The following is a 124,438-nucleotide window of genomic DNA, read 5'->3' as shown; positions in this document are numbered from 1 at the left end:
TTTTTTTTACCGTGTTAGGAAGCGAAAAAGTGTCGTGCGCGAATTACAGTCGCGTGAGCCACGGCGATTGTCCAACGCAGAAAAATTACAGCGACACGCGACGAAATAAATGAACTTACCGAGAAATCCGGTTGAGGCTTCGACTCTGTCAACCGACGGAGCAAGGTGGTTGCGTTAGTTTTTCTTTCGCAAATGGACAGAGTGGTCCGCGCACGGGGACAGATAAAAAGTAAGAGAAGCACGCCGTAGAAAATCGTTGGCTAATCAATCGATCCTACGACGAAACTTGACGCGAACAAATGAATCCGAACTCGATTTTGTTTGTACGGACAATGTTTATTCATGCATGCTTGCGTTACAAAAAAAAAAAAAAAAAATGCGAGTCCTTTAATTCGTTTTGTTCTTATTATCGTTGGTATGTAGTCGATTAACATCTTCGGTGGAAGCACTGCTTGATCAGATAGGCGTGGTTGGATATAAACTACAGACCGTTGCTCGTCGAAGCTGGGTACCTATGAACCCTAACCCGAAACGGATAATTCATAGATATTAATAAATTTCTGCAATTAGTTCCCGACACGGTGTAATCGATCCCTTGCGTTCAGAGATAAATCATTGGCCTGCCTCGCTACCTTTTATCCTGAATCGTTGAACGTTTTAATAATCGTTACCAATCGATATCTTCGAAACGTTCCTCCGATGCTGTTGGTGAATCGTTCACGATCTCACGCGTGACTAACAAGTAAGTCGAGAGTTCTTGTAAGATAGTAACTAACTGTAAGAGAGAGTTCACGTCTCGCTCAAAGTTCAACTCGTCTACGTTCCACGCTATTTCAGTACGACAAATTAAGAAATCTCGCACCCTACCGAGCGACGCTAATAGATCCTCGTCAACAACTCTCCCAATAACGGACGTTGAAACGCACGAGGACGAGGAATTCGCTCGTGCTCATTGACCTAATCAAGACCACGTAATCCAAGCCAGTTGGCGTCAATTTCCTGAAAATTCGACCGCGCGCAACGCAGTTATCCTCAAACTTAATATAACCACGGCGATACACTTTAGCCAGCTGCTCTCTGTACGAGAATCGGGGCGGTTTAAATCGCGGGACAGCTTCTCGCGTGTCGGTCCCCACCGGCTTTAATCCCCTAGCTGCTGCAGAACCGGGAAGGGGGATGATACCCGAATATACGGAAGGTCCGAGGGTTTCTCTCGCCCCTATCTCCGGAAATCTGCGCAGTTCGCGCGTGAGATAAGCGCGTAAAGGGACGAATCCAAGAGAGGGTAGGTGTCGCGGCCGTCCGTTAAACGAACAGCCACGAGCGTGCCACGGCTAACCAAATAATATCGCTCACAGCCGGTGAGCGTGTTTAGCATAATTCGATGATCCTCCAGTACCGTCCCCGGCTTATACAATTTATCGCCGGGACCGTTTTCACCTTTGAAACGATCCACCGTGTCGGCCAAATACACCAACTTTCAGGACATTAGGCGCTTTATTACGCGATAGAACCAGCCACCAAAAGCGGCATAGATAATATATCGTCGCTCGCGGGGATCGAGGCCCCCTTGATGCAAGATGCCGGGGATAATGTATGCCAAATGCTGCCTCCGCGCGAGGGGCGGGGAGTCGCGCGGGTTATTTATTGATTTATGCGAATAATCACGTTCGAAACCGCCTTGTTGAGCGTTAAGGAATTCTTTCTTTCCTTTTCTTTTCGTCGGCCAAGTACGTTCCTCTTTCGCTGTCCCGGTATTGTCCTCCTTGTCCAGCCTCGTCGGTTCTCTTTCAGGTAAACGCAAATAAATTACGGTTTACTGCCTGGTTCGCGGCGTGTGAGGCCTGCTCGCGAGGCGAGCAAGTAAAAGAAGCAAAGCAAACAGGGCAAAGGGAGAGGAAGGAGCTGAATGGCGAGAGGCAAATTGAAGAGAGTCGCGCGTTTCGACTTCTCGTTTTGGAATTATTAACGCTTGTCGCCTTGTATCGGCTACGTCGTTTCCTGGTCGCGTGTGTACATTATCGTTCCTTTGTCACATCCTCTGCCTTTCCTTCTATCGCACGAATATTCGCAAATTTGTCGAACGACATTTTCATGGATCTTTTGACACTTAGTTTCGTTTTCTCGTATATCTACAAGTCTGAAGAATTTCTTCGTTATTATTTCGCGTAATAACCAAATTTGACGAGTGTGGTATTCAGACGAGAAATTTAATAATCGCTTTTGTGGAACATCATTTTCATTTCGCTCAGGTAAACTCTGACGAAATTAGCCACTGTGCGCCATTCCTTCGCATTTTGCTGCGTTTCTTACGTTTCCCCTTTGTTCGACCGCGTTCCACGCGCGTACGAATTACGCTCGGTGGTTTGCTTCGCTCCACGACGCCCCGAAACGAGGAAGCGGCCTCGAAACGACTCGAAAATAATCGTTTGCCCCACGGCGGAAGCGTCTATGGCGCGAGGAATTCGACGAGGGAGGGGCTGGATCGCGTCGTTCACGGACGCATTGAGCGCGATATCACGTCGTGAGCTTTCTTTCCAGCGTTCAGATACACCGACGAAGGAAACATCCGGCGAGTGTCACGTCTCTCGCGTGACGTGGCGTTCGTCGAGAGCCGCTGTAATCAGCACGTTGTCCGAGTTGACACCTCTAATGAGCCTTTTACATCTCGGACTCGCGCGCGCCACGAATTTAATAATATATTCGAACACGTCTCGAACACTCGTTTACGTACGTACAAAAAGAAGAAGAAGAAAAAAAAAAGAGTGAAAGTCGTCGGCGGTATGCGCGATACAGCGGGCCGCCATTATACCGGTGTGTGTAAATGTCAATCGTTAGCGAACAAGATAGGCGAGAGTAGCGTTACGTACAGACGAAAAAGAACAATCTTTCTGTCTGTTCCTCTCCTTGATTGAAACGTCCTATCGTTAAGTTAACTTGGAGCCTCGATATATTCCAATAGCCAAACACCCAAGTCTTCTTCAAATCTACGTGCAGGAAATATAACATTCTTCGTTTAAACCCTGCCCACGTTGTTCTAATAAATTTTCCAATTACAGATAATCATCGGTGTTCCGGTATCCTGGACTATCGTCGCTCGAGCGAACGGCAAACGGTAGCAAACGGTCCTCTGTCGCCCGGTTAATCCTCCGGGGTTGGAAGGAAACGGGGCACGGCGATACGTCTCACAGCGATAACGAGGGTCAAGGAGCGGCATGAAAAACAGACCGATGGTGTACGGAGGGTTGTCACAGACAGGTAACGCTATTACGCGTATCTGCTTTACGCGCGTGTCCGATCCCCCGTGTTGGCCTGGCCTGGGGTGGCGTTCCTGCGAGTTCTGTTCGTCGCAGCCCCCGTGCGGACGGCGCTCCACGGACGTTGTCGTTGGTGAAACCCACGTAGAACCGCGTGGAAAAAGTATCGCGCGGATAGGCACGGTAGCGGGGTATAACCGAAGGGTACGAGTCGGCGTTGCGAGTAAGTATCGGTTGCACGTTAGGTACGGAGGGGCTTCCCTCTGGCTGGGTTCGACTCGGCTCACTCGGCTGTTCTAGACTTTCTCTCTCGACCACCCTTGCTTTCGTGCCTTGTGCCTTTTTACGTGTCTTATGCCATGGCTCATGCCTTGCGCGCCTACCGCGCGGGAAATGTGCTTCCCTTTTTGCGGCAAATGACCGTCCGCCAAAAGGATTTTTCTCGAGTTTTTCGCGATAAAGTAGTTTTCTTTTCTTCCCCCTTCATCGCTTCATCCGTAAGAAACGCGATCTAGTTGCCGATGCGTGTTCGAAGTCCATCGATTCGATAGGGGAAATTACTGGAGACTTTCTGTACGTACGAGTAATGCCCTTTCGTGGCTCGATGTCGAGGATTCGCGCGATTATTCAGGTGATTGTTTTACAAGGAAATTAGTAGCTGGATTTAGCTCGTAGTTGAAACCGGGCCCGGTTTTTGTTGGGTGGAAACGACGTTGCTGAAGACTCTTTGCGCGCGGAACGCTCGTTTTCTTGCCGCTGCTGTTATTCTGTAATGCTGTGTAGTTTGCGGACTTGTTTCTTCTTTTTCTCTTTTCTTCTCTTCTTTCCATTTGGTCAATGGAAATTTGATGCAAAGTATCTGGTATTAATATCTTGAAAATCGCGAGCAACTTTCCTGGTTTGTTTATCAGTCCAGGATGCAGCTAATTATCTTCTCTGGAGTTTACTCAATCTCGTTCGCGAATGAAATTGTAGGACAGGGAGTTAAAATTTCATTAACGAACAGTGCAACCATAAACGTGAGACGATCAACTTTTTGTTTAATTAATTTCACTGCGCGTACGCGGTGAATGTCTAATTTTCGTAAAGTCGTGAGGCTCGATTCATCGCGAGACGATAGAAGTTTCGCGTAATTTTCTGCAGGTACTTTTCAACGAGCGCTTCCGAACGATTCGCGCGATGGTATGTTTCTCTTCGAAAAATAGAAATAATCTGTTTCGTATGGAACATTGACGGACGCAAACATACGACACCTAATTTGAAAGAACAATGCAACGAGACGTAAAAGACCAACGACCGGTTCGCAATACGTCGCAAAAAGGAGCGGAGAAAGAGAGAAAGCGGCCAAGGAATCACCGGGCAATCATAAGCTTATTAGAAGCGAAGTTAGTTACACGCCGGCCATAAATCAATCAGCGTTGACACGCTGAAGGGGAACGTGGCGTGTCGCGCGAGACGTTTTCGAAGGAATTCGCGGCCGGAGTCTGGCTCGTAGCGCTAATCCGGCCAGACGAGAAAAACAATTTATCGTGCGTAGACGGAGGGGCCGGTCTCTCCGTGGTAATTCCGCGGCGCGTCGTCAAGGCAAAATCGACGACATCGCTGACGCGCAAAGAGAATCGGGCAGCGAGGTGAAGTTAATGAAATGCAAACGAGCGCCGGAAGCGGCCGGTTATGCGGCGGGGAGGTTTGCGTAAAGCGGCGCCACGCCGGTAACAAGCGCAAAATAAACGCGCGGACAAATACGCGGCCTACCGCGAATAAAATAGTTCTGCTGGCCCGGTTGACGCGTTACCAAGAGTCGAGTCCACTGTGGGTGGAGAGGCGGAGGTGGGGCAGCGGTGACGGAGAAACGGAAGCCGGAGAATCGCGGGAGAAAATTAATAGGTGGATATTTATTAAATCGGACGGTGGACCGTGGTTTCCCTGCGAAACCGGTGAAATCGGTATTTGTCCATTGTCTGGCCGATTTAATTGCAAACATCAATATGTTTTATTTGTCGTCTAACCCTCTTTCCCGTGCTCCCTTCTGCCTCTTTCCTCCTCGTCGTTCGCGTTCGATCAGCGATCGGTTCTCTGTTACTCCGTCGGCGTTCGAGCCGGACTACGTACGCGGCCTCCTCGGTGATTTTTCTTTTTTCTTCTTTTTTTTTTCTCTTTTTTCTTTTTCCTTCTTTTTTCGACCAGCCTCCTGCCAACCGTTACCCCTCCCCTGTAAATGTACCACTCTTTTTCGACCGGGTATAACCGGTCGTTCGAAAATTTAGCGCGGCTGTTTGGCCCGGTCAAACATTTGTCCACGCGTTTGGTCGTCGTATTCTCTCGGCCAAGAGAGCGAATACGGGTTTTCGGTTCGCCGCTGGTTAAACTAATAAATCCGCATTGCCGCCGTTATTATTTCCCCGATTTGCTTTATTTCCTCGCTCGTTGCAGTTCTTTTTGCCGTGGCTTCGCTTTGCGCGTGTTTCCGCCCCGCAATTTCCCCTCTCTCTTCGTTCTTATTGTTCCTCCCCTCGTATTTGCGCGAAATATTGGACGAGAATCGCGCGATTTTTCTTGCCGACGTTGACTCGTTCGAATTTGCTGTTTCCGCGTGAAACGTATCTCGATTGCGATAAATGGCGTTTGAAATAAAGTATCTCGCGAGTTGCATCGCGAGAGCCGTGTTTATTTATCGTTTCAGCGACGCCGACGATTTCCATCGGTTAATACCGCTATTTTGTAGTTTAATTAAATTTTCAACCAACCTCTCTCTCTTTCTCTCTTCTCGTCCTACTTTTCGCTCGCCTCGTTGTAAAGATTCCCTTGTTACCGAGCAGCTCTTCTCAGCTGCTGCGAAATACCTACCCTAGTCACGAAGACGATCTTTTGTAGCTTTCTATCCTTCATAATTAATTATTCAATTTACTTTGCCCAATGGATGTTTGCACGCTTATTTGTAACTCCGGCGAGTTTGTCCCGACTTTCGTGTATTGCGAATATTTTCGTCGGAACTTGGTTTGCTTGCCAAGAAATCCAGCGAAAGTAGAATGAATGCCAAGGAAACCGCCGAGACCAAACATGTTCATCAGCGAACTCTTCGTTTCATGAAAATAAAGAAAAGAAAAACCGGATAAAGAGAAACTACAATTTAATTAGTTGTTTACAAAAATCACTCTGCCGTCCGTCGTTCAGTTTAAAGGGCAATAAAAATGTATGAAAAGAAATGCACGATAAAATCGACGATAAAAACCTGCCTAACAACGTACGTACGCACACTGTCGGGGGAAAATTTCTCCTTCTCGATATATATATATATGTTACGAAATACATATTTCTCCGAGTAATAAGCGCCGTAGACGTCGATCCAAACGAATTTACGATTGTATTCGAAGCGATCGGAACTCGCAGCACGCGTAACGAGCATGGTTTTAACTTTTCGTTCGGTTTTCCTTTCGATCGCGAAACCGGAGGTGCAGTATCGCGGTCGCTATACCACAAGCGTCGCTATCGATTTTATAACGCAGCTTTCCCTCCGGTTGATTTCGGTCGATGTACCCCGGTGAAAAAAAAAAAAAAAAAATCGCAGAAACAACAGAATCCGAACGCGACGCGTACTCTACTTCGCGCACTGCACGCTTTTCACTCTTCGAGGCTAATTACACTTGCTACACGCCCGACGAGATTGTTTCGCGGCCGTGAATAATGCACAAGGGGAGGGCCTGCCGCGTAAATTGGGGGACACGCCGGATTAGGTATTAACGAGGGAATTTAAAAAGAGACTGGCAGATTTAAACGCACTCCGCCGCCATGCAATTCTAATGGGCAGGCGTAATTGGCGAAATAGTAATTAACTCTTTGATCGTGGAACTCATTTTTTTTTTTCTGCCACGTCAAAGCGCGACGCGTACAGCTCGGCTCGCGAAAGTATTTCCCATGCGGTCGTTATTTTCTAGATTGGTTTCGAACGTCACCAGTGTGATCGCGTCTCGTTGTACAATTGGCACGATTATAATGATAGTACCTTTTTTTTGATCGAACGGTCATCGAGCTGCAATACTAGGTGTAAAAATGAGAAGAAGGAAAATACCGAAAGAACATTGGAGAAGAATTAATCAGTTTAGTAATTTTGGCATGTTTAAAACGTTTCAAAGAACGCGCACATTTCTCTTCTATCTGACTATTGTACGAACTTTTTTTCACGTGATTAATCGTCCCTCGGAGGTCTACGTACCTTGTGTCATAACGGAATTCTAGTACGACTAGAGTAGTCCGCTCTAGAAAAAGAACTAAATGGAACGTCTCGAACGACGTTGTTGTGACGTAAGGAAAGAGCGTATCACGTCGGCACGTTTAATGTCATCGATTGGCCATAAAAGTCACGAACCACTAGTGCCAATAACAGCAGGTTACAGCGCCACGACTCGAAAGTATGGAACGACGCATTCCGGTTTTAAGACGCTTGGAAACTCGCAGCTGACGCGCGCTTCGGTGCTGCACGCGTGCATTTTTCCACGTCGAACGATACTCGATTACGCGAGAAAACTCCGGTGTAGGGACGTCGGAGGGACAGTGACAGGTGGTTCGTCGGCTGATCTATCAGATTTTCTTGCACGACCGACGTGTAATTTTCACGGTAATTTCCTACGATTACACCTACCGATACCTTTCACTCCTACACGAGAGAGTTGCTCATACACCCTCGCCGATACACCATCGCGCCGTGATCCGCCACGAAGGCTGTAAAATCATGCGATTGATCGTGTCCCCGGATCGATCGGCGATCGACTCGTCCGACTCGTTCGAGCCGCGTCGATTTTAAAACAGCCGTGAATCTTTAACGATCTTTCGAACACCCGAGCCGGATTAGAATAGAAAGGGTTGTTAATGGGTATTGGAAAGCGGGTACGCTGTACGGTAGGATTCATCTCTGTCACGTTCGACGGGGCAATTGGATGGCTGTTAACGATCGGCAAAAAACGAGAGTGCAGGATTTGTCACGCCCCAGTCGCGTCGTTTCCGCTTACGATTTTTTTAAGTATTCGCATCGATGGCCATGGTAACTGTACAGCCTCGCGAACCGTGTCGCCCCTCGTACGCTGCGCGATGAAATATTCGGACTTGGTCGAATTTACCGTCGTCACGATCTTACGTTCGCGGCCGCGTCTTTAAATTGAATCATCGCTTCGAATCAATGCGCTTCTTCCGCTAGATTCTTCGGGATTTACACTTTTCATTTCTGCGCGTCGTATCAACGATCTTCGCTCTACTTTTCACGTTTCGTTTATTTCTGCACGCGATGCGAAGAAGTGCTTCGAGAATGCTTGGATTGGGAAACGCGTTGCAAGATTGAGGAACGCGTGAAAGTAAAAGAAGAAGGAAGCAAGCGAGCAAGCGATTCGCAACGAGGATATACATATATATGCAGGTTGTTCGGCAGTCGACAACGTCACGGAATAATACCCGTGGATTGCATATTTCACGTTTAACCAAACGGGAAGCCGAACGTTGCTGCAGCGAAAAAGCAACAGGATATCCGAACGCATCCGGCGTTCTGGCTGCTAAAGCATAACATACGGCCCACTAACTCTTTAGCTTTCGCTTCGGAACAAATCCCACGGGCATAAACATCGAATTCCAGCGGCCACGAATCGGCCGATGCTGGCGCGAGGCTGCACTTTGTATCGCACTTTATTTCAGGATTCGCGGATCCGCGAAACGTAGGTGCTAAGCGCGCCCTTCTTATCCTTCGTGAATGAGGCGGGAGGAGGGGGAGGGGAGAGACGGTTCGATTTACAAATCCGGCAGGATGGAAGACCGGTAGCCGGCGAGATCGGCAAGAGCGTAAGAACAGAAGCGAGAGGATAGAACGGGCAGAGAACGGAATAAGAAATTTCGGTTAGCGAGAGAGCAGCGATAGCAACGCGGCGGCTCCTACTTCACGTCATTTTCATAAATTAAGCCTCGTATCAGGGGGCCCAGACGCGAGACGGCACGGCCGTAACTTGGGGCATTACAATAATAAAGAGTCGGGTTAGGCCCTGTCCGCCCGAACGCCGCCGAGAGCCGGAAAGGTGGCGAAGTTAAGGGGAGAACGGCTACTTTGGCCATTTCCATAATCCGACCGCGCAGTCCTACCCCACCTTTCCAGCCAATGAAAACCTTCGTTTTACGCGACCAACGTCCAGAGTACCACGTGCTTACGTTACCTTACGTGCCGCGGTTCTTACTCGTTCGTTCGGTTATTGCGGTTTAACGACTCTTGAACGGATACGTGGAGCTCTCTTGGTTCCCTGTGATTGAACGTCGCTGCTTCGAGATTTTTGTGGATTTTGTGGGAAATTGGAAGGAGTAATTAGCTTTGGCATAACTATATCGATGATAATTGTTAGGCCATAGGTTTTTGTATTTTTATAGAAAATTTGTAGGAAACTAAATTTGTAGAAAACTTCACAACTGGTAGCTTAATAGATAAAACGGTAGGTACATTCTGTTAATTCTAAATCTGCATGGGTATCTAAAGTCTCAGGTACTTTGCATTGATAGAGCTCGGCTACAGGAATACGTACAAGTAAATTGAATGAAGTAATTTCCTTCGAAAGCTTGGACAAATCTTTAAATTCCTTTTCGCTTGCAAATCGTAATCTTGAGTTACAGTTTACGCTCGTGGCGCGGATTTTAATTCAACGAGGACGGCTCATATTCTGAACGTAGCGTCGGTCGATCTCCAGTTTCGATTTTACTTTATCGATTTGTAATTCAACGCGGCGCAACAGCGAATATCCAACGCCCACTCGGAACTTTATTCTGAAGTGTGAATGCTGGAATTCGCAGTTGCTACGTCGACGTTTTGCAAAGTATCCTTCTTGCAAAGGAATTCACACTAATCTAAAAAAAGAAAAGAAATGCCGCGAGACACGCGGCTAAATGAAATTCCAAGCTCGCCGTTCTTCGACGTTCTATCACATCCTCCTCCCGCGGTGGGAACGTTCCCTCGAATTTTCGATACGCCTCCGTATCACGAGACGATCGTTCACAATCAGTCGCCGGCCTAATCTCGGTATTTACGAGAGAGAAACGCTACGAAGCAATATCGTGGAAGGGGGGACGCGTTACTTTCTACCCGAGGGGACATTCTCCACTGTCGAAACCACGAATTCATGGAGGTATGGTTCGAGTCGTCGTCCTTGTCGTGGAATTCGTGGTTCCAGCACAGTGCCGCTTCCCCCTTCGATTATTTAGTTTTTAACGGAACCGTCGAGCCACACGGACGCTTCGGACACGCTTAATCCGCCTCTTTACGCGCGATACATTATCGAGGCAGCACGCCCACGGAATTTTTCACTCGATGAACCCTGGGCGCGCGCGAGCCAGCGAGCGAGCGTTTCGGAGCGAAGAGAAGAGATCCCTCGAAGAACGGACGGCCTGTGCGACTGCTCCGGGCGTTCGATTCTGTAATCCCTCCATTAAGGGAAACTTATCACCAGTTTCTCGTACAATCACACTACACCATGATAATTAAGTCTGTTATATATATTGTAGTTGAACGTGCGCGCCGGTTGCGCAGACTGTTTACAACGCTGAAATATGCTCGGCTTTTACGCGCTTGTAATATTAATAGTTACCGTTTTCGTTAAGTTGTCGTTGATGAAGCACAGATGTTTCTTGCCCTGTTGATGTTGACTAATAAACGGCTGTTTATTAACCCTAACGGCGTTGCCGACACCGGGTCACCTTTGACCCAGAACTTGAGCGTAGCGAAGAAGCAGAATATTTCAAAGACAGATTATATTTCTGGAAATTTTGGCTGAAGCATTACATAAAAATAATATAAAGTTAAAATAATAAATTATTAGGTAACATCTTGTACCAAAAAGTTAGGTGCAAAGCAAGTATAGCAAAAATTCAGCTGTGGGTCAAAAGTGTCGGCTCGCCGCGTCGCTTATTTAAGTCGGCTATCCTGACCTAAACCTAATCTAAACCAAGCCAACTCATGGACTGTCGGAATTTCACGCGTAAACTCTTAAACGTCCGCGTGGGATTCGGTGTTCCTTCTTCGATGGATCGCGATTCGTTCGAAACGCTCGCGTAATTGCAAAACGTTTCGGAACTGCGTTGCATAGTTCGTCCGGATGAATTTAACTTCTCCCGTTAATTTGCTAGCTAATTTCGATGGCCTCGTTTCCCACCGCACTTAATTAAAACAGGAAGGGGGTTTGAAGGACTGGAGATATTGAATTGTACGGAAAAAGAGCATACGGTAATAATGATTTTACCTCGCCAGATGTTCTCCTTTCCATTTGAAGTCCTGAAATATTAATAGAAACACAGATAGGAGTTGCAGTTTAAAATAGGAGCATCAAAGATTCAGCCACTAATTTCGGCGGTCGTAAGATGGCTATTAAATAAATCGCAGTTTGAGAGATTAATAGCTCAATTAAGCGTATAAATATTCTAGGACGAACTAATTCACGAGTGATCCCCATTTGCAATACTTGGCTACCTACAGTTCCTATTTTCCACCTAATTTCCTTCCCCGCCACATTTTATTCTCATTGTCAGGTAATCGATATTCGCTGTACGAGGAAAATGCAACAACTGAGAAATGCAACTATTGGTCATGTTTCTGATTTCTTGACTGCGATGTAAAAAGATCTGAAAATGATAATAGTCACGCCCACTTAAAAAATAAACGTCTAATACTGAAACTTAGAGTACGAAATTTGAATTTAAATTTCGCAATATTTCCAGTAAAAGTCTGCAAAAAATTCCCCAACGTACATTACCACACTGTCTCGAAATTTTTGCCTGCGAAATATCGATAATCCGGAAAATAAATTTTCCATCCTACAGCTATCTCTCTGGCAGAGAGATCGAAAATTGGCATGAAACGTTTCCTCTCGACAAATCCATCGAGTGATACATCGCCAGATAAGAACGCTTCTCTTCTCTTGCTGTGGATTTTAAAATTTTCGAATCCTTGGTTGCCAGTTTCGCATCGAGTCGCAAATCTTGTTTCTGGACAAACTACGTTGGCGGGGACTGTGAACGATCGGCGGAAATGTCTGGCTGTAACCACTGGTATTATTAGCCGACACACAGGCGAATTCAGCCGCGTGTCGCTGCTTGTGTACACGGCATTATGCGCCCCGCGATTGACGTGGAACCGCCGCGGCATCCGAGAAAACGAGCGAAGGCAAATGAGGCTGCCGGTCTCTACGTGACGGCATCTAACTCGGCATTCGGTACACGGGGTTTAGAGGCTTCTCTTGTTCCCGGCTATATATGTACCGGCTGCCGAGGATTTTGTGTAAGCGTTTCTCAAGTGACTTACGCCGCCCCGACTTGGCAATGCGGCCGATCGCGACCGATCGATGATGCGCCGCGCTGTTGGCCCGAGAGCGTGCCTTTCACGCGCCGCGAGTTTCACGTGCCCCGAGATTTAACGAGCCGAACGAATCTCCTCAAACTTTGCTTCCATTAATCGAGAAATCTAGAAAGGTCAGCCTGTCCTCCCTATGATCTATGAAGATCAAGTTGAAGCCGATTTCTTGTTCGTAGTCGCACAGATGATAATTGATAATAATTGGACTGTAAATAATTTTTATGCAAGCATTTCATTCTCGTTTTTAGTCGTAGAAACTTGCAGCTTTTGAAATTTTCGTCAAACTAATCAACCGATTTCTATCATGATCGATATTATGATTTTTTTCCCCCAAGGAACAACGAGTCACCTCGATAACAATGCGAAAGACAAATCAAAATATTGAATATAGATTACGAACAATACAACGTGGACAATTCTTTCCGAGATGGAACATTGAAATCAACCGCAATCTGTATCAACATCCTTCTTCGATCCTTTCAATGATCCATCCACTGACAGCTGAACAATATTCATCAGTTGGCCTGTGAATCTGCGTGACACGCGTGTGTTATGATTTGTCAGTCACGGGACGACGCTGAACAGCGACGTTCTATACACAGTCGATCCACGACGACGTTTCATTGACACGATTCCAGAGGACACGCTGGATCGAAACTTATCAGATGTTCTTGAGTAGTGGACGCCGCGTGACATGCTGGGACGATGGCACGCCGGCTGAGATGAAAGGGGAACCGGAAGGGGACGGATTCGATCGTGCACGTTCTGACGTTCTGGAGTCGACGCACGTCCCGCGATCGATCGATCGATCGATCGATCCTGCTTTCACTTTTGTCCATCGTCCTGATGTCGTCGACTTCGGCCTCGCCGTCAGCCACGTAGAAACCGGCCGCCGCCGCCGCCAGGATCTAGCTTCTTATTTTTATTCAGGGAAAAAGCCCTTTGTTAACCACACACCGGAACCACGATCACGTTCCTCGGATTGCTTCGTTCCGTTCGCCTTTTTGCCATCTTCCCGATGAAAAGGAGCACTGTAACCGGTTAAATCGAACGATATTCTCTGCAACGACGGTGGTGCAGGTGGTTCTCACATTCGTGGGAAGAGCTCGATAGCAAATACAGTGTCGGAAAGTTGTTAACCCTGGAGTGGCAGCGTTCAACTCTGAGACGTTTCTTGCGTCGGTTCGATATTTTTAAGAGCGTCTTGAAGCGCAAAGGGAAGAATAAAGATACGATTTCGCGTTGAATTGATAGCAACGACAACCATCAGCAGCTCTGGTACAAACTTGTGTCTTTACTGTCAAATGTACACTGCATGTATATATACTGCAAGTGTAATGTTATAATGCAAAATATAGTATAACTGATATCTTTTTGTAAAATATTAAAAAAGCTCTTTTGTTACGAAATCATTCGTTTATTCAAACAAAATTAGGTAACTGACGAGTTCATCAACAGACCTCTCTCATTTTTCTCGTCGCACAAAGCTTGTAACCAGGTTGAGCGACATTAGGCGTTACGATATTTAATGCAAAAAAATATTCATTGTTCCGTGGTCCTATACAGAACGGTATTACGAAACGTTCTGCAAGCTTAACTCGTTTGAAATTCTTCTCATTGTCAGTCTGGTAAACCAGACATAGAATTTTCAATAATAATTCCGTGGTCTTCAAACAGAGGAATTAATCGTTTTCACGTTTTCGTTCCATTCTCCGCGCACCGTTTCTGCTAAAGACGTACGGTTGACGTGCGACGAACAAAAGCGGGCATTGTGACGCGAGAACGCGAGCCCGGCGAGCGAGAAAAGTGCCATCGACGTCCACGCAACTGGCGCAACCAGGCGCCGACGGTCCCGTTTAGTCACCACTGTGACTTTCTTCATTTCCACGAGGATCGAGTGCCTCTTTGTCTCGCCCCGTGCCTCGTTCTTCGTCCCATTTAACGCGATTCGTTCTTCCTTTCGGGATCTCTTTCCGATTTCACGGGAACGCGAAAGCTGCCTGAACGGAACGAGCTAATTGTAGCTTGGCTCGTTCGTTCCGTGACGTCTGGGAACAAGAGGTTACGCGCCGAGATACGGCGAAACACGCGCGCACACAACACACACCATCGTACCGCGCCATGGCGAATCGTTCGTGAGTAAATCACGATTAATTCCTTCGTTAGGAATGATCGTGATCAAAGGGCATCGTAGCCGACCGCGGTTGTCGCGGAAGCGAAGCTCCGCGAATCCATTCGCGTTAAAATGTTATAATTATTACCGAGGCCACGGGAACAATACCGGCGTTATTAAGCTTCGACGGTATCCATAACGCGGTACCACGATCAACGTCGGGGTTTCATCTCATACCGTACGAGTGGAACGTCGTTTCAGGTTCCCGGTAATATTCTCTTTGGATTTGCTCGCTCGAGACAATAGGAATCATTTCCATAGCTTCGAGAGGTGAAATATTTGTATCCTTCGTCACACGAACGTTTGCGCGCATTACGTTTGACAGAGACGTGTAAAGTTGTTTGTTTTATTTTGATTGGAAAAATATTTCAGAATTTTCCGGAATTTCCAAACTTGATCCAGGCCCGAAACAACAATTGTCGGGAACGTACTTTGATACTAATTTTCGATGACTCGACACACAGTGAAGTGTGTTGAGAAGTTGAGAAGTCTCAAGATTTAAGCATCTTAACCCGTTGCGTTGGCAACTGGTTCGCGGACCATAACGAGTGACCGAACCGTATACATAATAATTTGTCGCTTTCTTTTCCTTTTAAACTCGTCGATATGACATCATTGAATAGAAATTGTTGAGAAGTAACAAATTCATCACTTGTTTTGCCTGGGTTACATTTTCAATATACTTGAAACTGAGAAACTGTCGCAATTTCGGATAAAAACCGTCTCAAAATCTTAAAGTCTTGATTGGAAAATTACTTTGGAAATTCCAATCGATCAGCGACATCCCGCCATACGGAGAGTGCCATATCTCAATTTCCAAATCTCTGAAACTCCCGTCCCAGTCCGAAAACATGTCGCGCGAGATAATTGCCAGGCGTCCGGGTGATTTGAGGCCGAAAGCCGGGGAAAAGAGGCCGTGAATGATCCGGACGTGCCTTCTCGGTATGAATCAGGATTAGCCTCTCGGTCAGACAGGACGATGATTTAAGGATGCTCCCGCTAACTGGCAACCGGACGAGAATAACGCGCCCCGTGCGTACAGGCGGCGCACGTACACGGATTTTCGTGAGCCTCCGGATTCCGCTGGGCGAAATAAAAGCAACGAGGCGAGGAGGAAATCGTAATGGCCGAAACGGTCCAAGCGAGGGCGACGCCTTCTTATCAAAACACGGGCCGCGTTTAACGTTTATTTATTGGTTATTAAGTTGATCGCTACGCTCCTACGGATCTTACCCGCACGGCGCTCGTTATTTCGTTACGTCGCCTTTTGTCGCGCATGATCTACGATATTGCGCGAGCACCGCGCTAAGGTTCCTAGACGATAGAGCGGTGATTAACGCGAGGATTAACGGAATCGAATTCTAAGCGGAGAATCTAATCGAGGCTCTCTCGTAAAATTCAAACCGGTAACGAATCGCTCGGTTCAGCGTGCGGATTATGGAAATGTTGAATATTTTCGTGTTTCTTCTTACTCGACGTCTGGGACAACTGTCGGAATTGATCAGAGTTTAGCGCTGGGACTCTGCTGATTCTTGTTTGTGCGTGGTATTCCTGTTCTGTTCCTTCTTCGAGGATCGCGAGTAATGTTGAGACGCGTCACGGTGAAAAGAAAACAACAAAAAGAAAAAAAGAGGAAGGAAACGAACGCACGAACGGCGGCAAGCAGCCGGGGACAGACAAGTGGTCTGGAAATTATTAATAAAGCAGGCCGGGGTTACTGAATGGACGTTACGGATTTACCGGTTACGTCGAACTAACGCCGACAATCTGAATAATTTGTTCGTTAATTAAAAAAGTTTATCGTGGCCCGAACAACACCTCCTTGCCTGGTCGCTGGTCCAAAAGCTTCGCGGTATTTAGCCGCGCAAACGAACGGGCCGTGGAGGGGAGATACGCTACGTGTATTCCTGGGGCTTAATTGAACCAGCCCAGAGGGTTAGTTTGTACTCTCGAGTCCTCTCTCTTCCCTGATTTCCCCCCTTCCCCCCTCCTCCCCCTGTCTCTTTCACTCTCCAAGCTCCCTTCTCTTTCATTTCTTTCTTTCTTTCGTTCTCTCTCTTTTTTTTCGCGGGAGAATCGTTAAAAGTTAAGCGTTCTCAGGGGCTACTACCCTTATCGACGTCGTCGTCGTCGGCTCTCGTCGACGTCGGGTGATATTCGTCGTTTGATCCCACGAGCGGTTCCTACCCGCGTAAATCGCGCTTCAAGTTCATTAATTTCACCAGACGTTCGACCGTTTCGGGGCGAGATCGTCTCGACGACAACGACGACGACGACGGCGAAAGGATTAAAATTACCGGTCGGGGGATATCCTCGATGCCCGCCGAGCTAAACGTCAAATTACAATTAACGATGAAGTGGCCCCGGCCGTCTCGTTCCTTATCACGCGCCCTCTTTCTCCCGCGCAATCAACTTAAGCACCGTAGCGTGCCGCGATGTTGTTCCCTGGCTGTTGCTCGCCCTTCGTCGCGTTCTCCTCGCGATGTTTCCAACCACGAGAGATGGGAGATTCGCCGCGGACGCGGAATCCGTCGCGAAGAAAGCCGAGCGGAGTGGAAGACGCCGCGGCGGAGGTAGCACGAGATCACGGGCATGAGGCTCTTGCCCTCTTAATTAACCACCCCGACCTATTCTTGCGATTTCAATGGGACCGGCCGATTCAGGATAACGCAGCAAGACGTTATTGAAGCCGTTTCCAGCCATTGTTTCGCCGGAATGAATTTATTGAAATTACATTACTCAGCCTCTTTTTTCTTTTTTCCTTTTTCTTTTGCCTCTTCGCGGCCTATTCATCCCGATGCTCGCCCCATGGACGGTCGTACGAATTCATTTCGCTGCCACTTCTTTCATTCGGTGGCTTCGGGAAATTGAGAATTCGCGGACAATACGGGCGGAGCAGTTTAAAGAGCAATCGTCGCGCGCGCTTCACACTTGCAGGTAACCGGTAACGGTACGAAACGCGAATAATTGTTCCTTAACCATAATGTGTCGCTTATTGAAATTCGAGCGAATACGTGCCACGTCTTCTGAATTGGAACTGTTAACTGTTATTCGTTATTGAAACTGGCTGTATTTTGCTAACTGATTCGCGAGACAATTCGAAGGAGTTGCGTTGTCGCGGACATTGAAATTACTCGCGATTATCTTCGACGATACAATCAAAATTTCTCCTAATGATATTCCACATCGAACGTTCCCCATTGAAAATAAACGCGGTGTCGGAAAAATCGTCGTTCGAACAATTATCCGAGGTGATGCTAGAAAACTAGTTTGTTTCGATCTTGGTCTGCACCGAATTTATCATACTTGAAATAGTCATCGTCAGCGTGTGCGTTACTTCAAAAAATTTTCACCCGTCTATAAATAATGGTTCATTTGAATTTTGTTCTCTTCGTGAATTTTCCACATCGATAATCCCCGATCCGTTTTTCCCGAGTTTCGCAAGAAATTTCGCGTTTCAATAAATTGCCAGACATTTTATCCGTTGTCCAACGACGAACGGCAATGCGTATGCGATAAAAGTGTCAGCACGTATAAACAATTTGTCACGTAGCTTTGAAATTTGAGTTTAAAAAAAAAAAAAAAAACAGGAAAAACTAAACGCAGATAAAACTAACAAGTGAACATCAATTTCGACCGAATTACGGTTATGACATAATACGTCGCAGTTGCTGAAATATACTGCGAAGGAAAAAAGGAAAAAAGGAGAAGAGAAAAGAAAGAAGGGAAAGAAAATGCGGAACACTGACGCTAGATCAGAAAGCAAAAGTTTGAGGGATCCGCCTGTCTCGGAGATTCAGAGTCTTCTTCTTTCTGTCGAGTCTCCGACGTCTTTCTGTCGTTAATTCGCTTCCGTCCCGTTCAAAACTTCTCGCGAAAGGAGGCATTGTGCCGGGGACACGGAATTCGTCTTTGCGCACTTGGCCCGCTTCCGTTCGAGTTTCTCTGCGCGAGCCTCGAAAGCGCGCTCCGCGGAACCGCTTTCGAGACTCGGAGACTCCTTTTTACCGCGGAACACCGGCGACCAGGATTTCCTCGCGCTGCACCCCCTGCGCGATCTCGAAACTTTTGCCCGGCATTACATTTCGTGTAATTGCAAGAAACAGGGAGGGGGAGGGGCGGGGGAGGGATAAGGAAGCTTCGGCGAAACTTCTCGAAAAAGGAAACAACGAAGCGGACACTTTGCGCGCGCTTCTTCGCTGAAACTTGCAATTTTCTTCCGAGACGGGCAGGCGAATTTTATATCGGGTTAACGTCGGGTGGTCGTCCCTCTGGCGATCGTGCTCGCGTTTCTTTATTGATATAAAACTGCGTAACTTTTAATGCCCCGTGGAAGTTGAAACTGGGTTGTTAAATGATTTAACAACTCGGATTTCGAGCTTACGAACGATTCAATTTGTTATGCGTATGCACGAAAGCAAATATGTATATCAGCAACAGCAGCAATGATAATATCGAAAGATACATAAACAACAAGATGAATATTCTCCGGTGTAATTTGTCGGTGCTCTGTTAACGAACGCTTTTGTCTATGGATATAGCGCATTTCGTTAGTTAACTCGTACAATTCTGAATAAGCTCTGCAAACGATCTTCGAGACAGTCTTGAAACTTTAAGTGAAATGGCATTTAATAACGTCAACTTGATGAACCGCAAGTGTCTGTCAAATAATCTTCGAAAGGTAGAAATACATCTATGAAATGGCACTGCTTATCGATTTTTTTTTAACTTTCTCGATTTTCTGACGTCTCTCTTTGATTTTTAAACAGCACCGATCAAGATCGGCGGTGCAAGAACTGTGTCCTCTAACGTTTTTAAAATAGAAGAAAAAGCACGACCTCGGTCTCGAGATATCGAGATGCTAGTTTTCTAATTTCCAGCATGGGAACAAAATTTCCATCGGTGGAATTACGTCTATCTAGAGAGTAGAATGTAAATGCAATAAAACCGCGGATGCGCGCGGTTCTTACAACTTTTAATAAGAATCGGCTGTTCCGACGTGCACCGTTGCCGTGTACGGTCGAGTTATGATTATTCCCCAAGTCGTTCCCGAAGTCTCATGAATATGGAAAGTCTCTCGATGTGAAAGTTGTCGCGGTAAGCAGGGAACTTTTACGCGAGAGAGCGCGACAGAATGAAAAACAGCAAACAGGAATATCGAGCGAAACAGCCAACTTCGAAACATCCTCGCCCATCTCGATTCCTCACGTTGAAATTCATTCGGTAAAATCGCACGCGATGCTTGTTTCTGCAAAGAAGATTGGACTTCACGAGCAACTGGCAACTGCAACTGAATTCGGAAAGAGCAAATCCAATTGCTTCTAACATCCTAGGCGAATTAACACTGTGGCCACGTGGGTCTACGTTGGTAACCAATGACGTTGCCGCAGCGTCAGGTTGTTGACCGTCGAAAGAGTTTGTTGAAAATGCGCGAGAAGCTAATTGAAACTCTCGTGCGTATAAAAAAGAAATGTTCTAATTAGAAAATACGCAGTTGATTAACGTTAACATTATCGGGACCGATAACGTTTGCGGATTATCGCGGACAAAACTGGCCGACCTCTGGTAAAAATTCCTATCGAAAGTAGTCGCTCGTTACAGCATAAATGCCCAATTACGCGAGAGAACCGCTCCGAATTATCTTAATCAACCTCGGCATCATAACCGCCGTGGAGTTAGAACGACATCGTAACTGTAACTCCGTAAATACGTTGAAATTAACAAGCTTGCTGCGCAACGAGACACGCGCACACATATACGCCATCCAAGAGAACGGTAGCTCGAGGCGCGTCAAGAGTCAGCGCGTTCAAGGAAGTCGCCAGGGTACAGGAAGCAGAAAATGGAGTCGGTCGGTGGAGCAGCAGCTGCGCGAGGGAAGCGAAAGGGAAGATCTGTGGAGGAGGTAAGAGATGAGAGGAAGAATCGTGAGAGGAGCGTAGCGACGTAGCGACCACGAAGTGCGAGAAAGAAAGAAAGAAAGAAAGAAAGGAGGAGGAAAGAGAGAAGAGGAGCTATGGCCGGCTAAGGAACGAGGCCAAGAAGCGGACGAAAGAGAGTTTTAAGAGACTGCGAACACGGGGATCCCGCTGCGAACGCGAGCTACCCGCGCTTGGGTGGCGCGTATGCAGCATAGGCGTAATAGGGCAACTTGTCAGCTACCGCGGCTCGTCCGTCAACGGACGGAAAGGTACACCGTGCACGCTGCTACACGCTGGCATAGAGCAAAGAGGAAAGAGACAGAGAGAGAGAGAGAGAGAGAGAGAGAGAGAAAGAGAGCGACCACGCGCGCTTCGCCCATTTTCCTAGGCGTCGTCGTCGCTCGTGTGCACCGTGTGCCCTCGCTGCCTCGCTCTTCCCAGTCCACCCAGACCGCGCCGCGAGTTTGTATTCACGCGAAGATATAGGAGTCGGTACGAGGAATCGGCGCTTGATATCCCGGACACGTAGCGCGACTCGCGACTCGCCGAAGGAAGCAGCGACCAGATGAGCACACGGCCAGAAGAAACGGTGAGCTGAAACGAGGGAGAGAGCGGACCGAGGGGAAAGCGATCCGGGACGGTTGGTATCCGAGAGGGCCGACACGCTCGTCCCATCATGGATTACGTTTCGCTCCCCATAAGCGCGAGCTCACGCATAAACAACCCACTACCGGTCTTAAACATGTCCCCGGACCGCGTCGCGAGCAACCGCCGCGCGTGCACTTACTGTGTTCACCGTCACGGCCAGTCTTAACGAGCCGATTGAACCCTCCTGCGCCTTCGTTTCGATTCGTTCGGCTCGCGGGATTTGCTTTGTTGGACCGCGTGCGCAGGTCGCCCTCGGTTCGATGATGTACTCCGATCGCGGCCAACGCTGATTTCAGCCTCAGCGCGAGCCTCACCGAGCTTCTCCTTGCGATGCGACGTCTTACTTAGCACGTCGTTCGTTGATTTCGGTGCACAGAAAGCAAAGTTACGAAGTCCAAGCTCGATCGTTGGGCTGTCGATACTTGGTAGTGGCAAGCGTGTCTGACTAGAGTGGGCAGAATCTACTGTGGCGATGCAATTTCATCGCACGAAGAGATTCCAAGCTGATATATAGCATGACTATATGTATGGTATATCGGTGTACATTGTACATTTGATGTATAGAGTGTCCCGCTTATCTAGCAAAGTATCTTCAATTTGTTTATTTACATATATAAATATCAAAAATTTTCAAGTGCCAAACGAATGTCATCGATTGCCAAGATACATTGTCAAATGGAAATAATATTTTTCCTTTTAATTGATCAGCACACTCGCTCGCTCCATGTGGAAGTATCATAACGGGTAGCCATCGTAAATCTCGAAACCTTTCCGCGCTCCCGTTTCGAATACAACGGGTACTTTTTACAACTGCGGTTCTCCATAGGTCGTTCTATCGCGGAGAATCGCAGCGGCGATTAATCGACCGCGTTCACGCGCGCGTGGCTGTCGGACAATTCGGTGTAACTTTCGAAACACCGAACGACGTTATCGTCACATCGATTGAAACGTTAATTTATGCTTGCCGGGGAAACGCAAGAAAACGTAAAGCGCAACGTCACGTGTGTTACGCGCGAGTAATTGATCTCCCTCCCGATAGATCATAATCTTGTAAATCGTAATTGAATTGAAAACGGCCACCGAGAGACGACGATGTTTCCACGTGATTTATACACTTTGCGCACACGGTTCCGGTTGTTTAACGTTGAAATTATCGAGCACGTCGAGAGTGGCCGCTGTCGGCCACCAGGAAACGTTCCATTTCCACGTGTCGTCTCGCGTCTGCCTGATTCTCCCTCCGTTTTCATCCGTTGCTACGATCCCTTCCTCGATCGACAATTACCCGATTACGATCAGCACCGCGAGCCAATAACGCGCCCGCCCGTTTTCATTTCCATAATTCACCGGGAGGTTTCGCCCGTTTCAATACACACCACCTTCGCGTCGCGAAGGTTCTTTCTTAAACTCGCGGCACCAGACCGCAGCTGCAACCAGACCGCACCTGGAACTTATTCCACGGATTTACATAACTCGGGGAATAGCGCGAACCTGAACGCGATACCTCGTAACGCCTTTCAGCGAACGCTTCTCCCCGCCGCCCCTATCCCGGTGTTTTCAACCGCCTCGCTTTTACCGTTACCGCAGCCCCTCGTCGTTTATTTGTCAATTTTTAACCGGACGCGTTTGTCGTTTCGGCGATTACTCTCTCTCGTTTCTGCTTTCCAACTGGGACTTTCATTTTTTAATGCCTCGGAGTAGGTGCTCTGTCGACGATTTAACGGCGACTCTTCTTCCTTTTCTTTTTCTTTTTTTTTTTTTTTCTTTCCTCGCGTAAAAGCTCGCGTAATTTCGCTGGCGAAATAATGTATTTATCTTTTAACATCGCGGGTTTTAGTCGTGGATTCTTATTTATGAATTGTCGCATCTTCCACGTGTGGTGAAGATTTTTGTACAATTTTTAGCTTTGTTTATTTGTGCACGGAACAAAAAAAGTTACAGGAAACATGAGCCGAAAGGAAAGGAAATAAAAGCCAGCAGAATTAAATACGGGGAACGATAAATAAGAAATAAACGTCAAATTTGTACCTCAGTTGCAGCAAGTGGTAAAATTGGTTTACCCAGTTTAGTCCAACAAGCGTACTACTCTTGAAAAATTCAAGGGTTGATCGAATGAATTTACCGGTGTAAAAATTCTGGTAACTGGGTCGAGGAAATAGAATCTAGATAGGTACACGCGGTGACTGTCCAAACTGTCCAGAAGCTGGCTAGGATGACCGATAGAAATTCCGAAAGAAATTAATTACGACTCTTCTGAAGAATCTAATTCTGATACGAAATCTCACCTGTCGCGCGTAAGTGACCGGTCAAGAGGCGGCGCCGCGGACGTAATCGATAAAGACAAACACGGGAAACGGCGCTGGCCGAAATTTGATTCAACTTGGCACTTGGACGGCCGCGTTATCGGCGGTTTATGCAAAAATGCGCGACCATATCTCATTAAAAAGCGCGCCGAGGGCGTCCGATCGGCCAAGATAGGTACAGGCTTATTTACTTTTTCGCAACGAGCCCGCGATTATCAGGCTACAGCAGCTGCACGACTGCGCGACCGATTAATCCTTGATCGTCGTTGATTTCGTTCCTCCAACTTTCGTGTCATCTTTTTCTCACCGTTTTCTCTCATCGGCACGGGGAGACTTGGCAACTTGAGGCCCAGCCCGACGTTAATTGACGTATCGTGTCGTAATGCAGTTACGCTATTATCTCTGACCACCGTGGGCCTGATATTGCATTAGCGAGTTGATCTTTCATCGTCGACGAGTTTCCTGTAGCCTGCCTCGACCGTCGCCCCGGGGATATCGCTCGCCGAGATGAGAATGGATAAACCGGAACACAGCGGCCTTGGAAAGCGTGACTTCAACGTGGGCGATTAGACGTTTCACGTTCGTTTGCCCCTTTTTCTTTCGACTAACCCGAGACTCGAGACCCGAGGGCGAGTCGTTTCCATCGGATGCGAGATCGCGATCGATCTGAGATCGATCGTTCGTATCATGAGAGAAATCAACGTGTATCACATTCGAGATTCGAGTATATTAATCCTGGCGCGAAAGTCGTTTTATACAGATCCGAGAATTATTTTATTTTCGCGCGCGTAATGCAGTTGCACGGTAGGCTGATTTTCTAGCTTAATGGGTATCGCCGAAGGTGAGAATAAAAATCGGAAATTCTACCGCCAGCCAGAGGTTGAAAGTTAAATGAAAGGCAATTTGCGCCAGTTATATCGCAATGTAGATACGACGATGTAATTTACGAAATAAAAAAAAAAAAAAAGAAAAAGAAACGACCGAGGGATTTATCGGTAAAAGAATGCTTTCCTATCGAAGATACATGCGGGACTAGCTTCTCGTGTTGAAACTCTCGTGATAACCATCGGTTCTTTCGATGTACCTAGTCAAACTGGTATCGTTCGTCGATGTTTCGCACGTATTTTTACGATTTCTCTTTGGACAAACGTCGCGTCCGATTGGATTCCAGCTTACTTTTTTCACTTCGCGTCCGAACGCGTACGATTATCGGGAAATTGTTAGAGGTACGGACGAAACAGGATCGCCACAATGTAGTTTGTAATTACAGTTTGACGAAATCATTCCCGATGAACGTCGGTTTGAATTAGAATTAATTTCGCCATGCGAAATCTATCCACACAAAATTCTGTCCTCGAACGTGCGGCGTAAACACTGCGCCAAGGGCGGAAGATATACAAATCGAGTCGGCTTTTATTTCGAGTTAGGACGTGTCCCATTAGGCGAGCGTCCCTCGTGCCGAACGCATGCCGCGTCTCGGTCAACGTCGCGAGCGTAACAACGATAGATTAAGAGACTCCTCGCGACTTCTAAATATCTTATTAAACAGCGTCGCGACTGTCTATTAAACCGCGTATGTCTGTGTTCCCTCCATCTCTTCGTTTTTTGCTGCCAACCGCCGGACTCGATAAATAGCTGTTGTCTGAACGCACGCAGTGGCTCATGTGAGTATTTAAACGCATAGTATGTTATGTGCTTCGTGAAATTTCACTGTGAATATTTCTGTATTTTTGTACTTTTATGGACCGAAGTAGAGAAATTAAATGAATAATTATACCGTAATTTGGTACAATTTGTAATACTTTGAATCAATTTGAAAGTATTCCTACAGCACAATATACAGTGCAGGAGATGAAGCATAATTTTGCAAAGTGAAATTACATTTGAATATTAATAATATTAGTATGTGTCATATAGACAAATACCAATGTTAAACTTTCTTTTGTTCTCCACAGTATAAAGTATTATATAACCACAGTTCACGAATGCTTTTAATTATAGTAAAACCTCCATTATATGAACTAATTGAGAGACAAAAGTGTGCAGATAAGAGATATCTTTGTACATAGATAACACAAGCAAAAAGACAGTGTTCGCTCAAACTGTTTTTCGCCATTAAAGTCTTTCGACTTGTTGAAATCTGTTCGCAGTTGCTCTAAATAGTTTTCAATAGCACGTTTCCGATTTTTTTAAATATTTATGATTTTGCAATTGCACATTTTTGTATTAATTTGCTGCTAAGTACAAATAACTTTACCCCAGGTCAATTTCAACACGAAGCGTTACATTGGTTTTGTTCTACACAAAATATCTAAACACTTTTGTTACAATATACTCTAAGAAACGCGTGTATTCCAGAAAATACGCAGCAGAACGTAACATAGCGAAGGTTTGTTTTTGTATAACAAAAGTTCCACTGTACTGCAAAACATATTTCAAAACAAATTGTATCAGTTACACGTGTCCACGGACCACGCCCCTAATGAAAAATTCCTGAGCTTACAGCTACGTACACAACTTTCAACGTCTCAACCTCGATCCAAGGCTCGAGTTGAACGTAAATTACAAAAACTGAAGTACGCTCACGTACATGGGGTTACGACTTCGCGGCGATGACTTTTATTCGAACAACTTTAATTAAGTTGTTGCTCACAGAGCGGGCGCACGCTTCCCGTACTCGTTCGTTTGACGAAGTTGCGATGTGTACGCGCTTAGCCGCGTGATTCCCGCTTCCAGCGCAACATTCTTCTATTCTAATAAAATTGCTATTCACACTGTGAACCCACGGGGCGTTCGTAGTCGGTATCTCTCCGTCCGTTCCGCGAATCTTTCCCTTCCCACTTCCCTTTCGCGAATCCTGACAACCGAGTTGATTCCTATTTCCTCCGCGGCCGCGGCGAAACACGGAACTGTCAGCGTTGCGGATCCCTGCCACGGCGTCGTGAAAATAAGCGGTCACGCGAGATAGCCGAAGCAACGGGGCTGAGGATGAAGTTAAATGAAACCGCGATCATCGGCCTGCTCGAACTGCCGGATGCTTGTTACTTGCAACTTCTTTCGTAACTTTCGTCGGGGAACTTCTCTCGCGCTGGGAGAACGAAGTTCAGACGAGCCTTGCCTATTATTTATCCGTACCGCCTAGGTTGCAACTGCGTTTCCCTTTCTAAGGAAATGGATACACGTCACGTCCGCGGACGCGGCAGCTGCAGCCATGGAAATTACGATCGCGAAGTAAATTGAACGATGATTCAAAGCAACGCGAGGTTCTTAGATAGAAAATTCTTGGACGTTCAAGGTGAACTTCGTTCGAGACGAAGTACAGTTGCGATGGATAAAGAACGAATATTACTACCATTCAACTTCGGTCGAGACGAAAAGTGCTTATAAATACTGTCACCAAAAGTAATATACGAGGGATTATTAATATTTTGACGACCAGTAGCGTCGTATAGTTTATAGATCGCCGAAAACTCACACTCTTATCTTAATGCCTCTTGCCCGCGTTTTTAAGCCGTGTTACCGACAAAATCCTCGTTTCGTTAAAGTTTCGTTAACTCGAACACAAATTTTATGAAACCAAACGGAACCACTTGGCTCCCGTGCGCTCGACTGCCGCAATAAAAATGATCCGCGGCCATGAACGTATCGCCTCAAGTATAAAAAAATGTCCGTTCTCCGCTTCTCTGTTATCTTGTGTCGTTATCAACCGGGCGGAAAGGGCCGAAAAGAGGCGAGTCGGTCGTGCCATCAAGGCTTCACGGCCGCTAATACGTGGGTTCGTGTGCAGTCACGAAAGCACGAGCACGAGCGTGGCAAGAGGATACTCGTCATTAGCGCGGGCCAGCGTTTACGATGTGCGACTTTCATTTAGCAACGTTCGTCCGGCTGCTTAATTCTCAGCCCGTTGCCGAAAATTCAACGCAGAAGGCGACCTGGTCCCTTTGATTTTCAGCCCGGTATAAAACACGACTTTAAACTCGCATAAAAGCCAACGAACCGCGACCCGCCGCGTCAGTCCCCGCGAACATAACGAAGCGTCCGATGGAACGAGACGCTGCCGGAATTCGCTTAAGCGTAATTAGCGGGCAACGCGGCGCGGCGCGGCGCGGCGAGGCAGTATGAAAACGGCGAGAACCTCAATTAGCGCTTTCCTTCCCTTTTGGAATCGACCGCGAGCAATCGTGAATCATTCATGTAAAGTTCGTCCGCGGTGCTGTCTCGAAACTTCGCGGATGGACGAGCCGAGTCTGACAGCGCGATGCACCGCGTCGCGACGCTTCCCAGGCATCGTAAACATCAACCTCGAGACAAAGTAACGCGGACGTGTGCTCGTCTGAATCCACTGTTTGTTTCATACGGAGGTCGTGGGGTTGTATCTGAATCGTGAACGTCGACCTGCCTTTCGGAATTCAATTTTAACCTGAACCTGTCGTATTTGGACACTTCTATGAGAGAATCCTTTATGAATAATATGATAATAGTTGTCTGCCATTTTCTCATTTTGGATATGAAAAGAATTTTTTTTTTTTTTTTGTTGAATCTAAAATACACTCATTCTTTTGCTCGAAGATTAGTGGTGGTTTATAATATGATACAAGTTTGGTTATTTCGAGTATTGGAGTTTGAAGTTTAGATGATTCGATTCAAGTAATTCTATTTGACTATTTATATTACGTGATTTTTATCAACACGTGTTTGACAAAGTTTGAAGGAAATTGGAAAATGTGCACAGAAGATACAAGAATATTGAAATATGTAATAACAAATCTCTGTATTCGGTGAGATAGAATTTAACGCTCAATATACAATTATACTAATATATACGACTAATATTTTAATTTCAAATATTACCTACACAATCGTGACGGCCGCGTTTCATCGCAGTGATCGTGAATCGTGATATTTCGTACAACACGGGCTACGTTGTGGTATTTGTTTAACGAAGGAGACTAATTTCTGAGATGGATAATTGTGATTGTACGATTAAAGGGCAGTGGTATTTGAATTGTTTCCTGTGTCGGCAGAGTGCATTCGCGTGACGTATCTAAAGCGAATTGCTCTTCTGGTCTGAGTCTTACCGGCCTCGAGCGATTTAATTGAGGACAAAGGAGCTGCTCGATAGTCGTTCCGCTGCAATTACCTCTTAGTGATTGTTTCGAAGCAATTGCCAGTTATAAATGAATTTTTCCCCGTGCTATGACTAATTAAACTCTTGTATTTATACGTCGTTCCTTCGGTCAACTTTACGCTTCGGAACTGAAATATGACCGACGCTTGTAAAATGTAGGCATTTTTCATTAATAATTCGATCTACAGTCGAGAGGCGTGGATAGAAATTTAAATAAAACCAGAGATACGTCGATCAGGTCCCAATTAAAGCGTAAACACGATACTCCAGGAAATGGCCGGTGCCAATCAAGGCCTTTTTCATCAGTAATTTACATACCGTGTACTTATAATAATTTTATAACGTACAACATCAAATTTACAATGGAGCGGCGTAAACAGAAATTTGAATGAAAGGCAACAGAGATGCAGGTCCATTCAATTAGTCGAATTAAAATACGATCGCACGGTATCCCAGAAAATTTCACGTGTCGATCAACACTTTCTTTTCTCGTCAATAATTTCGTTATAACTTTGTAACATTTGTGACGGCAGATTCGACGAAAACTGAACGAAACATTCAGCAGAATAGAATATTGTCGACACGAATTCAAACATTCCATTTCGCGAGTCTTTCGTCGATAATTTTAAACTACCACAAAACTAGATATGGAATACAAAATTTACAACGATAGTATGAAATAGTCGAACAACGCTCAACGCCAAGTTTGCTACGAAAGAACTTGAGAGGACCATGGAAAAATAGAGGTAACTCTGTTAACTGCTAATTACGCGAGCAGGATCGAAAATTCCGCCGATGCAGGCTTCGCGAACAACGACGAAACAAAGTTGGACGATCGAAGGAAGCATCGTTGGAACGCGTGGAGAAAGTAGTATCAGGCGATCGATAGCTTCGTCGGGGAAATGGAAAAATTTTCCCGCTAGCAGCGGAACCGAGCCGAGGCGCGGCGAGGCGAGTTCGGTTGGCATCGCGAAATTCGATGCCGCCGCGAGAACTTTCGTTAAAAGGGAGGCGGGCCGCCCTGTTGTTCGTCGTCGTGTTATGTTATTAATTACGAGAGACGAAGCCGCGGGATGTTTTCCGTGCACGTTCGAGCCGCGCGGCCGAGCGTGGAAATTCCGATACACGCTCACCGAGACGTCTGGCGAGCCGTGCACCACGGCTCCCCGTATTGAATTTCAATTATTTATCGGGAACTCTCGCGCTAATTGCAGCCGCGCCGGCAGTTTCCGCAAGAAGCAGAACCAGCCGCCTCGTCTTTCAACCGGAGGGAGAACCCGGAGGAACGCCGTTGCACGCATCTTCGCATCGACGAGGCAAGAACTAACGCGTCACGACAGACGAGGGTCCTTGGAAGTCGACACCGGGCTACCTTGAGACGCGAAAACCAGCATCGTGCAGGAAGGGAGAGCGCTTCGTGAATATACTCACCGGCAGCCTTGCATACCGGGTGGATCTGGATGGATTGTTGATTGGCTAGAAGACGACGCGGTAAGTACATGATATTTAGAAGCAATCCTTCTCCTGTTCGATCCTGCTGTGATTAACACTGGAACTACCGACGACCAAAGTAGAATATTTGCAGCAAGAAAATTAAAGTACAAGGAAAAGATAATAACAAATAACGAAAAACACAAGCTTCTATTGATGTATTTTTATTCAAAATTACTCGAGCATCTAGAAATGTAAAATTTCTATAGAAAATTATAAATTGGTCGAGATTTTGACCACTTTGAGGTGATAGTTCTAGTGTTAGCATGTTCATCTAGAGTGGCTCATGAAAGTATTTGAACGTACGTTATAGAAAATTCCGAGTATAAAACATCGTGCAATTTTATTGAAACAGGTAGTGGAAAAGAATACAATTTCGAGATCAAACGATGAAAATTGGCGTTTATTGCAAACGTTCGTTTAATGAAAAATTAGTGTGCGATACGGACGATTGTTTTAAATACACATGTAATTAATAACAATTTGGTATAACGTTGATTAACGTTTTGATATAATAATGAAACGTTGAAATAATTTTGTATTTTCTCTGAAGTATATGTTTGTAATAAATGTAATGTAATTTGCGGTGTATCATACGAAATTGCAGATTAAATTTCCACAAGTGTTGAAATATTTTCGCGAGTCTGGTTACAATAAACGTTTGCACACCATTGTACTTATTACATTATTTACGTACGATTAATTACGTCCAAGTACAATAAATACTTTCGTTTAACCACAATTGACTGTATTTTGAGGTTGCAACTAAACATTTATATGGAACATGAAAACAAGTTTCTACCAACATTTTATTTTTTTAATCACGCGAATAGTTATATATTAATATTCGCAATTCGTTTACTTGGATTTACATGTAGAAATCATTGACGCCACAATTCAGTGTGAAACCACGAGTAATTATCAGGCGAGAGAACTACAAATTAGAACTAAGTACGTGATACGGGGAATGATTTGTGAGTTAAGATAATTATAGGAATTAGTTAAGTAACGAGGTGCTGCGAATTACACCTGCAAAGAAAGCCACAGGAAAGATTAAAATTCGATCGAGGTGATTATTCGTTAATAACGAGAGTCAGGCTCGGTTGCGAATGTTGCGTAACCGGAGTTTCTCCGTGAGATTGCAAACTTCACTCGACTCTACGAGTTATTTTTATACTCAAGCTTCTCGTACGTTCTCGTTACAATTTCTAATTAAATCATTCACACGGCTGATATGAAATTATCGTCGACGCTTGTCAATAATACGCGGTCGATCTTTATTGCGATTACTCCACATCCTCCATCCTAAGTTTCAACGATATCTACCCTACGCGGTATATTATTCATAATTAACTTCAATCCTCTATAAGCGGAAGGGATTTCATTTATTAGGGAGTTATTTAATGCAACTGGAAATCTGGGAATTAATAGTTGTTATAAGTGGACTGCGGATTTTTATGTAAATAAATATTTTTAAGAGTGTAATTTTAACACTTTCCCCCTGTTGCATGTATCACTTGTGCCATTTACTTTAACCATTAGGACTGTCATTACGGAGATTTTATAAATAGCAATACAATTTTGTTATTTTGACGCTATAACAATCGAAATGTGACATCAATCTGACGGATTTCAGACATTTGTTTTCTACAACTGCTTAAAAGAAGCGAGTATAAAATTAATATTAATTTCTGTTTGGACAGAGACAACTGTATAAATCTATTTATTTTAATAAATCGTTTAAATTATGATTGGTATGTAGAACATTCTGATACGGTTGTTCTAGTGTTAATAGATATTTCTATTTATTTATTTACATTAATATTTTTAGACAATCAAGGGCTAGTACGTACATGACAGCCATGTGGAAGTGTTAAAAGACGAAGTTGTGTAGAAAATTGTTTCACTTGCTAAGTGCTATAAAAGGCACTATATTGTGTGTATTTTATATATTTTTCTATACAACGTGCATTCTGTGTAATTCTGTTTTTGAAAATTTCCTGCAAGTGTATAAAACAAAAAAAAAAAGAAAAAACTTGCAGTCTACTTGTAACTAATTGTAAGTCCTTTAATATTTTTGTAACGGTGTACTGAAGAAGGTGCAATAATGAGCCAACGTATTAAGTATACGTAAAATACGGACATGTAAATATGTTACACGACGTTACGGTATATCAACTGCATCGGCTAGCAAAAGATTTCCAATCGTATCACCTTCCAACTGTTGATGCGCGTTTCGCGTCCGAGCGAACCGCAATTTCACCCGGTAGAAAAAAGCCGGCCAGCCATCGTCTTGAACGATACGGTTGCAGATAGTACCCGATCGGAATACTAATCGATCAATTTCAACCGATGGTGGGTATATTTTTAAACGCTGGCCGTAACGAGAGAGCGAGTTGAAAGCCGGATCTACCGAGTGGCGCTCGAGCTTTTTTCTTTTCGTGCGTGCCCGTACCGTACGAAATTATAATTCGAACAGATTATTCCCCACGAGCTGGAGTGCAGCTCGGTCGCGCGCGATATCCCAAATACGATATCCCCCTACGATATGTACACGGATAACAGATTGAAGATGCCTCGATAGGATTGGCGGATCACCAGGCACGTGGGAGGAAACGTCATCCTCGAGAAGCCGAAGGTATCGCCAATCTGCCAGGTACTTCAGAAGCGCCGTGAAAACCGGATTACTCATAACCAATCGGCCAATACGTCGAATGCGTTCGAACCGGCACCGGATTACACGCGTACGTTTCGCCTCGTATTTTTTATGCCCGCCGTAATCTAAATCGGCGTCCGTCGCGTACGAGTTTAATGCACTTGGTTCAGCGAATCGGCCGAACTCACCATCGCGGACGATCGTTCCCGTAGGGACTTTCGTCCAAGTTAATTAACCGCGGTGGAATACGTTGAACGTAGATTTTCCGTTCACGAGTTGTGATTGACAATTTTAAACGAACGATAATTTTTTACGAACTGTGATAAATAGAACTGCGACAGAGTCCTCAAAAGTTATTTTAATATCAATTGTAAATTTTTCGTATTTCGCATTGATTCGTAAAATCGACTGGAGGAATGAGATTGCAAGCTAAAGTTTGTTTCGATCATCGATTGAGTGCAAGGAGTTGCGCTCTACTTTCTGTGTTTTCAAATTTCCCATAAATCCACGAAAAAGTCGCGACATTCGTTTATGCGTTTAAGTTGCAAGCGTTGTCCCGCGACTTGAAGACGATAGTATATGTACATTGTAAGGGAAACGTTGCCGGTGAAATCTCGGCTCGATAGCAAGTAGAAGTGGCGGAAGCGTCGAGCGCGGTTAATTTTCAATACCATCGACGCGAAATCTGGCTTCGGAATCCGATCGCATCGGGCGACCCCCGGTTGCACCGGGTGCGATACGATCCTAACGGTAATAGAAGCAACAAAGCGCGAGTAAGCCCCTCGATCGCGGAGAATCGCCTGTCTCTTTCTCTATCGCGGCTACATCGGCAATAATAAAGTCGTCAGGATCGCGATAGAGGAAAGAGCAAGTTGAGGTGAAACGAGAGGAGACTGCCGCGGCGCGATTCATCGGGCACGAGCCGCGCAAGTCTATCCCATTCATCGGCGCTCTTCTCCGAAGAACGTTTCTCGGCTACGTGCACATGTGCGCATCAACCTGCAGCTCCTCGATCCCGCAATAATTGCGTCCGCGAAATGAGCCAAAGGCACGTGCTTCCTTCGAACCAGTTCCATCTACCGTTCACCGAACCGATTGCACCAGCGTCCGACTCTGGAGTCCCGATTGCAACGAAGCACTACAACTTTTACTCTGAAGAAAATCTGAAACTCTGCTTCGGCAGTTGAGACTTGAGTAAATACAATTAACAATACAGTTTTTTAAATTCAGAGAATTCTCGGCGATGATGTTTTTTACGTTTGAAAATCGCTTCTCCGTCGTCTGACGTTGGTAGGACGTTTCACGTTGAAAGTAAGAGAAGCTGAGTAAACCAGTCGCCTGGCGCAAACTGGAGCGAAACTTGGACACGAAGGACGATGCAACGCGTGGCACATTTACCTATAATCTATGAACGCGATGCCGTAATAATTGCGCTAGCCGTAGGAGGGGGGCAGCCAGTCGGTCGGAGGGAGGAAGTCTTTGTTGCGGCCTGGCGAGCGAGCCCAGCTCGCTATCTGCAGCCAAAGCCTGGTGGAAGCAAGGAACGAGGCAACGCGCGGCTGTGCACCGGTGAACGCGTTTGGCATTGTAGCAATGGCATGTTGCTACGGGGTTAATTGTATTGGTTCTCTCGGCCTCATTCTCATTCAATCGTGATCATTACCCGCCGAGAGAGCATCCTCCTACGTGTCACTCACACGTTCCATCGGCTCGGCGTAGGTATACGTACACGCCCGGCCGTGGAATCGTGTGGGAAGGTTTCCTTAGCCTGGGCACAAGCGTTGCCCGACCGGCAACGATACTTATACGCCTCGGGTATCGCGGTCACGCGTGAGCGCGTGGTGGTGCGCTCGTCTCTGTGCGCGCGTTACTCGCATAGACGAGCGACTCCACTTCCCTCGAGCTCGTTCTGCTCGCCACGTCGGATTAACTAACGAACGTACGAATGTGCATGCACGTTCCACCTCTCTCTGTCCCGCCTCTATCGATACAAATTAATAGCTGCTCCGAGGCTGGGGTCGAGGCTGGGATTGGTAGGCGACGCGTTTCACGGTAGACGGACGCCGAGTCACCGTTGGGAGGTTCCACTCGCTACTCCGAAGGAAACCAAGATACATAGAGCCGCGTCGATCGACTCTCGTGGGCGGACGGATGAAGTTATCCAGCGACGACCGACCTCAACGGTTCTCCTGGTGCTCGCAGCCTGCGGATGGGAAAAAGCTGCGAGTCACACGATCACGCAGATTAGCGAAGGTTTTCTCATGCGCGGGTGGAGGTCTCATGGTTGGATGAAATCGCGTAGCTGCAGCGCGGTCGTTTGGGGCGTGAACATAGAGACACGGAACAATGTAAACAGAGGTATTTCATCTACAAATACACTGTGCTTCCGGGGCAACTAGCGCAGCTAGAACCAGGTTGCCAGTGAATGGATCAGAAATCAATCGGCGTGTGTTACTTTTCAGTTATCGTGGAAATCGTTTGTTGACCGAATGGTTTAAACCGTTGTAATAAAATCATACGACGTAACTGGAACGTAACCATTCCGTTGACAAATGCTTAGCGAAGTTGTATTCATCGATCCGAGTTCTCTCTATATTCTGCTTTTTTCAAACTTATCGTTACTTCGTCCAAAAAAAAAAAAAAAAAAAACAAAAAAATTAAATGTAAATCCTCACCGTGGTCGCCCGGATCGAAGCTTCAGAATTTCAATTCGAGGACGAGGCAAGACGATTCCCGTGGTAGAATGTACGATTCACGCCGACGTGAGGGAAAGATCCTGTCCGAAAATCCGTACTTTATACCCAAGCGGGATTCGTGGCATCGGCTAAAGCGCATAAATAACCGCGCGTGCGAGAGCGACCGGGCGTTTTCGACGAGCCGAGTGTCGAACAAGCGTGGTTACCAAAGGATCCTGTCTACCGTCGTCTTCCCTTCCGACCATCGAGTTCTCGCCGTGGCGTGCTTGTCTCCGCGGGCATGAAAGATCGGCCTGAACACCGCGGGTAGCGAACGAGCCTTGATACGTGGCATTCATAAATCTGCACGTTTTTCAGCTTTTCCTGGACGGCGGCAACCTTGCACCCGCCGTTGCCGCTCCCACGTTCACAGGCGAGCGTACGCGCGCGAGCCAACGATCGTTTTATTCGTCGGCACGGCCAGTTACAGCCAGCTTTCGACCCCGCTAACGTCTCCGAAACCCGGAGAGGATCCGTGTGGTTCACCGAGAATCTCGATTTCCGTTTTATTTGGTCGCTGGCCGCGCTGACCAGAATTTATGGCCGTCGAGGCGGCCAGCAAGAGACGCTTATACGATGCCAAATTCTTCTTCGGCCATGGTCCGCGACGGTTCGTTAAGGTTATCGTGCGCGGTGGCCTCCAGACACGCGGAGAATTTTGTGGAGATTTTTCCCCCGTGTTGATGGGAAACTTTTTACGCGAACCAAGTTTCGTCGATTTTTCTTCCTTTTGATTTTCTTTTGGACGTCCGACCAAGGATGTCGCGGTGTTTGCCAGCAAATGTCTAGTGACTTTCGTAGGAACTTGTGTAAATTAGCAAGGTGAGGTCTGAAAATTCAATCTTAAACATTGATTAAACACGTTGCGCATTTAATGTTTAACAGCGAAAGAACGTAAAAATGTCGACGTTTTATAGTCCGAGCCACGAAACACGACGGTGATTACGATAATGAAATTATGGTAGATAATGATTCGAATAGCCGAACAGTAGGGTTGTTTGAGTCAGGAATAAATTTAGCACGCAAATGCGCATGATGGTTCATTATGTTTTTCTCATTGTTACCGTATTTCGTATAACGCGACATCCTTTAGGAACGTAACTATCACGTTACACAGGGTGTCTATTGATTTAAAAGTTGATGAAATTGGTTCTCTGAATTTTGCGAAATTTTCTCAGCACTCTACCAGAAAGAGAAGAGCCGAGACTCCGTTGGGACATTTGTCCGGAGAACCGTTTCCGATCGGTGATAATCATCTAAAATAAAATGCTGTCGGAGGTGGCCGCGAGCGTACAAAAATATTCGCCAGACCCGGAGGAAGGAATCTCGGGAGTTGATCTTCGTCGACCGAAGCGGGGGTCGAAGCGGAGGAAGTTTTCGATCGGTCGGAGTTAGCACGGACGAGCGACAATCGCGAACGAGATTCAAAGGGGCTAGACCGGGCTGGTTGCAGAGTCGAAGGGCTCGCTAATCAGAGATTTAATTGATACCGTGGCGGAGCACGACCGTCGCACACGAGCGTACTCGCACACAACGGTGACAGGGCGTACCGACACGCCAACACACAAACACACACACGCTGGCGAACCTTCTATCGTACCTCGGGCAAAAGGACGGGGCCGTAATACATATGTAACACGACAGAACGATGGGACACGGAACGAGAACGGGAGGTAGGGTAACGGGGCAACCCGTGGATAAAGCGGGTTACAGGCTACTTAATCCTGAGCTCTTCATTAGCGACGTTGGGCGAATCACTTCTGTTCCTCCTTCTCGTGTATGCACCGGCGGCTGTTTCGATTATTGCACGCTCGTACGATCTAAATTGTCATCGGTGACCGTTTCGCAATACGATGCACACATACTCTCTCTTTCCCTCTGTCTCTGGTCGATGTTTCGCAGAAGAATGCCTCGATCGTTTCGTCGTACCTACTCTCGATGTCGTGTAACAGCTTTCACCCGATTGGTTCAATCGTGGTCGTTGGCGTATCGATTTCGTGCGACGAAACCGAACCTGGACGATCCACGATCGACGTAAAGACAAATATCGGAGTTCTAATTGCCGGTTTGGACAGGAAGCGCATGACCGTACGCATGGCCGTACAGTTCCTGTACGAACGATTTAACTCGAACGCTGGCGATTCACTGGCGCAGGTACCGACGAAAAAGCAAACGAACTCGATTATCTTTAATTTTACGACGCGTACGTGAGGCCATGGCGCGACGGCCGCGCGAGTTAACCTCGATTATCGGCGTACGAGCCACGATCCCACGAAACTACCGCGAGGACCACGATCGAACCTTCATTTACGCCGAAACGACAGCACTCTTGTTGGATCCCAATGCGCTCGGGGCAACTTCAGTCGGCAGGCACTTACCTGAAAACAAAGGAAAAGGCGAGAATTACATTCGGTTTTGAGACACGGCTGCAAAAGTACGCTCGATACAGGGGTGAGACGGGAGAGAACACCGGAGGAGGATAATTAAATGTATGCTACGGAGCCCTCGTTTCCCATCTTTTGTCAGAGAACTTCGAACCCTCTCTGTTTTCGTTAATTCCCTCGTTCGCCGCATCTCATCCTTCTTCTATCGTTTCCCCACCGGGTCTCGGTCTCGCCCCTCTTTTTCAGGTAATCTCCGGCTTGTATTAATATTAATAACGAGGCAAATAGTCGTATATAGGCGGAGGAGTTTTTCGTGAATCAGTATGCGCGGCGAATTCACGCGAGTGCCGGTAAACAAAAGGCGCCGGCGCTCAAATCGAATCACCCGCCGGATACTAACGAGGAAACGTTCCTGATGGCGTGTTTGCTCCGTCTTCCTCTGCTTTTTTCATACCTCCCCTCTCCACCACGGATTCGTGACGCCAGATCTCTATTATACGCCCCGTCTTCGAGTTCGTTTTGTGTCTCTCGCGAGACAACGTTTTTCCACGACGTTTCTCTTTGTTCCCACTCCCCTTGGATCGTTGCAACTACTCTCGAAGGTTTTATCAATCCCAGTTCGCGATTTTTAATTTTCGAAAATCATCTGAAAATTCCTGAAATTGATAATACTTGATTATTTGGTGCAAACGATTTATTCGAACGAATAAAAAAAATTCAAAGTCACTGTGATTGAATTGCCATACGATTAATTGCCTTCAACACGTCGGAGTGTGATAAATTTCGAGCGCGAATTGAATCGAAGCCGTGAAACTCGGCAGCGCAAACAGAGAAACTTATGTCTTTCCACGTGTCTATGAAACCATAACGCGACCAGTACAAATAACCGTGCAAGCTGAATCAGCAGTCGCGTTTGGCACGGGGTGAAGCAATTTAACGCGAATGGGCGGATTGCAATCGTTTCTGTGCAAGAACGCGAGGCTATATCCGCACAATTCCACGATTACACACACAAACGGAGCGGAGGAGAAGGATTGCGCGGGCCCCGTGTTCACATTCGCGGCGGCATTTACGTATAACGACCAGGGCAACACGATTCTCTCAATCCGTTACCCTCCCGAGATCTCCGTGTATTCCTACGTCTTCTCTAAAGCGTCTTCTCTCACGCACTAATTTGTTTACGTAATCACTCGTTTCCACGTTTTGTATCTCGTCGCGCCTCGCTTCCCAGCAAATCCTTCCATCGAATCGAAATTCTGTTCAAATTTTCAGTACTTCAGGTTAGTGACTCTATTGTACTTGAGCTTTGTGACTCGATTTTTAGACAGCAATTGAAGATGATAATTTGGTTTGGTATGTCAAAGCAGAAACGAGTTTACGGGTAAAAGTACATTGTCATTTTGAACTTTTTTTCGTTAACGATACGCCTGAAAGAATTTCGATAATTCGAATTACCTGGTACTTCTAATCATTTATCTGTGACAATTAAATCATTAAATCATTCCTTTCCACGATATTTCTAAATTGAAACCCATATTTCTACTTGAAACTTTTATGAGAATTATTTGCAAGAGCTGAATCATTAATACGTCACATAATACTTAACAGTTAGATTTCACATGAGATTTGACAGTTCATTTATAACAGTTAAATGATTTATCTAATTCTTCAATATTTGTAAACGCCATTTAACGGTTTGGTTAATTAGTTTATAACAATTAGGTAATGAATTGGATTCTCGAATATGCTTGAACATTACTGATTAAATTTAGCAAATTCATACGTAATAATTGCAATGTGTAATAACATGGTCATAAGTTGAAAACTAGTACAACGTAATTATGCAATTATGACAAATAATGTGAGCTAATTGGCCGCAATCGCAATTTGTGAAATTAAAAGGTTTGCTAAACTGTTGGAGGAATCGTTATCCATATCCAAAATTGTGAATCTACATTCTTTCGCGATAGTAGTCTAAAGTTGCATGCAAAACAACGCAAAGCGAGAGAGAGAGAAACAGAGAATTTAAGCGAAAATTACGTATACAAACCATTCTAAGCAATCATAATTTCATATTAAGTACTGTCACGTTCATTCTCGGCGTCTTAAGGTGAACAACCGGCCAGATTTACTACTTCCTTCCCAACAACTCTTCCACTTCCCCTCGCCTTCCTTTATTCCTCCATAGATGGACAAGAATAACAATGCACTGCATTTCGAGTTTCGTTCGACAATTTCGAGAAAATACAGGGAGTATACGATACGTCACGCGAATTATCAAAGAGAAACGGATCGCGACTCGATTAGACCCGATACGCGGGGCAGGTGTTGAAGTAGACGGCAGATCGCGTGCGATTTAATCAATATTTATAAAATTTAATTAACACGTGCACGTTAACGGGTCCACATGTATGTGAGCATCGAATTTAATGAACAAAGTTCGTATAGTTTTGCCGTTCGGCGAGGAGGCAGAGGCGTTTGTACGGGCAAATACGCGCAGAATTCGCGCGATAAAACGAGCGACAAAGTAATGTGTTTCAGGTAAATTGAATTTCCCGGAGGGGGTAGGTGGGAGGGGGCCGAGTAAATTGTTGTTCTAACGATTCCCCATCAAAATCCGTGTTTTGAGTAAACCGATCGATCAAAATTGAATTTCATTTATTCAATCTCTCATTTCGTCCAGATTATTATCCCTGTTGGAGCTTGTTAATCAAAATTGTATTAACACGCTGTGTATGCGTGTGTACGGCGCGCGAGAACAGCGCGTTTCGCATTTTATAATAATTATGTGTACGAAAGATCGATAACAAGAACAAAATTCGGGGAGTGGGGGGGCACGGGCGCGAATATCAAACGAGGAATTGAAATATTTACAAATTAATTCGTGCAATATCAAATTTGCCTCGCGTTTCCTCGTCAATCGTTTCCTCGCCGAAACAACAATCGTGTCGCGTTGTTCTTTTATCAGTTCGCCGACCCGCCGAATAACTCGAAACGCACGAATAAAATTCAAATTGGCGGGAAGGCTGGGAAATACAAGGGGAATGCGTTTAACGACCTGAAACGTTTCACCCGCGAATCGTCGCGAACGGTCGTGGAGGAAGGAAGAATCGTGAAAGAAATGGAAGTTTCGCAGCTGTTAGCGAAGCAATAACGGTGTCCATCCTTTTTACGAGGCGAACACGGGGATGCACCGATATGCCGTAAAACTCGTAAAACGGCCAGAGCGCGACTCCAATATTACGATTACGGACAATCGTTCTCACCTTGCCTCGTCCAGATCCGAGAATCTCCGTGCGTAAGCAGAATTTATATATTAGCAATAAGTTGCGAAACGTTTTCATCTTGTGTATCTTGGTGTTATACAGCAAAGTATCGCGGGTTTTAATGGGATGATGGTTGGTCGTTGCAACACTGTAATACGAAGTTTTCCTGGAATAACTCTCCGATATCAAAAAATGTAGAGTCTCGACGATGAAAACAATTGTATTCTAAATTTTTAATTTATTCTTTGTTTTATTATACTGCCAAGGAGTTCGTTATTCATTAACATTATTTATTCGCTATCGTATTTTTATCAAAGTTGCTGTTCTTTTCTTTTTAACCCAGTTTCTAAAGGGCACTGCTAACCTTTGACCAGAACGATTGCCTCGCTAGGAATCGTCAACGACGCCGTTGAAGAAGCGGTAAAACACCTCTGTATTCAGATCGCTTCTGACCTCTGTATTCGAATCGCGACATCCTACCGGTTCATAAACGTCAACGTTTTTCAGTCATTTTGTCGCGAAATCGCACGATAATGGTGTAATAATAATCTCAAGGAGGTGAATCGGTTTATGTTGCGTCGGTTGGTCTCTGTAGCGCAATAAAATCTTCTTCTTTTTTTTTCCCCCTCCTCGTTGATCGTTACTGGCCGTTGTGGCCCGTGACAATGGAGAAACGACGGAGCACACGCGAAGGCGTTCTCGTTTATCACGCCGCACTCGTAAATCAGGGATGAGACGAGGGCCAGAGCAAACAAGGTGCGCAACGGGGCACTAAATAAAACGCGGGACCGCGCACCGTACGCGCTGCTTTTAAATTCTCGTAATGAAATCGTAAAGCGAGCAGACGGATTTCGCTTTATGGGTTTCATCGTGCCAGGCTTGGTTCTCTGTGAGCGACGCGACGCGACGCGACATCCGCCAGACTTGGATGCGCCAGCTTAATGGGGACGCGAGTGAAACTATTTAGATCCGGATCGTTGAATGGGATATTACACTTTGAGGAATATCCCCGCGCCGTCAGTGTAAATCTAGTTTTCTGGATGAAAGCGCGCACCGCTTTGGAAATTGTCTTTAACTCCTCGAATTCAGGAGTCAAGATACAGATTGACGTCGTTGTTATTTCCTGTCGAAAAATTCTGTAAATTAGTTTCAATTGCGACAAAAGAACGAGAGCAAACATTTAGACGCCATTGAGTGAGATATTGGACTTGGAGGAACGAAAATGTTTTTAATTCCTCAAGTTTAACTTCTTGTATAGAAAACGATGCACATTTGGCATCTTTTGACTTAGTTGGCTTACTTGGCTGTTCGATAGAAATTATTCTATTCTAATTAGAGAATTCTAAAGTGGATTTCAAGAAGGAAAAAAAGAAAAAACATCTGAACTTTTGCAACTCCTAATTTCGTTTCATTAAATATAATAATCGTTCGTAATCCTTGAATCGTCGTTTTCACGGAGAAATTAAATTCCTTTGCATCAACCGTCTAATAGACACCGGTATCAGATCGAGATCACGATCCGGTAGAGAATAAGAAGAGCCGAGCCGCTCGTTCTGCAAGCACGTGTAACAGCGTCGATAAACCTCGGCGTGTCGCCGCCGATGTGTACACACAGGTCGAACGAAGCCGGTGGAACCCTTCTTAGACGACATCGAGAGAGGAGCAAGGAGAAGAAGAAGAAGAAGGGGAGAAGACAGAAGTAGGCAGGTGTTTTTGCAGGCCGCCGAGGTAGAGGTTGGCGTCGTAGCTCGAGAGAGACTCGTTCGGAGGCTGTTAGCATCCTTCGCCACCATCGCCGCGTCATCCTGGCCGGCGAGCATCCTTGGATCTCCTTAGATCTTGCAGCGATCCTCTCTGATCTCCTCACACCTGGTTGCGTCTACCTGCCTAGGCGGTTTGTCCGGCCTGATTCTCTCGCGGCCACTACTCTCTCTCTCTCTCTCTCTTTCTTTCTTTTTGTCTTCTTTTGGTCTCTTGTCTCGTCGCGAATTGTCTCTGCTACCTGTCCCTCTTCATTCTTCCATCTCTGACTCGACTTTGTGTTTCGATCGTCCGTCGATTCGACCTGCGGACACATTTTTCCACACGTCCCCCTTCTCGCCATCTCTCCGTTTCTCGTTTCTCCAGACTGTGGGTTGCTGCGCGGACAGTTTGTAAAGGCAAACGTTTGCGCGACTCCACGTCGACTCGGATCGTCGATTCGCGTAGGTGCCGCGAGAAGCTTCGCGACGAACGGCCGAATGAACTTATTCCTCGAGTCTCGATCTCGGGAGCTCACCTTGAAGAGACCCGATTGCCTCGATACGCCAGTACGATGGAATTCTCAGTAATCGCCTCAATTTGCAATTCCACCCGGCGGGAAATTGATTCTCTCTTTATCTTCGATTTCGCTGCCCCGATGGAGATTGTACATCTTCGTCCTTCGTTCGCCGTTGGCGCGTCGTGCCATTCCGCGCTGCCGCCTGTGGGAATCTCGCGGATCGTTCCGCGGTTACTCATCCGGAGGGACTTTATCGTCCCGATGATTTGTCGCCGATCGTCGATTGAGAAAGGCTCGATGAGATCTCCTCGCGTGACACGCGATAGATATCCGTTGGCGCGCGATGTAAATCGGCATTCGAGGTGAATTGGTTAATTATCGTCGATTAGAACGTCAGAGGAGAGGAGAGAATTCCGCCGTTTGTCGGCAACGACGGAGAGATAGGCGAAAGGTTACGCGAATGGAACCTCTCGTGGCGTTTGTAAATATATATTTTACCGATGCCGGTGGAATTCGCGCGATCCACGCAACCAATATCCCTTTCTTCCCCCCACCTCCGATTGAAGGAGTTGCGCAAGTGGAATATGTAAATACAGGCAACGAAGATTGCGATCCCTCGCGTCGTTACGCTGCGTGCACGAGTAAATTAATTTGCTTGCCAGAGATTAAATTCTGTTTGCGCGATGATGTTGGAATAGATGAATCCTATTAGGCGTGATGTGCACGCGCGTACTCGTAATTATTCTTTCGCGGCGTACGAGAGAAATCTCGAGTTAGAAAATTTTTGTCGGAAGGAAGGAGTAAAATGTACACACAAGTGGCTCGCAGGTTTGAAAACGCTTGTTTGACGATAAAGGCGAGAATTTCTCAACGCTGTCGCAACGTTTCTCGCGTCTGTTTCAAAATTTCCCTCGACAGTCTCATTCGACCGCGTTCAGATGACGCGTATCGAGTCCTCATAATCTAAAACGAAAGCTTGGTGGGTTCGAAAACAATCCAAGGCAAACGAGCGACGATAAACTGATTGGTGCTCGATTTTTCTAACGGGAATTCGTCAACTTACTGGTGACAATTGGTCTGCTCGATATATACGGGTTTCAGTGTGATCGAAAGCTCGCGCCTAGCCACTCGATGCAACACAGAGAACGGAGAAGCAGAAAACGAGAGAAAAGAAAGAGAAAGAAAGGATAGAAAAGCTACGTGAAAACGATCGTGGATACGCGGCGCCGGAAAGTTCAACAATTTTTAATTGCGACACGTCGACCGGCGCGATCGACTCATCGTTTTCTCTTTTCCAGCGATTTTCCCTCTCCTCTTCTTTTTCCATTTTCGCGCGTTCGCGCCCGGCGATACCGGGATTTTTTCGTATTTTTCACGACTGCGCTGTGAGGCGTCGACAAAAACTCGACGATGAAACACCGCTGACAATCGGAACCGTCGCGAACGATTGATGAATGAATCCATACGGGTTGTAGCAGCCGTCGGGCTTGCATACGCCGTGTTGTTTTTGTCCGGTTTATAGTTTTCCACGGCACGGTTTGCCAAGCGCCCGACTGTGTTATCGGGGTTTCACGGGTCGTGTCTCGTTTTTTCCCTTGCCCTCTTTCACCGTCGTGCGTCGCGGGACGCGTCCGCTGCGCGCGAACGGGCGAGCGCGGCAAGAAAATTGAAATGGCCAGATCGCGCGATACGCCGGATCCGCGACGCGAAAGATTTAATACGAAGATTGCCAGCCGGGTTGATTTGAATATCGCGAATGGCGGGAGGCGCCCCTGCTTCGATACGAGAAGGCGCCATTTGTGCGTTTCTGCCGAGGAAATTGCTCTATTGCCGGATGTAAATAAATCCCGTGGATTCGTATTCGATTTTTTTCTTTTTTTTTTTTTTCTAAGGCGCGACCTTTCAATGGGGATTATTCGCGTCGGTCGATGACGTTTTATTTCGAACGACGAAACAAAATCTACCTATTGGAAACAAATAAGAATGGTACCAGTCGATAGTTTGAAAAATATAACCTTTTGGTGATTTGACTCATCAATTTTTCTACAGTATTCCAATGGAGAAAGAAATTTTTTAGAGTTGATTTGTCAATGATGAATCCTTCTATTCTTTTCTATTCTGTGTCGTTAAATCTTACGAATTGGATTTTATTTTTGGAACGGAGTGGCGTCAGTTGGTGATTTCTCCCTCGAAACAATGAAACAAAACTCTTTCGTTGGAAAAAAGCGAAAGAAATCGTTCCGAAGTACGATCTGCTTTTGTGTTCTTTTTATCAGTTCGCTTCACCTTCGTCGTTGTATTAACTGATAAGGCAACAGTGATTTCAATCGCTGTATCAGACATCAGAGATAAACGACGACTCGTCGATGAATAGAATTCTTCTCTCTTACTGCCCGTGTCGAATATTATTCCCATAAATTGGATTTTGTTTTTCGACTTTTCGTTGAAAAAGAATTCCCCGGCTGCGATTTCGAAGCGTAGCCAGTTATATTCTTTCTTCTAGCAGTTTTTCACCTTCAGTATGATTAACGCTGATGTCATTGACAATGTAATCGCTGATCAAATCAGCACGCAACAGTGATTGCAGCCGAGATGCCTCTGGATAAACGAAGGCCAGTTAGCGAGTAATCTTTTTCTCTACCCGCTTTTCCGTGATTCGCGTTGATCCGACGCGTGTGACTGAGCGGAACTCGCGTCAGCGTAAAAACTGGACATTCAGCGGCAATAAATTGCTCCGCAATTATTTATGCGCGTTCCACTGTTCGACGATTTACGCATACCCGTGGAAACAGATTCAAGGCTGAGAAAATAATCGCGAGATTTCGCGCAAGGTGATCGAGTAGCACCTCACGTCTATCCATCGACGAGAACATTGTATCGTATCGCGAGCACATACGCGCGGCAACATATCCAACAACTTTCTCATAGCTTTGCGAGACCGAGATTAGCTTCTTTTGACATTATCCGCGATACACCTCGATTATCGACAAGGACGTTAAACGCATCCAGGCTGGCGGCGATCCCCGTGTTTTCATAATCATCTGCCCTCATTATACACGTACGTGTATTATCGATCGAGGTAACGACGCGTTCGTTATTGCTCGAGAAGTGCCTTTGCATTACGCGCGCTTATAAGTAATCAACGAACCGCGGTGTCTGGCTTCACCCGAATTTCGTAACGCGACTTTCTTTTTTCTTTTTCTCTCTGGCGATATTCGATTTTTCTTCAATATTCGAGTGTAGTACAAGAGAGAGAGAGAGAAGACAGGTTGATTGGTAGCTGGTTCGAAGAAATTCGACGATAGGGTGATATGGTTCACGTGCTACCCGAAGTGATTGCCATCCAGACGATAATAATCTCGTGATTCGTCGTCGTTCTGCTCGAAGTCACGGTAATAATAAACACAACGGGGAAAACGAAGAAAAAAAAAAGAAAGAGAAAACGAGAACGAAGGAAATTACACTTGGACGAACAAACAGATTAGAATGATTCTTGTTGGTTACCGCGTCGTTTGGCCGCGTTTCTTCGTGGGCCTGCTTGTTCCGGAGAACGAATGACAAACGACGTGACGTGAACAAGAGCGATTGCCTGCCTCGCCTGATGCGAGGGTATTTTCGGGCGCCTCCTCCACCTCTCGTGAGCACACACGAGAGACGAGATTGCGAGACGTGTCGTTGTCCACGTTGCGAACGCCGGGTCTCGACCGGGTAAACCATACCCTCCTCCTTTTTTGTTGGATTTCTAATTAACGCGTCGCTGCGCCGTTTCTTGCGGCGCGCGTCGGCAAACACGGTTACCGGACGGTGATCATTGGAAGATTAAACTCGATAACGCTTTTGTCTTACGAGCAATCAGCCTTTCTTTGGAAACGCGGCGCGCCGCGGCGCTCGTTTCAGTGTACAGAATCGATTATCGGCCGCTCGAGATTGCCCAACGACGGAAATTTCATCTTTGTGTGCTTAACGATTATTACACGCGGATAATCGTCTTGTCCGGTTTAATAGCCCGAGAATGAGAAAAAATTACATTTCCATTTCTCTTTCGGCCGGTATAACGAGTTGGTCGTGCAAAGCTATAAATGTAGAGGGACATGTCTCCATCATACGTTGGTCATCCCTTCGTAAGGTTCGTGAAACTTGGCGTAATCGCATACTTTCGAAGACAAATCTCTTTATTTCGTGTGTCTGAATTTTTTTCACGAGACTATCCGATATTCTAGCCCAAGATCCTCAGGATACATTTCACTCGTAACATTCGCTGTTCCTCGCAGACAATTAAATGTTTAAATTACACGTCTTCACGTATCTGTTTCATACTTTGTTGTACATAGTATTATTTAACTCTGTCAGTTTTGAAACAAGTACAGTCACTTTGATTTGAAGTTGTTCCAAGGTTTCAGAACGTTGCGAAAGTTGGGCGAATGAAAAGTAAATTTTATCACTACCAGAGAAATTCTGCCAGATGCAACGTTAAGCCGGCGAGTCCGCGCAATAACGTATTTCGACGTGAGATTGCTCGGTCATTGAACGACGTTTCGTCGAGCAGAGGGAAAAAGTGCTAACGGTGACAAAGACCGACAGGGTAAAAAGCCTATATGTCGCGTTTCCGTCTGTACTCGCGAGATCTACCGGAGAGGCTGGCTTTTGCAATTTTTCTTCCCCTCCGTTTCTCTCGGCGACGCAGCCGCGTTTCACGGGGGACGATGGAGGCGTGCGCCAACGACAAAGGAGGACGGAGAAATGCCACGGTGCCGGGAAGCGCCGGTCGAGTTATTTTCACCGGTCGAAAGTAGAGTAACAGTGGCAGCGTTCGCATCGTCTCGTCCCTCTTCCCTTTTCCTGTACGCTGTATCCAGCCGCGGCTAGATGGCTGTAGAAATTCAAAGCAGCATATATTTTTAGCGCCAGACAAGCCCATTAGGCGCCACCATCCCACTCCTCCTCCTCCTCCTCCCCCTACGGTTAGATCCTTCGACTCGGAATCAAAGCTACATTGCTTGCTTACCCAACGTTTTCAGTTTCTACCGCAAGATTTTCCACTGTTTGAAAGACACGTGGTCTCGCGCAGATTGTCGTCAATTTTTTCATCTGTTCCGACTTTGGTTTGTAGTTGGATATTGAAATGAGCGACAGTTTAACAAGTTTTACGTGATCTTGCAACCAAGTCGTGGTTGTCAAAAAAAAAAAACACACGTGATTCTACAAAAATGTCTGTGGACGACGAGGATTAGCGCGTGACACAGCTGAGGCGACGTACACTTCACTTTCAATTTTGTTTCCAAGCTGAACGTTTAACCCAGTAAGCTTTGGTCCGGCTTCCAACGTTTCCCATCAAGACGAATTGGACCACAATTTCCAGGGCTGAACGAGGACGCAGCGTCTGGCCCTCTGCGAGGCGAAACGTTTTCATTCGCCATTTACACGGCGCCTTGACCGCAGTTTAAATTACCGTGGCCTCGGCGGCAGTCGCTACGACCGCTCGACCACGGAACCACGAAGGATTACCGCGCGCCGAGCGTTTACTTTGAACCGGAAACAACCCTCCTGACGGAAGACCCCGAGACTACTGGCACGACTGTCCAACCATTGATTACAGTCATCGGAACAGCATCGGCATCAAGCGTCGAGGAATAATCAAAATTCTGAGAGACGTGCTATGGATTGCGCCAATTATCGAAAGAAATCTGCCGTCCCTTGTTACAGTTAAGACGTTAAGACGCCAAATTATACAATTTTTTCAATTCTCTATTGTGAAAAGGATTTTGTTTATAGGATGTATTATAGGAAACCGAGTCAATTCGAAGTCAAGATATCGGGACATTTTGGACATTAAGTCATTTATACACTGGAGAGGAAAAGAAAATAATTATCCCGAAATTTGGCTGTGTTAAATATTTTGTTATCCAGGTTAGGTGACAATCCTTTCCTTCAAAATCTTCTTCTACATCTTTTTTTACAAACTTATATCTATTTATCGCGGCAATTAAGTTACTGTTCCTGCCTTGAAAAATAAATAGTCAACCAATATTTTTATTACCCTGAGATTTGGCTCTGTTAAATATTTTGTTATCCAGGTTATTCTCTACTTATATCTATTTATCGCAACTGACTGGAAAAATAAATAGTTTCGTACATCCTGCGTATCTATCTATCAACATTCTGGGCTCGAAATCGTCAGATTCTCCAACCACGCAAGCTGAAACAAATCCATTCTCAATGCACTTTTTTTCACCGCTCAGAGCGGAATAATCGCCCTCGCGATGTGACTCATTCGCATCGTGGTGCATCGTCGCGTCTCCGTTTGGCTTCTAAATAGGAAGGCAAACGCATATTGTGTTGCCGGTCGAAGCCGTGGCTCTTTCTTCTTGTCGCGGCGCTTGTCGCTCGACGACTGCCTGCATACGTCTCGTGGACCGAGTACATTAGCAACCACAACAACACGGACAGAGTTGGCTCGTAGAGAAGAGTCGGCTAGAACGAGACCATGAACGCTTTGACAGCTGTTGGCTCGCCTTTGGCCGACTGTCGGTGCCGCTCTCTCTTTCCTCACGACAAACAAGAACACGACGGGCCAGTGTACAATCTGCGGATGCTTTCTCGCTTCCAGTATAACTTCTCAGTCCACTTCAAACGTCCTATCCATTTTGGTCCGCGTCACAGTTCCTGCCTCGTTTTGAAGAATACAGTCGGCCAAACCGAAACCGGTCGCTCGCTTTCCTAGCCACTCTACAGGCCAGTCTGCCTCGCCTGCTCCCTGCCCTCAATCGATGGAGCGTGAGATGTCAAAACGTTCTCCAGCCGTTTTCCAAGTGTACGTATGTTTGATTCGGAGGGGCACGGAGGATGAAATGCGCCGCTTGATTGCCCGAAAGTGGAAAATTGGCGAGCGGAGGATGATACAAATGTATCTGGACATTTTGCGACGCGTGTGCGCGGGGAGAGTGTATCAAGAAGATTGGATAGAAACTTCTGACGTTCGTCCCTGAAATACTACGGATATTGAATGTTGTACAACTGCTATAAAAGGTCTGATAGATTGCTGGTTTCTGACTCTACTTATCAAATGCCAGATAAAGATCAAATTCAATTGTTTCTGCTATGCATTAGCAATGAAGAATTACAAGTTTATAACGGGTTGAGTAAATATGTAAAAACAACGAGCGAGGAAAAGGAATAAATATGTTGCGCTATATACGTAGCTTTCTAAACTATTCCAGAAATTTCTCTCGGAATCAGAAACCGAACAAAATTGCGCTACACGTCTACGTGATTCCATCCAGCCATTGGAACTATCTAGCCATTTGAACGCTGTGTGTACGCTACCTTTTCGCTTCACGATAACGTAACCATGTATTCGAGCAACTAGGAAACACCGGATCATTCGTAACGAAGACGAACGAGACGTATCATTGAAATCGAACGCACGTACACCTCCGAGAGCATGGTCGACGATTTGATCCCATTACAGCAGTCAGATTCGCCCGTGCTCATATGACACGCGATACACCAACTTTCACCAGGGCTGCCTGTGCTCGATAAATCTCAAACGCATTCGACGGTTCCGAAACACAATACTCCACCATTTGCGAATACGTTCGCTCACGTAGAAAGACCAAGTTATCATCGAATTCTTGTTTCCTCGTCGGTCTAATTGGCTGCTTGTAAAATCGCTTCATCTCTCCCGAGAAAGTGGAAGCTTACTGCATATTCGAGACAAAACTAACTAGGTGTTAATAAAAATACAGATTTACTCCAAATTTTCATCGTACTTAGTGATCAAGAATATTCTCACATCTTTACGAATTAAACTTGGACTTGTCGTTTCGCTCAGTGTTCTGAACTTGATTGAAAAATTCTACTATTATAGACTCAACTTCTATGTTCTAAAGAATATACAATTATACAATTTATACAATCATACACTTGTATAATTCGACGTTTGTTCAAAAGCGCTGTAGCTCGTCCGATTCGTTCGATAACTAGCATAGAATCCAATTTATATATATTATATATAGAATCCAATTTATATTATATATATTATATATTCCAAACTGTCATTTATAGTCTATAGTCTTCACATAGCACATTTATTCCTAGGAACTTCGCAGGTCCTAGAAGGTCCCTTTGTTTTATGTTTTTCCTTTAATGCGAATTTTATTGTACCGCCGACTTTTTTTCACAATGCCAAATATTCGAAAGATTTTTCAGGAAGAAGCAAAAATTCACGAGCGAATGATCCAGATTATTGAGGGTTGAAACCAGCGCGGGACTCCTCCAACTGTGCAGAATTTTTTCTGTCCATTTTTTACTTTCCACTTTTTACCTTTTTCTTTCAAACGCACGACCAGCGCAGTTTTCATCGGTGATGAAAGTTTCTGTGCCGTGAGTTTCTTTCCGTTCGTTTCCTCGTTCCACCGGCGTCGGACCGGTCTATTAATACGCTTTGACAGCTCCGTCGTGACTCATTGATCATATGCGCGTCCCTCGCGGAAACTCGGCTAGGTGTGTTTGGCATTCTTGGCCGGTAGGCGGGCAGCGATCGACTAACCAGACGCTGGCGACCGAACGTTGCACGCTGGTAGCCGCGGACAGGGCGAACGATTGTCTGCACAAACGAGTTTCGCAAGGGTGACGTCATTTGGGACAATGAGCGCATAGCATGCACTCCTGGCACAGATTCTGCACGCCTCGGCCGGCCGGAGACAATGGAGGACCCTACGCTTCCTCGTCAATGCGTTGCTATCGGGAAAACGATCGTCGAGCACCAACCAGGTCATCGGAGAAATTCTCGCGAATCCGCGCCGCTGGTCTACTCGAATATACACGTATGTGTGTGTGTGTATATCTCGCGTGCATAAAGTTTCGTTTCGAGCCGCGCTCGTATACTCGGTGCGTTCCTCACATTCTCGTTCCCGCCACGACTCGAAGGAAACCTCGAGCCGAGGAACACACAGCGAGTGTTATTTCAGGCAAGTCGCTCGTACAGGGGTGGGTGTTTCTCGGAACCAGAGATAAAGTGAAACGATTTTTCGAATTTTCTCGGCTCGTGCCTTCTAGTTTTTCTGTCAGTCCTTCGTCAAGCTTCGCCACGAGGGTTCATAGCGTGAGGCCGATAGCCTCTTTCAATTAGAACGCCACGATCCGGCCAGTTCGACCAGCTGGCTGACTCGAAAGAAATCTCTGTTATCGAGACGGATGGATTTCTTTTCCGGCGAAATCGTCGAGAGAGCGTTTAATCGACAATGACAAAGCACGAGGCGATAGACGCGTTCAAACGTTGCGAGGAACAACAGGAGGTCGGCAGGTTGCGGACGTCGGATGCGCACGGAGGCAAAAAGAAAAAAAAAAAAAGAAAAAAAAAGATCAAGAAACTAGTAGCGACAGAAAGATGCTAATACTCAGTGGGGACGGTTTTTACGGGCAGACGCATCCCCCGGTTTTTCTCCCCTCTGCGAGTCTACCGCGCCGGTTTAAAAAACCCGAGGCAGCTACGGACGAGAAACGTCGAGCGTAAGCGTCAAACGGGGACCGATGAGGGTGAGGTGGAGCCAACGGGAACTTCAAACGAGCCCCTGCCAGCGCGTGAACGCGCGCGCACTCCTCCCCTCGTCGAGAGAAAAATATCTAATAACAGAAAAATAAGGATGGCGACGCTGGACGCGGATTGTCGGTAGATGATAGCAGACCATGTGTTTCGCCTCGTATTACGCCGACAATTTTCCAGATTTTCCCTTCTTTTCCCTCGCGCAATTCGATCCCGAGAGAGCACGAAGCGGTTACAGGTCGAACACAGGCGAATCTTTTCGCGTTAGCAAATTGCCAAATGACGGTAGGTAAAGAAAAAGAAAAAAAATATATACATCGTCGGGCAACAGAGGGAAGACGAGCGAAACGAGGAAGAAAGAAGAACGTGTCGCCTCGGGTGACATAATTTCTTTTTTTCTTTCTCTCTCTCTCTCCCCCTCCCCCCTTGCCATTCTTCTTCTTTTTCCTTTTCGCCGTTCTCATCGCGAGCAACACGCACCGGGGGATCGAAGAAGTAATTGCAGTTTTCACCGCGTGGGTATAATTTACAAGGAGAAATAAAGCGCGCCGGTCTCGGTTACTCGTGGCTCGGAGCGCACCGGCTAATAACACTCCGTCTCCAGTTCCATATTCAGCGTCTCTTATAATTAATACGAGAGGGAAGTCGTAAGACTTCAGACAGCTAAACAGGATACTCCTCTGGCAGCATCCAGAGAGGAGAGGTTACGACGGTCCATTCGCGGCGCGGTGCTGTATTGAAATAAAACGCCGGCTTCTTCCAAGTTTTCCGCGCCTCTTTCATTTGTACTCGTCGGGGGACGAGCGTCAGGCAAACCGCGAATATTGGTCACGATAACGTATGTTAATACACGGCGCACACGTATCGACCGTGTACTAGGTTTCGGCACGATGTAACGTAGTTTTGAATCGGTGTACACAGGACAAAGCGGCAGTAAGCCTGACAATGGCAGCTTTACGTAATCGCTGTTCGTAAGCTACCGCGCTTCCACGTTCGGGCCTGGGATTCAATTATACTCCGCTGGCTTGTTCCTCCTCCTGTTGCGATGTGGTCGCGCGTTCCTTTCGGCGATTGAAGCTGCTACATCGCTCGCTGCTTGGACAGCGTAATAGCCATCGTGGAATAATGCGTCGTTGAAACATTCGTCGTTGTCTTTGGCGCACTCTGTTCGGTTCGTGGAATCCTCGGCCTCTTCACTCTCTTCCCCTTTCGCGTTTCGTCGTTCCAGAACAGCATTATCGGGGCAGCATTATTTCCTGTTTATTCGTCTATTGTTGCATTTACGCGATGCGTGTCCGAATCTCAATTTGGAAGAGGTGAATTTGAGTCAAAAGTATCGGTGATCTTTGTGAAATTTTGAACCTAGAAAATCTCGACAAATTTCATCGATATTCAACATCTTGCGAAGAAAATGTTTTATATATTGAAAATTTCTCGGGATACTTATAATTCCTTTTCCTTACGTAACTTGGGTTTGTCTGAAACAAAACTAGGTAAGACTTGCGCGTTTCATTTCGCTAAAAATAAAAAATAGTTATTTTTGGTACAAAAATTTTCATAAAAAATTGGGAGTAGCTCGAGCACTTCGTCAAAATTCAAGATTAAAGAACAGAGGGACAAATGCAAGAGGATTATTGTTAAAACGGGAATTCCCGACTTCAGACTGCTTTAATTCCCATTAGACGCAGGTTACACCCGCGGAACCTCAAATTCCAACAACTTCGCAAAAGCGGGAACCAGGGAAATGTATAATTCAAGCCAACGAAATCACGTCTAACGAAATTACCGAGAAATTTACTTAGAGTTTCCTGGCCCCATACGGTGGCTGTTACGCGACACTCGATACGCACTTTGTGCGCCCGAATTAGGGGAGCGCGGTGCGCCCGATCGATACGAACACGTGCCATCGGTCAACACGGCGCGAAAGTACACGGTACATCGAAAAGGAAGTCCTAGAACATCGAGCGGCCGTATTTCGTGCGTGTACTTGAATTTAGCCGAGGACTTAGTGGCCAGATCGATGACTATTGACGCAATCAACCTACCAGCATGTTCTGCTCCCGCCGTCTCTTTCGCTGGCACCCATATGTGATTCTTCTTCGTTTTTTCTCTCCTCTCTCTCTCTCTCTCTCTCTTTTCTTTCTTTCTTTTCCCTCGTTAATTCCCACAAGCACGTGGAACGTGGTCGACAGACAGAGAGAGGAGCAAGGGGACTCTAAAAGTAAGGGGGGAAAAATCGACGACGCGCATCGCGCTATTATTTATCCGAGCTGTCGACCATCCAATCAGTCATGCCGACATATGCTTAAGTAAGATTACATTTCTACTAATGCCTGTCAATGTAAGGCCGCGTCTAGGACGAGCAATAGACACAGGGGATAGAAACGTAGTAAAAGGGGGAGAAAATCGAATAGAAAACTGTACCCACCGATGATGGTGGAAGGGTGAAGGTGAACCAGAGCCAGTGAATGATAAATCGTACCTTCGCGCGGGGTGGTTGGACAATTTTTTTTTCTCCCCCTCGATGGCCAACCTAATGGGCAACCCTCTTGGCAGATTACGCACCGCTTCGCCCAAATGGGACCTCTCTTCTGAAAGATTAGTGGCTTATCGTGGAGTATTAATGTAATATTGTAATGCACCGTGAAACACGTATAATGCTAGGCTCGTTGCTCGCCGCGGACGGCCGGTCTTTTGTAAGGGAGTAAGTTAGATAATTCTGACGCGTGATCTCCGGCGATATGTTGCAGGCGATATGGTTGTCTGTTTTTCGCTCGTGGGCGGAGTTTCGTTCGCCGGATCAGCTTTCTACGGCGCGTCGAATTAACGAGAGATTGATTCCCGAGGCGGTCCGGCAATTAACGTCCTGGAATATTTTCACCGATTAAGTGGCAATCAAGTACGCGTAGAAAGAATTAGACATCTCGCGGTGACTATTGCACACGCGTAATGCGTGTGTAATTGTCGAGAAACGAATACCACAATCAATCAGAGTCGACGACTTGAGGCATTCGCATTCCAAGAGTGTTACAAATTTTTGTTACTCCAGAAATTCAAAATTACAAACCTCGTTGGATTGAAAAGCCGGCGGGGCATTGAACGATTGGCGACCTTTCCCGCAGGCAACAGCCGAGAGAAAGCTGCCTTGCCATTATGGCGCTCGCAGACACGGTCGCACCGCTGGCCATTCCCACAAGAGAAATCCAACCGCGAGTTGCCGTGCGACAATGCGGACAGAATCGCGTTAAAACCGGACGTCGACGTCGATACTCGTCGAAACGTGGTGTCTACGATGTTCAATGAAAAAAAAAAAAAAAAAAACAAAAAGACAAAAAAAGAAGAAAAAAGAAGAAATCTGCGAAAGTGTTCAGAAACAGTCTGCCTCCCTCGGCGGGCTCGTTTGATGTGTGAATCGAAGCACGTGTCAGCGAAGTGGGTCGATGCACCTGGTGCGCGTATGCACACCTCTGGCCCTGGTCACAATGGCATCCTAATAAATTTGGCACGAGGGATGGAAGGTTTATGGGCGACAGTGGGCCTTTTCTCACGCACCGTCAGATCGTAGCCTATGTTCTCATTGTCGGTGCACTGTGCACGCCGATTGTATCGTCCACGGTAGTGGCGTTCCTCGCAGAGAATTTGTTCGAGTCAGCGAACCGTGACTAAATTCAGGATAGATGCCGAACCGTCGAATCGCTAATTCCATTTTCTTTTTTTTTTCCCCCCTACCTCGTGAAACACGTCGTTTCCTCGCGATCGGTTATTTTTCGACTCTCTCTCTTCCCGTTCTTTTTTCTCCTGTCGAGATTTTTTCCAATCCTTTGCCATTGTCGGTTGGACAACGCTGGTTGATCAACGCTAGTTTCACTCCTCTTTTCGTTGGCTAATGTTCAGCGGATGTTCGTCGATCGTTCGCGAATCCTTTTTTTTTTTTTCTTTCCTTTGCGTGCGAACGGACGGTTAATCGGGAGATAAGCACTGGAAAGGAAGTGGCCACGTGATTATCCTTACCCAATCGTCGAGCGATGATCGTCCCGACCCGATAAGGGAAAGTTCACTTGTCCGTGGGTATGAAAGACGGACGATCAACGGAGTCGATAGGCGGCCGTAGGAAAGCCGGCTTCGAGTATTTGCATTATCGAGCCGGCGACTGGATTTTTTCCTGACGCGGAAACGTTGCCGTAAAAAGTGGCATTGTGTCGCAACGATGTTCCATGAAACGTCTGTCACAGTGCTTGTTGTCACGACTTTTACGATGGATCGTGGCCTGCTGTTTGCACAATCGCATTCAAGCGCGAAGTGCGTGCGGAAAGAAAGCACCGTCGTTGCGACATTCGTTGCGATCTTTTGAAAATTACGGTTGAATAGCATTTTTCAAGTTCTTTTCATTCACGGTCGTCTTACTGCGGCATAAATTCCGAACAGTGAAGCACAATGATTTTGTTAGTCTTTGTTAGCATGGTCGTGTCTAGGATTCTGATAAAAAAAAAAAGATACATTAGGTTATACTTTTACTCTATCGTGTTACGTAACAACGACGAAGACAGACAAAGTAATTTTACTGGTTTCAAAATTGTCTCGAGAAAGCAATTCCTGGAAGTTACGAAAGTACAAAGCAAAGAATTCTTATCTCCACAACTCCGTGAACTCGACGCGTACCTACGATAACCTTTCGTCAAACTGTCTGTCACTCTTCACGGAAACCTTCGACAAAATCCTTGACAAAACTTTGACTGCGTTCTTCAAGAACAAGCCCAACAGTGTAACTTCGCATTCTCGTCTGACGTTTCCAAAAATCTGGCACCGAGATCCAACAATCTTCGCACGAAACAGAACTTCGCGATTTGTAGTAGCGAGATTCCCGGGATTCCCGATGGCGAAACAGCCGCGTTCAATACGCGAAAACCGTTTCGAACCGAAGGGCGAAAGCGCGTGCGGCGCTCACGGCCCGCACGAAAACGGGTCCGTGGCTGGCAACCGAGCCGTAATTCTAACGTTCACGGCGGGGGAAATTGGATAACGCGCGGCGTCGGTAAAGATCCGTGACGAACGCGAAATTGCTCTATCGCGGATTAAAGCGTCAGGCTTTACGTATCCCCCCCGCATTAAGCCGCGTATCGAGCCACCATCTCTTTCGCTCGGCTCGCGTCCCTGTATTCTCGCGGCGAGGCGTTCAGCGGTCGCAATGAGAGGTTCCGCGAGAGGACGACGCTCGGACGAACGAGGGACGCGTGGCCAGCGCGTCGATCACGAGACATTACGCAGATAAGCATCGCCTCGACAGTGCCGCCTCGTAATTTCTTCCAACATTTAGTGAGATTTTTCCGGCGTTAAACCGAGGGATCTGGGAGGGAGGAGGAGGAGGAGATCTGAAGATGCGGCTAGAGTGCACAGGCCAGGTTGTAAACCGGCCTATATACGGTGTGCTCGCGAGCAACGTTTACACGTTTCTTACATATACCAGGCATCGCGGCTGGCCGCTCGTAATCATTGCGATTACCTCCGTCTCCTTCTCTCCTGCGTGCGAATTTCACCTTTTCCCCTCTGTTACCTCGATATCAACTTTCTGAACAGTTGAGGCCGTGTTCGCGTGACCCCGACGCTGCGCCGCTCTTCGGCTGTCCGATCTCGAATTTGCAGCTGCATCTCACCTCCGCTCTTCCATTCCACTATCACGGGTTTCAACCGCGTGGATCGCCGCGAAGAAGGTTGTAGTGTCGAAGGCTCTAAGGCTGTTGGTATCGCGAACGAAGGCGATAGCGTCGGGATGAAATGAGTTGCGTAAGATAATGGAGCCTCGCGGTGTGGTTCGGGCAGGAGAGTTTGAGGAAGTTGGAACAGGGAGAATCGAACGTGTGAATGGAGGTTTAAGAGTATTTGGTTGTCGAATATTTTTGACGATAAGATCGAGGATTTTATACTGTTGCTAGCCGGCAGTTAGCAATCCGTGCAATTAGTGTACAGTTCCCTTTTGAATTGAAAATCACATGTTTTTAGTAGTTCTTGCCTCAGTGTGTTGTGAAACTGTCAAAACAACAATTTGTTATGTATTATTTTTATACTTTTTCAACACTTTTTATACTCTTTCTACAAGTTCAATTTTTATACTTTTTACTCTCGCAATCCTAAATTCCCCAACTGGAACAAACGAGACATGTCGACAAGTATGAATGTAAGAAGATACACGAAAGTTTGGAGATACACGTTCAATAGCATATATCTAATCTTATTGTGAAAATACATAGAAATTTCGCAATTTATATCAGCTATGATCTTGCCTCGTGTAAACGATTTTAACACACCGTATATAGAAAATGAATGTGTTAAAAAATATGTTAAAAATAATAAAAAAACATAATAAAAATAATAAACCAAGCGTAGCAAAGCGGTCCAAACTGGTTCAAACTTCAAACGTGTCGGTGCACATAGGAAAATAAATTTTTCCTATCCGATTTTCGCTCCGTTAAAACAAATACAAACCAGCGCTGTTACAGCGTCGTCGACTCGAGCACCGTAGAGACGAGGTCGCGCGAAAATCGCATCCTGTCATCGGTGGCCAAGCTCGAGCGCATCCGCTTTATTGTTTACACGTGCTGCGAGCGCAGCAACAATGTGCGCGTTATCTATCACGCGGGCTGCTCGCTCTCCTCGCTCCTTAGGGCGCTCGTGGAATTTCGTTGCGAGCTGCGCGTAGGTGCGAACGTGGCTGCGAACCGGCAGTTTTATGGAATACTTAACGCACCGGGGGATCCCGCGGCTTTCGAGCTTGCTGCCCGCGATACGAGATTGCGCCGCTGCTAAAGGGACGACGAGCATTGTTCGAACGGAATCACCGCCACCGGCCGATTTACGAGGTGCGAATGGAACGAGTTCTTTTCGATGCGATATTTCGCAGTGCAGCGGGAGAGCCTTTGTTTCGCGTCGGTGAGTTACTGCAGATTAACGTCGGGAGCGTCTCGTTGCGAGGACGCGTGCGTACGCGAATATTTACGACGATATTTACGCGCGACAGACTCGTCGACGTCTTGAACTTTTCAGTGAAACGTTTAGACGAGGATTCGAACGATTGAAGCTCTTTCGATGGCTTATTCGGAATACGAGCTGGCCGAGGAACGAACAGTTTATGCAATCGGAGCTCAATTTTTTTTTTCTCGTTGCCTGTTACCTTTCGTCGAGATAATCGGAGTTCGGAATGAATTCCATTAGTAGAAATTGAGTCGATCGGATTTATCCCAGGAAATGGAGTCATATTTTACAGTGTGTAAAATATGGAACGTGTCGCTCTAAATGAGACATTGAACAATTTAAATTACTTGAATCTCTGATCAGCAGTGTGATTTTTCTTTTTTATCCTGGCAAACTTATTATTGTTCTGTATTTCACAAACAACATGAATTGGAATTTTAGAAATCACTGTTATTTGTCTCTTCTTGTAATGAATGAACTTACGATAGTAAATCACTCGTGTTGCTCGAGAACCATTAATAATGAAATCAAGAGGCTAACAAAAAATGTAAATTGTCGAGTTCCGCGAGACAACGTAACATTGCTAACAATTTCTCTTCAATTCTGTCAATCACTAACGAAAGGGACACGCAACTCCTAAACAAAAGTACTTGTTGCCAGCAGACTGATTTTCGGTCCAGCTTCCTTCTCCTCGAATTCCCGGCGACTTTGGTGGTGGACCGAGGCAAATAATAGTCGGGAAAATTTCAGTAAACAGGCGGCATCCGCCGGATGCCTTTCACTTTTCACTTTTACTCCTAATGTTTGCCGGTGACGGACAGCGCGCCACTATGCACCGGTGGGCGCACGGTTAGGGGAGAGAGACGGAGGTACACCGGTTTTGAGAGTAAAATTTCCCCGCGTATTTACGCCCGTCAATAGGAACGTATTTGCCGAAGCTGGCCGGGCAATTAACCGCGCTTGCCCCTCGTCGTACGTTTGCTTTTTTGTTTGCAAATACCTTGGCGAGCGCGAACAAACCAGCGAATAACGCAAACAATCCTTGCCAAGGGACAAATACGCGCGCAAGTGGTGACGCTCGCGAGGCGGTTTTCCATCGGTGCGGCCAGGCTAATTTTCGCGAGGTCCGGACGCCGGATGCGAGACCGCTCGTAATTTATATTGTACGAAGCCTAGCCTCGTTCACTCGATTAGATTGATTTATTCGCTCATTTATAATTTTCCGCGATTGTGCGGGACACATTTCCGGCGACGTCCTCCGCGCCTCGGCTGGATTACGCGCGGCTGGCAGTGGTGCGCGCTGTCTTTGTGTCGTAAATTACAGAACACGCGTTTGGAAATCGCGAGACACGGTTCAATCAGTTTCGATACACTTTTACTGCGTTTCATGCTTAATTTAATACTTTGTTAATTCCTGTATAGAATCATCAATCAGGATTCCTGAATTCTTCATTCTTTATGCGCAACGTACACGAAACAGTTATAGTCGCTATCTGTATTAGAGGATCTGTCTATTTCTGCGAGAAATTATTAAAGTGGACAAATTTCTTTGAAAATTATTCTCCGCAATTGGTACACACGGAGCGTCGTATATATTCGGATTAATGGAGGATTAAAGTTATATCCGATTAATCGAACCGTCTGGTTTTATCATACCGAGCGTTCGGTTGGTAACTATGCACAACCGAGACGCGATTTGTCGTAATGATGTAACTTGGTGCTTATAATTCTCGGTCAAATCCGATAATTCGTCTCACTCGAGTGGATTGAAGGCACAATGCAAATTGCAGCGTATAGACAAACGGAACATTGCGATTCTATGCACACACCGTGTATACGGATACCGAGCGTATTAATTGTATCAATTTTGTTGATTCGCGTGTATCCCGTTCCATAGTGCGTTTCAATGATCCCCCTAAGCGTTTCACAGTTTATTAGCCGGCGCGAATATCTGTCGGGCGAGCAGGAACAGTCCATAAAACTGGTACGTACGCATCGTGACTAATACGAAAGCGGATAATCATGTCGCGTTTCTATCTTTACCTCTCTCTCTCTCTCTCTCTCTCTCTCTCTCTTTGGTATTTCACCATTGAAAAACGTCACGCTATTCACTGGTTTCGCACACAATGGTACATAGCACGTCGTTGAATCGTCACGTCAAGAATTTTCTATCGTTCGAGGCAACCCACCGTTAAATCACTAATCGATTCGCCGGGAATCGATGCGTTTCGTGTACCGCGCGCGCACATCGACCCAGACTTCCTCCAATCACAGATTTCTCTGATTGTAGACCGACTGATTTCCGCTTCCGTAATCTTGAGTCAATTCTAAGGCCGTCTGGCGCCCGTATATGGTGGGGTACAGGTTGGAAAATTGAGCACACACGTACAGTGGCGTACACACACACACACACACACACACATCTTTGGATGGCCGGGAGACTATACGTATAGACGAGCCGGCTGCATGAAATTATTAATCGAGAGAGACTCTGGTCCAGGAGCCATATGCGTCAGATCGATGATCCATTTAAACACGGCAGTCGCCCGGGTTCAAGAAGCGCACAGAGCTCCGGCCCGTAGCTTATTCAACTTGCCTCTGTAATCACGTATACGTGCTTAATGGGAAAATAGACAAGTGCCACAGCACTCGAACCTCGCGATATCTACTCTGCTCCCGCAGCATACACGGACGGCTGGGTCAGAACGTGTGCGGAGAGGGTGCCATTCGATGGGGCGTTGTCTGGTCTAATCGCTTAGGGAAATTGACAAAGAGTCGACAACTGTCAGCGCGCAGCTGGGTCACCGACTTCCAGCAGCCATGCCACGTGTACGTATATACGTACATACACGCCTCTACGTGTCACTATGCCCCGGCGTGTGTATGCACGTTCCTTCGCGTAGAACGATGTGCAAACTTTGCTAAGGTTCCTTGCAACCTTCCTGTGCGTATAATTATGCCAACTTGTGATCTTAGCATGAAGTAGTTAGCGGTAGTTCTACCTCGACCCGTAGACTCGTTTGTAGAGGTAATATTTAACCGACGATTATCGATCGATTATTGCTTGCGAGTAGCTGTCTTGATAGATGATAAATTTATTATGTAAAATTTTATGAGAAATTTATATTCGAGGATACATTAAATACTCAAACTACGGTATCTATAGAAATAGATCTGTGTTTAGGTTCACTTCTTAACCGTCGAGTTTATAACTCTCGATGGGTCATAGAATTTAATAAAGTCAAAATGACGTAATTAAATTCTGCAACAATTAACCAACGGTCTAATCATACCAATTAAGGGTTAAGTTACTTGTACGAAAATATAAATTTGTACAAAAAAATCCGAAGACAAAGCTATGTATTTAGTGTTATTATAGTAATATTATTTAAAGCATTGCTGAATATCTTCTTTCATTACAAGTCAATCGTTTCACTATAAATTGTAGATGATACCGTGCATTCTAAATGATATTTCTTTTTCTTTTGTACTTTTCTTTCGTATTTTTCTTTTCCTTCTACTTTTAAACATACACTCGCCCAATTTTTCCCTCCAAACGTAGATGTGATGTGAATTTACGGAATTACCTTCGCACTCCTTTTCCTGCCTTATCTTGCTGATCTGCCCTGAAAAGAACGCATTTCGCCCCTTTCAACCCCCTCCGACCGTGAATCAAACCTCTCTATTGAGTCGTTTCGTGTTTCCACGAGTGCGCTCGAATATCCACGTTTTTCGACCCTTCCATTTCCGCGGCACGTTCCTTCCTAGTACCTGTTCCTTTTTCCTGTCTTCCGTTTCCATCCGCCATTCGCCCTCGCGGAAACCGGGGCGGCACTTTCCCGACGAAAGGACACAGGTGTCGCACGATTCACTCACTGGAAAGCCTGATTCCCCGCCGTAAAAAGAGGATTTCGAAAATTTCCTTCCGCTATTTATCGGCGTCGAAGTCGAAAGTGTAAATAGCTCAAAGTGGATCGAGGGGAGGGTTTGCCAAGTTCAAAAGAACACTTTTCAAACGTGATTTTACGTGGAAAGGTAGCTTCAACGCTGCAACTACCGGATTCGTCGAAATAACTTCTTTCGAAGTTTTTACATAGGAATTTTATAAATTCTTTTCTATTTTATAAAATATCTGTTTTCTTTCACGCAAAGTTCAATTTCAGAAAAAGGACAATTTCATTTGGGAAATCATCGAGACATCAATTAGAGAATCGCAACAACGAGTGGCAATTGTTCAACGAAATTCAGGTGTTACACCAAAATTCCTGTACGAAATTCGGTCGAGAGCTACCGGTGCTGGTTTCTCAAACTTTTCCCATAATGTCGCGCGGACAAAGTCGGAGAGGATGACGACGAGCCAGTTGATCGCGGGCTGCTCGACGCGTTCGCGAGCGATTATAAGCGTTCGCAGTCGGTAGGCAAACGAGCAAGTAAAATGGAAGAGCGTTATCTGCTTCTACTTCGATGGATATCATTTCACGGGATTCTGAGCAACTCCATCCAATCATCACCCCCGCTTCCTTTCTCTCTCTCCCTCTCTCTCTCTCTCTCTCTCTCTCTGTGTCTCTCTCTCCTTACTCTCGCTTGCTCTCGCCGGAGTCTCTATCCGTTCCGCAGCCGCCATCCCCTTTCTCTCTCTCTTTTCCTTAACTCACTTTGGCGCAAACTATTGATTTGTTTCATAGCCAACGGCGGCTGCTACAGTGAAACGTGAGGTAAGGGCTTCCCCGTGCCCCATCCTGGTTCGGATGGTCTACAAACCACCCCCATTTTAACCGTGGTAATGTGCAACGGTATACCCTGTTACCTCCCTCCCCCCTCCCCCTCCTCGGTACACGCACCACGAGAGAGTATTAGATGCGTGGCTAAGTCAGTGTGAGAATGTGCTCGTAACCCCATACGTTCGACGACGAGCCACCCCATTTTTTTTCTGAGAGACCTTCCTCTTTTCGCCTGAAAGGCTCCATCTGGTCACGGCCATGATTTCCATCGTTGCGATCGATCCGCGATGCATAAACTATAACCCGCATTCGAGCGAAGGGAAAACCCCGTTGACACGTCTCGCTTCTCGAGCGTTGTAGTTTTTTATCTCGTGATAATACGAAATAAGTGTGCGGATGGATTGTAATGTAAATCAACCACTTTGGACGGAACATCTCGCCCGGCGAGATATCGTTCGTGAAACGTTTTGGATTGAATCTTACAGATACAGCACTTGTATTTTATATTACGTGCATTCTGTGCAATATTCCGTCTTTGAAAATTCGCAGTGTCGTTGCCACAGTGATCAAAGTGTCGTGTAAACCGAATGATCGCGCGACAGGTAAATCAATCAAGAATCTGTACTTTTCCCTGTCTATCTGTAGAACTAGTCTCGTTCGTGCTCGTTGCCAGAAAGTGCTCCTACTGCATCTCGGTGTATTAAGAGCGTTATCCTTGATCCATTATTCATGGAACACACTTAAACCGTAATAGCGGTATACGCGGCATCGTAGAAATCGATCTTTACACAATTGCCGCAAATATTTACATCCACCGTGACGCGCATATTGCCGAGGGATTGATTCTTTATGGCCGACCCCCGTGCCACGCGGAACCCCCATACACAAACTCGCAACCTGCATACATATATATATATATATACGTACGTACGTACACGCACGTAACAAACGGCCAGAACAGCGGCGAATCTACGAGCGGAACGTGGGAGCGGAAGATGGATTAAGAGATAAGGAGGCGTATCAGGACCAATCAATTACAAAGTCGAGGGTTACCGATGTTCTACGCGGCTACAAGGGTGAATCATTCGTCGTTCCATCGCACTCCGTTCACCGGGCCTGTCCCTTTCTGTGCTCGAACATCGGCCGCGCGCGCGGACGGAAACCCTAAAAGTGAAACGATTTCCTGAGATATTGTTCCTCGTAACGGCGTGCCTGTGCGATAAGCTCTGGCTGCGATTCTTTCGTTTTTTTTTTCTCCCTCGTACGACCGACCCATAAACCATTGTAATCGTTCGCCATCGACTACCGGCAAATAGCGAGCGATAAAACATTATTTGCCGCGGGAACGTTGCACGTTGAAACCCCGAGGATCGATGGCCGATGTATCTGTCTCACGAACGATATTGGCGGTGGATCGCGGTGAAGGAGAGCAATGGTGGGTTTTTATGCCGTGAATTTTGGGTTAGGTGCGTTTTCTCTCGTTCTTTTATCGCTCTTCCCTTTACGGGAGATTCTTCTTCGTCTTGTCAGGGAAGAGCAGCGTTAATGTTGGAGGACTGATTAAATCACTCTCGCAAATTGCAAGATACATTAGCTAACCCTGAAACGGGATACCTTCCCGTTCTCCCCTCTTTGAATTAACCGGCGAGAAGAACGACGAGCAATTACGTTGATTTTTGAAGCCGTGGAGGGCCACACCACGTTAACGCGGAACAATTTGCTTAAAATGCTTCTGGGTTTGTCGAAATGTTTATATGTGGCAACCCTCTTGTAAACGAGAACGTGAACAATCCCATGAAAGCCTGGCAGCATAGCGTGGCATCAGCGTCCAGAATTTTCTATTGTGTGTTGCGGGGAGGTTCGACGAGGGGGGTCGACGAAAAAGATCCCCGAAACGGAACGGTTGTAATTCTCATCTTATCCCGAAAATGGACGTGGCGAGGCGATCGTGGCCCCCCGTCCCCTTGCAATCAAGTACCAGATATCAAATGTTCTCCCGGCGTCTCGCGTTCGGTTTCATTTATCGTTGATAGAAGTGGACCGTGTCGAAGAAGCTGAAAAACGATGCAATTCGAGCCACCGCGGGAAACAACCGGCGTGTGAGAAATTAGTTGCTCGATATCGGGGAACAAACACTGCTTGCGGGTGTCAATCGAGCGTACGAAAATGAATCCAAATGCGGAGAATTCTCGTAGAATTGCTATTATTGTTGTTATTGCCAGACCGATGGATTTTTATGCATTTAAAACACTTGGGACCCATTTCATTTCTAATATTTCGGCACTTCTTGTATACAATTTAGTTTTTTAATTACACACGTGTGTCTTGTAATATATAATTGTATATAAAGTACTAATTCCTTATAGATTCTCTGTTGCATAAAATGCTATTTGATTTTCTCGAATCTCTAAAATAAATGTCAGTACTTGTCCTAAGACTTTTTGAACGTTTTGTATGTGAAATGTACCAAACGTGTAGCGCCTTCTATAATATTTCCTCCCTCAAATGAGATCTTGTTGCTTCGATTATATTTTAAAAAACTATGAATTCACACGGGCGACAATTATCCACGATCTAGCGATAACTTTTTAGGTTTGTTTCTGGCCTCGGAAGATATTAATCTTCTCTCAGAAAGGGGAAACAGCTACGTCGAATTCGAGTAGAAAGCGTGTAAAGACTGAAACTGACTTTCTCCCTCTCTCTTTCTCTTTCTCTCTCTCTTTCTTTCTTTCTTTCTCTTTTTCTCTCTTTCCTTACATCTTTGTGGTTGAACGTATTTCAACGCACGTTCGGACGGGTTTCATAAATCATCTGCGGCGCGAAGTAAAGTGGACGCCGGGTTTCGGACGCCGATAAAACCCGGTGCACGCGCGGCGATCTCGAAAAGCGGTCCACGTGAACGCGGCTGAACGTTACGAATAATCCGCGTTTGTTGGCTGCAAAGTGAAAAGTGATTGCAATTTGTCGGACGTGAACGTTGTTCGAACGATCCCTTGGGCCTTCGGACGCAGACGCTTGATGCATCGCCGACGTGGCTTACGACATTTTAATACCGACAGCGTTACGCTCGCTTACGTCTTCATAAGACGAAATGTCTCTTCTATTCAACGGTCAACAATCCGGTGGACAGCCGTTGAAACAAGAAAATATGACGATGTTTCGTGTGTTGAGTCTTCTCTCGTGAACTGGCGTTAATCGTTAAACGTTGTGATAAAAGTTTGGACGTAAAAGTTGTCGATGTGACGAGATTAACCTCTTGCCACGCACGTCGAGAATTTTTTTTTTTGTCCCAAATTGCAACATTTTCTCAGTTTTAAGTATATTTAAATGTAACCCAGGTAAAAGAAATGATAACTTTATTACTTTTTAATAATTTCTATCCCGTGATATCATACCGACGAGTTCGAAAGAAAAAGAAAACGACGATTTTATTGTATACGGTTCGGTCACTCGTTATGGTCCGCGAACCAGTTGCCAGCGCAACGGGTTAAAAGGCAGATCTCGGTATGCAGATACAAGAAAAATCGAAATGTTCGTTCGACTTGAAAAAATGAGTTACATGACTGTTTAAATAGAAATTTCTTCTTCACGCTGTCGAATGTTACAATTGCAAATTCTGCTCTCCCTATTTTTAATTTGCAATTAATTTGCTTCTGGCAACGTAGAGAATGAGCCGAATCCGAGGCCATCGACGACCACCGTCGTGCATGCGAGTGCAAAACTACTCACTGTCCGAAGGTTAATGAAGAGACACGTCATGGGAACGGCCTCGCTAACTTTGTAATTTGTCAATGATTTTTCATCACATTTGTCAATGTTTTTTGACGGGCCTGGAAAATGCTACCACGACCGTGGGTACGATGCGCACGCGAACGTCACAAGCGACGCCGCTGCCTCGGACTTCCGCTTGCGGCGACGTGTTTTGAATTTACGTCGATGTGTCACGAAGCGGTTCAAAGTTGAGAGCACCGCGTGCCACCGCCACGGATAGAATCTTAATTCCTAGCTGTCGCTTCGAGCGTCGTAAGATCGCTACGCGAGAATTTCCTCGCGATCTTGCGATTTTTCTCGCTGGGAAAATGGCCCAAACAGTGAAGAGTTAATTTTCTCGATCGCATCTCGCAGTATGAAAACAACTGCACGCTGCGAGTCGATAGTCGAGCATTTCAATCTCCTGTCGTTTACTCCCTCTCCCTCGTAAGTTTTGCTCTTGAGAAAAAAATCGTATCAAATAGAATCGTGGAGTGGTCAAAACTCCACTTTTCATATATAATATGTAGGATGAATATTCAGTTATTGAGAAACGAATGATTTACTTCCGAAATTATCAATTTCTTTTTTTACTTGGATAGCTGGAATAGGAAATAATAGAAATTGAAAATAAAACGCGTGACGCGTTGCTGTTGTTCGTGAATTTTACGATTGACTAGTCGCAGGAGTTAGAACAGTGGTTCAATCGTCGTTTCGCAGCTCGCCTCCTTTTTTTCAGCATCTCTTGCGAAATACGCGCGTAACTCGCGCCTTTTCTACATCAGTTCCGAACGATTTTCTTCGTTCTCGTTGCTACCACGTTCGATAATTCGAGAGATGAATTGGAAGAAATCACTAAAAACGCAACGGCGTTTTATCAGCGGTATAATTTCACCCCTGTCAACGTCTGCCGTCATGGGAACCATACATGCAAAGGCAAAAGACGAAGGAGTCGAACGAGGAAGCAAGAAGGCCTCTGGTAGGTCTTTGCACAATCGGGCCTTGTTCGATATCGCTTTGATTGGTAACCGTGGAGGTCTGGTTGGTCCCAGCAGACGAAATCAGTATGTACAGAGGGACAATAGGGATTGCGACCCCCTTAAAGGGAGGTTAATTGGATCACATCGATTCCGATCGCACAATGAGGCCAGATGAAATCCTTCGAGACTACTCGGAGATTCACGAACGACTTAACTGCCTTCCGTCGTTCTGTTCTCTGTCGCTGTCTCTCGCTATTTTGCGTTTTCCTTTTTCATGGCTTCCTCTTTTTCAACCTCGCAAACCATTGCGATTCTCTCGCTTTCCGAATCTTTCGCCCCCGTAGTCTAGGTAACTCCCTTGTCGCAAGTCCGGAGGGTGCTTTATCCCTCCCTCTGGTGACCTTGGTCTTCCAGCGAGCACCGGTGATTTCATTTCTACCGGCTATCACGTGGCTCCGGCTCTGCTCCCCCGAAATTTCTCTCAACCGCGTTGCTACCCTCTTTAGAAACGGCGTGTATATTCATGTGAAGCGATGTTTGTCGGAATTTCAGGCGAAATCCGCGTTGCTTAGCGAGGTAGAACAAGTGTTACTCTCGTTACGTTCGTTTCGAATGGGAAACAATGACATCCGATTTTCGTGTAACGATGCTCCGTCTTGCTCTCGTTCTCGACTCATCCCCACACCTCCTCTTTATTTTTATCGCGTCGAGTGTCCAATCGTTCGTTAAAACTTCCTCGAGGATTCTCTCGTGCCGTTCCCCTCTGACCAAGATTAACGAAGCTGCGGGATTTCACCAAAGGTGGAAGGAGAGAAAAAGAAAGAGAGAGAGAGAGAGAGAGAGAGAGAGAGAGAACAGAGTGGTACTCGGTGAATTGGTCGACTATCGAATTTCTGGTCGGTCGAACAAAACGCGGGCAACCGCGAAAATATTCGTTTCGCGTGGTCCGATAAAACCAATATCCGCTTCGTGGATGCGCGTCGGCCGGCCTCGCGAAAACAGTTTTGATTATTTCTCGGCGAACTATGGCGATGGGTACACTGGTTACGTTTGAAGAACTTTCGCTATCGAAATTGTGCCTCTGTCGGAACACGGAAATGAATTGCTCGGAACACGGGGGAAAAAAAAGAACGTGTTCCGAGGAGGTTCATAACAGCGTCCCGCGGTAATATGAACAGCAGATGGAGGAGAAACGACGTTTAACAAACGTAGATATTTTTGTCGAATTCCACGCTCATTTTGTTTCACGAAACTTTTAAAACAGAATACAATTTAATTCGTTTGAAATGTCAAACGCTATTAACTTCATTTTTCTCTGGATATTAAATTATCCATGCTTTGCAGTAGAAACAGCGCAGGTGGTCGATTTTACCAAGAAAAGACTATTTAAGTGCGATCTTTTCTGCTGCTAAAGATAACTAAAACCAAATTTAGGTATATTTTTCATTTAACTTAAATTGATATTGATTGACATAATCGGATTTTTCCTGAATTTTTATATCCGAAATAGAGCAATTTCTCTAATTTATTCTGCTATTTTGGTAAAAGTGTGTGCAATATTTTTAAAAGTTAAACGGAGGTTGAAGACCTAGAAATTTCTATCAATTTAATCTGAATTTTAAATTGATGACAAGGGGAACGACGGGTATCCAAATTCACAAAATAACTCGCAAGGAATGGCTGATAGCCGAACGAAGTAGTTGTATTTACAATCGGGTTCTTTTATTTACGAAGCGCGAAAAGAAAGAATCGTCAACCGATCGTCTTTTCTGCTGGTAAAGATAATTAAACCAAATTGAGGTATGTTCTTTATTTTATCATTTAACTTAAAATGATATTGACTGACACAATCGAATTTTTCCTGAATTTTCATACCCGAAATAGAGTAACTTCTCTAATTTATTCTGCTATTTTGGTAAAAGTTACGTTGTTTCGACGAAAAACCTAGATCTACCAATCTACAATTTTAAATTACTGAGAGAACGACGGGTGTCAAAATCCACAAAATAAATCGAAAGCAGTGGCTGACCCACGGTCGTATTTATAATCGAGGTCTTTTTTTTACGAGGCGCGTAAAAAGGGGATCGTATACAGTACACAGAGGCGAGGAATTCGATTCGTTTCGCCTAATTAGTCGCCAAACAACGCGCATCCTGTCAATTTACGCGGAGTCACGCCACTTCGGAATAATGACGTAAGCTGGAAACGGTAACGGCGGTGCCGGTTGCTAGCTGAGAAAAAAAAAAAAAAAAAAGAAATTGCACTGCGCGAGGAACCACAAGCGAAAGTGTCTGGCAAACGAAAACGAATGTGTAATGCGAGTAACGAGCGAGAAATCTCTCGAGTTTCGCTCGTTTCTCACCCGGAATTCCGCCTGACAACGTGGCAGAACTTGATCCGCGACACGGAAAAGTTTCGCTTTGTGCGAGAATGTCTCGTAAAGAAACGATAAGAAAAATCACGACCGATCTCGATGATCTGGAATGAATTTCGTACGAAATTCGGTGCTGGAACGAAACGACGATCAGGAACTTCGTCAAAAGCCGAATCTAACGCTGCGGTGGATTAACAGCGGTGCAGCCAGCCGATTCTCGAGAAAAATAAGCGCACCCAAATCGTATTGGTCATGGTCCTTAAGTTCGCCATGGCCACTTTGCTGCGGTTAACGTCGCGAGTTCTTGCTCGCCGAGCGAAAAAGCGGAGGAGGACGCGCGGCGTGCGCAGAAGGTGGAAGCGAGATATAATCGAGAGGAAAAACGGAATGGGAAAAGGTTCGATGAGGTGGTTGAAGAGAGAAAGAGACGGGGAGAGAGAGACGAAAACGAGAAGGGAACGCGAACGAGAAGTAACGAAGGAACGTGGATAACGAGAAGAAAGCGCAGGCAGAGGAGAAATGGAATGCAAGTGGCAGAGGAGGCAAGAGGAAGGAGAGGTATACATATCGCAAGATGGCCGGTGGTGTGCCACGGTTCGACACCCGGTCCTCCCCCCATTTTGATCCTGTCCTTGTTCGTTGGCTCGTTCCGTTCATGGGTCGGCGATCCAAGACGGCAATTTTCTTCTTACCAAGGCGAATATGCGGAGGCACGAAAGGGTTCGCGTGTATATCCCTTGTTCCCGTGGCTCGCGAGCTACGGGTACACTTTCATCCGGCGTTGATTGTACTCGATCTGGTTAACACGTTCCCGGAATACGGTGGAAAGTGTTATTAAGGCCGGCCGGGAGGAAATTACAAACGGCGTTTGAGCCGTGCAAATAAGCGGCGAATGGGAATGCATGCCGGCTGGAGATATTATTTAGGGAAATACGCTAGCTGCTGCACCTTCCTCTTAATTATTCGCAAAGCGATGTTTTTAAACACGCTCTCGCGTGTTTTCTCCACCGATCCCGCGATTTTCATTCTTCTCGACGAATAATATTTCTTTTCACTTTCGATACTCTCGTCTGACCAGTATTGTGAGAGGATGACTAATTATATTTATTAATATACCCTGTAGCAAATTTTAACTAACAGATCAGTTTCGTCAAACCTCGGGGAACAAACTTCTCGCCTCTTTATTACTTCGAACCATCCACTTTAATTTCAACGTCTCGAAAACTACCCTTGCGCCACCGACGTGGCGTGTATCCAACTGCGAGCCCCTCGTATAGAAACCATAAATATTTTCAAACAAAAGCACTCGTACCACCTATCCGAGCTTCCCTATTCATTTGAAAGTTTTCGCTGGAAATCGTAACGCCATTGAGAATGCCGTCGTCATCCCTCAAAATTACCCTATCCTCGGCAGATTCTGCCACGTGTATCCACGATCGGTTTCGCCGTTTAAAACGTGCCGGTTACTTTATTATGCTCGCAGTCGACGCACCATTAATAATCGTCAAATCGACGCACCCTCACGCGTTATCGTCGATAATTTGAACAGAAAATCGACCCGCGGCGTCTTTTTTTTTTTTTTCTTTTTTTACAAAATCGAAAACGTGCGTAGTTCCCATGTGTGTATGTGTGTGGTTAGTGGAGCGTTTCGTCGATACACGACCGAATCTTTTCGCGTCTGTCAACACGGAAATCACGATGGTTCGCGAGAGGGATGCTGACAAATGACGCCGGCGTCGCACGTGTCCGACGACACTGCGACACGTGCCACGTGCACGTGACCGGGAAACAGAGCTCCCACACCGTCTGGAAAATGTAACGAAGAAAACAGCCTGATCGCTTCAGTGGTCTCTGTCCCTTCCGTTGTTAAACGAAGAGGGAACAGAAGTTTATTGGAAAAATATCGTCTGACGGATCGCCGGTGGCTGTTATCTCTCGTGTTAACAATCGTGAGACATTGGGAGGTACATGATTACGTTGGCGAGGCAATTCCAAAGTTGGGGATCAAGTTTGTATGAAGTTTCCATCGCATCTCTTGATACAGGATATGTAGTTAATTCTCGGCTGACTACGATTGAGTTGTTTGAGACACGAGAAGAGAGCCTACCTAAGAAGAAAATGGAAGGGTAACTCAAAGAGAAGAAACTCGTCGTTTTAATTCTTTATTACAATTTTTACTCTTTACATGATTCCACATTTTGCCACTAGGTACTGTGGTTCTCGATCTTTCTAATAATTTCATGTCTCGTACAATTTCGTAGTAAAGGTGTACACGATAATACGCCAGTTTAACATTTTTACGCTAAAATCACGTAAAAATATGAAATTACACGCGTGATCCAACAAAAGCGTACGACAAGCGTCGTTCGAAAGGGATGCGAGACAGAAACGACCGGGCGATTACCATCGATGGGTCCTTCGTACGCGGGTTAAAAGACGACCCGCGGTCACGTGCGGTGTCGGCGCAGGTACTGGACGCCCGGAGCAATATCGAAAATATTGTTTTATAATGCGTATCGCGCGCCATTATCGCGGACAACCAGCGGACAACCAGCCGCTCTATTATATCGTTGGACGGATCTTTATGGCGTATCCGAAGGTCCCGTGGCACACGGGCGATTTTTACCGCGTTCTAATCGGCGTTTCTCCGGCGTTGGCCGATTGCCGTTTCGTGTTCCGAGATTACGGCTGGAAAATGTTGGCTTTATGACGGCTGGACGAATCGCTGGTTCGGCCCCGCGGTCCTTCAACGGGCAACCTTGGCCGGTTGTTAATGGTGCCGGTCGCGCCAGACACGTCGCTATAGATAGACACGTTGTGAGAGAGCTCGCGTATCCAGCTGATGCATCGCCGCTTGATTACACGCGGTTACAACCACTGGTGGAACTGTTGAGCCTTTAACGACTCACTTATCGCCGCGTTCTGGGAGGTCACGGGGATTCGAGCACGCTGACACCGTCCTTTCTCTCTTTGTCTACCTTTTGTCCGCCATTTTTCCCGCATGATTTCTCTCGATCTGGAGGTGTTTCGTCCTGTGTTCGACAAATTGCACCAGTTTCCCTCCGATCATCGAGCAGCCGGCAATTTACCACGATATATCGGCGCGATGCATTTTTTTTTTTTTTTTGTTTTTTCGAGGCGATCGATTACGAGTTCCATTTCCTTCCTTCCAACCTTCCTCCTCGGTTCGAGGATACCGGGCTAAGCGTTAATAATCGACGGGTATGGTCCTTCGGATTCGCGATACGCGCGCATATACGCGTTGTTTACTCTCAGCTGGTTATCCAGATCGTTTGCTCGCCGAAGTTTCGAATATTTGCCAGTGGAACGAATTATTGGAGCGCGTCGACGATATTGCCATTGGCATCTTCGTGGATTCGTGATACAATGATCACCGTCCAACGATTTCGTGTACAAAAGCTTGGTAATTATCTTAGTAGATTGCCCGTTTGTATTTGACGTTTGTCTGCGTCGACATTCTACGCTGTTGTTGCCAATAAATCAATTACCAGTCATCCAAAACTCAATATCACATTCCCGTGATGCAATATATACCCATGGTAAACTTGGCGTGCAACTTCGTTCTACTCTGGTCGCTGTGTATTTCCCGTCGTCGGGTATAACATTCAGATCGCTGCGTTACGTCGAACCGCTGACGCTGTGGATGTTATCCGATCGTGAAAACGATCTTGATGGCGAAAGCAAAACGGCGAAAACGAGAGGCTGAGAGTGAATCATTTGCAAAAATGGACGTGTTTTGTCAACAAGATATATTGTCAATCGTATATGTTGGACACAAAATGTCTCATTGACAAAAGGTCATTGCATTTAAAATATTTTCTAAGAAATATTCGTGCATAGAAGCCGCCGAGATGCTGAAATTTACAGAGAATCGCGCTTTTAGGCTCGTTATTGGTGGGCGTTTAATAACATATTCCGGTTCTGTGGTGCAGAGGCACGTACGTACACGCGGGATTGAATGTCCTCGCTGGACAAGCACGCACGTACGTGTAACCATTGTACATATGTATGTAGAGTGTGGCGTGTCAACAATTAGGAGAATCAGCGTTCGAGAACGTCCGGTGCTGATAACGTCTCTCAGGCTTGGCCTCAAGCAGGAAGGCTTTCGGTTTTCAGATCGCTGCCTATTCCACACGGTGGATCCACACAGCGAGGCAGCCTGAGTGTGTGGGTGTTTCGTGTCCGATCATTAGGGAGATCGTATCGGGATTGTAAGTCACTCAGTCACTCGCTCAATCCTCCGCTCGATTACTCGGAAAGAGCCACGGCCTACCGGACGACCGAAGCCGAACGTGCGCGAAGCCGTTCAAGTTCTTCTGCGTTCCTCTGGCGACCAAGCTGAACGAGAGCCTCCAGAAGAAGAACGAACGACCAAGGAGGAGCGGGCTAAGTGCTTTCGAGCTTCGCTTTCCAATCAAGTGGATCGTTCCGGTCGCTGCTCGTCGAATATTTCAGGAAGTCCAATTGTCCGTTCGCCGGTTCCCAGAGCCTGGTACTTTGGTGTTTTGTTTTTTTTTTTCCACGGCGTGGAGTAATGGCCGGCTCGATCGAGAAGCTCGAGGTAACGACGATGAACAAAATGTAGCTATTTCGCGCGAGACTCGACAAGCTCCATTGACAAAAAACAGCGACGCGAAATTGGTAAATTATTTAGAACGAGGGGGAAAAATATCGAAGGAAGATTCGATCTCGATCACCGTGATTATTTAACAAGATCAAATTAGCCGACTACGAAACTGGTTGGCCGTCTACAGAGATGAAATACCAGTTCGTCGTGCAAGTGTTGGAACACTTTAGCTTGTAAATTGAAAATTCCTTTCCTTCGCTGCCCTACTGCTGGGGCTTTCTCGATAAATAAATCCGCTTGTTCTACGATCTCGAAGGTCGTGGAGGACTTATCCAGCAGTTACCGAGGGATGGGTTCCCAGTTTCTAGGTTTCGGCCGAGTTAGGCTATTCTTACGCAGAATCGGCTAGCAATTAAGCCGTCGAAGATCAATGGTAACTTTCAGTTCCGTTTCGAGGGATCCCAGAGCTCCTTCTGTCCGCTCCTTTCTGCATTAAAGTTTCCCCGGTTGCGATCTTTCTTACCGAGTTTCCCCCGAACTTCAAACAGAAACACCGTGTCGATGAGCGCGGAAGCGACCAGCACGGAATATCAAGGAAAAATTGCGGTTTTCTGCAGAGAAATTTCTCGTACGTGTTCCGAGCTTTCGTTTCCGAACAATTTCACTGGTTTCCGTGCTTTAGAGGTCACGAAATGACGTGTCGCGGGTCTGAAAATTTCATTTAAACGCAACGTAAGTTACCTGAACGCGATTGCCTTGGGAATTATCACTCGAGGAAATTGGAGAGACTATAGAAAGTAACACGATTTCGCCTATATTCTTTCTTTTCGAACGTGCTCTTTTCTAAGGTTTTAATATAGAGTAGATACAACAAGAATTCGTGTATAAATACCTACAGCCATGAATAAATGAAAGCCCTAGCGCCTGTGCTAGATACATTTTTATCACGCTCAGCGACGCTCTTCTATTCTTGGTCGGATGTAGTTCAAACCAGTACTGAAACCATAAGATTCCCGATGAAATTATGCTATCGCTGTTCCGTTGGACATTGTTTACGAAGCTATAGCAGCCTCCACTTTCTTTCGCAGCGTGTGAAATGACTATCTTCGTATCGAATGCAAGCTTACAGACGTTACGTGTCATCTTGCAAGAATCCCAAGTAGATACCCTACCTCGTGGTACAATCGAAGCAGTACGACCAAGTATACTTATAGCATCCTGTTTGTCATGCATCTATATCTTGGGAACAAGAGCAAACAAAACACATGTTTCGTACGGTCTGGTTCACTCTGTTATTACATTCCACTCTCGTCCAGCGTTTCAGGACAAGTTTCGCGTATTACGGAACGATTTCTGCGCGAAACTCTCCGCGGTGTTGCTTTGCAACGTAGATGAACGAATAACGAGACGCGAGGTCGTGAGTCCCGTGCACGGCACGTATGTGAAATCACACGTCGACAAGCTGGTTTCGGTGATGCGAAGAAACAAAACAAAAAGAAAAAAGAAGAAAAAAGAAATGTAGGAAGATAAATACATCGGGACGGGCAATTCGGATCGTTACTGCGGAATGCCGTTACCATTCTTTCAACGATTACGAGACGGTCGTTATTTATTAGCGAGTTGGCGTGCATCGAGCGCCAGCGCGAGATGTAATTACGCAAATTGACAGGTTGCGCTCGCCGCATTAAACCGCCGCTGCTCCCTGTCTTAAATTTCAATCCCGCGGCCCCGGCGTAGCAGTTTGTAGCAAAATTGAACAGGGGCCATAAATTTCGGGTTTTTCGTTGCGTGTCCCGCTGAACCCGGCCGGCCGGTCGGTTCGTTCGCCGTTCGTTTCGCTTTTCCGCTGATCGATAAACGCTGAAAACGCGCGAACACCTCGCGTTACGAAGCTACGTAATGTCATGTTTGACACGAGCAATCATGCTGGCGATACGTGATACAAATTCGTCCGGTTGTTTGTGATTCTAACGATGTTTATTATCACTGCAAAGAGAACGAAATGCAAATGTTTTGTATTTTTGGCCGCGTATCTTTCAGAGCCTCGATAATTTCGATATTAATTGTCCTCGCGGTACTGCATTGTTACAGAGAAAGGAGATTTTGTAACGCGTATTTATTATATATTATACGCATTCTCGATTTAAATTGCAGCTTTATTTGCTCGGTAAGTTTAATTACACCGAATAGTATAACGCTAGTTTGCAATTTAAATGTATCCCCGGTATAATTGAATCGCGCTGCGACACTCGATAAGCAAGCCCGGATACACTATTGTTCAGCCGCGATAACAAACGTCAAAATTAAACTCCCTCCCACCGTTGCGAACGTTCTGAATTTTTAACGACCGAATAAATCTTTTGAAGCTTTTATTTCATGCCGCGTTTAATCGAACGGCTTACGTGAAATCGCGTGCCACGATTTTAGTCGAATTATATCCATGTTATAGCTTAGTTGCTCTTATGTTTTTCGCGTAAACGAAATCAATCGCGCGATTCTTATTACCGAAGCGAATGTCCGCGCGAGCGGAACAGAAAATTACTCGAACGATCCAAAGTGCGAGGCAATTAGTTCCTAGCGCCGCGTCTCCTCAAAACTGCTTATTAACATCCCGCTTATTATTCGTCTCACCGCGCCATTTATCCAGAACGTTGAGACACTTTCTCGGCGGTGTGTCGGTGTCTATCGATACGAGCGACCAAATAATTAGGCGAATAAACGGTTGTACGTGAGATATACGCGAGATACACGTCTGTGTGGGTCGTTGGGCCAGCGATCGGTGCCTAATAAAGCGCGGAAGATGTTATTTCGCCGCGGACGGCTTTGTGAACGAGGTTTAAGGAGGTATATACACGGGTGAGATATAGCTCCCTGAAAGCGCTCGCCGTTATTAACCCCCGGTAAGAGCACACGGCGGGGTATCGTGATTGCCGATCGTCAGTGCGGCTATAGGGGCTTTTCGAGTGAATCATCGCGATCCGCTGTCTGTAAAAATTACGATCACACGATCGTGTCGTTCGTTTTTTCCCTCGCTCGGCGATTCACGGGTCAACGTGAAGTGAGCGAGCCGAGTTCGTTCGGTCGTCCAGTTTGCTCGCGGCTGAGAGAGCGTGCCATCGCGCTCTTTTCGACCGACTCTTCGAAAAAAGAAAAACTCTTGCCCATATCCGTCCGCCAATTTCCTCCTTTGGACGTGGTCTTGCTTCCATGTACTCTCTCTCTCTCTCTCTCTCTCTTTTCTTCTCTTTCCCTTTTTCTCTCTTTCTGGGAGCCAATTTGAAGATCGATACCCGAGACGAGAGATCGAGCATGTGTAATGAGCGAATGCACGAAGCCTGGAATAGAGGAAGCGGTGCTTGGATCGATGCGATGAGACGTTCCCTCGGAAAATTGACCGTTTCGCAAACTTCAGGCTACGAGCGGAGCCAGACTCGTGTCTGTTTCGTTCTTCCGAGGAGGATCCTCTTGTCTAGCAAATCGGGATGACCGTCTTCTCTCGGCTGTGTGTCGTTTCATTCAGGACTGTCTGTCTCGACTTCTTTGCGAGATCGAAGATTCCAAAAGTGGATTCGTAGGGGCCAGAGAGGAGGGAACGATCGATGAATAACCGAGATCGAGCGTTCGACGAGAAACAGAAAGGAATTTATCTTGCGCCCGGGAAGTTATTGAGGCGCAACGGCGGCCAATCGGCGAGGCGAACGGCAGCCGACAAACGGCTATATTGCATCGGACTTTAAAATGCGTTATTTAACCGGGCGCCGATACACACACAAAGTACTCCCCTGCAGGTGAGCATCATCTGCATGACTAAAAATCACCTCCGGCGCTTCGTTACCGGCGCCTCCTTTGCGCTCTTTCACCACCGGGCAGCATAACAACTGGCTGCCGACAATCTCGGCAGCTTTCGCGCCTCTCGCGTGCTTTCTCGCTTCGTTAAATTACACCCCCGCTTTTCGGGGGCGTCGACAGCCTCGACATCATCGACGACGAGCGCTGTTGGGTGGCGAACGAACGCGCGCCCTCCATCCTGCCCCGATTAAATTATCGATGAATTATTTATCCAGACTCGAACAAGAGAAAAACAGAAAGAGACAAAGTGAACAAAAGAGAGAGAGAGAAAGAGAGAGAGAGAGAGAGAGACAGCGTGGACGTATCGCGGAACGGATATTGCGAACACCACGAGCACACAGAACCGATTCACCCGGATGTATTCGATCCCTCTCCCTTCCCCTAGCCCATTCCTCGTTCTCTGGCTCCATACTTCAACCCTCTTCCTCTCTTGTCGCCCTGCTCGCGGAATTATTAAAACTCGAACCAGCCACTACGACACCGATATATACGTATATTTCGCGAGGCTGGCGGGGGAGGATGCTGGCTGGGTGCGCGGGTACACATACCGGGTGGCCGCCGGGCAGAAAACAATAAAGCCAGGCTATCATCCGGGACGGCACTTCCACCACTTCAACTTCCTCCAACCCCTCTCTCTCTCTCTCTCTCTCTCTCTCTTTTCTACTTTCACTTTGGTCTACGAGCGAGCCGGTGCTCGCTTTCCATTCAATTTAGATCCCACTTATGCACTCCAGGCCAGCGTCCGTACGTCCGTTCGTACGTACGTCGTACGTCGTATTTATTCTATTTTATTGTAAGCCGATCCCATCCCCGGGCTTGTGTTAATATTTTCCTACGAGAACGCACTCGAGGCCACCCTCCCCCCCTCCCCCTCTGCCTGGGACCGTCCGTAACTACCACCACCCCCTAGTCTCACCGTGGCTGTTTTTCGTTCGAGATCGTCGTTTCCGCAACAGAGAGCGTCGCCACCCTTCGTCACTCACCCCGTCGGCCTCGTCCTCGACCGGCGCTGTTGATATCGCGAACGAGAGGGGCCGGCGAACGCCGCGACCAGACGGCGGACGTGTAATTTCGAAGTTCGAGGAGCACGACTGTGAAAAATTGCCACTGGTAAATTAGTTATGAAGCCGACGTTCGGCAGGATTTCATTCGACTTGCTGCTCTTTTCGAGTGCTCGCAGGATTTTCTGTTCTCTGGGAAAATGATTGCGAATTATATCTTTCCTCTTTTTTCTTTTTTTTTTTTTTTTTTGGAATTTTCGAGTATTGGAGAAATATTGTATTTGAGCATGTCGTATCTTTTAATCTGAGAGAAGGGCACATTATTCAAGCACGCAGATCTATAAAATTTCTAGGAAAAATTAATTACGAATTTTGTCTACTCTGTTGTAGTTCAAGTATTACAGCAATGAAATAGCGTATGATAATCAGTCCGTGGAGCACAGTCGCGCGTTAAACACGCAGGATGTGAAGATAACAGAATCCATGTAACTCGATTTCAATTTGAGCTTCGCAAAATTGCCCTCCTCGGAGTTCTCCACGCGCTCTCGATCCGGTCGGAGCTTCGGTGCGCGAAGCCGTGCCACCTCGATAGAGATATGGCCGAAGATAGCGAACCCTCGATACCCTTGTCTGCCAATTAGGTAAATTCAATATAATTAACTATATTCTAGCTGATAGTTCAACCAGGAATCGATCCGACTGGATGGGGACTCGTTACCATCTCGATTTGTTCTCTTCGCTCTGAGAACCGGCTACAAGTTTGTTTACACTGTGCGCACGTTGTCGCGTGCAATTTTCGATAAAAAGCGACATTAAGTAAAATCGTTAACGATATTATATCGATACACAATTTTACCACGGAAGTGGCAAAATTTTATGCAAGATGATTGAAACTCTGCTTGTTGAAATTTCTGTTTTTCCTTTTTCAGTTATCACGCGAGTCTACTAATTAATTCGTACTATGACTGGTACTTTATCAAGCAATCGTATTTTTAACCATTTGTTTTTATGTACATGCACGTTATCTTCCCTTTTAGAAAAAAGATTCAATCCTACGAAGAAAATTGTTTTACCAATCGAATATTTTCTATGTGTGTATAGCGTGCATTCCGTGCATCTTCCCTTTCGAATTCGCCACAAATGCTTCGCTGTTTCTTCGTAAATGTAATCAGAAGCCCCACTATTCGACGAGATCCAATCCCGTCAACAGTCTATAAATTCCGCGTCGATTTAATCCGCACTCCTCTGCAAATTTTTCTTTCTTTTCACCGTGTTTCTTTGCACCCTCGCCGTTTCGTCTCGCGGTCTCTCGATCTCCCCGCTCGGCTCCCTTAAATAGGCATTCGGTATCCCGAACATCGAGATTCGTATCGAACGGCTCTTTAAGATAATGATTCCCGCGAACGTTGCGTTAGGCCACACTCTGTTCACCTACGTGGTGAACCACGCCGCCGCCGGTGGTAACAAGATATAATAATCACTGTCATCAGCACCGACTCGCATAACCCTTCTTCTTGCGTTTCGATGCGCGTTACGACGCCATGGACGAGGCAACGATCGAGGCCACGTCGGATCGTATGAAAAAAAAACTCGAGCCGGTCGACGCTCGACGAAGTTGGAAAGACTTGGACCGGTCGGCTTTACCGATCGATTATCTGCGAGATCGTGGGTGTGAGACGCGCGCGCGAGCCGCCTCGCCAAACAGCTATGCTTTTACGCGCGGATATATTAATTGTGTTTGCTAATAGAACGAGCGTTGATTAACTGGGGGGGAAAATGTTTAAGCGTGGTCGTTTCATTAGCATTCGTTCCCTGGCGTGATTTATCAAATAAATATTACCTAACCGACGCGCGTTGAAATCGTTGACCACCCGTTAAACGCCCCGTTGCTCGATCTTTCTCTCTTGTCGAAGTGAAATCATCGGGCAGAAACGTGACAGTGTCACATGGATATTTTATTCAGCCTGTCTATAATACGTTTCATTTTTCTTAATCATTTGTCCTATACTTCGACGCGATACACGTGGAGTAAAGTGATCTCTGTCGAGATAGCATCGGGACATGTTGTCGTTCCAACGAAAACCAGAATTTCATCGTGTTTGTATTTGTCATTAATCATCCCAGCCATTTCGACGACGAAGATTGAAACACATTCGGATTGTTCGTTCTAACGAAGACGTCGTTCTCTCAACGATTGGCGAAGTTATCGCCAGACAGAATTAGATAATCGTGTTTTACGAACGCACAGTTTTCACTTACACACCGGTGTCTCCGGTTACGATGGTACGGTTGAGATTAACGTTTATCGCCGGGTACCGATCGCGGCCGTTTTCATTTCACACGCGACGCGACACATCGTACGTATCGATCGCCGGCGGGAAAACGTCGAGATCACCACAATCAGCGTTTTCTCGAAAATCCCTCGATTTTTCGAGGTCGGTCAGTCGCTATCTTTAACGCGGATCCAATACGGGATTGGAATCGGGGCCGAGGCATTATTAAACCAGTACGTGCAGAGATCCCTCCCTCAAATTATAAAGACGTGAGCTTCGTCGAATTGAATCGTGAGATTCTACGTAAGAAGCGTGTACGTATTCGCTGGCGGGAGGGAGGGGGAATCCTTTTATGGGAAACCATCTCCCCAAGTTCTAAACGTGATCCCTATCTAGCCAGATTTAAATGTTCCCCGTTCTTTCCGCAGCGAGACACTTTCCCTCGGAAAAGGATCTTCCTCCTTTACCTCTTGCGTGCACGGGAACTTCCTACATTAGATTACTTTGCAAAGAAATGGGTTTCAATTCTTCTAGCGCTTCTAGCAGAACCTCGGAGTAAAAAATGTTCAGCGCGGAGAAATCTGCGTTAGAGGGCCAGAGATTCTCCTTTACGGGCAGTAAATACGATTGAACGAACAACTAACTTGCAGTTTCTTCTTGTGGTAAAATTCCAATTGTATAAATTTGTTGCTTCGGTGACGATTATAATTCGTATATCTGTACTGTGTAATCACTGTTCATGTAACGTTCAGATCTTATACATTCAAAAATTTGAAGTCCGTATAAACGGAGTGTACTACCTTAACGAAGGATAATGGTTCCATCGAGAAACCCGGTTACGAAGATCTCTTGAAGCAAAATTATATAAAACGTCTCAAGAATGGTCGTCTAAATACAGTTACAATTTAAATCTCTTAAAACGAGCTGATGGCTTGCCCGAGTTCCTTGTTCCTCCGAGTTCAGTCGAATCGTACATAGCCGCGCGAAAGTTGTACAAATTGCTAATTCAGCGCCGATCATGGCCGAGGTCGCTTTACAGGTTAGTTTATTGTCGTAAGCAGAAATCGTGCGCTCGCGGACGAGTTGGACCGATTTACGATGGAACAAGTTAGGCGACTCGACTAACCTCCGAGACTCAACCATGCACAATTCGGTCGTACGCAGATAGCATGATTTACCCCGGCGCCGACTCGATAACGAAGCGGGTAACGAACATGAGCCGAGTCCAAGGAGGATTTCGTTAAATCGGATCATTTGTCACGTCTCTCCGCTCGATTGTATCATGGTCGTTTGACGTATATACCGGCGGTACGTCGGATCGTATCGAGATCGAGATCGAGATCGGTTCGGTTCGAAGCGTTGATTGGAGTTCCGTGGCGCGTTTCGATCGGTGCTGCGCGTGTCGCAGCCTCGTCGCGTCGGTCAGGTCACCGGCCCGAGTTTCATCGACGAATTAAAATTGATCGATGCCGGTCCAGGTAGGTACGACAGCCGAGAGACACGGGTACCCGTGTAGGAAACGAAAATATTCGTGTCGACAGTTGGGTTATGTGAAAAAAGACTTTCTCTATCGTTTGATCGTTGTAAACGAGCTACTGTTGGACATGCTTAAACGCGTGGAAGCATTTGTACACGAGGGTGTCTGTCTCTGGTATTTCAAGCGGCGGAGTATATTGCGTTCTTTGCTGTTGACGCATACATTGATTTCATCTTTGAAGAACCGGTGTCTCTTTTTTCCTAAGGAGAAACAGTGGTCTCTCTTTTCGTAAAAATTTATACGTGTACGAAGCGCACGTATTGCGCAGAAATAGAAGGAGATTTCGCCGAAATAGTTTTGTGATAGAAATAACGGGCAAAGAGTGAAACTTTTGTTTGTTGTATTTCACGAAAAGATCATCGAGATACATAAAAACACACTAGAAGTAAATTTATGAAATTTCTATGAAAGTAAGAATTACACTACTTCGGCCACTTTGGCTCTATCGAAACGTAGACACATTTCAAGAACTCGAGGATCAATTTTCTCGAAGATAATTCATTCCCTATTCCTTGGTCCCGCGACGAGCAATTACACGGGCAATTGCTGCAAGCGACTTTTCGAATATCTCGATCTGAGAAACTGAAGCGATCGCGAGGGTTTCTCGAAATCGGTCAACGAGGTCTTCGAATTCAGCTTGCTTCAGCAAACGTGACATCTCGACGAATCGAATTAACGGGGAAAAGGGGATACCATGCGCGTCCGGTATTGCAGGAGATCACGGATCGATCTAATCGCGGAACGATTTCGGCGATCGGCAGAAACCATGCGGAAAGCTTTTCCAGCCGTATTGTCAATGCAGCGAGCGTAGGTGGATACCTGCCTGATAAAGTCGAGCCGCTGGCAGGATAGAGCGAAGCTGTGGATAGGGATGCTCGGGTCACTTCCCCAGTCACGTCTCGGGGATCTGTAATTGAGGAGGATAGGAATCGGCGTCGTCGGTAAAGCGGCAACGACCGCGAGCGATTCGCTCCGAGTCCTGCTGCTCCTCGAGTCGTCGTCGTCGTCGATTTCAGCCGGAGCTGGAGCCACTCTTTCGTTCGTGGGAAACGTGCCCAACCCGGTGGAGATCCACATCTTTTTATCCGGCACGCGGTACAGCTTACTACGGGGGGCGCACGGTCGGATCGTGGATCGTTGAAATCGTCGGGTGATCGACGATTGTCGTTTGCTAACCACGGACAATTCGCCAATGGTTCTTCGGTTAAAAGGACAATGCTCGATATATCTAGAACCCTTCTTGTAGCGTGTACATACGAGGTTGGACGAGACGGTCTGAATTTAGCTTGATGTCAAATTGTGAACCATTTTAGTCTGTGGTTGACTGATCAACTGATGGTAATTGTAAAAGCAAGGCTCGATATTTAGAATATACCAAACACTGTTTTCGTTCGCGAATTAGACAGTATAAGTTTAGGTCAAACCGTGGATCTGAAGAAGACAATGCTCAATATTTAGAACCCTTCTCGCGGTATAATATAATAACCAGATACAGTTTTTGTTATTACAAAATTTGTTCTCGAGACGCGTAAATCAAGCAGGTAGGTTTACGTAGATGTCCAGCGGAACAGCAGACGGTTATCTGATTAGCTCGAAGGGAAAAGGGAAAAATTCCGCATCCCGGTTCGTTTGTTAGCAGTCGCCGTAGAGACTGTATCGCGTTGTTGGCCAGCTTGAAGTAAAGGTCAACGATTGCGTCTTCCTCCTACCTTCTGTGCTTGGCAAGCTCGAGCCTTGGTAAGCTCGTAACCGCTGCTGCTGATGTTGCTTTTGCTGCTCGTGGCTCTCTGTCCTCTGTTCGTCCGTCTAGCTGGTACGTCCGTTTGTCTAGCGGATTGTCGCCGTGTCGTGTTCGAGTTACCGGTACAGACGGACCGTTGTGTTCCTGGCGAACCGCTTGTAACGTGCAATCTTTGCCCGAGCCGCGACCGAGTGCCGGTTTGTAACACGGAAGTGCACACGCGCGCGAGAACCGCGGGACAACGGATCAGCTGTCCGGGGGAACGATGACAGCGTGTCACGGGTTAACGACTCCGTGGAAAGGATTTTCCATCGGTTAGGTGGGAAGGTCATCGCGCGAACGGCCGCGGAGAACACGCGCGCTTTGTGCTTCCCGTCGTTTCCTCGCGTGTGTACGCGCGAATGGGTCAGTCGGCCGTGGTCGTGCGACGCAGCCAATGGCCGTTCGCTTAATAGCAGCTTAACAGTCCCTCGACTAATAGAATAACCTACGACTCGAGATTAAAAGGCAATTATGTTAATAAGAGAGGATTGAACGCTGGTGACTGCAAACGATTAATAAACCGGCAGTCAGTCACGTGAGCTCGCCGCACAAGCGCAATGGTACTCGAATGTTATTTAATAAGCATTCTCGTGTGACGGGTCGCGTATGCCGGCCGTCAGTGCGGCTGGCTAATAAGCAAGAACGAAACGTGGATCGAAACGTTGGAAACTCGTCCGCCGGAAATTGTTCTCCATCCTCTCCACCGATCGAGCGGGAGAAACAACTCGGCGTGCTTACTTAGAATCGCGTTACGGTACGGGGAGAAAGGAGCGGAGGTCGGTCGATTCGTTGAACGAGCAAACGCGTATTGTCACTTTTCAGGCCGGGCCACGGGAACCGATCCTCGAGCGTGCGCGCACTTGAAAAAAATTCTATTACATCGTGCATGAATCACTGACAGGTATTGAACGAAACGGTGTATTGTACGACGGGACGCGCGCCTACCAGACCACCAGTGGAAACCGATCGGCGAACAAACGATGATATCGTGTGTACACAATCCGGCGTGGCCCGGCCAGCCGGCTACACCGTGCGCACAACGGGTCCAATATATTTCTAGCGGTTGTTACGAATGATTGGCAATTATCGACGCTGTCGCCAGGATACCAATAACTCCGACCAGAAAATCGTCGGCAACGTTCGCTACGAACCGCGTACACGCGTCCATCGGCGAGCTGGTGTGCGATCGTTCGTACGTCGATCCTCGGCTGACTATTCATTGTTGGCCGTGTACCAGTTACACGGTCTAGCACTCTCAGCTGTGCAACCAGACGCTGCGTTAACGTTACTTAAACCAGGACATGTTTACTGCCCAATAAAAACCACCGACTCTGTCTCAGTTGCTTTCGTTCTACCTGTTGGCGCGAAACAACAGTCTTACCGATTAAACCGCGTTGCTAGTTCGAACCCGCTGTCCGGTTGTTCCAACACTCTACCGGAGGAGATTCACGCGCCGGAGCGTGTCAATCTGTCTATCGGATCTTATTGTCGAATGAGATTCGTTATTGATTCGACGCGTCAGTGGAAACTCGTAATTTCTTCGGTAATAGGTCGTACGACGTTGCACCGACAGTGTATATTTCCAGTTCGTAATATCCAACTAGTTCTCCACTGGCTACGAGGCCAGTAATCATGGAAGAAATATGCACGAGGAAGAAACCGATGAACAGATACGTGTTTGTTGTTAAATGTTACAAACCACACCTTAGCTCTTTCAAACGTCAATTTACTCCTCGATCGTGTCGCCAATGTTTGATCCTACGTCTTTGTCAGTTTAATAGAGTTTGGCAAAATCGGGATAGAATTGGTAGAGTTCCAAGGAGCGTGAATCGACGGACCAGTCGTCGGGCGACGAGGGAAAGGCTGGCAAAAAGTCGTTGATCGAGACGAGATGGTCGCGCCGTAAGCATCCTTTCGAGCAACACCGCGAAGAAACTGGACGTCGAGTCGGAGAAGGAAGGAAAGAAAGAAAGAAAGAAAGGAAGGAAGAAAGGAAGAAAAAGTTCGGCAAGGTGGGTCTACGGGACGTCGGGTTGTGCTTAGCTCGTGTCAGGAATGTAATTCACACGCCGCTGGCATTCCGTTCCATTCCATTCCATTCCGCCCGCGGCTCCTCTTTTGTAGCCAGGCACTGGCGTCACGAGGTGCCGCGCGGTTCTTTTTCACCTGGCCACCTCTCGATCCTCCGTCGACCCGCTGCCTCGAGAGAGCACGTTCCGGATCGCGAAATTGTGGATCGTGTTCTCGCTGGTTTTGGTTAAATGCCGCCTCCGACGGCCTCTCTCTCTCTCTCTCTCTCTCTCTCTCTCTCTCTCTCTCTCCGCCTTCTACCTCCTCTCCAGCGGACTGCCATTCTTTCGTTGAATTCTGGCTCCATTACAGAACCGAACAAGAAATCGAGGGAAGACGGTGGTCGATTCCGATCGACTTGATGTTGATTCGCAACGATTAGTCGAACAGGACCCGCCTGTCTTTCGGATCCTTCTGGTTTTGCTCCGTCTAATCGCGGCGAGAACTTTTCACGTGCAACGAATAACAAGCGTTCGAGTAGCAGTAGGTCGAACACGACGATGGCACGCGATATTTAATTGCAATGGAACTGTCGTGAGCGACTTGAGTCGATCAGCGATCTTGGTGCGTCGAATGTGTAACTTTAACGAATCCTTGGGAAATAAATTTCTGTACCAGCCTCGAGTATTTTTGATGAAATAACTTGCAGAAATTCATTATTCGCCCCGTTTCGTGAATCACTAAAATAAACTTCCACGTCGGTAGCCTTGTGCTTGAATGTCCATAAAATAACATCAATTTTCCACACACTCCACCATGTATGTAATTTCCTTAACGACGAGTTGAGAACATAACCACATGGACATTCGCCGTCAAGTTTTTGCGCTCGACGTGCATAAAGTAACAGATACAGCAAAAAATGAACCTGTTTATCCTCGAATTTGCAACACATCGGGTTCGTGTATGTACGTACATAGCAACGTGTACGTACAAATTGCGAGAACCTTCTGGTTCCGTGCTCTTTGTGTTCTATTCTGTTTGCCAGGGCTCTGCGCGAGCGGCGGCAAATCGCAGAGAACGTTAAGAACAGCATCGCATTATAGAAGGACTGGCGTCGACGTGGCGGTGTCACGTGGCGGAGGAGCAGCGTCGGTCTGCATTCCTCGCGGTTCTTCTTTCGTGGCGCGGCAGTGGCACCACCGGCGAGGGTGTGCACGAGCGAGACGGTGTGCACGGTCCCGGTGGGAACGGGTATACGTACGGAAGTGTATTTATTACGACGTTAGCCCAGTTTAGCAAATTAGTTACATGCCCCCTTAACCGCGCTGTAATGCATACTCTCGCCGCATTCTTCTCCTGTGTAATTCCGCCGCGACTGTTGCTCTCCTCGCGCGCCTTCTTCCACCTTTCGTCCACCAACGCCGGCTACCGACCGTGTGTTCTGGCCTCTCTCGGAAATCGCGGCTAATTCGCCGCGCGGGAATGTACGTACACAAGCACGAAGGGACCCGGTCGCTGCCGCCTTCAGATTCTCAAGTTCAGAGAGAAAGAGAGAGAAAGAGTTCACTGACACCGCATGCCGTGCTGTTATTTCGGCAATGACGGAAGTCGGTTGACGTTTTGAGTGGTTCAATGGGATCAATTTGTGTTTGGATCGTACCAATCTTGCTAAATATGATACCGCTTGTACCATCGTAGATTGGCTGGGTGTTGAAGGCTGCGGTTAGAGGTTAATTTATTACTCTTGACAATGCTGTTGCGCCGCGCGTAAGTGGCGTTGCGAGATGGTTTGCGTGCACACACACGCGCACGCAAGCAACGATATCGAACTTGCAAAGGTACGAATCGAAGATTTTAGCTTATGTGAGAGAAACGTTTCACCATCGATTAGAACTCACAATCGTTCGTAAGAAAGATGCTTTGAGCAATTGAAATGTCTCGTTTGTTAAAAGGTCGAGTAACACGAGAACGTTCTCCTACAAAGTCTGTCGATGTATGTATATATTATACATCCGCTTCCAGCTGCAATATCTGCCATATCCTTGCTGCGCAGGACGTTATAAAAAAAAAAAAAAAAAAGAATAAGAACAATAAATGCTTATTATATTCGCGCAGAAGCGAATGTAATTACAAACACTGAGATCCGGTGAAAGCGTCTTAGTCGGATCGCTTCGTTTACCAGTCTCCTTACACCGCTCTCGACGCCACTTCCGGTCCGGCCGGCGTCCGCCGCGCCGCACAACGGAGTACGACGAGAAGAAACATCGCGTGAAAAGAAAATCAAACTAGCTGTTCTACACGTTGTCGTCCGTTTCGGCCTCCGGGGAAGCTCCTCAGAAGAAATCAACGCCGAGGAACAATAGCGACCGAGTTCTTTGGTAAATAGAGCAAGCACAATACGGCATATATATATATATTTATGCGGAAACTGGCAGTCTGGCAATTCGTTGGCTGCAGTTTTCCTTCTACCTACAGTCTCGTCGACGTCTCGGCCGTTTCTTTCTTAACCCCTTTCCAACCGGTGCGGAGCTCGACTCGAATAAACGGAGAACAGGCGGACGCCTAAGTGGCCGTGAACGGGCTGAATGCATTTCAATCTCATTCCCGCGATTTCTCTCGTCGCAGTTCAAATGATCACCGAGCCTGCTGCGCACCCCTTTTCTCGCTCCCCTTTCATGCCACGCCGTGTACTTTCCGCAGCTGAGAAAGAACGTTCGAAACGCAAACTCACTAACGAAGAATAACACGTTGTCCATGCGACATTGCTTCCCACTGTTACGATCGTCATCGTCATCGTCATCATCATCATCATCATCACCGCCATTGTCGTTATTCACGGTAATATCGTCGCTACTTTCACCGACGTACGACGACACCGTCAGTCGTCCTTTCCGCGGCCATTCCACTTTAGAAACACCATCGTTCCCTTTCTGTCTCCTCGATTCTCTTCTCTCGGAAACGGTAAACCACCGAGAACAGCTTCCTCTCCCCTTTTCCGCAAGGTCTCGTTCTCGTAACGCCATTGAACGACGCGACGCCATCTCGCTGCCGCATTACTCGCACAGGTATTTGCGTTTCCCCGGGAACAATTAGTTGCTTTTTATTCCTCGATTCTTACCTCATTTCAACGTGTATTCCTTCCGTGAACCGTCGATTGTGTGATTCGACCAAATGTTCACCACGTGTGCACAGTTTGCACTCGTTCTTTCTATATACGGATTTAGATCTCAGTCTTCATTTTGTTTCAAGCAAAGCCAAGTTGACGTTAATGTTTCTCAGATACGACTTTTCTAACAATTCTCTGACGATTTCTCCTGTTCTGTTAGATCGTTGCTAATAACGATTTAATTCTCCTCAAACGAAGACAAATAACGGACTGTAGCGGCCTAGAGTCCCTCGAGTACGAGTTTCGAACACCCACTCGTACAAGCCACAAGTGGCTGTGCGCCTAGCGTCGAAGTCAAACGATATTCGATGTTAAGCAAACAGAGTGCGGAACATCGCTAGAATGGGTGGGTGACCGTCCAGCCTAGCGAAGTAAGTTAGAAAAAACAAGCGTCTGGGGTAAGGGGTCGCTGCCATCAGCCCCACTCCACTGATGAGTCTAGGCAGCGACTCTGAGACGAAACCGCATTTCCTCACCTTTACCCATCAATCACACCAATTCTTTCTTCATCCCCGCATCGCATTAACATCAAGCCCTTCAGGACGTTGGTGTTCTCAGTGAAACAAGTTGACGATTCTTCGACTTTTCCTTTTTTCGCGACAATGCTGGTTCTCAGGGTTTCCAAGGTGTTGCATGGGTGTTATTTCGAACAGCGTCGAAATAAAGAGGCGAGAGTCGCACGCAGACATCGCGAGGATGTAAATTCGCGTGGCAGAGTTTAAGCGGCGATCGCGGATGAAGATAGTCGAACGATCGGGTAGCTCGAGCCCGCGTTATTCACCAACGAGTTCCGATTTTATCAGCCACGTATCGCGGCTGGATAAGCGCAAGCGGCAATAGGTGTCGATATTCTCGTCGGCAACAAAATAGCCTCCATCCCCTTGTTCGTCCCGTGTTTGCGTTTCTGCTCGCCTGGCAAACAAATTGTCGACGCGTTTCAATCGAACGGCGTATGTGTGTGTACCTCGGGAACATCGTTTTAACAGATCGGCGCGTCGGCCAAGGCGTTTGCAATATTTACAAGATTTCTCAGAGTGACGCGTATGAAGATGGATAAGGAAGCTCTTGGTGTAATTAACGCTCGATTGTCGTAGTACGAGATAGTTATTAATACTCTCGCGTGTCTCGTGCGCGCGAGGTTCGGTGCAGTCTTAGCTCTACGTTCACCGCGTCGCCTAACGAAGCGATCAATACGCCTTATCAACGATCTCCTAATCGGGAGATACGCAGTGCAGGACGAAACCGCCGCGGAGTATCGTGTTTGATCAGACGAAACCCCCTATTTACTGCTCCTGTCATCGAAGCAAAGTGTTTATTATCGTGCTATTAGCATACTGCATTGTATCCTGGTAAATCCACGGTGAATTATTCAGGCAGGCGGTCATCCTTTAAACTGTTTTCCTTTCGCGGATGTTGATGATATTGGGAAACAGTGTGACACGGAGGATTTGGTGCTACGTTCACGAAATATTGAAACGAACTGTTATAGTTATAGTTCGTCGATTTATTTAATTTACATAATAGTCTATCAAGTACGAAAGTCAACGCAATTATTAGAAATCTCAGGCAGGGAAAACTAACACGAAGAATGTAGAATATTCGAACCTGTTTATAGAAAAATGACAAACATATGATAATCTTCCGCCCACTGGTGACAAATAAGACAAATTTATTACGAATCATAGCGAACGAAAATTCAACCAAGCACAAGTCATCGTCAATTCTCCGGAGATTCCGAACATGTTACACGACGTGAAAGTAGATCGACGAGCTTCTTAAGCGTATTATCGACAGCCGTATCGTGGCACGGTCGACTACAGGTCGTCGATAGAAGCGAAGAGAGAGAGAGGGGAAGAAAGTTTCTCTCGTAGCTCCGTGTGCCGGTCAATGCGGGCGAACATAAATTTAGCATGCGTAGGTGGGTGAAACCCAACTAGCTGACTGGTCCGTGCCACGCCTGTTATTGTCCCCTTCCAATATCAAAGAGTAGACTACCTACGCGTTTAGGCTACCTGCGACTTCATCATCGTGCTTCCCATAAAAACGAATTGGCAACCTCGCGCAAACACTCGGCAGCGGGTTTCCGATGCATGAAAAGGTCCGCTAATTGCGCGATTAATTGGCCATATGATTATATCGACTTCACCGATCGGTGTTCCGCGAACCGAATCAGCCTCCCCATTTGAATCTCGATGCATTTGTACGCGATACCACCTGATCGAAGTAACGCTTAGATCCGTGCCCGCTTGTACGCTCGTTCGTTCGTCGGCTCATTGTTCCCCTCGTTGAATCGGTGCCTGCGAACAGCGATTTTGGCCCGCGAACACGCTTCGATTCTTATTTCCCGAGCCCATTCGCTTTCACCATTTGTCGTCGATTTCGTCGCGAAAACAACAAAGAAAGGAAAAAGGAAAAATTGGACCGTCACACGCGACTTGGATCGAATCTCCTACTACGGCGGAGATTTTTCCACCGCGGTGTATTAACCAATAGCTGCTCGGCGAACGGTAAACTTTTCTCTCGCACGGTAATTAAAGACCGGCGAACGATTAAAAGCAATCGCTCCTTTGCTTCATTTTCATTCCTCTCCCCACCTTGCTCTCTCTCTCTCTCTCTCTCTCTCTCTCGTTTTTTCCCCGCCAGCCCTAGGTACGTCTGTAATACGTGAATTTCGCGGCACGGAGCGTGTTAAACGTTATAAAAAATATGTTATTACGAAGCTCTTGGTTTTGCCCCCTTTTATCACGGTAATGCACCACCGGCCCTCTGATAATGCATTTTGACCCATTTGTCCCGGGGTCGCAAAAAAGAGTAGGTGCAGTATAATCTTGGCACTTTAAGCGCACGCTACATGCCTATTAACCGATGCGGTAATTCGTCCGTGGCGGAGAGCGCTCGAGCGCGCTCGAGCCACAAAAGAGTCCAACGGCCCGCACCGGCTATCTGTTACCGAGCGGCCTCGCCTCGCAACTGCCACCGGCGTCATTAAATATAATTAAAAACTGTCAGTTACGATTCTAGGAAAAACCGAAAAGAGTAATCGCGCGAAATTTACTTAATTAACAGCGCAATTACCCGCGCGCGAAATATTGCCGCGCGCACGTACACGCGTTCGCGAAAACTGCGCGCGCGCGTACGGATAATGAACGTGCGATTACCAGGAGAACACATAATTACAGCCACTAAAAGATTATGGGAACAATGAATCAAAAGACCGACCCAGCCCCCTAATGCTTTTCTCGCTCTCGTATCGCGCGAAATTAATAAACTACCTCCGGAAATTTGCCAACCGTAATGATCGGTACCATCAGCAAGATTAACCAATGTTTCACGACCGTCCGTTGATAAAGGGCGGCGAGAAAGACTCGCGTACACAGCGTAATTATCAATTATCGCGTCACTCGTGTCTATGGATGCATCTACCATCGTGTTAATTAATAATTCAGACGCGTGAGAGGAAAAGAAAAAAATTGAAGATTCTGTGGCGCAAAAATTGGACGAGTCTAGATTTTTTAATTTGAGGAAAGCTAAATTAGCTTGGTTCTTCGTACCGAAATGTTAGAAATTAATGAAGAATGTATAGAACTAGATCGTTGTGAGAAAATAAATATGTAAAGAATTATATTATATGAATCATTGGAATCAGAGTTTTTTTTTTTTTTTTTTTAGTATCTGCTTTTTCGTTCTTATTACAAAAGTATCTCAGATCATTAACTCTCAGTTCGTGTTAAAGCATCGAAGTGAAATTTGAAACAATCAGAAGAGTCGAAACCACAAATTTTCTTGCGCCATAATATATAGTTATAAGAATATATACATGAGACTTTAACGAGTTTTCATTTTCCAAAGAACGTCTGTGGGTTTTTGCGCGTGTTCAATTAAAAATCAAGTCGTCGGTGACGTGGCACGGCAAACAACTAATCGCGCCAGTCAATCGATCGAAAAGCACGGCGCAACCACGACCTCGATATATCGAAGGTTCGTGCTTGACAAGAAATCCGGCGCAATTAGACGAGAGAGTCGAGTAGCTCGGGCTGCAATTACTCCGACGTTGGACCCAGGGGAGAATGGGCGCGAGGGAGCCCAGAGACGAACAAGCTGGACGAACAAGCGTCAAAACAGCCTCATTAAGGTCATTAGCGTTCGACCGGTTGCAAAGGAACGGTGCGTAAGAGTAGCGAATGCATGTCTCGGCACATTTCACGTGTCGTCGCTCGTACCAGCGCCGTCAAAGACGGTCCATCGTGGAACCGAGTACCGCACAAAGGCGCGCTAGTTTTCAGCTTCTTACAGAATGGATTCACTCTGGTCTCTGTAAAATTTCCCATCCACCCGGTGACACGAATTTTTTCCAGCTAGTGGACAACTTTTACGAGCAAATGGATCCTCGTGCATTCTGCGGGACATTTTTAAAATGCGAAATTGCACGAAACATTCAAACGTGGCGCTTCTTTTCTTTTTTTCCTCGAGATTCTACTTTTTCAACGGCGAAAATATGAATTATCGCGGAAAAGTTCGCCATTTATTCATAAGCGAGCGGATTTACCAGAAACGCGATAGCTTTGGGACAGTGGATGAGTTTTCCCACTTTTGAAACGAAAGTGAAGAAATGTCGACGCTCTTGTTGATCAAGATTTGGGGAAATTTTCCAACGTCGAAAGGGTGAATTTATTTCAGTCAAAGGAAAAGTAGAGCCGGTTCTTAAGCTTCTTCCCACGAAAATTTACAGAAATCCCCTCTCTCTTTTGGATTCGACGGAGCGCACTTTCGTCTCCTTGCCTCCAAACGAAGGCATTCTTTTTCCATTTTTTCTTCGTCTTTATGCACGCGTCTCAAGTAGCACGTGGCCCCGTGCCCCATTCAAATCATCGAAGCGTACCGTGTTTGACAATAGAAAAAAAAAAATAAACAAAAAAGGAAGGAAGGAAAGGAAATCGTCGAACAAGCGCAGGTTTCCTCGGTCGGTGGACAGGTGCTGGTAACCCGTTTCGGATAATTCGCGGGGAAAGCCATTCGCGGCGGATTCTCGAAAGTCCTGCTCGACTTATTCACCAGCCACCTGAAACGCGGCATAAAGGTTTTTTGCTTACCCCTTTTGCTTCGAGGGGGTTGCCGCACGCGCAATAATTTGAATAGGCCTTGCCGCTGTCAAAACAACCCTCGTCCCGACCCAAGAAGTTCCGTCTGTACGCCGAGGGGATTTCCACCCAGGCGAGCCGACCGCCTCTTTTTATCCGAACCGGTGTACCCCACGTAGTTACCGTGTTCGCTGTAACGTTCAGACAAACGAATTACGAACACGCCCCGCGAAACTACGTGTTTTTTCATCTGCTAATTTGATACGCGTGCTCTTTCAACCGTGGCGGATGTGTAAGGTGTATGTCTGGATGGGAACGGCGTATGGAAACATTTCTGTACGAAAGCTTCCTCGAGTTGGTCAGAACTTTGGATTGTTCCTTTCCTATTCCGTTGAACGAGACGCGCGTGAACTGTAAATTGTTTTTCTCCGCTCTGTCTGCGTGCATGGAGTTCAAGTGGGATTGCAGTGGGATTCTGATTATATCGCGCGAAAATGTTGAAAGATACCACCCGTTGATTACAAAATTCAATTTATGCCGAAAGCGTGTTTTTGTCGTTCCTATCGAATATTTAAAAATATTTTCTGCAATTTGTATATTGTATAACGTTTAATCTACGCGTCACACTTCCTCCTTCAACAATTTCGTACTAAAATTGTTCTCCTTCGCAGGTGTAGCCAGTTCGACGAGAGGAGAGAAAGCCTGAGAGGCATCGAAATGACAAATCGAATCGGGCCGGAGAGAAACGCACCGAAAGATAAGAAGATACCAGGACAGGCTGGATATATGTTTGCCGGAGAAGAATGGAAGTCCCGGGAGTTGGCGCGGCGCGCAGGTAATGAGGTATATTACGACATGTCGTTGGATACTTTTAACGTCGCGTCGATGGTCGTCCCGTAAATTCCCAATTCACGCAGCGCGCGCGCTCGCTCGCTCGCTGCCCTACGGGAATGGCTGCCGGTCGCGGCCCCTCCGCTCGACCTTCAACCCGTGGCTGGACCTCGTACCTTCCGTGACGGTGGTAAGTCGTCGAGACGGCCCGGTGGAAATCCGAAACTCCTCGCCTTGTATCCGTGGCTGCTGTTGCATCGTGTTGCATCGGGTCGCGTCGCCGCGGCGCGCGTCCCTCACGATCGTTACTCACGGCTCGCGCGAATAAACGCGTGCGACTCGACTCGTTACGCCGAAATACGCCCATGTGGAGAGACATGACGTATGACGTGGGTTCGCGGCTGGCGAACGGTTCATATATTCGTTGGAGACGAGCCGTTAATTGTCCCCCTCCTTGTGCTTCGTGGCTCGACTCGTCCGCGAATCGAATCGCCACGCACGAGACCGAACTCGGCCTGTTCTCTGACGCGAGACGCTGGACACCGCCGAGTCCCCCGAGCTTGGAATTCTATCTACTTTATGATCCACTCGCGATTTATCGTGGAACTTGTAGAGACCTGGAATCTCGAGCCAGCCGACTGTTTCTTCTCTAATTGCGTTTATGTGGTTTGGGACGAAGATTTCGTGGAAGAGGGGAGACTCTCAGAGGAAGGTTCAGTTTTGGTCTGGTCTGGGAAAGAGATGAGGGATTTTTGGGCGAAGTATTATAGGAGTATATTTGATCGAGTTACTTCGTAACATTAAATTACATTTGTAAAAGGGACTTGCAAGAAGCGTGCATACTTCACCCACATGTTCGACAAAGGTAGACTGCATTTCCAAATAGATTCCCTTTAATTTTATCTATGGTTTAATTAAAAATTAAGAATTATTCAACCAGAGATACATTATACGGAAAGGGTGCAAATTCGTCTTACCCCTTAACAAACAGAACGACAGATTTTGCCCGAGCCCTCCCTCAAATATTCTCCAAATGAACTTTGTTTTCTCGCAAGGAGCTGCGTAAATCGTCGCCCCGTTTATCGATGCCCGGTGCCAAGGATAAAGAAACAATTTGCGCGTTAATTGTCCGCGCGGGTGCACGGCGGCGGCAGTTTTCAAATTGACCGGATAAAGCCGCGTCACGGAACGTGCTAATTCACGCGGACACGTCCGATACGTTAACTCCTTGCCTGGCGAATGAAACGTTTTCAAGCGGTCCCCGACCATAATCGTACGTCAAGCGGAACTCGCGTTTCGAGACGCGAAGGGGAGGCGAAATTCCATTTGGTTTGCTCGCCGGTGGGTTCGCGGAACTCGCACGCAACGTATCTCGGCCAGGCTGTCTGGCCGGTATACACGTATAGCCGAGTTACGCTCGTGGTGTCATGGGAATCGGGGCTGATCGTTTTCCATCGTTTTGCATCGGGAAGCACCGCTCTAAAAGAGAGGGTAGGCTCGTCGAGAAAGAGAGAGAGAGAGCTGTCTTGCCGCTTGGAATACAAATGCGTCTACGATCCGCACGACTCTCGCACCCCGAAATCCAGACGTATTTGCTACGCGCGACCGCGTCGCCCATAATAATGCGCCGCGAATTTAATCTCTCGGGTCCTGTCGTAAATACGCTCCGCCTTGATTCACGATGCGTGCGATACCGAACGCACCGTTCTGGGGTTGGAGAAGGAGTCTCAGGTACGAATTCTGGCGAACGTTGTCGATCGAGCAGCCCACGAACCGGTATCAGAACCGTTGCCGTAGAAAATGTTTATGTCCGCGATTCGTAGTAACTGGAACGAGTAGCGAGAACATAAAGGCACGATATGGAAAAAAGAAAACAATGGAATAGAGCATTTGTAACATTTGGTAGATGAAACGAAACTTTGATTCCGAATTCCATTAATATAAAAGTACGAATCTGGATGAATATTTACTCGTTGTCTGATAACGGGACGTGAATTTATTTACCGGGTTTTAAATGTTTTATTGCTGATATACAATTAAAATTAATGTACAGCATGAATAATTATAGTCTCATTAAATATATTTTTTCGCCAGTCGGGCGGTTTCGTTAAATTGGATTTAGTGTCGCATCGACGTCTAGGCCACTAAATATTAATATACTGGATAATTGGAACGAACGTATCTGAAATATTTTTTACGCGCCAATGTACGTTTGAATGACTTTGTTCGCAAATATCACAAATATCGCAAATATCTCGTAACCTTTGTCTCGCAAATCGAATCCACAGTAATCTCGAGTCTAACGTTCGAAACGGGTAGCTGTATTGTTCGAAACTTTCACGATTCGACGTAATTTCAATCGAAATCAACTTTTAGTTTATAAAAGTGGTGGCGAACCAGATTAACTTGCGCGCGATTCAACGGGTTGTTCAAAAATCAATCAAACCTTCAGGCAACATTTTCATCAACGTTGCGTGAGAGCAACGAGGAACGATTAAAACGTTGTAAATCCGGGCGAAGAGACGAGAGAAGACAGATTTAACGCGACCTCTTCCCCCCCTCGCTTTGCTCTCTTGAGAAACAAAGAGACTTCTGATCCGGCCAGCTGCCAAACTCGTTAAGATTCGCCTCGTTATCCCAACCACGCCGACTTCGTTCGTTTACGCAAATTAATGCCTCGATAGTATCGGCGCGGTTGGTTTAACGTGGCGTAACAAGTAACTATTTTCTGCCAGTTAAAAATACTACCAGGTCTCGGTCTCGCTTCACGACCGATGCCACACTCGTACACGATACGAGCGTGAACGTTAGACGCGCGATCTTCTCGTGCGCGTATCCCGCGAATCGTTCACGACTCGTTTCCAAGCCGAGTCGTTCGCGCTTACGACGGCGAGGAGAGCGTACGGAAAGAGGAGGAAGAAAGCGAGGGAAAACTAGCGTGGTAGCACGCGACACGGGATCGCGAACCGGGTGTAACCAGACGGCCGACAAAAACGCGTCAGCCGAGACTAATTGCGAGACAGGCGATGACAGCGTTCCTCGTGGAAAACCGTGGAAGACTGCCTTGTCGGGACGATCTGCCTTTTACTCGACGCGTGTACATACAGACAGAAACCTCCCCTTCCCTCGTCTTCGATGTGGAAAGTGTCTCGATGACGAGGTAATGGAGGACGACGCTCGTAATGGCCGTCTTTTTTCGCGCGATTGTCTTCCTCGCCGGGTCGTCGGTGTCGTTAATCGTCTCGAAAAAGCCAGCGCGCGAATTTCGCCCGTTACCAGCTTCACGGTGTCGACGACGTCGTTGCGAGGAGGAGGGAGCAAAGAACCATCCAGAAGTGGTGCAATCGTCGCGTTACACGCACGCGGAGCGACGATTCTTCTTTTCACGGCAGTAGCGGTGTGAACGCGCGAAGGCGAGGACGAAACGCCGCGGCAAATAAAATTATTCAGGTGGGACGAGCGTGAAGTCGAATATTGGCGGACGAAAGCACTGACGAGACGGCCGCACCGCTCGTCGGTCGCATTTAATATTTACCCGGGCATCATTTCCGCTCGTTTAATTAAAGCGCCCCCTCCCCTTTCGCCCTCCTTCCCACCCCCCGTCGTTCAGCCGCGGTCGGTTTCTTTGTTGAACCGCGATCGGTTCTCTCAGGTTCCGGTGGCGCGGCCTCGGTATTTACCGAGCCTGATTCGCAACGAAATTAAATCGGTACACCCAATCTACGTCCGCTTTCGTTCCACCGCTTTATCCGTCGGTTTATCCACCTCCGACGGCCACGCGGCCGCGTATCCCCCCACATTCGCACCGTCTTTCAACGCTGCCACACGGCTGCGCGTCGGCCGGAAAATCGCTCCGGTCCTCTTGCCAATCGTTTTTTCGACTGCTCAAACTTCGGATTAATCGCCGCCCCGGTGAGACAGCGGCCCCGTTAACGGTACGATCCCCATCAACCCATCAGTCGTTTAATCGACCGTTCGGAATTAATTTTCGTTCCACTCCGAGCGTACAATTAACCGTTAAGCAACGACGCTTAGGCGTCTTTCTTCCGGTCTGCGTTTGTCTTTGCTCTCAACGCATTCGCAACCGTTGACGTGAATTCACGTCTTTTCAAATTCTGCTCCTTCGAAACGATCGTTACCAGACGAACATTTCAAAACAAATTTTCTAATTCTTCTCCCTGTTTTAACGTTAGAAATTTGCGGCAATTAGCTTGAGATTTTCTTCTTCATTTTCGCCGACGATTTTCAAATTTGCCGGTTCGCAAGTGTGTTAATAGTCGGCATTAAAACACTCGGAACTGTTTATACGCGAAGAAGATCCTCAAGTTTAACATAACTAGTCTTCTTGTTGCTTCTTACGAAAGTTTAAAAAAATGATGCAGAATATTATTTCTTCAGAGATTAAAACTATGCATCATTAACTCTTGATGATAGCCTCAAATTTAAACGATATCGCATATTAGAAAGATACAATCAACAAAATTTCGTTTATTAAATACCATTCGAATGATTATATAGAAAAAAAGTTTGTCGAGAGTAAAAGGTTAGTCTTAATCTTTTCTTAAAATGTTTCTCATTTTAGTGTCTAATTTCTATGAGACACGTTTGTCTAGATTGTTTTATATTTGATTGTTGAATTATTATAACATGGGTAGTACATAATAATACACAAGTACATAATAACACATAGTGTCGATCACGTTGAATATCACGGATTCTACGAACGGTTCGATACCATTATCTTTCTCCCTCTTTACGAAGTAGCCTTATCGTACCCATCGTACGTTATTAAATTCAGCGATAAATCTTATCGAACCACGACCCACCATCATGCAAATAAGATCCCTATCCAAACACAGGTAGCGCGATACCGATCGCGTAAACGAGTCGAAACAGTGGGTAAAAATTCGAACGTCGTATTCCAGAATACTATCGTTCCCGTGTGTACGGACAATTAAGCTTTTTTTTTCTTTTTTTCTTTTGCGGTGGCTCGTTTTGCTACCAAATTACCGCAGGCGTACCGGGCGCGAATGGAAAAAAATGCAGAAAACGCGGATCGGCTTGCCGTAAATCGTTGTCGCCGGACAATGAATTGAAGGAACGAAGACGGATCGTCCCTTTCTTCGTTCGGCTCGCATCTCCCTTCTTTTTCTTGTTTCCCTCCCGCTCCTCGCGTGTTCCAGCATCTCCTGGTGGATTTTCATTAATTTGCTGGTACAAGCTGTCCGTATCGGAATCGGCATCCGGCGCCGCGTCTTTTGTCGCTTCGCGGCGAGCATTCCTTCACCGTGCTTTTACGCCGCCTTTACGTTGCTCGCCGCCTCTTCTATTTCCACGCATTTGCTACAATCGTTGCGCAAACAAGTATCTCGAGCGTGATTTAATTTCATTTAATTTTTATAAAATGTTACGTCACGAACGTGCGTTTTTCATTTTATAACATCATACAGTTATTTTCGTTATTCAATGCTTTTTCTTTAATTACATTTATCTTATTTTAATCGTTCTCAAATATTTACGTAAATAGTCAATAAAATTGTTGACGAAAGCCGGTGGAGATTAGATAGTTGGCGAAGAAAAGTAAAACAGATTTCTCTAAAACATTTATTATGAATTTTTAAACAGGCGTGCATTCGGTATGAATATAATAATATAGTATTTTATCTTGTTTCTTTTTTCTTTTTTTTTGGAAGAATGAAAATTTCTTTAGTAGAATTTCATCTTGGCCTCTTTAATTAAAGATCATGCCAATCATTTGAAACTGTTTTTTACGAAATTCTTCAATTTTGTTCCAACGGAATATCATTTGATATCAATTTAAAGTCAAAAAGCGTAAGGATATCGTAATTAAGTTGAAAGAAAGTTAAAGACTCTCGCTGCACTTCAATTTCTGCTGCTTTAATCCACCCACGGTTTCTCCTCTGCAATATAGAAGCTGTTTCTGTTAGAAGGTTCTCTCCCCAGAGTAAACGTATAATATCGATGTAATATTGCCTCAATTTATGTTACGAAGGGGAATTCGGTAAAACTTTACTGTTCGTCAAAAGTAGGATGAATGTATATAATTCAATACCTCTCAAAGAAATTGCTAATCTTCCACTCATACATATTTTCCCAGCTTTTTTCCAATGTATATAAATATGAAAATGATATGAGCAAATACACTTTCAACCGAGAGCGCGAGCGCCTTGTTCTAGTTTCCGCGTCTGACTACGAATGATCTTATTCTCCTTATTCTACTACTTTGACTCGCGCTGGTATTATCTCACTTCGTTAATTTTCGTATTTCGCCATATATTTTGTCAAATTCTTTATATGAGGACCTAGTGTAACTAAAAATGACTCATACTGTCAATTTTTTTTTTAAATCAAGCTCTATTTTAGCATTATAAATATTCCGATAGATTCAAATAAATTCCATGCATGTCTGAAACTTTCAAATGTAAGATTGAAACAGCTTACAAAAAATACTTGGACTGAATTTTATAATTTTATAACTTGTTTAATAGCTGAAATAATCAGCTATTCGCCACGGAAAATTTCTGTTTTCTATAACACTTGACACGTGAAACAATCTTCCACCGAAGTTCCATTTTTTATTTGTATTCTCAAAAATACGAATTTGCGTAAAAGCGGCAATATCGATGGAATTCAAGAAAATTCCAGAATAATGCACACCCTTGTTTGATATAAACCTCACGCGATCTTTTTACTTCTCACCTTCGGTACAATGCAATTCCCACCATACAAAGGGCAACTGCATCTCGAAAAAGAAAAAACACGTTCGCGCGGAAAGGTTAATAGCGGTCGATAGTCGTCGCCTTTCCGCGCGATGCGTATCGATTGATGAATCGTCAAGCAGCGGCTCGGCTTGTCCAACATCGCGGCTGACACCGAGCGTACAGGATCCGCGTGAACGGACAGCGCGAGATGGTGGCTACTCGTCGCGGCTACTACTCGCGTTCGACACCGCTTTTGCAGATTGACGACGTTGGCGAGCGTGTGTACGCGAGCCTCTAGACGCGTTTCAACCGAGGGCACCTTCCATTTCTGTAATCTCAAAGAGGTTCACCGGCCTGCCCCGTCCTCCCTCGTTCCTGTGAGGTTCGATCTGTCGGTTACACTTTCGCGGCGCCTCGCGGGCGCGAGCAGAAAGACCTCTTTGTCAGTTGTCCCGCTCCTTATACAGAAGCATTTTGTTTCACGAGCGTAACGACTCCGAGCGTTAACTCGCTGACTGTCTGTTCAAAATCTGTGTCACGCGTCGCGGATGAAATTAATCCGGTAATTCCTGCGAAGCTTAACATTTCTCTGTTGGAAATTGTTGCTGGCGACGTATCGCATGAAATTGCGATTGAAAAATTTTCACGATCTGGGATTAAAGGCTTTTCGTTGTTTTTAAATTTATCTTTCAACGTGTGCAAAATATTTCGACGACATTCGTATGCACGATGTAACCAGGTGAAATTAAAATCGCAATTTTCAAGGCGCCCGTGGCTGGATGGTTAACGCCAGGTAAAGAAAGAAGACACATAGAAGAAGTTTTCTCTTTAAAGCAGTTTTATGTTGACCTTGGTCGTGAATAAAAATGAGGTCCTTCGCCAGTATGTGCTCCTCTTTTTGTGTTGAAGCAAGTTGGACAGAAAAGTGGACGGGAAAGTTGCATTAAAATCTGTTGACAACTTTTTCAACAGTTTCTTTCTACGTGACTGCATGCATAGAGGGAAACAAAGCGGAAAGAAAGTTCATGCGTAGATAACGCTCTCTTTTAACACGTCGCGCAGTGCCGGTGCCACTGCACTAGCCGCGATAACGTGAAAATTGTCTCCCGCATTTTTCATTTTTTTTTTCCTTTTTTTTTTTTGAGCGGATAAAAATGAAACAGTTACAAAAAATCTGCAGTCTCTCTTTTTCAACGACGGAACTCTTGATTTCAAATTTAATAATTAAAATTCACTCGTTCATCGTGTTGCAACCAGACTGCAAGCACTTACACATTCACGCGAAATATAAATACAAATGTAAACAAATACATGAATATAAATATGCACAAAAGTCGACTAGTTTTGACGTAACGTTCACGTAACCGACGATATTCGCGGCGCGGATCTTTGCGCGAACGCAAATTACTCGGACCCGTAGTACCAAGAAACTGAACTTTCCACGGCGTTCGAGTGCAAACGATTCTTTCGCGAGCCAATAACCCGACGAAACAGCCGCGAAACTGCGATGCAAAAGCATCGTGGCGGACGGATTCCGCAAACACACAGGAACCGATGTTAATCTTGCAGGCAAATAAGCGAATTTACTCGTTCGCGGCACGAAATTTTAATTGCGCGGAAGCATCGATTTAATTAAGCGGCCGCGCGCGCGCGCGAAAGAGAGAGGGGAAACAAACGGCGCAGAGCGGGGTCGATTGGCTCCCGGAAACGCTTATCGCGCGTGGCGGATGAAAGAGGACAGGAGAGAACTGGAGGAGAGAAAGAACAGGCGGTGGAAGAGGAGCGGGAAACGTACGTAAGATCGATAAACGAAAACCGCGACGGACGGCTAGCGAGAGCCGGAGCTTTATCCGAACGTTCCAATTACCGGGGCTTCGGATCTTGAATCTGCCGGTTTTATTTGTACGCTAGTCGATGGTTAAAACGTACGTGTGTTCACGCAGAGAAAAAGAGAGAGAGAGAGAGAGACGGACGAGAGATTCGTGTGGCTCGGAGGCTCGCGAGGCAGAACGGAGGGACACACGCGGTGCTCGCGGACAGATAGCATCGGACGGCAGCCCAGCCATGTAATTGATTCAGGGTAAAACAATGAGCCTCTATGTGGAATCGTGGCGCGTATATTGCGTGCACGCCTTACACGACGCCGTTATGCCAGACCGGCTCGGAAATTCACGGCTCTGTGAAGCCCGACGCCACGTCCTCCTTCGTTCTCTTGAGCGAGCGCCGCGCCGGTGATCGGTTATCGCGGAATACATTCGCCGCGCGTTTTCTCCTCCACGTTTGCTGCACCGCGCTTGTACACGTACCACAAGGTGTTAGGACAGGGGGCTTGAAGACTTTACGAGGTTACAGCGGTTTACAGGAGGGTGTGAAAAATGTCTGACTGACAGGTGTAGGCTCTGGAAATGGTCATTTTAATGTAGCAGTTTTTGGAAATATGGAACACTAGTACAAGTGCCGTGTGCAGTTTTTGCAAATATGGAACACTAGTACAAGTACCGTGTGCAGTTTTTGGAAATGTGGAACACTAGTACAAGTACCGTGTGCAGTTTTGCACTTTAAATTTTCTTACAAATCCGCAGATTACTTAAATATAATAAATAATAAATAAATAAAAATATAATAAATATAATAAATAATAAATAAATAAAAATATAATAAATATAATAAATAATAAATATAATAAATAATAAATTTACTTATAAATATAAATTTAATAAAAATCCGCAGATTACTTATCCGAGTATGGGTCTTTGCGTGAATCTATGCTGTACGGATGTGGATTTTACACTAAAACGATTGAAAATATCGTACATTTGCTAAAAGAAATATTACGAAGATTCTATTTATTGACATCAGTAATAACAGTGCAAAGAGAGGGATTTTTTTCGTATTTTATAAAAGCACTCGCGAATGTTCATAAACATGAAAAGGGTATTTTATATTCTCGTTCTCACAACCGTGTTCGAACTACAAAGGTCTGTTTAGACGAGAATTAATTGGACGATGAATTATTATTATTTTTGTACACGCGTGAAAACAATGCGATGGATCTCCCCGCTTGCGACTATTTCAAGAAGTAGCAGAGGGCGTTGAAAAGATACGACGTAGATAACCGGTTGACGGCTCGTTAACAGACTCGAGCTAATTAACTTTTAGCACCGGGCAAGCTCGTCAAATTATCCTGATTTTTTTCCTCCCATATTTTCTTCAAAAGTCTCAGCGCCCCTCTCTTCCTCTCCCCCTCCCCCGCGAGATCCAAAACGAAATGGTTTTTGCGCTTTTCCCCGGCTTAGCCAAGGACGACCGTTCGTGCAAAGGGAGGCAAAGGCGCGGTTCGACATCGCCGTTTGGCCATTGAGGTGGCTGGTCCGGTGGCGTTCGACGCGTGATGCACGACAAATGTAAATAGAAAAGCAACGCGAGTGCCGCCGGCCGGACAAAAGCGTAGCGCGCGCACGCCGGGACGGCCGAACAAAGCCCAGGGACTTTTATTATAATAATCTGCAGCGTATGCAACCGAATGCTCGTCTCGTGCGTTTCCTCTTTCCCTACCTTCTTTCTTTCTTTTTTTTTCCAACCCTCTCTCCGACTCAGTACCCCTTACCAACATTGATACGGATTTGCATGTGTTTGTGCGTATGCGTGTACGCCAACGCAATCCTCTCCTTTTACCGTTTCGCGATGCACTTTATTGCGAGCAACCCCTCTCTTTTTTATACCGCGGTGGGCTCGCCGCATCGGAACATATCGCGAGGAGAGCAACGCGCCGTAAAAATGCGCGCACGCACCAAGGAAAAGAGCGAGAGAAAAAATGAAAGAGAGAGAGAGAAAGAAAGAGAGAGAGAGAGAAACAGGGAGCGATACGTGCTTTCGACAGCTTTACAGAGCGTCATGAGAGCGTCGATGTGTCTGCGCGCGCGAGGAAATGATAGCTCGACGAGGGAGAAACCGGGAACAAGTGTTTCCAGGCGTTTCTCCAGAATGAAGCCGGATTAGAAATATTCGAGCGAGCTTGGCAAACCGCGGGAATAGCAGTGCGGCGCTGTAAAGAGGCCAAGAGCAGGAGAGTATGGAAAAGTGTGGCTCGTTTCTGGGATTAGGCGTAGAGAAGCCCCTAAAGAATATTCCTGCTTCTGAATATTCCAGATATTCAGATATTCCGACTTTCATTAAGAATAAAGGTAGATAATCTCTGGCGCGAGATGATGGATAATTAACATCCTGTACAGCTTCGCGAAACGTATTCTTTCGGATCGATACGTACTGTTGAAACGTACAAACGCGATTTCGAACGATGTAAAGCATCTTCTTTCGTGTCCATTTTTTGTTGTTGTTGGAGTAATTCCTCTTCGTACCAGGTATCTTCAACATTTCTTTATATTCTTACGATGTGTAGGATCGTTGGATTTTCCAATTCGGATATCGCTTTTCAATGAAGGGACAATTTAAAAAATGACACAGTTGAACATGAATGAAAACCTGTTAGGTTCAAAAGAATTATGGAACTTTCGTGGGAGAATTGTTAGAACGAGCAGTATATTAATATGAGTACCTCGAAAGTTAGAATGCGACTCCAGCTAAATTCTTGATTAATTACTAGACGGATTTTCGTGAATTTATGGAAAATTTAAAGGTGGAAAAATTGTGTAACATGCATATAATACACGTGAAAATATATGAAATATTCAAAATACAGTACTTGCCTCTCTCTATATTTAACTTTCTTTTCCTTTTTATAGAAAATAAATTTCCATAAAAATCTACAATCCACTAATTAGCTTCTTTACACACGCCGGAGACGAGCATGAATTTTTAAAGTAAAATTAAAAATTTTTTTACTTTCTTTTTTAAACGCTTATCGCGTTCTCTCTTTCTCTCTCCGATAGAATACAAATTCTCATTACAGAAGAACGTGTTACACAGAGTCTGTCGTATATAATCAACTCTCTATTTTACACCTTTGCCATGAATCATCAAAGATAATTCGCCTGTGGATACGTGCAGGCTGAAAGGGAGGGGCGGGATATCGCGATAAAGGGGCGTCGATAGACAAAATGATGTTAGCATAAAGCCGTTGCTCGCGTAGTAGAAATTTAATTACAGCATTATTCTCTCTGCTCGCGAGAGAGAGAGTGAGCGAGGGGAACGTCATCGCGAGTGACGCGCGGCGACGAGTTGGCGCAAATAAAACTAAGCGGGTGCCTCTGTACAATGACTCTCGTTTCTCGCGCTTCCATCATTAACGAGTCCCGGGTTTCCTTCTCGCTTCGAAGGGGGGTTCCTCGCTTCGAAAAGGATTTGAATTCTGACCCCTCGGTACGGCTCGATACGCGGGCCCGTGTTCGCGTAATTACACCTAATTGTAACAAGGTAGAGCGAAAGAAAGAGAAGCGCGGCCGCGTCCTCGCGGAGGACAAAAGGCGAGAAAGAAGGGGAGTTGCTACGCGCCGGAGTTTTCTTCTCCTCGAGGCGTGCAAGGAACGGAGAACAGAGAGAAGAGAACGTCATCGCGATGCCGAGTCGTCGCGATTTCGCGCTTCCATCGGCGCGGGAGAACGCGTGCCAAACGCGCGTTCGTACGCGCGAAAGGGAGCCGTACGAACAGTGGAACGTGCAATCTATTAGAGCGTCTCCTCCCGTTTCGCGCTTCTTTTTCACCACTCCCTTTTCCTCGGGCAGGCGTCGCCGTGGCAGCGTGATAACGCTGATGAAAATGATAGCGGGGACCGGCGTCTCTGTAATTACGCAACTCGTCACGCGTTCCAACGGCATAAGCATCCCCCTTTCTTCGCGGACGGCGATTGTCCCGGCCCGGGGTGGAGTAATTGAAGCCGGCCCGAGAGGGTGCCGTGAATTCGACGTGGATTCATTTTCCTTTTTCCTCTCTCGTTGCATTTTTGTTTATTTTGCTTCGTTCTTTTCGTTCTTTCTTCAAGATGCGAGAGTGGGTGAAAACTGCGAAAGCGCGAAGTGGAAACAGACTGTATGTCGGTCATCGTGTGGCTCAGTTACTGGGAAATTTGACTCGCGGAAGAAGGGAGGTCGAAGGTTGTAGACGAGGTTAACGAGAAAACTAAAAGTCGCAGACAATGCGCGATCGATTCGAAGATCAAGTGGCGTAGGAACAATTCGGTCACTAAGTTTTTCGCAAACTGACTGAGTCACGAGCTGAAATTGATGCGAATGGAATTGGAGTAGAAGCACGTTTAAGTGCACTCGCGAACGAAGAAGTTGCGGTCTCGCTCGATGCACGTGGAACTAATCACTCGCTCTCGGTTATCGTGCTCCAATTGCAGTAATTGAAACGCTCGGAGGGGGATTGTTGAAAAGTAAACGTCAGGGAAACGCCCCTGTTAAAAAGTTCCGCCATGGAATTCCAAGCAGCATCGATCTCAAAGTTGTTCCCCAAAAATGAAAGAAATACCAGAGTGCGATAACAGAGAAATAAATATAAAAACGGATATGATAAATAGAAAACGAAGTTGAAATTTTCGTTTCGAAATAGCCTCTTGAACGGCACAAATTTCATCGCTTTCGCTTGGTTCGAGTTACACCAGATGTATCTAAGAGATTGTTTCGTCTAGACTTTCGCGTTTTGTGAAAAAAAAAAAAATCCACGAGAAGAGAAAAAGTGATATTTCCCTCCGAATTAACCCGCAACGGGTGAAACTACTAGCCCCATCTGTGCTTCCAACGAGCAACCCCACATCGACACGGCGCAGAACCGCGTGAAAGCTCGACCTCCCGTTCGAAAGCCCGATACGCGGCTTTGCCAGCCTTCAAACCAGCTAAAGCCAGAATTTAGGTCATCGTCTCTGAATCTTCGGAACACAAACGTAGTCTCACGGTACGTCACGTTCGTTACCAATGAAATTCTCCGGTTTCAACTCGAGGCGAGAAAGGCTGCCGTCGAACCGCAACGAGCTTACAACGCGAAACCGCCAGCTTTCTGGTAGCAGCCACCGGTGGAAAAGCTACCGGCTGGAAACGTAACATCGACAACGGGCGGAACGTAACATGTTAAAAACCATCCGGTTGCTTGGTGAAACGAGAGAAAGAGGTACATTGAATTCAGTCTCTAGCCGCCGCCGTTTCAATGCTCGCGCCGCGCGAGTCATTCCTTTTTCTTTTACTTTTTCTTCTCGCTAGCAAAACCGCAACACTTTTCGAGCCAGCAAAGCTAGCGAAACGATAGCGATAGCGTTGCAGACGGATCCAGACAGGCGTTTGAATGGGATCCGCGCTTTCCACAAGACATTGTTCGTTGAGACCAACGGTTTCTGAACGAACGTTCCTCCACCTCGTTCTCGTGAATCATCGACGTACACGCGTCTCGCTGAATGCGCTCGCCTAGAGCTCGGAAAGCTGGTTCCGTTGCGGACGATGGCGCGACTCAATCCGATAAGCTGACTCGCAGAATGAAAGTCATCGTGACTAATTAGCGTAATGACGATCGATGTGGCGGTGCGGGCGAATGTATACATACGGGGCAGGGGGTAGGGGAGAGACCACAGAAATTATTGAAAGCTTCCGTCGCTGCTAAATCGCACATGCCTGTTTATTGTTCAGTTTGTCAACCAACGCTCTGACGTTCGACCTGTGCTCAGTTACCACGGAACACCGGATAAAATTGAAAACGAACAGATAGAGTGGAAATTTCTTCGTACATGATTTGTTATTTCGCGACACTGATTTTTCTACTGTACTATATCTAGCTATCTGGATCGTGGAAAATAATATTCTCGTAAATATTAAGAAACTGAAATTTACAGAACATGAGAGAAGGAATACGTATATAAAATCTAAAATACGTCGAGTCCAACATTTTGAGGAAATTCTAAAATAAATTGTCGTGATTACAGCGGATAGTTAAATTGAACTAGATAGACTACGGTCCAGGCAAATACTAAATTACAGTGGAATTATAACCAAATAACAAACAAGACCAACCACGTCTTTTAGACGAGATTCTATCACGTACGGTCGTCGATATTTCCACTCGAAATCCGGCGTTCTACCTACCGGGCTTGATTTGCCTTGCACACGCAGTGCGGCATGGGGAAATCAGGGCGTACGAGTTCCTAAGCAGCCAAGCGTTCGACCATTGTCACACATCGCGCCCTAAACGCGTTCTTAATCCTCATCGTCGAACATGTAATGAAGCGGCGCGCAAGATACTTGACCCGATTTCCCTGCATCGTCGACTAATGACTCGGCCTGAATTCAACGCGCGGCCACGAGGGGGCGAGGGAGGGGGTGAACCAACCCCCTGAGAACGCAAAGATCGCGACGCGATCACGCGCGTGTCAGACGTGTGTGTGTGTGTGTGAATGTATGCGCGCATACCTTTTGCCAGCACAGGTGAAACACCGTTGGCACCTGGTGAATCATTGGACGCGCGTAGCGCATAAATTTTCATACGCGAATGGTCGCGTCGCTGAACCGCTCTTTAAGCATAGAAATATGCGGAGACGCGATCCCGCGGTTGAAATCACGAGCTCCGAGTTCTTCGTCGAGCGGTCGATGTAAATATCTCGTATACGCGAAAGCCTGGGAAATGGAGGAACAGATATTCGGTTGGAAAAATAACTGATCACTCTTACCTGTGTATACATTTCTTTTTTTTTTTTTTCTTTTAGGTGCATCAAATTGTTGAAGAAAATATGAACTTTGATTACGCGATCGAAGTTCGAATTTATTGAAAACATTTTGAATTGTTGAAAATTGAAGAATCTTTTCGTGCTTAGAAACACAACGATTTGAAATTGAGAATATTCTTTTGTAAATATGAGAAAATAATCGAACCGTAAAATACTCCATGTCAGTACGTTTCCGGTCGCGAAACAATTATTTAAATTACGTCTCAGGGGTGGAGCGTTACTACAAACAACTAAATTTAGAGACAATGTACTGGCAATATACTGCGAAATCCCCAAGAAAATTATACTCACCTCGAGTGAATCGAATTTAATTTCAGATGGGAAATTAAAAAAAAAACGGCAGTCCTATTAAAAAATTGGGGAAAAAAACACCGAAGAGAAAGAGATAGTTCGATGAAGAGGCGTGGATGAACGGCGGGGGCAATAATTATGCCGAGAGACAGAAGCGTGGACGCGGGTAAAATTACAGGAGCGTCGAAGCGATGAAAAAAGGGGCGCGTTCGTCGCGTTAGCCAGGCGGAATCGGCAATGGAAATTCAGCCTGTTCGCCGACTCTGCGGGCGATTCGGCGCAGATTACGGCTTTGTGCTATCGCTTATACCCGTTTCCTATGGACAGCAATTTACGGGTTATCACCGAACGGCAATAAACTTGGAGTATCTAGCGTTGGTCGGCGTCGATGCCGTCGGTGTTCCCGCGGCTGTGCTCGCGCGCGCGGAGATAGGTGAGACAGCTCGCACATAAAATTACTACGGCCCCCGAGTGAAATATAGTTTGTAAAGCGTGAAGCGTTAGAATGACGCGCCTCCGGGCCCGGCCAGCCGACTGACAATGGTTCGGACACTCGGCCGATTAATCGTCGACCGTCTCGGGCGTTCGCCCTTCTCGTGACTCGTTTAATCAGAAAGTCGGCAAGGAGCAAGAAATTTTACGACATACCGGGGGAAATTCCTAGTGTGCTGTTGCCAAAGGAATGCGACGAGACGGCGAATCGATGGATAAGTATGGAAGATTGGACGTTTGGATGAATTAATCGTCAAGTGGAGCAACCTGGGCACTCGTTTCTGCGTGGAATAGTTCATTTATCCTCGAGTTACGCCTCGGTTTCTTTGAATATTTTTCCATCGTTTATGCAAAGATTTAAATTTACTTGCTACCGCATAGCTTGGTTAATGATCGTACGCGTGTAATAGAAAGTGTAAAAACTTGTATCTAACGAGAAATTGAATTTTACGAAACGAAGGACACGGGCTTTTATCTAAATTATTCAGATCTTTGAAAGTATATTATGTAATATCTGGTAGTTGTAGCGTTAAATACAAGTATCGAGTAATTCAAAGATTTTTACATCTGAATGGCTGTTATCGTGAAGCGCTGGATATAAAAATACTTTAGGGGCAATTTCTCGACGAACGAAATTCAGTTCCGGTTCAATCGACAATCTGCTGACCGCGGACAAACCGTTATCACGCCGCTGTACTCGCTAAATATCGGCCGACGATTATTCGATTTTATGGTCCATAACCGACGTATTTACGAGGTCGAAGTAATAGCGTATTTGGGGAATAAGCGTTATTGTATCTACACACGGCTGCCGGCCGCTTTTTATTCAGAATACTTCTCCGAATACCGGTTTAGTTCCATTACCGAAGGACCGCGTAAATTTCCTTCGATATCCGGGATTCAATTTCCGTAACGAGGATTATCGAGATGCGTCACGAGCACAGGTACACTCTAGTGGAACGATACGTCCTATCCTTTTCTCCCGATTCACGATCGCCAAAAAAAAAAAAAAAAAAAAAAAAAAAAAAGAAAACAGGTCCAATAGAAAGATCAGCGGAAATATTGATATACACTGAATCACGAAGATATTACATTTTAAACACTGACTATACAAAATCCATTGTGTAAATGTATGTAGAAGTTATGAGATAAGCATACATTTCAGTAAAATTCAGTATGACGTTTAAATATTTTTCTCATCTTTTCTTTTCTTCTCGTATTCTCGAATTTGTTTCAAACATTGGAAATATCATCACGACAGTCGAGTCTCGTAACAGTGGCAATGAAATTCAAAAAATGTTCCACATGTACAACACGTGTAATATATATTGATAAAAGATGTTTCGAACTGTTCGAATACTTTTATGATTCTATGTAACGAAATCGTAGATAAATTTCAACATGATAATTCGTATGAAATTGAGACAGGACTTTCTACTAGTATATACCGTATATATGCATCGTGCGCTGTAAAGGAATATAGAAATCTCGTTCACGAGAAGAGGACATTATTCGATATGATCCTTCGTGTCTTGGATGCTCGAGCTATAAACCGGTCGGCGAACTCCCACGATCGTCGATATATATCTAACCCGTTGCGCTGCCCCCTTCGCCCTATCGATCGAGTACATTTCCTGTTTACTGTTCCTGCATCTATCGATGGCTTCTGCTGCAGCAGTCCCGAAGTAACCTTGAAGATGCTCCAAAGGATCGCCATTTGACCACGGATCTCTATCTCATTCATGATTTACGGTGCTCAGCGTGGCAATTGAACGTTCCGGCCGTTTCTTTTTAGTCTCTATACTGTCTGTAGGTCGTTAATGATCGTGAATATTTTGGTACAGATTATACCTGATTCGCTCGTCGGTTTTGTACGAGATCAGTAGAATGATGCGTTCTAGTCAGACATTATACGTTACGAAGGAAGTGAAATAAATAGATTCGACGTACTAATATTTAGTGTTACGTATATATAGTAAACTTAATTACTATTAGATTGCGGATTTTTAGATTCATTCACTCGAAATTTAGAGCAGAAATACACAGAATGCACATAATGTGCAAAAATATTTGAAATATCCAAAGAATAATAGTAACAGTTTACAAACTAGATTCGTATATATTTATAATTTAAGTACAAAAGATTTATTCTTTACTACAATATTATTAAGAAGATGAAATAAAATTCCATATTTGCACGATGTCTTTTTATTAATATTCAGAAGAGTGTGAATTTGCATAAACAACCGCCGACCAATGTAAAACCAAAAAGGATCCACTTGTCAATTTCTATGCGCCATATTTATGCCGTTTAAACCTGTCTCGCAGGAGTAAAAAGCAGATTGTTTTTTCACCACATTAAATAAACCAAGGGGACCTAGAACGGACGCAGTAGCTGCGACGTGAATTTTCTGAAATTAGTCGATCGTGAAAGAAAGAGCGATTCTCGAAGGTAGTAATCACCAGCCGGGAGCTCGTAACTTCTGTTCGTAATCGCCAGGCGCGCAGGTACATATTTAATGCCTTATCGATCTATCGTTATCGCGATCGAATCGCAACCCGTCGCTGACCTCGCGCGCACGTTTAATTTCGCAGACGACACCGGCCGCGCCAACGTCCAGCCGTGACAACAAGGAACTCGCCGAGGAACGTTCCGGTCGAGACGGACTCGATAAATAATTAGCGCGTCGCCTTCGGGGGATAATGTACCCTTCTCTGACTCACACGGCGAGGAGGACGGTTAACAAGCCGTAAAGGCGTCGCAGCCGGTCGGCTACAGCGCGCCTCTCTTTTTTCTCCTCTTTCTCTCATTGGCAACTTCTTCACCGCGTTCCCGGCGATTGAGTTAGATACATCCTTCCTTCTTAATCGCTCGCTCGCGGAGAGCCGTCGAACGACCGCCGTTGCTGGATCCGCGTGTGGCGTTCGCAGCGATGCGTGGCTAACGACGTGCCAGGGAAAATGGAAGAAAATTATAATCGCGGCGCGGACGAGTTAATCAGAGTTGCAGGGGCATAAAGTTACAGAGAGAAATAGGGAGCGAGTAAAATTTCTCTCGAGTAATTACGGCAATCACTTTGAATTGAGGTATCGAAGCAGGTAGTACGATAAGTGTGTGCGAGTCTTCGCGCGAGTCCGCCACGTAGAGATCGTCAGTCATTCGAGAATCGGATATCCATCCGCTTTGTTTCTATTCGAGTTGCAGCTCGTACGAAACAAAGGATAAAAGGGTTATTTAAGTCGGTAAAGTGATTCCACCGGATATCGCGGCTACTACTATCGTTCCACGTTCGCCGTGAAACTCCGACAAACTACTGTAACGTAGTTACCTAGCGGAATTTTCAATTTCCCTCGAATACGCTCGCCCTCGATAACTCTAGCAGACCTCTCTCATTTCACCGTAACGTAGACGTCTGATCTAATAGATCCCCCGGCGCTGCGAGCAGCGTTTCACCGACCAGCGGAAAGTTGCCGCAATTTCGCACGGATATATTCCGCCATTATCGATACACATGCTGTATTTACGTTGTCGTTCGACGCGATTGCCAAGGGCCAATTGCTATCCAACCGGATTCCGACTCTTCCATCACCTTTGCACCGTACTTACGTGTACGTAACCTTTCCGTCGAGTCTGCGCTTTCGAGATACTTCGTGCTTCTTCTTCCCGGTTTTCACCCGCGCTAGGTACTTACCTGAAACAGGAAAAGGAAAGAAAACGTCATTAACCCGGCCGGCGCGTGCAAACGCGAGGTGTTAAAGTTCGCGCGCGTCCCGATTTCCTCGCTGGCTTCGTTCGCCTCTCATGGGAACATTATGCTAACAGCCGACGTTACCGTCCACCGTTACCAAACTCGGAGCCTACGATCGCGTCGTTTCCACGGCACGTCGTACGACACGTACCCGCTAAAAATCGTGGTGCATGATCGACCGGTATCGTGATCGACGACGGTACACCGTTTCGCAAGAATGTAACGTTCCATCCGCGCAATTTCAATGTTCTTCAATTATAATATACATAGTATTCAATTACTAGATTGTTTCGCGATCGAGCGCGTCACGCGATGCAGACATTCCACGACGTGCTGCACTTCACGTCCGACGACGTGAGAGTATATTGCGAAGATATAATACGGGATAATTTAGAGAACAGAGTTTTCTTGGTAATAATAGTGAAATTATTATTTTTGAAATAGCATGTCGATCTTCAATTTATAATTATATATATTTTTTTTTTATTATATTTTATTTACAAACTTGCATTAACGTGGAAATACAACGTCGAACATATTTCTTTTTACAAATGTGTCCCTTTCTTTAAGGAAATTTTTGTTTCTTTCAGCAAACGTTGATTTTGGTACTGACAGTAATAGTTTCCTTACGGATTTTTTTCTTTTGTTGAATTTAGCTATTTAAGTACGCAGTAACTGAAGAGGAAGAATATATTTGGAAATATTAGTGTTACACACGTCTATTTATTTTTAATATATTTAGTAGTATATTTAGTATATTTATGTGCTAGATATTTAATATATTTATGTACCACGATTCCTCTTCTGTAATCAAAGATCATTGTCACTTCCTTTCCAAAGTCAAACACCTTTCACTTGTCTCGATAAATATCAAAATTTTCAAACAATTTCCTCCATAATACCCTATACTCAGCCTCACGATTCTGCCAATTCAATTTAGCCTTGTGCCTTTCAATATCGGCAGTATTCGGCAGTAATCGTTTAAGGAATGAAAAATTTGGCTCTTTTACACGCGAAACAAGACAGAATTCGCCAATAAGACGATATTCGATGCTGCAGGCAGGTGCTTCTCGTGCCTCTGAACCCTCAAACGTAGAGGACACGGCCATCATTAACCTCTTTGCACCTTGGCCAGGCCGATTCTTAGCGATAGTAAGCACGGCGAGGAGTAGAGGGCCGGACGCGTCCAATTTGTCGGTTAATCGGCCTGGCCACGAGGTTAAACACTTGGCTATACAGATCCGGAACGTTTATGCACTGATATTTATGCGTTCTTTTGATTTGCGCGCCTTGGCGAAACTTTCATTCTTTTTAAAGTTTCACCAGGATTCTTCGTTATAATATTTAAGCACTCACGAAAGAGGAATAGTAGAAAAAGTACAAAGGAACCATTCGAGTTTCGACCGAGATTAAAAAAATCATAGTTTCGATCTAGTAAAATTACGTTCCGCGCGAAAATTTAATTTCAATTTCCATTTTTCGGCAAGAAACAAAAACTCTCCGACAAAAAAGAAGGAACACACGGAATAAAAGTTGCGGAAAGCGCAGTCGAAAGTGAACGAAATAAAAGGACAACAGGAGCGGCAGAAGCAGTAATAAACGCACCTGACGCGGTATTAAAATACGGGCCGGTTGTTGAAAAAAATTGAAATTCACTGAATTGCCAAGGAAACTGAATTTGCTGAAACAATCGGCAGGGAACAGAGTTTAAAGCGCGCCTTTAACCGTGGCATTCATCATAATAACGAGGTTGTCCGGCTCTCAATGCCCCGTTCTACTGAAACGCACTGCTCCCCTCGATACTCTCCTTTGATCGTTCTTTACGTTCTATCCGCGAGAATTACTGCGACGCGTATCGCGTCGAATAAATCAGGGAAACGGCGCGCGGAGACTCGCAGGGTGTATGATTTGCACCGCTATTATACGCGTATCATTTTTCACGGCAGTCGTACGACGGACGATCGGCAACGCCGACAATCACCAGGCACCGCCAATATCCAAGCCCGCGAAGCGGTCGTTTTCCTGCCGTTCATTCGACAACGACGACGAATACTCGTGCGCCAACCCACTGCAGAAAATATTCTGAACGGGCCAAAGTATTTACCACGGCTTTTACGACCGGGCCATTTCGTCGTGTCGTCCGGCGAAATCCTTCTCTCGAATGTTGAACCACCGCGCGATCACCATCTCGCGTCGTTTTATCAGCGCGCGGAAGGCGAGCGCGGCGTTTCGCGCATAACTCGCTAACGCGGACGGCTACTTTTCAACTTTTTACGCGTGACCACGGCCAGGTTGCGGCATCGAAACGGACATATGCACGCACGTGTACGCGCTCGCCGCGACGTGGCGAGAACCGCGAGGGAGCTTCGAATGATGTATAAGGGACTACGCGAGTCCAAATGGACCCGGTTGAGAATTTTCGTTTTTCGCGATCCCTCGGCGATCCTCTCGTCGGCGACCACCTTGATGGAAGATACGTATCGCGGTCGGGATCGTTGCCTCGCATTCCGTTTTCAGAGGCAACCGCGCATCGAGGAAACGTTCGCTGCATCGATCCTTTCTCTCTCTGTTCTGTTTTTCTTTCTTTTTCTTCTTTCGTTTTTTTTTTTTAAGGCAGCCGGGATTGCGTTAATACCCGGATCGGTGTAATCAATTGGAGTTCGCAGCGACTCGCTCGAGGTGGATCGTTGAAGACGAGAAATCGTTGGTGTTTGATTCGTCGATAAAGAGAGGAAGCTTGGCACGATGGAAATCCGTTTCATTTGAATTCGAATCGGGCTTGGAATTAAAAATTTCCCCGAAACCTTTGGAAATTCGAGGGATGGAGGAGCTTCTGTTCCACGGTTTCTCATCGAAATCCATTTTCAAACGAATCTCTAACGATTCGATTACCGGGAAAATCATTCGCCGGTGGATAAACTGAATCAGAAAAAATCGTGCGATTGGAATCGTTTTGATTTGAAAATGCAACTAACGTTGACAGAGCAGGAAATATTCACAGGGCGCCGCGTTTGAGAGACGCGCCAGCGGAGGGGAATTTTTCACCTCGACGTGGCCAACGTGGCGACCGTGCATACATCGCAGTTTCGTGAGTCGGCTCTCTCGAAATAATAGTAGATGCGAAACACACGGCGCAACGGTTACCACGTGCAAGGGATCTTTCTTCTCCTGAACATACGTGCACGTGTGCATGTGTATATGTGTGTGTGTGTGTGTATACGTGCACACGAGGCGCAGATTTATTGCAGGCGCGGAGAACGAAATGGCAAGGAGAAGAAAGAGCAGCCGGGTCTTTCGCGAAACGGGCCTCGACACAGGAAGGTTAGAACCAGGCCCTTTTGTAATATGTTGATATTTAATGATCCCAGGCGATATAGTTTACGGTCGATCGACGTATTAAACGGCCCTGTTTAGAGCTCCTAACGTTCACCCTGTGGCTAACGAGCCACGCTATTTCCAGTGCGCATCGCGGACTTATCTTTCGAAGCGATAACTTATTCCGGATGGTTCTTAATTGCCTATCGATACCGTGAGAGGTACGTTCGCAACGTGAAGTAAAAAGAAGATGACAGGTGAATGTAATGATAATCGTTCGGTGTAATAAAATCGATCTGATGTATCGCGTTCTTCAAAAAAAAAAAAAAGAGGATAAAGTCAAAATTCTATGCTACGATGTTCTTTGTTCATATTTTGAAGCAAAGAAGTAGTAAAGTATTTAATTATATTCTGGTATCAAAACATATATATATATATATATATATATATATATATATATATATATATATATATATATTATAGTCGCGATGACGCTTTATTTTATTTCGGGAGATATTACAATTAGACACATATATTAGAGTTTGTATAACAACCCGTTTCCACGTACACGTACCCAGCAGATTTACATCTTCCATTGACATGCATTTGATAATCATGGCCTTTTGTACGGCCGTCATTCCGGAGTCCTGAACGACGCGCGCTGCCCATTTACATTAATTCATATTTCATCGCGGACAACGCGATGCAATCTTTATACAGTCTCGGACACCGCAAATTCCTTCTGCTCATGGAATTTTCGATTCGCCGTGGCGTCGAAAGTACCCTGGCGCGCACGAGGAGGAAGACAGAGAGAAAAAGAAAGAGAGAGAGAAAGAGAAAGAGAGCGAGCGAAAGAGAAGGCAGGAGACAGGGTTGGAAGTCAGGAGATGGTCGCGAATTTATTTAGTGGAGCGTACACCTTTAACCCTTTCGTTTGGAGCTGATATACGGCCGGACGAAATAAAGAAGTCGTAAGGCCCTGGGCCAGGTCCGGACTCTGATCCTGCTTCACCCTGTCCCCCCTCTTCTCTTCCTCCATTCACCGTGTTGCTCCTTCTTTCGCCTCCTCCTCCTCTTCCTCTTCCTCTTCTTTCGACCCGTTGGCCAAGCCGTGCCAGCCTTTGCCTCCATAGAGTTGCAGCCCCGAGATCAATTATTATTACCAGTCGTAAATAAATATCAATATATTTCCTATATCCCTACTCCCTCTCTCTCTCTTTCTCTCTCTCTCTCTCTCTCTCTCTCTCTCTCTGTTCTTCTCTCACCCATTTGGTCTCTCGAGCACTAAAAATCCTTTCTCGCTACGGCCGTTTGCGGTCTCTTTGTGACGCACCGCGCGGCAGACGTCCGAGCTTGTCGGGTTACAAGATGCTTGTACTCGCGAGCGTACGTTTCTCTTTGCTCTATCCTCTTTGCCTCCTCCGCTGCCCTCCACCTCCTTTCGTCGTTGCCTCCCTTTTCGTCCGCCGTTTACCAGCCCAGTCTTACCCCGGCACCGACCAAGTCCCTTCCGCGGTATTATAGCGGAGATGGAATTCTTTCTGGCTGGAAAAGACCCACGCACTCGGCCCGTTCAGTCGGTATACTCTAGGAGAGAGAGAAAGGGAGAAGGAGAGAGTGGATCTAGTTGTGATACCAATCGGTGGAATGTCGTGAGAAAAGGGACAAGGGGCCCAGTCACGGTGAATGGAGACGTTCCCAACTAGTTTATTAGAGCATTCGCCGCGATATAGGCTCGCAGCGAGACTGAATGCGCTCGTATTTTACGCATACCCGACGGGGTATAGAAGATAGGGAAATGGCGGTCGTCGCGGGGCCAGTCAGCACGCTGCAAGGAATTGCGCAGCGTGTGCGCTAATGCGGCCCTCCGCGATTGCACCTGTCGCGAATGGCTAATCGTTCTGCGTCTGTTCGATTCGATCTCGCGTTCTTACGGAACCTCGGAGGTTTACATTTCTAATGCGACAGAGTCGCGCGTTAGATGAAAGGATTTCTTAAATTGATGGAAAAGCAAATAGAAAAGGATTTCTTAAATTGATAGCAAAAAAAAAAAAAAATCAGAAATTCGCGAAAATTTTTAAGCAACATATATCGTTACAAATATTCGCATTTCTCACATTCGTCTAGAGAATCCTGATTACTGAATCGTAACGATGGTTTGCATCTCCGACAAAGGCTGTACTTAATTCTTTTTCTTAAAAAGATGTTTGATCGAGCAACTAAACGATCTCTACAAAAAGAAAGAGAAGGTACCAAGAAAAAAAGATAGTGAGCTCGAAACGGGAACGTTTGTTTTCCCAAGGATCCGCGGTGAAACTCACGGATTGGCGAGCGCGATCGTGTTCGATTACCCCGTTCGATGGTAACAAATCGTCGGCTTGCCACGAGATATATTACCCGTGGTGTCCCCGAGGCGTCGCAGATGCGAGGCCGGTGCGTGCGCGGGAACGAAAAAATTCGGGACACATTCGCGGGCCAACAGCGATATACATATGCAAAGAAACAGAAGGAGAGAACGAAGAGACGAGACGAGGAGAAGGAAGAAATCCTGCTTTCACGTAGAGTTCCAAGAGAATAGCTGAGAGTGAAACTTCTCTCTCCTTCTCTTTCTTTCCCTTTCTGCTTTCCTCTGCGGAACGGACTACCGTTTTGCGCTCGCGGTTGCCGCTCGCGGAACGAGGAGGTATGATGATATTAACTTAACATGCACCCGCGTGCATTGTTATGATAATGTATTTAAATGTCAAGCGTACGTACGAGCAAGCTAGCGTGCAATGGCGTGCATACGAGTGCACGCGCCTGCCGACGCGCCGTTTCTTTCCGCGGAACGTTTCTACACGCACGAAACTCGCTGATTCCTAGACCCGCTGCTTCTCTACCGCTCGTACGTCCGCTTTTGTGCGGCACGGTTGCTCTTGACCGGTAACATGCCGCGCAACCGGGTCAGCGACATTGTTCCTTACCGGCGAGACAAACTGTTACTTTATTTCGCATTTATTCTCAGCGAGCGGCTAGATCTTACTCTCGTCGCGGTGAAACTGTTAGGTAAGTAGCTAGAGAAGAGTTCTGTAATTATATTGCAATATAATAACACAGCGATGAAGATTCGCTAATTCCCCTTGTTATCAATTTTCATTCATACGAGTCATGACCTATGTAAGTAGATTCAATCGGT

At 46.1% G+C, this 124,438-nt stretch overlaps 1 long non-coding RNA gene across 1 annotated transcript; it reads left to right on the top strand.

Moving 5' to 3' along the window:
• Positions 1-3,063: 3,063 nt before the first annotated feature.
• LOC122533713 lies at positions 3,064-98,086 on the top strand. Its single transcript, XR_006307765.1, has 3 exons — positions 3,064-3,258; positions 30,003-30,279; positions 97,872-98,086. It is a non-coding gene; the product is annotated as an uncharacterized LOC122533713 (long non-coding RNA).
• The last annotated feature ends 26,352 nt before the right edge of the window (positions 98,087-124,438 follow it).

This window comes from Frieseomelitta varia, unplaced genomic scaffold, assembly GCF_011392965.1.
Source record: "Frieseomelitta varia isolate USP_RPSP 00005682 unplaced genomic scaffold, Fvar_1.2 scaffold_546, whole genome shotgun sequence".
Taxonomy (NCBI): Eukaryota; Metazoa; Arthropoda; class Insecta; order Hymenoptera; family Apidae; genus Frieseomelitta; species Frieseomelitta varia.
The sequence above is the reverse complement of the archived record's forward strand: the minus strand, read 5'-3'. Positions and strand labels throughout refer to the sequence as shown.